This window comes from Tachypleus tridentatus, chromosome 11 (assembly GCF_004210375.1).
Source record: "Tachypleus tridentatus isolate NWPU-2018 chromosome 11, ASM421037v1, whole genome shotgun sequence".
Classification (NCBI taxonomy): Eukaryota; Metazoa; Arthropoda; class Merostomata; order Xiphosura; family Limulidae; genus Tachypleus; species Tachypleus tridentatus.
In genome coordinates, this window is record NC_134835.1 from 28,329,048 (window position 1) to 28,473,226 (window position 144,179).

A 144,179-nucleotide genomic window follows, 5' to 3' on the forward strand; every position below is an offset into this window, starting at 1 on the left:
TCTGAAACTCATTTAAAACATCACATTAGATCTCAGCAAATAGAATGAGAAGGTACTTTAAAACTACACGTTGTCTCACAAGTTATAATTATATATTCGAAACTGAAACAGTTTATTGGAAATGCATGCGATAAAAGATGTATGGCTGCTTAAAATGAATTAGAAATATCTCAAACGTTGTAAAGCAAGAAACACGATTAAAGAAAACCGTTCTAGAATTATGTTATTTCTAAGATATTCTTAAAGCATTCTTGATCGTCCTTAATTGTTAAAATGGTTTTGTGAAAGGGCAAATCGACCGACATCTGTGGCTTATTAAAAACCGATAATATAGTTATATAAGGAACGACACAAAAAACAATGAAAAATATATAACTTAGAAAATGCTTAGTGAAGGAAAATAGCAAAGAAAAATATGAAATATATTTCTATTTTTTAGAAGTCTCACTTGTAAGTGTCTATTTATCATATCAAAAAGACTTGATAACTGAGAAATTTCAAGTTTTTTCTTTATAAGGAGCCGCACTTATTTTTTAATCGGAAGTTTAAAACCTTTAATTATAAACGTTATCACTAAAAGTTGTTAGATTATTGTTGTTGTTCTTTTTGGTGGATGAAATCTTGTAAGGTTATTTATACTAACAGGCTGTGTGGCAATAAAGAAAGTCGGTATTTGTCTCTTGTGGTGACCATCTAGATATTAACATTTCCATCAGGTGAATGTATAATTAAGCTACATAGTTGATTAATCGATTGCAAGCAGTTTATTTGACACTTAGCACAATAATATGTACAGAATTATTCGTATAATGTAGAAAACACAACTTAAAAAGTTATTAATATAATATTAAATATAAGTAGTTATTTAGTATAAAAAATGCTGGAACAAATTTTAGTTTAATTACGAAATAACTTTCATTATTTTTTTCAGATAAACATTATGCAACTGTTACTTTTAATATACCTTGCAAACATAACACCAGACTGAGTCCCTCTGGCAGCTAGTTAAGTTAGGCCTAGCTCTCGTAAGCCAATCGCACGCCGTGAGTGAGGGCGGTGACGTGCTTCATGGCGGAGCTCACACTGTTCCCTTCGTTGCGAAGGTTTGTCAGTCATCGGTACTGTCGTCACTTCACTAGGCACAAGAGCTAAGCTCACATGTCCAAATGTACTGGCTCGATATTTTTGGTGCTGAAACACAAGACTGCTAGACTTCTACTTACGGTATCTTCAGATGATCCAAATAAAACCTACCAGGCTTAAAACTTACTGCTCTACGAGTTGCTATGGTTACAGGGGTCCTGCTTGAAATCTTCCCAACGTCTGAAGAAATGGAATAATCAAGAGAGGTCTTCTTTCTCCATCTGAAACTTTGCAGATCGGTAGCAAGAACGAATCCTCAACTAGAACACAACAGAAATGTAATTTGGAGAAACCTTGGCAGTCAATCTATCACCAACTCATACCAAACAACTAGAGGGCCGGCTCTGAGCGTCATTGGTCGGTATAACCACGTGATTCATTTAACTCGCATATTTCTGTCAACTGCTCTTGATGATTTACCATCCATTTATTTTCTGATTTATCTCCAAGTGCGACAGCTAATTTGTGGCTCATCCTTAAAAAGCGCTGGTCGCCGGATAGTGCACAAGTTATGAATTCTAATGTCGTGTATCCTAGCGTGTGTCACAAGGGTGAGACAGGAGGATACGGCGCTCAACACTACGGCTCCGACCTAGTCGCTCAGGTGTACTACGGTCAGCCCGCAGAGACTCTCTCCGGTGCCGGCAACCACTATATTAGCGGCGGCTTGGTTAGTTCATTTTCCGGTCCGGATCCACGTACTCCGCCATTACATGGAGATACAAACGGACATTTACCACACCCTATTATCAATGATACAAACGGACTCAGCTATACGAATCTCGACCACAGTTATGGCCAGCAGGGTCGTCTTAGTCACTCGCACTCCGGGGGAAGTCCCGGAATCCACCCAGCTTACAGTACGACAGGGGACATGAGTCCACGAGGTCCACCAGGGACATATGGCTACAGAAACCTGGATTATGGACATCCAGGCCACGAGGTGACTGGTCATCACGGCATCCATCGTCCTGCAGACCACACATCTATAAATCTAAACGATGGCTGCGGACCTCGACCAGTGTCCACGGTCACCGGTCTACCGACCGCCACCGCCTATTCCTACCTCGACCCAATAGCTCTTTCTCGCAGAAATGGCTTTGGATACCAGGAAGGATACGACTCGGTTATACGGGACAGCAGCCAGTCAAACGGTGCATTTCAGACCCACGCTCTGTCTACCCAACACACGGCACCCGTTCCCACCTACAAATGGATGCAAGTCAAAAGGAATTTGCCAAAACCGGGTGAGTATTCTTTATTTATATTGTAAACATAACGTGAACAACCAAAAGCTCGTGAGTTGCTGCAAGAAACTCCATGCAATACCTGTACTGAAGGGCAGACATCTCCCACTCCAAGTGTTCACGTGCTTTCCGTGTCTGCGGAAGCTATAAATCAGTTGTTCAAAACCATAGAAGCAAAAACCATCAAACACGAGAAATAATCACCATTTCTTTACAATAGATCTGAAAATAGTAACAGCTATTCCCACAGTAAACAGTCAAACCACTGGCCTAAGAAACACCTACTGTTAAATTAATTTAGCAACCGCACGCAGCTTGGAGTGGGTAATTTTTTAACAAGCGCCCCACAAACGGCAGCTACCTATGTGCGAAACTTGGGCCTTTCTCCCAACTGTCTTTACAACTCCGAACGTCACAGGTGGCCGGCCATAAATTTCGAATTATTCTTAAACTCAAACAACTATTCAACGAGACCATTTGTTAACCGAGAAAGAAATATATGTCCTAGCTCCATCTGAGTGTAGAACAAAACAGTTTCATCTACTTGTTTAACGCAAAATCTTTGTAACACCAAGTATATTGTCGACTTGACACGCATCACGTATGTACATTTATCCTCATTTTTTTAAATACGATAAAAATACGAAACGTTTTTTTTCTCGAGTTTGATTTCATTTAAATATTAGTAGCGTAAATCAATGGACACTAATAATAAGTTAAATAATAACTCGCACCAGTTGTTAACACAGTAAGTTTTATAATACTAACTCCGATATCTTATATGCTCAGATTTCAATCAGTTTTGCTCGGCACGGCCAGGTGGTTAAGGCATTCGACTCGTAATCCGAGGGTCGCAGGTTAGAATCCCTGTCACACCAAACATGCTCGCCCTTTCAGCTGTGGGGACGTTATAATGTGACAGTCAATCCCACTATTCGTTAATAAAAGAGTAGCCCAAGAGTTGGCGGTGGGTGGTGGTGACTAGCTGCCTTCCTTCTAGTCTTACACTGCTAATTTAGGGACGGCTAGCGCAGATAGCCCTCGTCTAGCTTTGCGTGAAATGCAAAACAAACCAAACCAATCAATCAGTTTTATAGTTGTAACCTTTGATAACAGGATTCGTTAGAAATAAATCATTTTACAATTAAAGAAGTCTTGATCAACGAAAAACTAGTCAGGTGAGACTAAACGCTGTAGAGATTAGACTGTCTCATCAAAGCAGCTACCATTCGTTTATAGAGTGGAGTTTCACATGATTAATTACCATAGTTAACATCTTGGCACAGTACGTTTGGTCGCAGTATTTCATTTACACTAATGAAATTGATTAATAGTTCCTGCTGACGTCGTCGCACAGCTGAAGAGGTGAAATGACGAATGCCTGCCTTACAATTACTGACCCCTGAGTGAATTTGATGAACGTGATATTTCGTCACCATATGATAATGGTAGACATTCGCTTCTGTGTATCGTGGAGCTAACTAATTCCAAAATTCATTGACCTCAATTTTCAGATCTCTTACGGCTTCGAATGTCTTATAATTAAGTATCGTGTAATGAAGCGAAAGAATAATTAGGTAGAATGAACTACAGAATCAGGACTATGGTTAATAATCTTCCAATACATGGTTCTCTCCCATCCTCACTCAAAGTGATTAATAGGCAACAACCGTGAAAATATAACAATTAGGTAAGATAATAACAAGTGATTACTGGTAGAAAAGTAGACCATAACAACAAATAATTTAGGAAGGGCTGTAGTTAAGTTAGTAAATTAACACGTTAAACATTTTTTTAATGGAAATACATAAATATTAAAGCATGTGTTATATTTCCTTACTGGTCGACCTAGAAATAACCATTTTATCTTACCATCAATAACAAAAGTCTTGATGTCTTACAAATGAAGTTCATCCACTATTTCAGTTCTAAGATTTCCAAATTGTATGCGTTAAAGAAAATTGAAAGTAGAAAATTCATTTTGTATATATATTTTAAAGCTACGAAAAAAAACCGGAATGAATACAGTTGGAAACATTACAACATACATACATATGTGTATATAATCAACCGACAAACATGACTACAACAACAGGCAAATCCAGAGGTGGGAGATCCATGACTTTATATAATATTTTCCTGCGATTTTGCTGCGCATTAGTGACGGTCATTAGTCATTAGGGTTATAAATTAATAAAAATTGTAACTTTACTAAGGCTTATACCCATTACTGATTGTCGCTAGTTATTAGGGTTATAAATTAATAAAGATTGTAACTTTACTAAGGCTTATACCCATTACTGATTGTCGCTAGTTATTAGGGTTATAAATTAATAAAAATTGTAACTTTACTAAGGCTTATACCCATTACTGATTGTCGCTAGTTATTAGGGTTATAAATTAATAAAGATTGTAACTTTACTAAGGCTTATACCCATTGCTGATTGTCGCTAGTTATTAGGGTTATAAATTAATAAAAATTGTAACTTTTCTACAGGTTTTACCCAGCATTTGGGGTCGTTAGTTGTTATTAAATGTATAAACTGAAGAAAGTATAACTATCTATTGGAGGTCGTTAGTTATTAAAGTTGCTTGTTGTTAAATACGCACTAGCGAACATTTATGTTTATTTCTAATGTAATTTTTCTTTAAGATGTAACTGGACTGTTTCTTCAGCGCTCTTGTACATTATAAATGTGGAATGTCTGTTATATATAATTTACTACTTATGCTTTGTAAATATCACGTGGTATCTAAAACGTTTTTTTTTTAATCATCACTTTTGTTTCTATTGTTTTGAAAACGTATTTTGAACGCTTGGCATGTACGTGATGTTACATGTATGAAATATTTTATGTTTTTGTTAAAGTCTATTATAACAAAGAATATATATATATATATATATTGTCAATATTTTTGTATGTTTTTAGCCAATTAGTTGTGCATAAATCTACACTTTTATAAACATTTAATTTATTCAGCTGGTAAGGGTTTACTGGGGAGAGAATGTGCAAATTTATGTGAATCTGCAAATGTTTCGAATATGGTACAGAACTAGCAAGAGAACACGTTTTGTGTTGTTGTTTTAAAGGGGTAGAGGTGCATATGATATGTGGACCTACCTTACGAATGTTTCGAATATAGTACAGAACTACCAAGAGAACACGTTTTGTGTTGTTGTTTTAAAGGGGTAGAGGTGCATATGATATGTGGACCTACCTTACGAATGTTTCGAATATAGTACAGAACTACCAAGAGAACACGTTTTGTGTTGTTGTTTTAAAGGGGTAGAGGTGCATATGGTATGTGGACCTACCTTACGAATGTTTCGAATATGGTACACAAATAGCAAGAGAACACGCTTTGTGTTGTTTTTTTAAAGGGGTAGAGGTGCATATGATATGTGGACCTACCTTACGAATGTTTCGAATATGGTACAGAACCAGCAAGAGAACACATTTTGTGTTGTTGTTTTAAAGGGGTAGAGGTGCATATGATATGTGGACCTACCTTACGAATGTTTCGAATATGGTACACAAATAGCAAGAGAACACGCTTTGTGTTGTTTTTTTAAAGGGGTAGAGGTGCATATGATATGTGGACCTACCTTACGAATGTTTCGAATATGGTGTGTAAAAATAAAGTGAATCATTTCTCTTTTCTTAACTGTGTTTAAAATATTCCGCACTGAACGACCACATCCTCAGTAGTTCTGACAGCTTTGTGCAGCGTGACTCACGCTCACTGTTCGCCTTTTGTGTTTTTAGGTCTGTAACGATTAAACCTAGTGCATAATGGTTTAGTGAAAATATGTTCTACAGAACACCACACAGACTTTAGTACTATTGATTCACGGGTATTCTGGTTCAACTTTAAACCATTTATCAGGTACACATAACGTCTCTAAGTGATCTTCCTGAAAGAGTACATCATTAACAATACCACACGTTACCTCTTCTACCTAATTAACTAATATCGATTCATTGCTTGCCTGGTTTTTCGATAGAACCTTAATCTACATCATCGAGATGTTTGTTGTTGTTGTTTTATTTGTGTATCGTTGCAAGCGTTACGTCATACAATTTTAATGGATATGGACTATCAAACTTTTGTGCGGATGGCGAGAACAATAGAGAATGGACAGTTAAAATCGAGTGGAGTTGGAACCTTATTTATGTACTAACAGTCTTCCAATCACGTAACTGTACAGCATATATATATATATACATATTTATTTATCTAGTGTATAGTGTTCTTAAACAAACCGTCACTTATAAAATTGTATGTATTTTTTTTTTCGTTTATCCACACCAGATCTTTTATAATCCAGCATTTTGAAGAAAGTTTGTTACAGCTCATGCGAAACGAACGTGCGTGACTACAGTCTCAGCCTATCCCACAATTGCTGTATTCGTATTTCACTTGATACGTATGTACTTACGAATTTGGATCTATATATCATTATTTTCTACCGTATCAGACGTTGGTTATTTGTTTTCCTTGTCTTTACAGATTTGAGGTGTCAGTATCAAACCACGCAATGTTCCAAGTATTCTAACGTTATCAGACAACCAGGTATTGTGAATGTAAACATACTTACATTATTTTAATTTATTAACATTAAAAAATCATGTATATATACATATACATACATACATGGATGCAAAGGTAAATAAAGGTAATTATACGTGGATACACACACACACACATACATTTAAATATACGTGAATACGATACATACATGCGTACATATATATATATAGACACTTCTAAACAGATATAAACATTCACATATTATGCTGTAACTCCTATGATTTACAGAGAGAGGCAATAGAGTACAAAACGCCCGAATATGTAATACAACCGCTTTTCTCAACTTATGTTCTAGCATAAGGAAAAATAGTGGAAAACGACATAAACTGGTTCGTTTTGTAAGGCATTCAGGAGCTATTTCTCAACTTCAGAATAAACCGGATGGAGCCAGTCACCGCCTATATCTTATTTTTTCACTGCACTTAAGCTATTTTACGTTTTTATATGTGATTTTCATGGATCGCATATACATTCATCCTTCAGCTGAAGGGTAACAATTGTTTGAAATGTAGTTTTTCTCCATAATGTGATAATAAGGTCGTTTTGTTCACGGCAGTAAACTTGCAGCCTTAATGATACTAATATGTCTTACTGCAGTCGTCTGTCACTATAATTATAGAAGTTAAACATAATGCTCTCTGTAATCTGTATATATATACACACTTGCGCGCGTGAAGCCCAGGTATGTGAAATGGTGCGCTAAGTTTTTTTATAATCACACCCAATTTGTTTCACAATAAAGTGATATGTTTCATAAACATGGAATCAATTATGAATCGCAAAAAAAACCAACGCGTAACGTATTGTAATGACAAACAACGTGGTTTTAGAAACTGTGTGAAGGAGAGGACACGTGTTGTAGACAATAGACGTTCTCTTAGGGCTTATTTCAACTTCGAAGATGATGTTTCTTGTTTTGGTAAACACTGCAGTTTTCTATAAATATAAGAGAGCGTATCTTAGTGAAATAAACTTATTGCTTGTTTCAGATTAAAATCACATGGGGATATCTTATGCGTCCACTACGGGAATCGAACTCCGTATTTTAGCGTTGCAAGTTCATAAACTTACCGCTGTCCCACCAAAGGACTTTCGCAACCTACCTTTTTAGTTTATCGTTTGCTATTGACGTTTCGGTCTGTACTTACACGAATAATTAATAATGATAACATCATAATTGTAGAAACAAGAAAACACCTCGTGCTTTTAAGCGGTTTCGTGACGTTTCTGTAAACAAATGTATTACATATTAATCTGTATGAGATAGTACCACAGACACGTTATCTTGCTATCTGTTTCTGTAAACAAATATATTACATATTAATCTGTATGAGATAGTACCACGGACACTTTATCTTGCTATCTCATTACACGCTTCGGAGCACGTGTTCTGTGCACATATCTCTGTTAGGGATTAAATATATATATATATATCTATACACGTAAACTACGTCTATTATCTTTTTGTCTCTTTAAAACAGCACTATTAAAAGGTAAATCCGCTAGGGAAACATTCATAACATTATTCGCGTGTTTCTACAGTATTTCATTAGTAAAGTTAATGATTTAGTGTTGTCCATTTCTCGTATTTCTGTACTATGCAAATACTGTACAGTCACTAAACGTATTCCATTTCAATGAATTTTGCCAGGTCTATCAATTTATAACTTATTTTTTCTGTTTTTTAAACCAAACAAATTTCACTATCATACACGTTCCCAGGCTTATTTCCTTTGTTAAGGTTAATAGTATATCCATTAATATACCATCTAATTTACCTCTATCTTGAAATCAGTATTTAGTTATCAGTTTGCTATTTAACTTATCTCCTCATATTAACGTTAATAATAAATATCCATCAAAAATTTATCTAATTAATTTTCTTGTATTAAAATTAATACTAATCTATTGAAATGTTAATTAATTTTACCTCGTATTTAAACAAACATTATTGGTTATTAAGAGCTCACCTAATCTATCTGCTTATATAAAAGCTAACATAACATGTGGTGAGACTTCTATCTTGCCCCCCAGTGGCTCATCGGTATGTCTACGGACTTACAACGCTAAAAACCGGGTTTCGATACCCGTGGTGGGCAGAGCACAGATAGCCCATTGTGTAGCTTTGTGCTTAATTCAAAACAAAAACAACAACAACGACTTCTATCTCATCGTTATAGAGATATTGACAGCTAAATACTAAAACGTTGTAAAAAGAAAATTGTTCGGATATTAAATTAATTAATTTTAGACTATTCTCCCTTAATTATAGCGTTACCTTTTAATTAATTGTAATAATTCTTTACTTTGTAATCTTATTACAAATCAAACTTATATATAGATACTTTCGATAAATTAATGACAGTAATTGCTTTTGGCTCGCTGTCAAATTCTGTCGCTCTTATTGGTACAGAACAAAGTATTATTAAACATTTTGTCCAATCATCGCTTAGATCCAGAGTATACATTTTGGCCTTCTTTGTACAATACATACTAATTAATTTACATAAAACAAAACTGTAAACTTACTATATATCTCGTGTTTTCTGTTCTATAATTATAATAATCTAATAAAGAACATGAAATTTTGCTTGAGGGTAAATTGGTCAGTTTTATTGATGTTGGTCAACATTTAACGTTATATCAAATGTGCAAATACTAAACAAATGTGTTTTTCGTTAAACATGTAATTCAAAAAGAAAATTTACTTCTTATTACATTTAAAAAAGTAAGATTAGCAATCATTTGTGTTAATATAATTTTTTTCATGGCTTTACTGGTATATAACTAAAACTACAGTTATTTCTTATTTTAACATGGCATGCAATGTTTTTTTATCTTCTACATTAGATAAATTAGAGTCTGTATGTCACGAAGTCGATTTACTTTATCACGCAGAGGAAAAGTTGGTGAACCCTTGCATAGATAGTTTATTTATTACTGATTCGAATAAGTCATCTACTGTGTTTTACAAACAATCAGAAAGTAGCAAAACTTGTTTGTAGAACCCAACGGCTTAACACTGTTGTTTCCAGACTACAATTTAGTACCTTACACTGTTGTTTTCAGACCACAACAGTTTTGTACCTTACATTATTGTTTCCAGGCTGGTACGATTTAGTAGCTTACAATGTTGTTTCCAGACTACAACGATTTAACACTTTCAATGTTGTTTCCAGACTGCAACAACTTAATACTTTCAATGTTGTTTCCAGACAACAACAATTTAGTACCTTACACTGAGGGTACCTTCAGTGAGTGCAATACACACATAATAATTATATAGTAAATAAAGCTGACCTTTATTTGACTGTTAAATATACTTATTGCTGCATTATATTAACAAATATTTTTATTCTAAAGTGTATACAGATGTATTTTCTTGTATGTTTACTGGTAAGTGACAGACAGGAACCAATAACTTACACTACACCAGTTTAACTAATTTTATTTAAAAGTATTCAAGTTATAAAAAAACATATTGATATCTGTTGTACGTTCTACTGTGTATGGTAAAAACTCCATATAAAATCATGACATTCCAATTATAATACATTTTACAGTGTTCAGTAAACACAAGTACTTATTTTCATGTATTAGGCATTTTTGACTAAAATTCGATATTCAGTAGATTTACCGGGTGTATGTTTTTTTTCTGAACAAACTTCAAGTGAAATACGATATTTTTTACCATGTAAATAAACCTGGAGAAAAAGGACTTTCTTGTAATAAAGGCCTGGGCATGGCCTGGTGGTTAGGCTAAAGATATTATTACTTAAAGGATGGCCTGATATCAGGTGCTTATAACAAAGATATTATTACTTAAAGGATGACCTGATATCAGGTGCTTATAACAAAGATATTATTACTTAAAGGATGACCTGATATCAGGTGCTTATAACAAAGATATTATTACTTAAAGGATGGCCTGATATCAGATGCTTATAACAACGATATTTTAAAGATCTCATTCTGCATTTGTAGTTACTTTTGTCATCCATCATGGTGGATGTGGTGGTCATGATTATACACTACTGCTTGACACTTCCTGTGTTTCCATTGTAACAAGCTTCAGCTAAGAAGAGCAAAGTCAGTCTCAGACGAGAAATCTTCATTAACTTTCCTCGGATATTCCACTGTAATTGGACATCGGTTTCCAAAACATGTTCATACAGACCAAAAGAATAACAAAACAAAAATATTGGGGCTGTATTGGAGGACTTTTACTGGTGTGTTGTCGAATGGGATTGGTGTGGTACTAGTGTAACCAGCTAATGATTGCGAAGTATCACTATAAACTTATCAACTTGTAGCTCGTGAGCCTGTACCAATTTTGATTCGTTGTTTGATGTACACACCTCCTTTGCAATTTATTTTAGAATCCTAAACCTACTTTTGTAACCATGACTTTCAACTTGTGGATGAGGGCGTTGTTTCAAAGCTTGTTGCTTTCCTAAACGCTCTTCTGTGTCAAGGTGTTACAGGTTATAAGGAAGACCCTCCCCCTTTATTTAAAGGGTATTTCTTTTGACTCCAAACTATTTAGATATCTTACTACACAACATCTTTCTTGGTCTCTAGTCATTAGTTTATAGTTGTTTACTGTAACGTCATTTGAATTAATCACGAACCATGTGTGTGTTAAAAGCTTCTTCCGTGACACCTTAATTCACAGAAATACGAATAAACACTACTATACTAGCATTGTCGTACTGCAAGAGACTGTGTTCCAAACATTGCGTTCTGGAATAATTGTCTGTTTGTTTTTGAATTTCGCGAAAAGCTACTCGAGGGCTATTTGCGCTAGCCTTCCCTAATTTAGCAGTGTAAGACTAGAGGGAATGCAGCTAGTCATCACCACCCACCGCCAACTCTTAGGTTACTCTTTTACCAACGAATAGTGGGATTGACCCTCAAATTATAACGCCCCCACGGCTGAAAGTGCAAGCATGTTTGGTGTGACGGGGATTCGAACCCGCGACCCTCAGATTACGAGTTGAACGCCTTAGCCCACCTGGCCATACCGGGCAGGTCTGGAATAAAGGAAGTGTTCTGGAATGCTTTTGCCGTTCCTAGTTAATGTATTCACAAACCACTAGAATTAATATTCATGAATGTTATTCATACAATAAACGGGAAGGATATACTAATATTTATTGAAACAACTTCTCGGTCGAATATACGTATAGCAACCCAGTGATTGGTCGCACAATCTATATATAAAATCTTATAACAGAGAACATGACTAGTCGTTGGTACCTCGTTTTTTATATGAATAAGGTTTTCAAACATTCAACATTAAATCACGGATTCACTCAGTCATTTTGACAAATGAATTTAAAATTGCTTTAATATTTTATCAAATCTCTCTTTGACCCTCATTTTTGTAACTTGCCTGTTAGCAGTTATTACTTAAGGAAACGTCAGGGGCTCATTTACAGCTTTATAATAACAATTTTTTAACCAACCCCCTTTAAATATATGTCGAAGTAGCTTTTATCGTGCGCTCTCTTTCTCTGTGCTTTCCCTTGGGGTTACAACATCCTTTTTTTTTTTTATCCTCACGTGTCTTACTCCCATTGTTGTTTGGAAACGCATCTCTTATATGATTAGACTAGGGATAGATCAGCATGAATTATATCAAATATTTGCCATAGTTTAAATGATGTCGAGTATTAAAATAGCCACTAAGAATACCTGAAACTTCGACTAACTTACTGACAGTGTCACATATAGTCATGTTGACAATGACTATTAGCCAATAAGGATACCTGAAACTTCGACATACTTACTGACACTGTCACATGTAGTCATGTTAACAATGACTATTAGTCAATAAGAATACCTGAAACTTCGACTAACTTACTGACAGTGTCACATATAGTCATGTTGACAATGACTATTAGCCAATAAGGATACCTGAAACTTCGACATACTTACTGACACTGTCACATGTAGTCATGTTAACAATGACTATTAGTCAATAAGAATACCTGAAACTTCGACATACTTACTGACACTGTCACATGTAGTCATGTTAACAATGACTATTAGTCAATAAGAATACCTGAAACTTCGACATACTTACTGACACTCTCACATGTAGTCATGTTGACAATGACTATTAGCCAATAAGAAGACCTGAAACCTCGACAGACGTACTGACACTCTCACATGTAGTCATGTTGACAATGACTATTAGCCAATAAGAATACCTGAAATTTCGACATACTTACTGACACTATCACATGTAGTCATGTTGACAATGACTATTAGCCAATAAGAATACCTGAAACTTCGACATACTTACTGACACTGTCGCATGTAGTCATGTTGACAATGACTATTAGCTAATAAGAATACCTGAAACTTCGACATACTTACTGACACTACCACACGTAGTCATGTTAACAATGACTATTAGCCAATAAGAATACCTGAAACTTCGACATACTTACTGACACTGTCACATGTAGTCATGTTGACAATGACTCTTAGCCAATAAGAATACCTGAAACTTCGACATACTTACTGACACTACCACATGTAGTCATGTTAACAATGACTATTAGCCAATAAGAATACCTGAAACTTCGACAGACTTACTGACACTCTCACATGTAGTCATGTTGACAATGACTATTAGCCAATAAGAATACCTGAAACTTCGACATACTTACTGACACTGTCACATGTAGTCATGTTAACAATGACTATTAGTCAATAAGAATACCTGAAACTTCGACATACTTACTGACACTGTCACATGTAGTCATGTTAACAATGACTATTAGTCAATAAGAATATCTGAAACTTCGACATACTTACTGACACTCTCACATGTAGTCATGTTGACAATGACTATTAGCCAATAAGAAGACCTGAAACCTCGACAGACGTACTGACACTCTCACATGTAGTCATGTTGACAATGACTATTAGCCAATAAGAATACCTGAAATTTCGACATACTTACTGACACTATCACATGTAGTCATGTTGACAATGACTATTAGCCAATAAGAATACCTGAAACTTCGACATACTTACTGACACTGTCGCATGTAGTCATGTTGACAATGACTATTAGCTAATAAGAATACCTGAAACTTCGACATACTTACTGACACTACCACATGTAGTCATGTTAACAATGACTATTAGCCAATAAGAATACCTGAAACTTCGACATACTTACTGACACTGTCACATGTAGTCATGTTGACAATGACTCTTAGCCAATAAGAATACCTGAAACTTCGACATACTTACTGACACTACCACATGTAGTCATGTTAACAATGACTATTAGCCAATAAGAATACCTGAAACTTCGACAGACTTACTGACACTCTCACATGTAGTCATGTTGACAATGACTATTAGCCAATAAGAATACCTGAAACTTCGACAGACGTACTGACACTGTCACATGTAGTCATGTTGACAATGACTATTAGCCAATAAGAATTCCTGAAACTTCGACATACTTACTGACACTGTCACATGTAGTCATGTTGACAATGACTATTACTCAATAAGAATACCTGAAACTTCGACATACTTACTGACACTGTCGCATGTAGTCATGTTAACAATGACTATTAGCCAATAAGAATACCTGAAACTTCGACAGACTTACTGACACTCTCACATGTAGTCATGTTGACAATGACTATTAGCCAATAAGAATTCCTGAAACTTCGACATACTTACTGACACTGTCACATGTAGTCATGTTGACAATGACTATTAGACAATAAGAATACCTGAAACTTCGACATACTTACTGACACTGTCACATGTAGTCATGTTGACAATGACTATTAGACAATAAGAATACCTGAAACTTCGACATACTTACTGACACTGTCACATGTAGTCATGTTAACAATGACTATTAGTCAATAAGAATACCTGAAACTTCTACATACTTACTGACACTCTCACATGTAGTCATGTTGACAATGACTATTAGCCAATAAGAAGACCTGAAACCTCGACAGACGTACTGACACTCTCACATGTAGTCATGTTGACAATGACTATTAGCCAATAAGAATACCTGAAATTTCGACATACTTACTGACACTATCACATGTAGTCATGTTGACAATGACTATTAGCCAATAAGAATACCTGAAACTTCGACATACTTACTGACACTGTCGCATGTAGTCATGTTGACAATGACTATTAGCTAATGAGAATACCTGAAACTTCGACATACTTACTGACACTACCACATGTAGTCATGTTAACAATGACTATTAGCCAATAAGAATACCTGAAACTTCGACATACTTACTGACACTGTCACATGTAGTCATGTTGACAATGACTCTTAGCCAATAAGAATACCTGAAACTTCGACATACTTACTGACACTACCACATGTAGTCATGTTAACAATGACTATTAGCCAATAAGAATACCTGAAACTTCGACAGACTTACTGACACTCTCACATGTAGTCATGTTGACAATGACTATTAGCCAATAAGAATACCTGAAACTTCGACATACTTACTGACACTCTCACATGTAGTCATGTTAACAATGACTATTAGTCAATAAGAATACCTGAAACTTCGACATACTTACTGACACTGTCACATGTAGTCATGTTAACAATGACTATTAGTCAATAAGAATACCTGAAACTTCGACATACTTACTGACACTCTCACATGTAGTCATGTTGACAATGACTATTAGCCAATAAGAAGACCTGAAACCTCGACAGACGTACTGACACTCTCACATGTAGTCATGTTGACAATGACTATTAGCCAATAAGAATACCTGAAATTTCGACATACTTACTGACACTATCACATGTAGTCATGTTGACAATGACTATTAGCCAATAAGAATACCTGAAACTTCGACATACTTACTGACACTGTCGCATGTAGTCATGTTGACAATGACTATTAGCTAATAAGAATACCTGAAACTTCGACATACTTACTGACACTACCACATGTAGTCATGTTAACAATGACTATTAGCCAATAAGAATACCTGAAACTTCGACATACTTACTGACACTGTCACATGTAGTCATGTTGACAATGACTCTTAGCCAATAAGAATACCTGAAACTTCGACATACTTACTGACACTACCACATGTAGTCATGTTGACAATGACTATTAGCCAATAAGAATACCTGAAACTTCGACAGACGTACTGACACTGTCACATGTAGTCATGTTGACAATGACTATTAGCCAATAAGAATTCCTGAAACTTCGACATACTTACTGACACTGTCACATGTAGTCATGTTGACAATGACTATTACTCAATAAGAATACCTGAAACTTCGACATACTTACTGACACTGTCGCATGTAGTCATGTTAACAATGACTATTAGCCAATAAGAATACCTGAAACTTCGACATACTTACTGACACTGTCACATGTAGTCATGTTAACAATGACTATTAGTCAATAAGAATACCTGAAACTTCTACATACTTACTGACACTCTCACATGTAGTCATGTTGACATTGACTATTAGCCAATAAGAAGACCTGAAACCTCGACATACTTACTGACACTGTCACATGTAGTCATGTTGACAATGACTATTAGACAATAAGAATACCTGAAATTTCGACATACTTACTGACACTATCACATGTAGTCATGTTGACAATGACTATTAGCCAATAAGAATACCTGAAACTTCGACATACTTACTGACACTGTCGCATGTAGTCATGTTGACAATGACTATTAGCTAATAAGAATACCTGAAACTTCGACATACTTACTGACACTACCACATGTAGTCATGTTAACAATGACTATTAGCCAATAAGAATACCTGAAACTTCGACATACTTACTGACACTGTCACATGTAGTCATGTTGACAATGACTCTTAGCCAATAAGAATACCTGAAACTTCGACATACTTACTGACACTACCACATGTAGTCATGTTAACAATGACTATTAGCCAATAAGAATACCTGAAACTTCGACAGACTTACTGACACTCTCACATGTAGTCATGTTGACAATGACTATTAGCCAATAAGAATACCTGAAACTTCGACATACTTACTGACACTGTCACATGTAGTCATGTTAACAATGACTATTAGTCAATAAGAATACCTGAAACTTCGACATACTTACTGACACTGTCACATGTAGTCATGTTAACAATGACTATTAGTCAATAAGAATACCTGAAACTTCGACATACTTACTGACACTCTCACATGTAGTCATGTTGACAATGACTATTAGCCAATAAGAAGACCTGAAACCTCGACAGACGTACTGACACTCTCACATGTAGTCATGTTGACAATGACTATTAGCCAATAAGAATACCTGAAATTTCGACATACTTACTGACACTATCACATGTAGTCATGTTGACAATGACTATTAGCCAATAAGAATACCTGAAACTTCGACATACTTACTGACACTGTCGCATGTAGTCATGTTGACAATGACTATTAGCTAATAAGAATACCTGAAACTTCGACATACTTACTGACACTACCACATGTAGTCATGTTAACAATGACTATTAGCCAATAAGAATACCTGAAACTTCGACATACTTACTGACACTGTCACATGTAGTCATGTTGACAATGACTCTTAGCCAATAAGAATACCTGAAACTTCGACATACTTACTGACACTACCACATGTAGTCATGTTGACAATGACTATTAGCCAATAAGAATACCTGAAACTTCGACAGACGTACTGACACTGTCACATGTAGTCATGTTAACAATGACTATTATACGGATTTTTAATATTTTAATATTGCCATTATCAATTACGTTGTTGTTGTTTTGAATTAAGCACAAAGCTACACAATGAGCTATCTGTGCTCTGCCCACCATGGGTATCGAAACCCGGTTTTTAGCGTTGTAAATCCGCATACATACCGCTGAGCCACTAGGGGGCTATCAATTACGTCTTCTGTGTATAACGTAACTTCACACATTCATTAGTATTATCATATCCAGTCAAGACAACGATTATTTTTTTTGATATAAAATGACTTGACACTTGAACTGGTTAGCTACATTGCATAACCAGTCTCTGGCTGGTATGATATACATCATATATAGCACCCTACTTATTTAACATGTTAATCCATATTATAACCAACTGTACGAGCAACACTCGAAACACATTTACTTTCTATAAGATTCGACACCCATACAAACTTCTTTGGTTAATGTGTCTCTAAAATGATATATTAATAATAACGCAGCACTTTAACACGTTTATTAACTGTTAGAAGACAACACTTTAACACGTTTATTCATGTAACACTGTAGTAACTAAAACTACTGTAATTTCTTTCTTTCTACAATAACCATTTTAATATGCTTCTCCATACTGAAATGTTAGTACTTACACTGTAATTGTTATATTCTATTAACTGTTAGAACACAACACTTTAACACGTTTATTCATGTGACACTGTAGTAACTAAAACTACTGTAATTTCTTTCTTTCTACAATAACCATTTTAATATGCTTCTCCATACTGAAATGTTGGTACTTACACTGTAATTGTTACATTCTATTAACTGTTAGAACACAACACTTTAACACGTTTATTCATGTAACACTGTAGTAACTAAAACTACTGTAATTTCTTTCTTTCTACAATAACCATTTTAATATGCTTCTCCATACTGAAATGTTGGTACTTACACTGTAATTGTTACATTCTATTAACTGTTAGAACACAACACTTTAACACGTTTATTCATGTAACACTGTAGTAACTAAAACTACTGTAATTTCTTTCTTTCTACAATAACCATTTTAATATGCTTCTCCATACTGAAATGTTGGTACTTACACTGTAATTGTTACATTCTATTAACTGTTAGAACACAACACTTTAACACTCTCGTCAATATAAGTGTTTTACTTAATACTACAATACTTTCTTTCTTCAACAATGCAGCGTTTTAACATGTTTATTCATACTGAAATATTGGTATGCTAAAAATGTGATGGTTTCATTCTCTTAATAATAAAAAATAACACTTTAACGTAGTATTATTGTATTTAAGTGATATATTCGTTACACAGTAAGCTAGAACTTTAATAAGGTTATCATTATCACAGTATTTTAAGTAAGAGATCGCCAAGTCCAGTGATGAAAAGTGATACGAAGGTATCTAAACTTTTGTGAACAATTTTGAGGAATGAAATAAATGAATATTTTATTGCTAAGTCATGAAAAGGTCATTGGCTAAGTCCCATTAATAAACAGCAATAAAGTTTTTACCATATGCGAAATGCTTACAAGTTTTACAGAGTTAAAGTGAGCTATAAAACCGTAACGTTGTTTTTAGTTAGATAAACGGCTATGTGCTGTGACCAGAATAATAAAACAGCAAACGCTCATGAACTTACCTCTTACCTATTTGATCTCTTCATCAAGTGTACGTTTTCGGAATAGATAAAACAGCAAACACATCCGTCAGTCCATCCAAATTTGGCTAAAAACACGTATTTCTTAAAGGCCTATTTGTAAAGATCGCTGGTTTTTCAGTTTATTTAACGTTGTGAAGTCCATTGAAACCAAACTAGTCGCAGGTTGGTCGGTTTATTTAATGTTGTGAAGTCCATTGAAAACCAACAAGAATTAGACTTTACTGAGTGTCTCTTATAAATGTAAATATTAATTAATATTGTTTGTTTGTTTTGGAATTTGGTGCAAAGCTACACGAAGGCTATCGGCGCTAGCCGTCCCTAATTTAGCAGTGTAAGACTAGAGGGAAGGCAGCTAGTCATCACCACCCACCGCCAACTCTTGAGCTACTCTTTTACCAACGAATAGTGGGATTGACCGTCACGTTACAACGCCCCCATGGCTGAAAGTGCAAGCATGTTTGGTGTGACGGGGATTCGAACCCATAACCCTCAAATTACGAGTCGAACGCTTTAACCCACCTGGCTCTGCCGGCCCTAATTAATATTAAATTATAATCAAAGGAAGTTACCTCTAAACATCAGATCTAAAAATCAACCCAATAATAAATGTAGCTAATTAAATTGTTCTTATACTATTGCTTATAAGCATTAAATTCATTGTTTCATCTGTTGGGTACCCTCAATGTTAACAATATTTTCGGTCATAATCCCAACAGTGTCCCACGAGGTATGTCTAGTTTAGGAGGTTTAGGTTAGTCCTAAGTGCAAAAAGTAAGTTAGTACTGTAAGTTAATATTTAAAATAAAAAATAGGTGTGCAAAACATTCTAACCAATGTGTTAATGAAAGTAACAGCAAAGAAATAATACACTTAAATTCGACAACACATAAACACTGAATAATAATATTTGAAAGTGAGTTGTGGTGATCACCTGGGAGGCGAAGATTATGAACAAATTGACATATTTCTACACTTTTAAGTTTCATAATGAGTGATATTCAGAATATTTAACAAAACATTTTAAATCGTTTGTTTATTGTAAAATTTTATTTAAAATGTTTTGTTTTCTCTACCAGAACGAAATACAACAATCAAGCAACAGAAGCGAGCAAAGCATCTTAAGGTTTACTTGGTTAATTTCAACTGTCTGATAAGCCTATCCAACATAAACATTGAATGGTTGTTTTCTATCCATGAAAACAGATTATTTGTACATTGTACTTATTGTAACCTATCTCTTTAATATCACACATTCTTTTCTTACATTCTTCGTGCCATGTTTAATATAAATTGTATTATTTTCGTTAAGTTGGATTGATTTTTAGATCTGATGTTTAGAGGTAACTTTCTTTGATCAGAATTTAATATTAATTAGGGCCGCAGAGCCAGGTGGGTTAAGGCGTTCGACTCGTAATCTGAGGGTCATGGGTTCGAATCCCCGTCACACCAAACATGCTTGCACTTTCAACCGTGGGGGCGTTATAACGTGACGGTCAATCCCACTATTCGTTGGTAAAAGAGTAGCTCAAGAGTTGGCGGTGGGTGGTGATGACTAGCTGCCTTCTCTCTAGTCTTACACTGCTAAATTAGGGACGGCCTGCGCCGATAGCCCTCGTGTAGCTTTGCGCGAAATTCAAAAACAAATCAAACCACGAAGGAGAGAATTTCCCACAATTCACGAAGGACTAGTGCTGAAATATGAAGAGACGTTTATTAATTAAAATTAATGATGTCCCAGTCACCTTTAGGCTTACATTATTTGCTTGGCCGTTTCCGTGTAGTTAGGGTTATCGCATACTTGTTGTTAATGAGAGAAAACATGCAGGGCTCAGTTATTGAACTTGATGAAGGATTCACTTACAGAGTAAAGAAAGTAAGTAATTTATCACCTCGTTGAGATGTCTAAGAACAAAGAAAAAAACAAGTGATGTGATTAACTTCTGGATTAGTGGCGACTCTTTCAACTTAATCAATAGCTGTAAGGAAAACCTTTAACAAAGTTTGTCTTCATTTTTGTAAAACATTTTTCCGATTATCGGATTTCTTTCATTAACTGAGCTGTTCGGATTAATCAAAACCTCTCTACTGAAGCTATAACATAAAACCACTGAAAGAAAACAACATTAAATATAAACTATTTTATTTGAAATGTTCAACTTTACTCTCTCCGCCGCTGATTTTGTGTTTGTCAGAAAGACTTCTAAAAAACGGCTCAATGGATTTGAACGAAAACTGGTACATATTTGAATTATGATCTAACTTAAAAGTACTTAATTTGTGAAGCATCAACATCAAAGATCAAGGTCACTATTATACAAAACATTTTGTTTTTAATTTTGCGCAAAGCTACTCGAGAGCTATCTGCGCTAGCCGTCCCTAATTTAGCAGTGTAAGACTAGAAGTAAGGCATCTAGTCATCACCACTCACCGCCAACTCTTGAGCTAGCCTTTTATCAAGAAATAGTGGGACTAGCCGTAAGATTATAACACCCCCACGGCTGAAAGAACGATCATGTTTGGTGTGACGGGGATTCGAACCCGCGACTTTCGGATTACGAGTCGAGTGCGTTAACCGCTATCCATTAACAGGAGAGCCAATTTTTCTTACTATTTTTACTCTATTTCTCAGTTTAAAATATTACTGGATTTTGACTAAACTTGGTGGACATATACAGAATATTATTCATCATTACCTTCTCCAAAATGATTTGTGTCAGTTGATAACAATGGACGTACGGACGCATTTTCGTATTTTATAAGAGCCGAATATGGTCAACGCTACATGGCGGGGCTTTTATAAAAAATTATATTATGGTTCATTTTTTAAATAAAATATTGGGTTAACTATTCTTATAACTTTTCAACACCTTTTTTCATATATTTCATGGTTTAAATTATTCAAAACCTTCACTACAGTTGAGTAGTATTTTTTAAGTTTCATTTGTTGTGAACTGTCAAGTGGTACAACATTCGTGACTAATGATAGGCAGTTCTACTGTCTGGCAAGAGATCAAAGAAAATGTCAAATTACCGACAATCTGTCTCGAACTGATAAACCACTGACAACAAGAAACCTTCGTTTGAGGCTCTTAGATATTTGTGTGAAAATATTTTATTGGTATTCTCTGAAAATAGATTAACCTGACCTGAAGCCGTTACTTCAGTGCCTCATTTTTAAAGTTGTTTTGTTGCGAAAGCCGTATGTTCTATTTTTTAATCAGATCTTATAACGAAAGTTAGAATCTCCCTTTTTCCAGCTGAAATAAACGTTCTTTCTATATTTATTTTGCCATTTCAATTGTATTTAGATATAATAATAAAATCATGGATGTTCAGAAACCGACAGAACCGTCTTCGCTCTGCTTTTGGATTATTTTAATCTAAGGTGTGAAATAGAAATAAGAACAAAACGAAAATTAATATAAAAATATCTTGATAGTATTATTTTAAGTTATACTTGCGCGATAATTAAGACGCAGGACAATTTATTTGCCGGTAAAAAGCTGAATAAAATATTAAATGGAGGGTAAGCAAAACAGCGTCTGTGCCAGACGGAGGAAAGGAACAATATGTACGCTGTCGTCCGATTGACTGAACGTCTGTGACAAAATTCGAGCATTTATCTCTGTCAGTGGTTGCTACACAGATACAACTTCCAAGCGTGCTACGTGTACCCAATACACAGACCTTGCCTTTAGGTATTTATTAAAGAATACTTCCTCTGAACTTGCAATATGTCTTCAAATTAAAAAAAGTTCTTTTGATCAAAATTAACATTAATTACGTTAAACGATATGTATTCTTGTCGCAATAATGTGCACAAGTGAACCTAATATTAAATTTGTTCGATTTCTTTTGAATTTCGCTCAAAGCTACACGAGAGCTATCTGCGCTGGATATTCCTAATTTAGCAGTGTAAGACTAGAGAGAAGGCTGCTAGTCATCACCACCCAACGCCAACTCTTGGACTACTCTTTTACCAACGAATAATGGGATTGACCGTCACATTGTAACGCCCTCGCGGCTGAAATGGCGAGCATATGACGGAGATTCGAACTCGTGACCCTCATATTACGAGTCAAACGCCCTAATCACCTGGCCATGTCGGGCTATACTGATATTAAGTATCTTAAGTGATGTATATTCTTGCCGAAATAATATGCACAAGTGAACCTTAAAAAAAAAAAGACTAAACTTTCTTATCATAAATTGGGCCGTTAGTGACCTGATAGCTCTTGTTCTGCTACCATTAAAAACAGTAGGAATCGAAAATCATTTTGTGATGTTTTGAACCTTGGGATCACAAGTACCAACTTCCAGACATACCATCCGTAACCGCAGATCCCTTCTCTATATACTGTGACATTTTGGAGTTAATACCTCTCTGGTCCATGCTCGTCAGTGGGCTCTGATATCTTAAACCTCGAAATCAGAAGCACCAACTATTTTCACGTGTGGCCTTCAATGGCTTCCTTAAACTGAAACAACTTCATGTAACTAACAGGATCAGATTGTCGATAGATCACTTCTCTGACCTCTTTAATCTCGAGGTTACAGGTATCTAAATCCAAACTATAAACTATTACATCTTCAAGTCACTAACTCCACGATCCATGCAGGTTCGTCAATGGGACACTTCTCTGATTTCCTTAGGCCCGAAATGGCCAAGCGTGTTAAGGTGTTCGATTCGAGGGTCGCGGGTTCGAATCCCGGTCGCACCCAACATGCTCGCCCTTTCAGCCGTGGAGCGTTATTATGTGATAGTCAGTCCCATTATTCGTTGGTAAAAGAGTAGCCCAAGAATTGGCGGTGGGTGATGATGACTAGCTGCCTTCCCTCTAGTCTTACACTGTTAAATTTAGGACGGCTAGCGCAGATAGCCCTCGAGTAGCTTTGCACAAAATTCAAAAGAAACAAACAAACAAACTGATTTCTTTAACTTCGAGGTTATACAAGAATCTACATCCAAACTATAAACTATTACATCATCAAGTCACTAACTCCACAATCCACGTAGGTTCATCAATGGGCCAATTCTCTGACCTATTTAACCTCGCACAAAACAGATTGTCCATTTGTAAATTTTAACCTTTAGGTCACAAGTACTCTAATCCAAACACTTTTTTGTTAAATCCTCAGGTAAATAGCGACAGCATTGATATTTTCTACTGATTTTATGTGATCTGTTAAACTTTGAGGTAATTAGCAAAAGGTTTGGCCATTTGATTTATATGGATGGATATCTGGTCAGGTATGATATGTTCCAGATGTGCATTACTAATCATCTTAACATTTCGTCTTATTATGCAAGAAGCTCCCTGATTTTTAAACCTTGGAGTCACACTGGTGATAAAAGAAAATCAAAATGAGAGTCATGAATTGTGCATTTAGTCATTGTATGTATTCTACCCAAGTTTGCCCCCAGTAGCACAGCGGTATATCTGCGAACTTAAAACGCTAAAAACCAGGTTTCGATACCTGTGGTGGGCAGAGCACAGATTGCCCATTGTGTAGTTTTGTGCTTAATTACAAACAACCAACCTTGCACGTTTAAAGATTTCTACATAGGAGCTCTCCTATGAATTTGTTACATAAAGATGAATGAAATAAGAAAAACATAAATTATTTTTTTCCGGATCACGTGAGGTTAGCGAAACGGAACGTGTTTCTAAATTTTTGTAGTTTGTGTCACCCTTGCCTGGAAACAAAAAACTATTTTGTTCCATACTTTGGAGCTTTCTGTGCGTTATTAGAGTAACAGACAAATCACTCTCTTCGATTAGAGTACCTCAAAAACTGGTTCAGGGGGTTGCTAACTAGCTGTGATCTTTCTAGTCTATTAGCTCAAAATTAGGGACTGATAGCACAGATAGCTCGTGTTTTGTAAAAGTACTTACGAGTGAGTTTAATTATATAAGCCAATGTCATTGGAAAATGAACATCTAGATAAACTAAGAAACTAATAATGCATAAATATTAACAACAGAATAACATCTGTCTCAGCTCAAAGCATTGGTTCATTTATGTGATTAAGGCACTCGACTCGTAATGAGAGGGTCGGGGGTTCGAATCCCGTCACACCAAACATACTCGCCCTTTCAGCCGTGGGGACGTTATAATGTGACGGTCAATCCACTATTCGTTGGTAAAAGAGTATCCAAAGAGTTGGCGGTGATGAAAAGCTGTCTTCCCTCTAGTCTTCCACTGCTAAATTAGGGACGGCTAGAGCAGATAGCCCCCATGTAGCTTTGCGCGAAATTCAAAACAAACCAAACCAAACCTTTATGCGGTTATTTAGTAATTAGCTATCGATTTTGGCTTTCCATTAAATGGTACCAACAGGCTTTGTATCGCAAACGTGAGTCAGTATATTCAAAGTGCAGGTCATGAATAATCAATAACAGAACCTCGAGCAAGACTGTGAATAGCTTCGTAGGTGTCTATAGCACTGCGGGCCAGTTTATGATATATTTACACACCGGAGTCGAAGCGTATATTTAGTGTTGCATCTCAGTTGTTGTTGAATCTTTTACAATGCAGTGTAGTAGGTGATCATAATTATACAAGAAATCATTACGAAAACTAATTTTTTTATCCTAAATATAATCTACACGTGAGAGAGAGAGACAGAACAAACATCAAGAGTACTTGATCAGCACTTCAGCCACAGTTGTGAAGGAACATGTGAGAGTCAGGAAACAGTTTCGTATGAAATAGAGCGTTCATTCTTCTTTATTTGTGTGTGATTCGTGTAGCAGATCTGGGATTCTGTTATCGACTGCTCTGGTTCCTTCTCCTGACATTAATATATATATATATATAACAAAATGGGAAACGCCAACGCAAGTCAGCTTGTTGTGAAGTTATCCGTGTGGAACTCTGCAGTATAAAAATATTTTTCTCCTCTGAAGTCCAGACTTTCACGCTTCAACAATGATAACAATGATAAATTAAGACATTTCACATCCGGCCACCAAGTGGCTACAACGAAGAAAAGATGATTTCTGTTAAATCCGCCAGGTGAAATGATTTTACTCCAATTACAACAACTGTTCATGGCAATATGTTGCTTTTTCTGTTGTAAAGCTTGTTTGTTTGTTTGGAAATTTCGCGCAAAGTTACTCGAGGGCTATCTGTGCTAGCCGTCCCTAATTTAGCAGTGTAAGACTAGAGGGAAGGCAGCTAGTCATCACCACCCACCGCCAACTCTTGGGCTACTCTTTACCAACGAATAGTGGGATTGATCGTAACATTATACACCCCCACGGCTGGGAGGGAGGGCGAGCATGTTTAGCGCGACGCGGGCGCGAACCCGCGACCCTCGGATTACGAGTCGCACACCTTACGCGTTAGGCCATGCCGGGGCTGTTGTAAAGCACAAAACTAGCTACGCAGTAGGCTATCTCTGCTCTGCCCATCGCGGGGATCAAAATCCGATTTCAGAGTTATGCGCCTACTGGCAATTTGTTGCTTGTATACTTCATTCAGATATGTTACTTAAGCATGATATTATATCATATTTAAAATGATATTGTTGTTTTTTTTACATATTTTATTGTTTCCAAAGTGCACGTTACATTTGAACATCTTAATTATGAGATGACGGTAAAGTAACCCCAAACATTTAGCAGCATTATTCAATTTTTTTTCCACATTTTTACTAAAATTTTCTAATCTATATTTGTTTCTTTTTATGGCGGCAGAACAGGCGTAATGTTAAAAACGTTTAGAGTTCAAACTCATGTCAATACGATTTATTGATTATTTGGACAACGATTCATGTGTGTCAGAATAACACGCATTAAATAAAACTGTCTCCCTTCTAATAGCACAGCGGCATGTCTGCAGAATCCGGGTTTCGATACTCATAATAGGCAAAGAACAGAGCTCATTTTGTAGCTTTGTGCTTAATTTCAAACAAACACATAAACTAAATGGAACTGAAATAAACATTTGATGCGAAAAGTCATATCACATTTAGATAATTTTATATAAACAATTAACGTTGTGGGATAGTAAGTCGATTTTTTTTAAATATTGGGGTTTAGCAGTTTTCATTATTGCTTTAATCACTTGGAATTAATTAATTAATTAATTTTACTAAAACAAAATCATGTTAATACTTTAAAAAAATTATTCTGTCTAACGACGCCCTTTCCTGCTTTGGGTCAGCAGCTTGTAACAATAAAATGTGGGGTTCGATTTATGTTGGTAGAGAAAGCCTAAATAGCCTGTTTTGTAGACTTGCGCTGAGAAAATCAATAACAATGAAACTACACATGGAGTGTAGTAGAATTAGCTAGAGTTTTAGATTTAAAATATTACTGTATTTCATCTTTCACTGGCAGTGTAAAGTTTTATCATGTTGTCAACTGTTTCTTTCTTGTTTTGAGCTAAATTAGCATAACACATTTATCGCTGTTGTTTTCCATTCTCACGATGATAGCGCAAGACTAAAATTGATCTATAAATAATTTATGTATTCTAATTACCCAACAAGTAAACAATATTTATTCTCAACACTAAACTTCTGTACTCTCAAATATGTATATATACTAAAAAATAAAAAAACACACCTCTCACAACTAAGTGAGTGCACATGTCGATAACAGTGTACTGAAGGCTGAGAAACTTAGTGTTGCAGACTACATATGAAAGTTAACACTACGAGTGTCATGTTGAAAGGTTACATTATAAATTAAACGTGGAAGCTAATATCTTAGTTGAGAGGTTGATAATAAATTGACCGGCAATGATTTGTAAGTATAACGAAGTGGTTTATTTTCGAGTAACATACTGCATGTTTCGATAGAGAGAAAACAAATCAGTGTGCCTTCGAAACGTCTAGTATGCTTCTCCAAAAATAAAACACTTCATTATGATTAAAAATCGTAGTTTGCTAATTTGTTATTATATCAGCCTAATGTGCTTACATACTTAAGTTGAAAGCTATAATTGTAAGTTAAACGTAACACCCAGCATTATAGATATCAAGTTGGAAGGTCACCTCTCAGACCACACTGGAAATATAAGTCAGACGTCTACTTTTATTATATGAAGTGTTGCAAACAGAACGGTAAACCTGATATCATGAACACTACGAGCTCAGCTAATACTTTAAATTGTACGTCAGACGTGGTTCGGATGTGATGATTTTCCGACGATTTTAGTAAAAGTAAACATACTGACTAAAGATGTAATAACACGAAAAAGGAAAAAACTTCCAAGAAACAGTGAAGTGTATAAAATCAAAGAACTAGTTAAACATAAGACCCACTCTGAGTCGTCAGTTTAGGTTTGCTTGGTATTAAAGCTACACAATGGGATATTGGTGCTCTGCCCATCACGGGTATCGAAATCCAATTTCTAGAGGTGGGGGCCATCAGTTTGGGAATTCTATGTGTATCTATAAATATTTTAAAACAATATTTCGTTTGATGTTAACTATATAAGTATACAAAACAATATATACCTTGGATATTAACTATACATCTATAAATATATAAAAACAATATCTAGCTTGGATATTCACTATATAAGTATATAACAACAGAGTCTAGCTTGAATATTCACTATATAAGTATATAAAAACAATATCTAGCTTGGATATTCACTATATAAGTATATAAAAACAATATCTAGTTTGGATATTAACTATATAAGTATATAAAAAATATCTAGCTTGGATATTCACTATATAAGTATATAAAAACAATATCTAGCTTGGATATTAACTATATAAGTATATAAAAACAATATCTAGCTTGGATATTAACTATACATCTATAAATATATAAAAACAATATCTAGCTTGGATATTCACTATATAAGTATATAACAACAGATTCTAGCTTGAATATTCACTATATAAGTATATAAAAACAATATCTAGCTTGGATATTCACTATATAAGTATATAAAAACAATATCTAGCTTGGATATTAACTATATAAGTATATAAAAACAATATCTAGCTTGGATATTCACTATATAAGTACATAAAAACAATATCTAGTTTGGATATTCACTATATAAGTATATAAAAACAATATCTAGTTTGGATATTAACTATATAAGTATATAAAAAAATATCTAGCTTGGATATTCACTATATAAGTATATAAAAACAATATCTAGCTTGGATATTCACTATATAAGTATATAAAAACAATATCTAGTTTGGATATTAACTATATAAGTATATAAAAACAATATCTAGCTTGAATTTTCACTATATAAGTATATAAAAACAATATCTAGCTTGGATTTTCACTATATAAGTATATAAAAACAATATCTAGCTTGGATTTTCACTATATAAGTATATAAAAACAATATCTAGCTTGGATATTCATTATATAAGTATATAAAAACAATATTTAGTTTGGATATTCACTATATAAGTATATAAAAACAATATCTAGCTTGGATTTTCACTATATAAGTATATAAAAACAATATCTAGCTTGGATATTCACTATATAAGTATATAAAAAATATCTAGCTTGGATATTCACTATATAAGTATATAAAAACAATATGTAGTTTGGATATTAACTATATAAGTATATAAAAACAATATCTAGCTTGGATTTTCACTATATAAGTATATAAAAACAATATCTAGCTTGGATATTCACTATATAAGTATATAAAAACAATATCTAGCTTGGATATTCACTATATAAGTATATAAAAACAATATGTAGTTTGGATATTAACTATATAAGTATATAAAAAACAATATCTAGCTTGGATTTTCACTATATAAGTATATAAAAACAATATCTAGCTTGGATATTCACTATATAAGTATATAAAAACAATATCTAGCTTGGATATTCACTATATAAGTATATAAAAACAATATGTAGTTTGGATATTAACTATATAAGTATATAAAAACAATATCTAGCTTGGATTTTCACTATATAAGTATATAAAAACAATATCTAGCTTGGATATTCACTATATAAGTATATAAAAACAATATCTAGCTTGGATATTCACTATATAAGTATATAAAAAATATCTAGCTTGGATATTCACTATATAAGTATATAAAACAATATCTAGCTTGATATTCACTATATAAGTATATAAAAACAATATCTAGCTTGATATTCACTATATAAGTATATAAAAACAATATCTAGCTTGGATATTCATTATATAAGTATATAAAAACAATATTTAGTTTGGATATTCACTATATAAGTATATAAAAACAATATCTAGCTTGGATTTTCACTATATAAGTATATAAAAACAATATCTAGCTTGGATATTCATTATATAAGTATATAAAAACAATATCTAGCTTGGATATTCACTATATAAGTATATAAAAACAATATCTAGCTTGGATATTCACTATATAAGTATATAAAAACAATATCTAGCTTGGATATTCATTATATAAGTATATAAAAACAATATCTAGCTTGGATATTCACTATATAAGTATATAAAAACAATATCTAGCTTGGATATTCACTATATAAGTATATAAAAACAATATCTAGCTTGGATATTCACTATATAAGTATATAAAAACAATATCTAGCTTGGATATTCATTATATAAGTATATAAAAACAATATTTAGTTTGGATATTCACTATATAAGTATGTAAAAACAATATCTAGCTTGGATATTCATTATATAAGTATATAAAAACAGTATCTAGCTTGGATATTCACTATATAAGTATATAAAAACAATATCTAGCTTGGATATTCACTATATAAGTATATAAAAACAATATCTAGTTTGAATATTCACTATATAAGTATATGAAAACAATATCTAGTTTGGATATTCACTATATAAGTATATAAAAACAATATCTAGCTTGGATTTTCACTATATAAGTATATAACAACAGTGTCTAGCTTGGATATTAACTATATAATTATATAAAAACAATATCTAGCTTGGATATTCATTATATAATTATATAAAAACAATATCTAGCTTGGATATTCACTATATAAGTAAATAAAAACAATATCTAGTTTGGATATTCACTATATAAGTATATAAAAACAATATCTAGCTTGGATTTTCACTATATAAGTATATAAGAACAGTGTCTAGCTTGATATTAACTATATAATTATATAAAAACAATATCTAGCTTGGATATTCACTATATAAGTAAATAAAAACAATATCTAGTTTGGATATTCACTATATAAGTATATAAAAACAATATCTAGCTTGGATTTTCACTATATAAGTATATAACAACAGTGTCTAGCTTGGATATTAACTATATAATTATATAAAAACAATATCTAGCTTGGATATTCACTATATAAGTATATAAAAACAATATCTAGCTTGGATATTCACTATATAAGTATATAAAAACAATATCTAGCTTGGATATTAACGATGATCATCCGGAAGGAGCAAAATAGACGGACAGAAGTATAGACGGACAGAAGTATAGACGGATAGATTTAGTACAATGTTCATAAGTAGATAACCATGTTATCCAGTTTGAAGTTCCAGCTTTCCGTAACCAGTACAGCACGTGTAAACTTTATTGGAAGCCTGGAAGTAATTAACCCACTCAACTTCTCCCATTCTGACTTTATTCGAAATGTTCATCAGCTTTGATGCTGAGGAAGACGAACCCTAAACTACTTCCCCAACTAAAACGAAGAATGGGACATCCAATACATGATATCTAACGTTCAGATGAAACGACACCAATAAATTTCCTTTAATTACGCTTAGACTCAAAAAGAGAAATTCTAGTTTAGGTAAAGGACGAAAATTATGTGTTTGTAGGTGCGCATATTTACGAAGGGGGAACGAAAACGCTGTAGATATACTTATGTGCATATTTAATTGTGGAACAAACAAGAATATGAATCTTAAGTAATGTTTTAAAGTTATTTATATATTGCGTTTGTTTGTTTTTATTGTTTCTTTTGAAGTAGTTTCTTCCTGCAGAATTAGGCTTACAAGATATCAAGCAGTGCTAACAATGTCAGTCAACTACTGCTAAAACAACCTTTCAAGTTAGCGCAAAAAATCAGTAGTAATAAGTCCGACATGAATCAAATATAACTAATGTCTGTATAGTTCTGATATTTGTTAGAACATATGCAGGACTCTAAAACATATAAAGACCCATCATTAGTTTTACTAAAAATATCAAATGGTATTCTATAAAAACAAGTTCTACACATTTTCTATAGAAAGAACTCAGAATTTTTTTTACAGTAAACTTACAGAACTCTTCGTAAATTACATTTAGAAAAGTGAGTTAGTTTTCTATAGCTATTCTAAACGCTTCTAAAGACATTCCATAATAAAGCAGTCACAATGAACTTCTAAAGACATTTCATAATAAAGCAGTCACAATGAACTTCTAAAGACATTCCATAATAAAGTAGTCACAATGAACTTCTAAAGACATTCCATAATAAAGCAGTCACAATGAACTTCTAAAGACATTCCATAATAAAGCAGTCACAATAAACTTCTAAAGACATTCCATAATAAAGCAGTCACAATAAACTTCTAAAGACATTTCATAATAAAGTAGTCACAATGAACTTCTAAAGACATTCCATAATAAAGCAGTCACAATGAACTTCTAAAGACATTCCATAATAAAGCAGTCACAATAAACTTCTAAAGACATTCCATAATAAAGCAGTCACAATGAACATCTAAAGACATTCCATAATAAAGTAGTCACAATGAACTTCTAAAGACATTCCATAATAAAGCAATCACAATGAACTTCTAAAGACATTTCAATATTATGGTATTTTATAAGAATATTAATGCTTTCCTGAACACTCTCTGAGATAAATTGACATGATTTATTATGAAAATGTGGTCACATTTTTAAGTTTCCTGAACACATTTCTTTCTGCTTTTCAGTGCTATTTAAAACTAAAACATCTGTTTCCTCTCTTGTTGTTACATCTCCACATATTAGTAATATTTATTTCCAGAAAACAATGAACGCAATGTACACAGAAAACACAAAACTAAACAGTTTCCCACCCAGTCCAGAAATTAAGAATAAATTCGTGATAAGTATTAACTTTCCAATAAAAATTATACAACTATAACTAATTAGTACTTACAGTCATGTGAAAAAGTTAGGACACCCTATGAAAGCCTGTGTATTTTTGTAACATTTTTTGATATATAGATATTTAATCTCAATTTCAACAATACTGAGAGATTATAGGAATATAACTAAATAATTAAAACTGAAGAAAAGACTTTTCAAGATCTGTATCTGTAATTCTACAAAAATGCACATTCTAACTGAGGAAAATGTTAGGACACCTTACCCACTCCACAATGCAGAATTCTTTCAGCTGTGAGATGTTTGAGGGGTTTGTTGCATGTACAACCGGTTTCAAGTCACCCCACAGCATTTCAATGGAATTAAGATCTGGGCTTTGACTCGGCCATTCCAGGACTCTCCATTTCTTAGTTTTCAGCCAGTCCTGGGTGGATTTACTGGTATGTTTTGGGTCATTGTCGTGTTGCAGGGTCCAGGTCCGCTTCAGCTTTACTTTTCTTACAGATGGTCTCACATGACCCTCAAGCACCCTCTGATACATGGTAGAATTTATGGTGGGTTCTATGATTATGAGCTCTCCAGCAAAGCAGCCCCAAACCATGACACTTCCACCTCCATGCATCACAGTTGGTATGAGGTTCTTTTCCTGGGATGCTGTGTTTGGTTTACGCCAAGCATATCCTCTGTTCTGGTGTTCAAATAATTCAATGTTGCCTAATCTTTCCAAAGAACATTATTTCAGAAGTCCTGGTCTTTGTCTACATTCTCTCTGGCAAACTTCAGTCTGGCCTTGATGTTTCTCTTAAAGAGCAAAGGTTTCCTCCTTGCACACCTCCCATACAAGTTACACTTGTGCAGTCTCTTTCTGATTGTAGAGGCATGCACTTTCACATTAACAGTAGCCAGAGCCTGCTGTAGGTCCGTGATGATATGTTAGGGTGTTTGGAGACCTCTTTTAGAGTCTTGCGGTCTGCTCTCGGGGTGAACTTGCTTGGACGACCAGACCTGGGCATGTTGGCAGTTGTTTTGAAAGCCCTCCACTTGTTGACTATTTTCCGGACAGTGGAATAGCTGATTTCAAAATCTTTTAGGATCTTTTTAAATCCCTTACCAGACTCATAAGCTGCTACAATTTTCTTTCTGAAGGTCTCAGACAGCTCTTTTGCTCTCACCATGGTGCTCACTCTCACTTCAACAGTCAGGAGCACACCTAACTAAATGTCTGAGAATTAAATAGGGCAAGCCTCATTGAAAATCCCGAGTAACGATCTTCTAATCGTGTGCACCTGGTGTGACACACCTGTGTGTGAGTTGAGCCATTTTATGTGGGAATAAATGTTGGGGTGTCCTAACTTTTTCCTAAGTTAGAACATGCATTTTTCTAGAATTACATTTACAGAAAATTTTGAAAAGTCTTTTCTTCAGTTTTAATTGTTTAGTTATATTCCGATAATCTCTCAGTATTTTAAATATTAAGATTAAATATTATATATCCAAATACGTTACAAAAATACACAGGCTTTTATAGGGTGTCTTAACTTTCTCACATGACTGTATCTATTCTCAAGATGCTGGTTTCGGTATTAGCCACTTTAAAATAACGTACAGTAAAATGTTTCGAACGTCTTCATTTAAAGAATATAACATATAGTGCATGATATTGAATACTCAGACTAAACAACACTATACCAGTAGTCTTCAGAATAGATTTTTACTTCAACTGGATTTTTTGTCATCATAAATAAATAGTTCTTAATTAAGTCTATAAAGATCAAAGAACGCTATTAAATTTCTATATCACTTTATAAAATTCTACAAATTTTCTAATCACATTTCTGTAAATATATCTTTACTCTTACCAAGAAATTTAACATTAACTCTTAAAACAATCACCTGTTTCTCTGTAACTACTTACCCCCTACTACCTGACATCATCTGAACTTTTATTATAATAATCACCAACTCCACCTTTGTGAGTACTTACACTCTACTATCTAACATCTTTATCGCTACTGTTATTATAATAATCACCAACTCCACCTTTGTGAGTACTTACACTCTACTATCTAACATCTTTATCTCTACTGTTATTATAATAATCACCAGCTCCACCTTTGTGAGTACTTACACTCTACTATCTAACATCTTTATCGCTACTGTTATTATAATAATCATCACCTCCACCTTTGTGACTACTTACACTCTACTATCTAACATCTTTATCTCTACTGTTATTATAATAATCACCAGCTCCACCTTTGTGAGTACTTACACTCTACTATCTAACATCTTTATCTCTACTGTTATTATAATAATCACAACCCCCACCTCTGTAAGTACTTACACTCTACTATCTAACATCTTTATCGCTACTGTTATTATAATAATCACCACCTCCACCTCTGTAAGTACTTACACTCTACTATCTAACATCTTTATCTCTACTGTTATTATAATAATCACCAGCTCCACCTTTGTGAGTACTTACACTCTACTATCTAACATCTTTATCTCTACTGTTATTATAATAATCACCAACTCCACCTTTGTGAGTACTTACACTCTACTATCTAACATCTTTATCGATACTGTTATTATAATAATCACCAGCTCCACCTTTGTGAGTACTTACACTCTACTATCTAACATCTTTATCGCTACTGTTATTATAATAATCACCACCTCCACCTTTGTGAGTACTTACACTCTACTATCTAACATCTTTATCTCTACTGTTATTATAATAATCACCAGCTCCACCTTTGTGAGTACTTACACTCTACATCTCTCTTTACTATCTAACATCTTTATACTTACTCTACTGTTATTATCGCTGCTGTTATATAATAATCACCACCTCCACCTCTGTAAGTACTTACACTCTACTATCTAACATCTTTATCGCTACTGTTATTATAATAATCACCAGCTCCACCTCTGTGAGTACTTACACTCTACTATCTAACATCTTTATCTCTACTGTTATTATAATAATCACCCTCCACCTCTGTGAGTACTTACACTCTACTATCTAACATCTTTATCGCTACTGTTATTATAATAATCACCAGCTCCACCTCTGTAAGTCTACTATCTAACATCTTTATCGATACTGTTATTATAATAATCACCACCTCCACCTCTGTAAGTACTTACACTCTACTATCTAACATCTTTATCGCTACTGTTATTATAATAATCATCACCTCCACCTTTGTGAGTACTTACACTCTACTATCTAACATCTTTATCGCTACTGTTATTATAATAATCACCAGCTCCACCTTGTAAGTACTTACACTCTACTATCTAACATCTTTATCGCTACTGTTATTATAATAATCACCAGCTCCACCTTTGTGAGTACTTACACTCTACTATCTAACATCTTTATCGCTACTGTTATTATAATAATCACCAGCTCCACCTTTGTGAGTACTTACACTCTACTATCTAACATCTAACATCTTTATCGCTACTGTTATTATAATAATCACCAGCTCCACCTCTGTAAGTACTTACACTCTACTATCTAACATCTTTATCGCTACTGTTATTATAATAATCACCAGCTCCACCTCTGTAAGTACTTACACTCTACTATCTAACATCTTTATCGCTACTGTTATTATAATAATCACCAGCTCCACCTCTGTAAGTACTTACACTCTACTATCTAACATCTTTATCGCTACTGTTATTATAATAATCACCAGCTCCACCTCTGTAAGTACTTACACTCTACTATCTAACATCTTTATCGATACTGTTATTATAATAATCACCAGCTCCACCTCTGTAAGTACTTACACTCTACTATCTAACATCTTTATCGATACTGTTATTATAATAATCACCAGCTCCACCTCTGTAAGTACTTACACTCTACTATCTAACATCTTTATCGCTACTGTTATTATAATAATCACCAGCTCCACCTCTGTAAGTACTTACACTCTACTATCTAACATCTTTATCGCTACTGTTATTATAATAATCACCAGCTCCACCTTTGTAAGTACTTACACTCTACTATCTAACATCTTTATCGATACTGTTATTATAATAATCACCAGCTCCACCTCTGTAAGTACTTACACTCTACTATCTAACATCTTTATCGCTACTGTTATTATAATAATCACCAGCTCCACCTCTGTAAGTACTTACACTCTACTATCTAACATCTTTATCGCTACTGTTATTATAATAATCACCAGCTCCACCTCTGTAAGTACTTACACTCTACTATCTAACATCTTTATCGCTACTGTTATTATAATAATCACCACCTCCACCTCCACCTATCTGTAATTATAATAATCACCACCTACCTTACTTACTCTACTATCTAACATCTTTATCGCTACTGTTATTATAATAATCACCAGCTCCACCTCTGTGAGTACTTACACTCTACTATCTAACATCTTTATCGCTACTGTTATTATAATAATCACCAGCTCCACCTTTGTGAGTACTTACACTCTACTATCTAACATCTTTATCGCTACTGTTATTATAATAATCACCACTTACTCCATCTAACATCTTTATCTCTACTGTTAGTACTTACTTACTCTACTATCTAACATCTTTATCGCTACTGTTATTATAATATTCACCAGCTCCACCTCTGTGAGTACTTACACTCTACTATCTAACATCTTTATCGCTACTGTTATTATAATAATCACCAGCTCCACCTCTGTGAGTACTTACACTCTACTATCTAACATCTTTATCGCTACTGTTATTATAATAATCACCACCTCCACCTCTGTAAGTACTTACACTCTACTATCTAACATCTTTATCGCTACTGTTATTATAATAATCACCACCTCCACCTTTGTGAGTACTTACACTCTACTATCTAACATCTTTATCGCTACTGTTATTATAATAATCACCAGCTCCACCTTTGTGAGTACTTACACTCTACTATCTAACATCTTTATCGCTACTGTTATTATAATAATCACCAGCTCCACCTCTGTGAGTACTTACACTCTACTATCTAACATCTTTATCGCTACTGTTATTATAATAATCACCAGCTCCACCTCTGTAAGTACTTACACTCTACTATCTAACATCTTTATCGCTACTGTTATTATAATAATCACCAGCTCCACCTCTGTAAGTACTTACACTCTACTATCTAACATCTTTATCGCTACTGTTATTATAATAATCACCAGCTCCACCTCTGTAAGTACTTACACTCTACTATCTAACATCTTTATCGCTACTGTTATTATAATAATCACCACTATCCACCTACTGTAAGTACTTACACTCTACTATCTAACATCTTTATCTCTACTGTTATTATAATAATCACCAGCTCCACCTCTGTAAGTACTTACACTCTACTATCTAACATCTTTATCGCTACTGTTATTATAATAATCACCAGCTCCACCTCTGTAAGTACTTACACTCTACTATCTAACATCTTTATCGATACTGTTATTATAATAATCACCAGCTCCACCTTTGTGAGTACTTACACTCTACTATCTAACATCTTTATCGCTACTGTTATTATAATAATCACCAGCTCCACCTCTGTAACTTTACACTCTACTATCTAACATCTTTATCGCTACTGTTATTATAATAATCACCAGCTCCACCTCTGTAAGTACTTACACTCTACTATCTAACATCTTTATCGCTACTGTTATTATAATAATCACCAGCTCCACCTCTGTGAGTACTTACACTCTACTATCTAACATCTTTATCGCTACTGTTATTATAATAATCACCAGCTCCACCTCTGTAAGTACTTACACTCTACTATCTAACATCTTTATCGATACTGTTATTATAATAATCACCAGCTCCACCTCTACTGTAAGTACTTACACTCTACTATCTAACATCTTTATCGATACTGTTATTATAATAATCACCAGCTCCACCTCTGTAAGTACTTACACTCTACTATCTAACATCTTTATCGCTACTGTTATTATAATAATCACCAGCTCCACCTCTGTAAGTACTTACACTCTACTATCTAACATCTTTATCGCTACTGTTATTATAATAATCACCAGCTCCACCTCTGTAAGTACTTACACTCTACTATCTAACATCTTTATCGATACTGTTATTATAATAATCACCAGCTCCACCTCTGTAAGTACTTACACTCTACTATCTAACATCTTTATCGCTACTGTTATTATAATAATCACCAGCTCCACCTTGTAAGTACTTACACACCTAACATCTTTATCGCTACTGTTATTATAATAATCACCAGCTCCACTATACTTACACTCTACTATCTAACATCTTTTGTTATTATAATAATCACCAGCTCCACCTTTGTAAGTACTTACACTCTACTATCTAACATCTTTATCGATACTGTTATTATAATAATCACCAGCTCCACCTTTGTAAGTACTTACACTCTACTATCTAACATCTTTATCGCTACTGTTATTATAATAATCACCAGCTCCACCTTTGTAAGTACTTACACTCTACTATCTAACATCTTTATCGCTACTGTTATTATAATAATCACCAGCTCCACCTTTGTAAGTACTTACACTCTACTATCTAACATCTTTATCGATACTGTTATTATAATAATCACCAGCTCCACCTCTGTACTTAGTACTTACACTCTACTATCTAACATCTTTATCGCTACTGTTATTATAATAATCACCACCTTTGTGAGTACTTACACTCTACTATCTAACATCTTTATCGCTACTGTTATTATAATAATCACCAGCTCCACCTTTGTAAGTACTTACACTCTACTATCTAACATCTTTATCGCTACTGTTATTATAATAATCACCAGCTCCACCTTTGTGAGTACTTACACTCTACTATCTAACATCTTTATCGCTACTGTTATTATAATAATCACCAGCTCCACCTCTGTAAGTACTTACACTCTACTATCTAACATCTTTATCGCTACTGTTATTATAATAATCATCACCTCCACCTTTGTGAGTACTTACACTCTACTATCTAACATCTTTATCGCTACTGTTATTATAATAATCACCAGCTCCACCTCTGTAAGTACTTACACTCTACTATCTAACATCTTTATCGCTACTGTTATTATAATAATCACCAGCTCCACCTCTGTAAGTACTTACACTCTACTATCTAACATCTTTATCGCTACTGTTATTATAATAATCACCAGCTCCACCTCTGTAAGTACTTACACTCTACTATCTAACATCTTTATCGCTACTGTTATTATAATAATCACCAGCTCCACCTAACATCTTTATCGTACTGTTATTAGTACTTACACTCTACTATCTAACATCTTTATCGCTACTGTTATTATAATAATCACCAGCTCCACCTCTGTAAGTACTTACACTCTACTATCTAACATCTTTATCGCTACTGTTATTATAATAATCACCAGCTCCACCTTATGTAAGTACTTACACTCTACTATCTAACATCTTTATCGCTACTGTTATTATAATAATCACCAGCTCCACCTCTGTGAGTACTTACACTCTACTATCTAACATCTTTATCGCTACTGTTATTATAATAATCACCACCTCCACCTTGTGAGTACTTACACTCTACTATCTAACATCTTTATCGCTACTGTTATTATAATAATCACCAGCTCCACCTCTGTAAGTACTTACACTCTACTATCTAACATCTTTATCGCTACTGTTATTATAATAATCCACCAGTACTTACCACCTAACATCTGTATCGCTAGTACTTACACTCTACTATCTAACATCTTTATCGCTACTGTTATTATAATAATCACCAGCTCCACCTCTGTGAGTACTTACACTCTACTATCTAACATCTTTATCGCTACTGTTATTATAATAATCACCAGCTCCACCTCTGTAAGTACTTACACTCTACTATCTAACATCTTTATCGCTACTGTTATTATAATAATCACCAGCTCCACCTCTGTAAGTACTTACACTCTACTATCTAACATCTTTATCGCTACTGTTATTATAATAATCACCAGCTCCACCTCTGTAAGTACTTACACTCTACTATCTAACATCTTTATCGCTACTGTTATTATAATAATCACCAGCTCCACCTTTGTGAGTACTTACACTCTACTATCTAACATCTTTATCGCTACTGTTATTATAATAATCACCAGCTCCACCTTTGTGAGTACTTACACTCTACTATCTAACATCTTTATCGCTACTGTTATTATAATAATCACCAGCTCCACCTTTGTGAGTACTTACACTCTACTATCTAACATCTTTATCGCTACTGTTATTATAATAATCACCAGCTCCACCTTTGTAAGTACTTACACTCTACTATCTAACATCTTTATCGCTACTGTTATTATAATAATCACCAGCTCCACCTTTGTAAGTACTTACACTCTACTATCTAACATCTTTATCGCTACTGTTATTATAATAATCACCAGCTCCACCTCTGTAAGTACTTACACTCTACTATCTAACATCTTTATCGCTACTGTTATTATAATAATCACCAGCTCCACCTCCTGTAAGTACTTACACTCTACTATCTAACATCTTTATCGCTACTGTTATTATAATAATCACCAGCTCCACCTTTGTAAGTACTTACACTCTACTATCTAACATCTTTATCGCTACTGTTATTATAATAATCACCAGCTCCACCTTTGTACTTACAGTACTTACACTCTACTATCTAACATCTTTATCGCTACTGTTATTATAATAATCACCAGCTCCACCTTTGTAAGTACTTACACTCTACTATCTAACATCTTTATCGCTACTGTTATTATAATAATCACCAGCTCCACCTTTGTGAGTACTTACACTCTACTATCTAACATCTTTATCGCTACTGTTATTATAATAATCACCAGCTCCACCTTGTAAGTACTTACACTCTACTATCTAACATCTTTATCGCTACTGTTATTATAATAATCACCAGCTCCACCTTCTGTCTTTATCGAGTACTTACACTCTACTATCTAACATCTTTATCGCTACTGTTATTATAATAATCACCAGCTCCACCTCTGTAAGTACTTACACTCTACTATCTAACATCTTTATCGCTACTGTTATTATAATAATCACCAGCTCCACCTCTGTAAGTACTTACACTCTACTATCTAACATCTTTATCGCTACTGTTATTATAATAATCACCAGCTCCACCTCTGTAAGTACTTACACTCTACTATCTAACATCTTTATCGCTACTGTTATTATAATAATCACCAGCTCCACCTTTGTAAGTACTTACACTCTACTATCTAACATCTTTATCGCTACTGTTATTATAATAATCACCAGCTCCACCTTTGTAAGTACTTACACTCTACTATCTAACATCTTTATCGCTACTGTTATTATAATAATCACCAGCTCCACCTTTGTGAGTACTTACACTCTACTATCTAACATCTTTATCGCTACTGTTATTATAATAATCACCAGCTCCACCTTTGTAAGTACTTACACTCTACTATCTAACATCTTTATCGCTACTGTTATTATAATAATCACCAGCTCCACCTTTGTAAGTACTTACACTCTACTATCTAACATCTTTATCGCTACTGTTATTATAATAATCACCAGCTCCACCTTTGTAAGTACTTACACTCTACTATCTAACATCTTTATCGCTACTGTTATTATAATAATCACCAGCTCCACCTTTGTGAGTACTTACACTCTACTATCTAACATCTTTATCGCTACTGTTATTATAATAATCACCAGCTCCACCTCTGTAAGTACTTACACTCTACTATCTAACATCTTTATCGCTACTGTTATTATAATAATCACCAGCTCCACCTCTGTGAGTACTTACACTCTACTATCTAACATCTTTATCGCTACTGTTATTATAATAATCACCACCTCCACCTTTGTAAGTACTTACACTCTACTATCTAACATCTTTATCGCTACTGTTATTATAATAATCACCAGCTCCACCTCTGTAAGTACTTACACTCTACTATCTAACATCTTTATCGCTACTGTTATTATAATAATCACCAGCTCCACCTCTGTAAGTACTTACACTCTACTATCTAACATCTTTATCGCTACTGTTATTATAATAATCACCAGCTCCACCTTTGTAAGTACTTACACTCTACTATCTAACATCTTTATCGCTACTGTTATTATAATAATCACCACCTCCACCTTTGTAAGTACTTACACTCTACTATCTAACATCTTTATCGCTACTGTTATTATAATAATCACCAGCTCCACCTTTGTAAGTACTTACACTCTACTATCTAACATCTTTATCGCTACTGTTATTATAATAATCACCAGCTCCACCTCTGTGAGTACTTACACTCTACTATCTAACATCTTTATCGCTACTGTTATTATAATAATCACCAGCTCCACCTCTGTGAGTACTTACACTCTACTATCTAACATCTTTATCGCTACTGTTATTATAATAATCACCACCTCCACCTTTGTGAGTACTTACACTCTACTATCTAACATCTTTATCGCTACTGTTATTATAATAATCACCAGCTCCACCTTTGTGAGTACTTACACTCTACTATCTAACATCTTTATCGCTACTGTTATTATAATAATCACCAGCTCCACCTTTGTGAGTACTTACACTCTACTATCTAACATCTTTATCGCTACTGTTATTATAATAATCACCAGCTCCACCTTTGTGAGTACTTACACTCTACTATCTAACATCTTTATCGCTACTGTTATTATAATAATCACCAGCTCCACCTTTGTGAGTACTTACACTCTACTATCTAACATCTTTATCGCTACTGTTATTATAATAATCACCAGCTCCACCTTGTAAGTACTTACACTCTACTATCTAACATCTTTATCGCTACTGTTATTATAATAATCACCAGCTCCACCTTTGTAAGTACTTACACTCTACTATCTAACATCTTTATCGCTACTGTTATTATAATAATCACCACCTCCACCTCTGTAAGTACTTACACTCTACTATCTAACATCTTTATCGCTACTGTTATTATAATAATCACCAGCTCCACCTTTGTGAGTACTTACACTCTACTATCTAACATCTTTATCGCTACTGTTATTATAATAATCACCAGCTCCACCTTTGTGAGTACTTACACTCTACTATCTAACATCTTTATCGCTACTGTTATTATAATAATCACCAGCTCCACCTCTGTAAGTACTTACACTCTACTATCTAACATCTTTATCGCTACTGTTATTATAATAATCACCAGCTCCACCTTTGTGAGTACTTACACTCTACTATCTAACATCTTTATCGCTACTGTTATTATAATAATCACCACCTCCACCTCTGTAAGTACTTACACTCTACTATCTAACATCTTTATCGCTACTGTTATTATAATAATCACCAGCTCCACCTCTGTAAGTACTTACACTCTACTATCTAACATCTTTATCGCTACTGTTATTATAATAATCACCAGCTCCACCTCTGTAAGTACTTACACTCTACTATCTAACATCTTTATCGATACTGTTATTATAATAATCACCAGCTCCACCTCTGTAAGTACTTACACTCTACTATCTAACATCTTTATCGCTACTGTTATTATAATAATCACCAGCTCCACCTCTGTAAGTACTTACACTCTACTATCTAACATCTTTATCGCTACTGTTATTATAATAATCACCAGCTCCACCTTTGTGAGTACTTACACTCTACTATCTAACATCTTTATCGCTACTGTTATTATAATAATCACCAGCTCCACCTCTGTAAGTACTTACACTCTACTATCTAACATCTTTATCGCTACTGTTATTATAATAATCACCAGCTCCACCTTTGTGAGTACTTACACTCTACTATCTAACATCTTTATCGCTACTGTTATTATAATAATCACCAGCTCCACCTCTGTAAGTACTTACACTCTACTATCTAACATCTTTATCGCTACTGTTATTATAATAATCACCAGCTCCACCTCTGTAAGTACTTACACTCTACTATCTAACATCTTTATCGCTACTGTTATTATAATAATCACCAGCTCCACCTCTGTAAGTACTTACACTCTACTATCTAACATCTTTATCGCTACTGTTATTATAATAATCACCAGCTCCACCTCTGTAAGTACTTACACTCTACTATCTAACATCTTTATCGCTACTGTTATTATAATAATCACCAGCTCCACCTTTGTAAGTACTTACACTCTACTATCTAACATCTTTATCGCTACTGTTATTATAATAATCACCAGCTCCACCTCTGTAAGTACTTACACTCTTTACTATCTAACATCTTTATCGTACTGTTATTATATTATAATCACCAGTCCACCTTGTAAGTACTTACACTCTACTATCTAACATCTTTATCGCTACTGTTATAATAATCATAACCTAGTACTTACACCTACTATCTAACATCTTTATCGCTACTGTTATTATAATAATCACCAGCTCCACCTTGTAAGTACTTACACTCTACTATCTAACATCTTTATCGCTACTGTTATTATAATAATCACCAGCTCCACCTTTGTAAGTACTTACACTCTACTATCTAACATCTTTATCGCTACTGTTATTATAATAATCACCAGCTCCACCTTTGTGAGTACTTACACTCTACTATCTAACATCTTTATCGCTACTGTTATTATAATAATCACCAGCTCCACCTCTGTAAGTACTTACACTCTACTATCTAACATCTTTATCGCTACTGTTATTATAATAATCACCACCTCCACCTTTGTGAGTACTTACACTCTACTATCTAACATCTTTATCGCTACTGTTATTATAATAATCACCAGCTCCACCTTTGTAAGTACTTACACTCTACTATCTAACATCTTTATCGCTACTGTTATTATAATAATCACCAGCTCCACCTTTGTGAGTACTTACACTCTACTATCTAACATCTTTATCGCTACTGTTATTATAATAATCACCAGCTCCACCTTTGTAAGTACTTACACTCTACTATCTAACATCTTTATCGCTACTGTTATTATAATAATCACCAGCTCCACCTTTGTGAGTACTTACACTCTACTATCTAACATCTTTATCGCTACTGTTATTATAATAATCACCAGCTCCACTTGTGTAAGTACTTACACTCTACTATCTAACATCTTTATCGCTACTGTTATTATAATAATCACCAGCTCCACCTTTGTAAGTACTTACACTCTACTATCTAACATCTTTATCGCTACTGTTATTATAATAATCACCAGCTCCACCTCTGTAAGTACTTACACTCTACTATCTAACATCTTTATCGCTACTGTTATTATAATAATCACCAGCTCCACCTCTGTAAGTACTTACACTCTACTATCTAACATCTTTATCGCTACTGTTATTATAATAATCACCAGCTCCACCTCTGTACTTAGTACTTACACTCTACTATCTAACATCTTTATCGCTACTGTTATTATAATAATCACCAGCTCCACCTTTGTACTGTTAGTACTTACACTCTACTATCTAACATCTTTATCGCTACTGTTATTATAATAATCACCACCTCCACCTTTGTAAGTACTTACACTCTACTATCTAACATCTTTATCGCTACTGTTATTATAATAATCACCAGCTCCACCTTGTAAGTACTTACACTCTACTATCTAACATCTTTATCGCTACTGTTATTATAATAATCACCAGCTCCACCTCTGTAAGTACTTACACTCTACTATCTAACATCTTTATCGCTACTGTTATTATAATAATCACCAGCTCCACCTCTGTAAGTACTTACACTCTACTATCTAACATCTTTATCGCTACTGTTATTATAATAATCACCAGCTCCACCTCTGTAAGTACTTACACTCTACTATCTAACATCTTTATCGCTACTGTTATTATAATAATCACCAGCTCCACCTCTGTAAGTACTTACACTCTACTATCTAACATCTTTATCGCTACTGTTATTATAATAATCACCACCTCCACCTTTGTGAGTACTTACACTCTACTATCTAACATCTTTATCGCTACTGTTATTATAATAATCACCAGCTCCACCTTTGTAAGTACTTACACTCTACTATCTAACATCTTTATCGCTACTGTTATTATAATAATCACCAGCTCCACCTCTGTGAGTACTTACACTCTACTATCTAACATCTTTATCGCTACTGTTATTATAATAATCACCAGCTCCACCTCTGTAAGTACTTACACTCTACTATCTAACATCTTTATCGCTACTGTTATTATAATAATCACCAGCTCCACCTCTGTAAGTACTTACACTCTACTATCTAACATCTTTATCGCTACTGTTATTATAATAATCACCAGCTCCACCTCTGTAAGTACTTACACTCTACTATCTAACATCTTTATCGCTACTGTTATTATAATAATCACCAGCTCCACCTTTGTAAGTACTTACACTCTACTATCTAACATCTTTATCGCTACTGTTATTATAATAATCACCAGCTCCACCTCTGTAAGTACTTACACTCTACTATCTAACATCTTTATCGATACTGTTATTATAATAATCACCAGCTCCACCTTTGTGAGTACTTACACTCTACTATCTAACATCTTTATCGCTACTGTTATTATAATAATCACCAGCTCCACCTAACATGTACTGTTAGTACTTACACTCTACTATCTAACATCTTTATCGCTACTGTTATTATAATAATCACCACCTCCACCTTTGTGAGTACTTACACTCTACTATCTAACATCTTTATCGCTACTGTTATTATAATAATCACCAGCTCCACCTCTGTAAGTACTTACACTCTACTATCTAACATCTTTATCGCTACTGTTATTATAATAATCACCAGCTCCACCTCTGTAAGTACTTACACTCTACTATCTAACATCTTTATCGCTACTGTTATTATAATAATCACCAGCTCCACCTTTGTAAGTACTTACACTCTACTATCTAACATCTTTATCGCTACTGTTATTATAATAATCACCAGCTCCACCTTTGTAAGTACTTACACTCTACTATCTAACATCTTTATCGCTACTGTTATTATAATAATCACCACTATCTCCACCTACTGTAAGTACTTACACTCTACTATCTAACATCTTTATCGCTACTGTTATTATAATAATCACCACCTTTGTGAGTACTTACACTCTACTATCTAACATCTTTATCGATACTGTTATTATAATAATCACCAGCTCCACCTTTGTGAGTACTTACACTCTACTATCTAACATCTTTATCGCTACTGTTATTATAATAATCACCAGCTCCACCTTTGTAAGTACTTACACTCTACTATCTAACATCTTTATCGCTACTGTTATTATAATAATCACCAGCTCCACCTCTGTAAGTACTTACACTCTACTATCTAACATCTTTATCGCTACTGTTATTATAATAATCACCAGCTCCACCTTTGTAAGTACTTACACTCTACTATCTAACATCTTTATCGCTACTGTTATTATAATAATCACCAGCTCCACCTCTGTAAGTACTTACACTCTACTATCTAACATCTTTATCGCTACTGTTATTATAATAATCACCAGCTCCACCTCTGTAAGTACTTACACTCTACTATCTAACATCTTTATCGCTACTGTTATTATAATAATCACCAGCTCCACCTCTGTAAGTACTTACACTCTACTATCTAACATCTTTATCGCTACTGTTATTATAATAATCACCAGCTCCACCTCTGTAAGTACTTACACTCTACTATCTAACATCTTTATCGCTACTGTTATTATAATAATCACCAGCTCCACCTTTGTAAGTACTTACACTCTACTATCTAACATCTTTATCGCTACTGTTATTATAATAATCACCAGCTCCACCTCTGTAAGTACTTACACTCTACTATCTAACATCTTTATCGCTACTGTTATTATAATAATCACCAGCTCCACCTCTGTAAGTACTTACACTCTACTATCTAACATCTTTATCGCTACTGTTATTATAATAATCACCAGCTCCACCTTTGTGAGTACTTACACTCTACTATCTAACATCTTTATCGCTACTGTTATTATAATAATCACCAGCTCCACCTCTGTGAGTACTTACACTCTACTATCTAACATCTTTATCGCTACTGTTATTATAATAATCACCAGCTCCACCTTTGTAAGTACTTACACTCTACTATCTAACATCTTTATCGCTACTGTTATTATAATAATCACCAGCTCCACCTTTGTGAGTACTTACACTCTACTATCTAACATCTTTATCGCTACTGTTATTATAATAATCACCAGCTCCACCTCTGTAAGTACTTACACTCTACTATCTAACATCTTTATCGCTACTGTTATTATAATAATCACCAGCTCCACCTTTGTAAGTACTTACACTCTACTATCTAACATCTTTATCGCTACTGTTATTATAATAATCACCAGCTCCACCTCTGTAAGTACTTACACTCTACTATCTAACATCTTTATCGCTACTGTTATTATAATAATCACCAGCTCCACCTTGTAAGTACTTACACTCTACTATCTAACATCTTTATCGCTACTGTTATTATAATAATCACCAGCTCCACCTTTGTGAGTACTTACACTCTACTATCTAACATCTTTATCGCTACTGTTATTATAATAATCACCAGCTCCACCTTTGTGAGTACTTACACTCTACTATCTAACATCTTTATCGCTACTGTTATTATAATAATCACCAGCTCCACCTCTGTGAGTACTTACACTCTACTATCTAACATCTTTATCTCTACTGTTATTATAATAATCACCACCTCCACCTTTGTAAGTACTTACACTCTACTATCTAACATCTTTATCGATACTGTTATTATAATAATCACCAGCTCCACCTCTGTGTAAGTACTTACACTCTACTATCTAACATCTTTATCGCTACTGTTATTATAATAATCACCAGCTCCACCTCTGTAAGTACTTACACTCTACTATCTAACATCTTTATCGCTACTGTTATTATAATAATCACCAGCTCCACCTTGTGAGTACTTACACTCTACTATCTAACATCTTTATCGCTACTGTTATTATAATAATCACCAGCTCCACCTCTGTAAGTACTTACACTCTACTATCTAACATCTTTATCGCTACTGTTATTATAATAATCACCAGCTCCACCTTGTAAGTACTTACACTCTACTATCTAACATCTTTATCGCTACTGTTATTATAATAATCACCAGCTCCACCTTTGTAAGTACTTACACTCTACTATCTAACATCTTTATCGCTACTGTTATTATAATAATCACCAGCTCCACCTCTGTAAGTACTTACACTCTACTATCTAACATCTTTATCGCTACTGTTATTATAATAATCACCAGCTCCACCTTTGTAAGTACTTACACTCTACTATCTAACATCTTTATCGCTACTGTTATTATAATAATCACCAGCTCCACCTCTGTAAGTACTTACACTCTACTATCTAACATCTTTATCGCTACTGTTATTATAATAATCACCAGCTCCACCTTTGTAAGTACTTACACTCTACTATCTAACATCTTTATCGCTACTGTTATTATAATAATCACCAGCTCCACCTTTGTGAGTACTTACACTCTACTATCTAACATCTTTATCGCTACTGTTATTATAATAATCACCAGCTCCACCTTTGTGAGTACTTACACTCTACTATCTAACATCTTTATCGCTACTGTTATTATAATAATCACCAGCTCCACCTTTGTGAGTACTTACACTCTACTATCTAACATCTTTATCGCTACTGTTATTATAATAATCACCAGCTCCACCTTTGTAAGTACTCCACCTAACATGTACTGTTAGTACTTACACTCTACTATCTAACATCTTTATCGCTACTGTTATTATAATAATCACCAGCTCCACCTCTGTAAGTACTTACACTCTACTATCTAACATCTTTATCGCTACTGTTATTATAATAATCACCAGCTCCACCTAGTACTTACACTCTACTATCTAACATCTTTATCGCTACTGTTATTATAATAATCACCAGCTCCACCTTTGTGAGTACTTACACTCTACTATCTAACATCTTTATCGCTACTGTTATTATAATAATCACCAGCTCCACCTTTGTGAGTACTTACACTCTACTATCTAACATCTTTATCGCTACTGTTATTATAATAATCACCAGCTCCACCTTTGTAAGTACTTACACTCTACTATCTAACATCTTTATCGCTACTGTTATTATAATAATCACCACCTCCACCTTTGTAAGTACTTACACTCTACTATCTAACATCTTTATCGCTACTGTTATTATAATAATCACCAGCTCCACCTTTGTAAGTACTTACACTCTACTATCTAACATCTTTATCGCTACTGTTATTATAATAATCACCAGCTCCACCTTTGTAAGTACTTACACTCTACTATCTAACATCTTTATCGCTACTGTTATTATAATAATCACCAGCTCCACCTCTGTACTGTTATTATAATAATCACCAGCTCCAGTACTTACACTCTACTATCTAACATCTTTATCGCTACTGTTATTATAATAATCACCAGCTCCACCTTTGTGAGTACTTACACTCTACTATCTAACATCTTTATCGCTACTGTTATTATAATAATCACCAGCTCCACCTTTGTGAGTACTTACACTCTACTATCTAACATCTTTATCGCTACTGTTATTATAATAATCACCAGCTCCACCTCTGTGAGTACTTACACTCTACTATCTAACATCTTTATCGCTACTGTTATTATAATAATCACCACCTCCACCTTTGTAAGTACTTACACTCTACTATCTAACATCTTTATCGCTACTGTTATTATAATAATCACCAGCTCCACCTTTGTAAGTACTTACACTCTACTATCTAACATCTTTATCGCTACTGTTATTATAATAATCACCAGCTCCACCTCTGTAAGTACTTACACTCTACTATCTAACATCTTTATCGCTACTGTTATTATAATAATCACCAGCTCCACCTCTGTAAGTACTTACACTCTACTATCTAACATCTTTATCGCTACTGTTATTATAATAATCACCAGCTCCACCTCTGTGAGTACTTACACTCTACTATCTAACATCTTTATCGCTACTGTTATTATAATAATCACCAGCTCCACCTTTGTGAGTACTTACACTCTACTATCTAACATCTTTATCGCTACTGTTATTATAATAATCACCAGCTCCACCTTTGTGAGTACTTACACTCTACTATCTAACATCTTTATCGCTACTGTTATTATAATAATCACCAGCTCCACCTCTGTGAGTACTTACACTCTACTATCTAACATCTTTATCGCTACTGTTATTATAATAATCACCAGCTCCACCTCTGTAAGTACTTACACTCTACTATCTAACATCTTTATCGCTACTGTTATTATAATAATCACCAGCTCCACCTCTGTAAGTACTTACACTCTACTATCTAACATCTTTATCGCTACTGTTATTATAATAATCACCAGCTCCACCTCTTGTTATTATAATAATCACCAGAGTACTTACACTCTACTATCTAACATCTTTATCGCTACTGTTATTATAATAATCACCAGCTCCACCTCTGTAAGTACTTACACTCTACTATCTAACATCTTTATCGCTACTGTTATTATAATAATCACCAGCTCCACCTCTGTGAGTACTTACACTCTACTATCTAACATCTTTATCGCTACTGTTATTATAATAATCACCAGCTCCACCTTTGTGAGTACTTACACTCTACTATCTAACATCTTTATCGCTACTGTTATTATAATAATCACCAGCTCCACCTTTGTAAGTACTTACACTCTACTATCTAACATCTTTATCGCTACTGTTATTATAATAATCACCAGCTCCACCTTGTAAGTACTTACACTCTACTATCTAACATCTTTATCGCTACTGTTATTATAATAATCACCAGCTCCACCTTTGTGAGTACTTACACTCTACTATCTAACATCTTTATCGTTATTATAATAATCACCAGCTCCACCTGTTACTTATCTACTATCTAACATCTTTATCCACTGTTATTATAATAATCTCCACCTCTGTAAGTACTTACACTCTACTATCTAACATCTTTATCGCTACTGTTATTATAATAATCACCAGCTCCACCTCTGTAAGTACTTACACTCTACTATCTAACATCTTTATCGCTACTGTTATTATAATAATCACCAGCTCCACCTCTGTAAGTACTTACACTCTACTATCTAACATCTTTATCGATACTGTTATTATAATAATCACCAGCTCCACCTTTGTGAGTACTTACACTCTACTATCTAACATCTTTATCGCTACTGTTATTATAATATTCACCAGCTCCACCTTGTAAGTACTTACACTCTACTATCTAACATCTTTATCGCTACTGTTATTATAATAATCACCAGCTCCACCTTTGTGAGTACTTACACTCTACTATCTAACATCTTTATCGCTACTGTTATTATAATAATCACCAGCTCCACCTTTGTGAGTACTTACTTACACTCTACTATCTAACATCTTTATCGCTACTGTTATTATAATAATCACCAGCTCCACCTCTGTAAGTACTTACACTCTACTATCTAACATCTTTATCGCTACTGTTATTATAATAATCACCAGCTCCACCTCTGTAAGTACTTACACTCTACTATCTAACATCTTTATCGCTACTGTTATTATAATAATCACCAGCTCCACCTCTGTAAGTACTTACACTCTACTATCTAACATCTTTATCGCTACTGTTATTATAATAATCACCAGCTCCACCTCTGTAAGTACTTACACTCTACTATCTAACATCTTTATCGCTACTGTTATTATAATAATCACCAGCTCCACCTCTGTGAGTACTTACACTCTACTATCTAACATCTTTATCGCTACTGTTATTATAATAATCACCAGCTCCACCTTTGTGAGTACTTACACTCTACTATCTAACATCTTTATCGCTACTGTTATTATAATAATCACCAGCTCCACCTCTGTGAGTACTTACACTCTACTATCTAACATCTTTATCGCTACTGTTATTATAATAATCACCAGCTCCACCTCTGTAAGTACTTACACTCTACTATCTAACATCTTTATCGCTACTGTTATTATAATAATCACCAGCTCCACCTCTGTAAGTACTTACACTCTACTATCTAACATCTTTATCGCTACTGTTATTATAATAATCACCAGCTCCACCTCTGTAAGTACTTACACTCTACTATCTAACATCTTTATCGCTACTGTTATTATAATAATCACCAGCTCCACCTCTGTGAGTACTTACACTCTACTATCTAACATCTTTATCGCTACTGTTATTATAATATTCACCAGCTCCACCTCTGTGAGTACTTACACTCTACTATCTAACATCTTTATCGCTACTGTTATTATAATAATCACCAGCTCCACCTCTGTGAGTACTTACACTCTACTATCTAACATCTTTATCGCTACTGTTATTATAATAATCACCAGCTCCACCTTTGTGAGTACTTACACTCTACTATCTAACATCTTTATCGCTACTGTTATTATAATAATCACAGCTCCACCTTTGCTCCTCTACCTCTTTATCGCTACTGTTATTATAATAATCACCAGCTCCACCTTGTGACTTACACTCTACTATCTAACATCTTTATCGATACTGTTATTATAATATTCACCAGCTCCACCTCTGTGAGTACTTACACTCTACTATCTAACATCTTTATCGCTACTGTTATTATAATAATCACCAGCTCCACCTCTGTGAGTACTTACACTCTACTATCTAACATCTTTATCGCTACTGTTATTATAATAATCACCACCTCCACCTCTGTAAGTACTTACACTCTACTATCTAACATCTTTATCGCTACTGTTATTATAATAATCACCAGCTCCACCTTTGTGAGTACTTACACTCTACTATCTAACATCTTTATCGCTACTGTTATTATAATAATCACCAGCTCCACCTTTGTGAGTACTTACACTCTACTATCTAACATCTTTATCGCTACTGTTATTATAATAATCACCAGCTCCACCTTTGTGAGTACTTACACTCTACTATCTAACATCTTTATCGCTCCACTGTTATTATAATAATCATCGCTACTGTTCACCACCTCCACCTTTGTGAGTACTTACACTCTACTATCTAACATCTTTATCGCTACTGTTATTATAATAATCACCAGCTCCACCTTGTGAGTACTTACACTCTACTATCTAACATCTTTATCGCTACTGTTATTATAATAATCACCAGCTCCACCTCTGTAAGTACTTACACTCTACTATCTAACATCTTTATCGCTACTGTTATTATAATAATCACCAGCTCCACCTCTGTGTAGTACTTACACTCTACTATCTAACATCTTTATCGCTACTGTTATTATAATAATCACCAGCTCCACCTTTGTGAAGTACTTACACTCTACTATCTAACATCTTTATCGCTACTGTTATTATAATAATCACCAGCTCCACCTTTGTAAGTACTTACACTCTACTATCTAACATCTTTATCGCTACTGTTATTATAATAATCACCAGCTCCACCTTTGTGAGTACTTACACTCTACTATCTAACATCTTTATCGCTACTGTTATTATAATAATCACCAGCTCCACCTTTGTGAGTACTTACACTCTACTATCTAACATCTTTATCGCTACTGTTATTATAATAATCACCAGCTCCACCTTTGTGAGTACTTACACTCTACTATCTAACATCTTTATCGCTACTGTTATTATAATAATCACCAGCTCCACCTTTGTAAGTACTTACACTCTACTATCTAACATCTTTATCGCTACTGTTATTATAATAATCACCAGCTCCACCTCTGTAAGTACTTACACTCTACTATCTAACATCTTTATCGCTACTGTTATTATAATAATCACCAGCTCCACCTCTGTAAGTACTTACACTCTACTATCTAACATCTTTATCGCTACTGTTATTATAATAATCACCAGCTCCACCTCATGTGAGTAAGTACTTACACTCTACTATCTAACATCTTTATCGCTACTGTTATTATAATAATCACCAGCTCCACCTCTGTAAGTACTTACACTCTACTATCTAACATCTTTATCGCTACTGTTATTATAATAATCACCAGCTCCACCTTTGTAAGTACTTACACTCTACTATCTAACATCTTTATCGATACTGTTATTATAATAATCACCAGCTCCACCTTTGTGAGTACTTACACTCTACTATCTAACATCTTTATCGATACTGTTATTATAATAATCACCAGCTCCACCTCTGTAAGTACTTACACTCTACTATCTAACATCTTTATCGCTACTGTTATTATAATAATCACCAGCTCCACCTCTGTGAGTACTTACACTCTACTATCTAACATCTTTATCGCTACTGTTATTATAATAATCACCAGCTCCACCTCTGTAAGTACTTACACTCTACTATCTAACATCTTTATCGCTACTGTTATTATAATAATCACCAGCTCCACCTCTGTAAGTACTTACACTCTACTATCTAACATCTTTATCGATACTGTTATTATAATAATCACCACCTCCACCTCTGTAAGTACTTACACTCTACTATCTAACATCTTTATCGCCAGCTACTGTTATTATAATAATCACCAGCTCCACCTTAATGTGAGTACTTACACTCTACTATCTAACATCTTTATCGCTACTGTTATTATAATAATCACCACCTCCACCTCTGTAAGTACTTACACTCTACTATCTAACATCTTTATCGCTACTGTTATTATAATAATCACCAGCTCCACCTTTGTAAGTACTTACACTCTACTATCTAACATCTTTATCGATACTGTTATTATAATAATCACCAGCTCCACCTCTGTGAAGTACTTACACTCTACTATCTAACATCTTTATCGCTACTGTTATTATAATAATCACCAGCTCCACCTCTGTAAGTACTTACACTCTACTATCTAACATCTTTATCGCTACTGTTATTATAATAATCACCAGCTCCACCTCTGTAAGTACTTACACTCTACTATCTAACATCTTTATCGCTACTGTTATTATAATAATCACCAGCTCCACCTTTGTGAGTACTTACACTCTACTATCTAACATCTTTATCTCTACTGTTATTATAATAATCACCAGCTCCACCTTTGTATGTACTTACACTCTACTATCTAACATCTTTATCGATACTGTTATTATAATAATCACCAGCTCCACCTTTGTAAGTACTTACACTCTACTATCTAACATCTTTATCTCTACTGTTATTATAATAATCACCCGCTCCACCTCTGTGAAGTACTTACACTCTACTATCTAACATCTTTATCGCTACTGTTATTATAATAATCACCAGCTCCACCTCTGTAAGTACTTACACTCTACTATCTAACATCTTTATCGCTACTGTTATTATAATAATCACCAGCTTCACCTCTGTAAGTACTTACACTCTATTATCTAACATCTTTATCGATACTGTTATTATAATAATCACCAGCTCCACCTTTGTGAGTACTTACACTCTACTATCTAACATCTTTATCGCTACTGTTATTATAATAATCACCACCTCCACCTCTGTAAGTACTTACACTCTACTATCTAACATCTTTATCGCTACTGTTATTATAATAATCACCAGCTCCACCTCTGTGAGTACTTACACTCTACTATCTAACATCTTTATCTCTACTGTTATTATAATAATCACCAGCTCCACCTCTGTAAGTACTTACACTCTACTATCTAACATCTTTATCGATACTGTTATTATAATAATCACCAGCTCCACCTTTGTGAGTACTTACACTCTACTATCTAACATCTTTATCGCTACTGTTATTATAATAATCACCAGCTCCACCTCTGTAAGTACTTACACTCTACTATCTAACATCTTTATCGATACTGTTATTATAATAATCACCAGCTCCACCTTTGTGAGTACTTACACTCTACTATCTAACATCTTTATCGATACTGTTATTATAATAATCACCAGCTCCACCTCTGTAAGTATTTACACTCTACTATCTAACATCTTTATCGATACTGTTATTATAATAATCACCAGCTCCACCTCTGTAAGTACTTACACTCTACTATCTAACATCTTTATCGATACTGTTATTATAATAATCACCAGCTCCACCTCTGTAAGTACTTACACTCTACTATCTAACATCTTTATCGATACTGTTATTATAATAATCACCACCTCCACCTCTGTAAGTACTTACACTCTACTATCTAACATCTTTATCGATACTGTTATTATAATAATCACCACCTCCACCTCTGTGAGTACTTACACTCTACTATCTAACATCTTTATCGATACTGTTATTATAATAATCACCAGCTCCACCTTTGTGAGTACTTACACTCTACTATCTAACATCTTTATCGATACTGTTATTATAATAATCACCAGCTTCACCTTTGTGAGTACTTACACTCTACTATCTAACATCTTTATATCTATTTTTTCCTTATAATATCCAGCTTTACATTTGTATCTTCATCTCCATCTCTACTGCTTGTGAACAATACTAATTATTTATATCATGTGTACGTTTTGTTAAATATCTTATCTCTATTTTCTGTTGTATATCTATTAATTACTATTATGTTCTGCACGTTTACTTTGAAAATCATCCTGTATTATTATTATGATGTTTCTATTTCTGTTTTACTTATCACTCTGGTCGGTGTTGCTACCTGTACACTACCTGTAACATCATAATTTTCTGCTCTTGTATCGTTATGATCTTTAATCACAATTATCAGAACTGTTACATGTTCTTTCTCTGCTGGTAAAATAATAGTCATGTAGATTATTCTTTTTGTGCTTTTTTTCGTTAAATTATGTAATGGATTGTATCACGTGAACAGAAACAAATATTTTAATAATAAACATTTTGTTTAATAGTTTCCATTATAATAGCAGGCAAAATCGCTATTTAAAGCAGTTGCCATAAAGTAACGGGGCCTGGTATGGCCATGTGGTTTAGGAGCTCATATCTTAAACTGAGGTCGCGGATTTGAATGTACCTCACACCAAACATGTTTTCAGCTGCGCGGGGTTTTGTAGTGTGACAGTCAATCCCACTATTCTTTGTTATAAGACTATCCCAAAAGTTAGCAGTGGGCAGTGACAACTAGCTACCCTCCCTATAATTTTACACTGCTAAATTAGGGACGACTAGCGCAATAGCTCTCTTCTTGCTTTCCGCGAAATTCCAGAAAAAAACAAACAAAAGTAAGAGAAATCTCTTGTGACTAAGTTGTGGTCTCAGCAGCGTTTCATTAGAAATAATGAATCTTCAGTTGAATAAGCTGAATTGTGCAAATTTAAATACGTTAGCACAATTATTTAATGAAGTTGCAGAGTTAAGAAACAGCCAGTAGTTATGAAATTTTCTAAAGACTCTTGTGTTGATTTCCAGGACTTAAAGAAGCAATATTACACATGCAACAAATTAGGGCACACACATCGTATCACTTGTCATCCATTTTTTATCTTTAGTGATTAGTTTCTCACCAGTGGAATTAGCTGTGTACTGCTTTAACTGACCTAGTTTCAACTGTTTGTAATTAACACTGTTTGTAATGTTAATGAATGTTTAGTGTCTCTTGAGTCCTGCGACACAGAACCTGTCATTGAGATTGCTATAGTTAGTAAGGTCTGTTGATGTTGGCGGTTTAGGAGACATTGATAAATAGTTTGATTTAGACTAAACAAGAAAAACAACTCAATTAAAGGAACTGCCTCGTTGTGGACAATATTTATCATACGTCATTCACGTGACGAACTACTTTCTGCAGCAGTACGTTTCACATGACTTTGGTTATCTTATCGTGAAGTAAATAATAAATAAACATCTGTTTAATTTTCTTGCTTTGATTAACAAGCAGCTATGGCCTAAAGACGGGCTTTAGTAAGAAATAAAAACGGAATCCACAAAGCTCTAAGCGTTTGATTCCACTGAGGTTGACGTATACAGGAAGTTATCGTGGAAAATATACCTTTATCCGTCAGGTTCTACAATTTTAGTCCTATATATACGTATTTGAACGTATATTATTTTTTAATATCAAAGAGTTTTGGACCTAATATGTTAAATATAAGTGATTCGAAAGGAATAAAAGAAACGACAATGAAATCTAATAAAATGTCTCGTCAAGAAAAAAAAAACTCAAATGATTACAGTTTGTAAACTGTGTTAAGTTTGGTGTGGTTTAAAATCACTCAGTATTATAGTGTGTAAAGTGTGTTAAGTTTGGTGTGGTTTAAAATCACCCAGTATTATAGTGTGTAAAGTGTGTTAAGTTTGGTGTGGTTTAAAATCAGTCAGTATTATAGTGTGTAAAGTGTGTTAAGTTTGGTGTGGTTTAAAATCACTCAGTATTATAGTGTGTAAAGCGTGTTAAGTTTGGTGTGGTTTAAAATCAGACAGTATTATAGTGTGTAAAATGTGTTAAGTCTGGTGTGGTTTAAAATCACTCAGTATTATAGTGTGTAAAGTGTGTTAAGTTTGGTGTGGTTTAAAATCAGTCAGTATTATAGTGTGTAAAGTGTGTTAAGTTTGGTGTGGTTTAAAATCAGTCAGTATTATAGTGTGTAAAGTGTGTTAAGTTTGGTGTGGTTTAAAATCACTCAGTATTATAGTGTGTTAAGTTTGGTGTGTTTTAAAATCAGTCAGTATTATAGTGTGTAAAGTGTGTTAAGTTTGGTGTGGTTTAAAATCACTCAGTACTATAGTGTGTAAAGTGTGTTAAGTTTGGTGTGGTTTAAAATCACTCAGTACTATAGTGTGTAAAGTGTGTTAAGTTTGGTGTGGTTTAAAATCACTCAGTATTATAGTGTGTAAAGTGTTTTTGAGTTTGGTGTGGTTTAAAATCAGTCTGTATTGTAGTGTGTAAAATGTGTTTGACATTTTGTGGTTTAAAATCACTCAGTATTATAATGTGTAAAGTGTGTTTGAGTTTGGTATGGTTTAAAATCAGTCAGTATTACAGTTTGTAAAGGGTGTTAAGTTTGGTGTGGTTTAAAATCAGTCAGTATTACAGTTTGTAAAGAGTGTTAAGTTTGGTGTGGTTTAAAATCACTCAGTATTATAGTGTGTAAAGTGTGTTAAGTTTGGTGTGGTTTAAAATCAGTCAGTATTATAGTGTGTAAAGTGTGTTAAGTTTGATGTGGTTTAAAATCAGTCAGTATTATAGTGTGTAAAGTGTGTTAAGTTTGGTGTGGTTTAAAATCACTCAGTATTATAGTGTGTAAAGCGTGTTAAGTTTGGTGTGGTTTAAAATCAGACAGTATTATAGTGTGTAAAATGTGTTAAGTCTGGTGTGGTTTAAAATCACTCAGTATTATAGTGTGTAAAGTGTGTTAAGTTTGGTGTGGTTTAAAATCAGTCAGTATTATTATAGTGTAAAGTGTGTTAAGTTTGGTGTGGTTTAAAATCAGTCAGTATTATAGTGTGTAAAGTGTGTTAAGTTTGGTGTGGTTTAAAATCACTCAGTATTATAGTGTGTTAAGTTTGGTGTGTTTTAAAATCAGTCAGTATTATAGTGTGTAAAGTGTGTTAAGTTTGGTGTGGTTTAAAATCACTCAGTATTATAGTGTGTAAAGTGTGTTAAGTTTGGTGTGGTTTAAAATCAGTCAGTATTATAGTGTGTAAAGTGTGTTAAGTTTGGTGTGGTTTAAAATCACTCAGTATTATAGTGTGTAAAGTGTTTTTGAGTTTGGTGTGGTTTAAAATCAGTCAGTATTGTAGTGTGTAAGATGTGTTTGACATTTTGTGGTTTAAAATCACTCAGTATTATAATGTGTAAAGTGTGTTTGAGTTTGGTATGGTTTAAAATCAGTCAGTATTACAGTTTGTAAAGGGTGTTAAGTTTGGTGTGGTTTAAAATCAGTCAGTATTACAGTGTGTCGAGCGTGTTTATTTTGATGTGGTTTAAAATCAGTCAGTATTATAGCGTGTTTGACTTTGATGTGGTTTAAAATCAGTCAGTATTACAGTGTGTAAAGTGTGTTTGATTTTGGTGTGGTTTAAAATCACTCAATATTACAGTGTGTCGAGCGTGTTTGATTTTGGTGTGGTTTTAAAATCACTCAGTATTATAGTGTGTAAAATGTGTTTGACTGTGATGTAAATTTTAAAATGTTCAAATATTACAATGTGAACTGCACTTGACTTTAATGCGGTTTAAAAAATGTTCAAATATTACAGCAGGTAAAGAGTTTGAATTTGTAATAGTTTCAAAACATTCAAAGTGTAAAGTGTATTTGACTTGGATTTAGTACAAAAGTATGTTAAAATATTACAGCATTTAATGTGTTTGACTTTGATATAGCATAAAATTATCTAAATAGTACAATGTGAAGTGTATTTGACTTTGATGTGGCTTAAAACGTTTTAACAATAAATTAAACCCACCTGTGAACCATTTGAATATAGAACAATCCACACGACAGGTATTAATTATACACGTGTGTTTAATGTTGACTTAAAAATACTGGATTTTTTAAAAATTAATTTTCAGTACACACTTTTACCTTAGCCACGTAAAGTGAAACTGAATACTGTGAAATAAAAACAGACTTACGTCCAGACAACTATTATTAAAACACATTCAAAACTATACCTCAGAACGAAGCATCAAAGAAATGTTCAGTTAGCCAAAGATGGGGTTAACTGCAACCGTAGTAAGTTACATTTGGAAAACTTGATTAAAATATTCTTTTTTTAACTTACTCACATATACGAATGTATATGATTTCCTGCGTCTCATATTTCTGAACTCATAATTATAACGTTGTTTGTTTGTTAGCGAGTATAAAACAATAATTGTTTAAAACGTTTCTACTCGCCAAAATTTCAAAATATCGAGAAATAACTGCAAATCACTTCTTAAGTACACTGTCTTTAACAGATATTTTCTCTTAAGTAGAAAATTTAAAAAATTCTTAAATACATATTATGGAAGCCATGATATGCAATGTATATTTTACTGCTAAATCCTGTCTTGTTTGTGTTTAAACACCCATACGTATATATCTGCGATGAGTAAAAATACGATAAATATTTTACAAGACTTGCTCCTATTTACATACGTAAATACCAAAACGTTAAATTTATAAAGATCAGAGAAACAGTGAACGTATATTATCCTATGTTAAGCCGTTGTAAAGGTAATATTGTCCTTTCGAGCAAGCTTTTCTATTTCAAAAATAATGCGATAGCTTACAAAACGTATGCGTGTATGTAGATTGGCCTGACACATTCCTTTACCAACTGGGCCAGCCACCCTGGTATTAAAATTCTTAGCTCAAAAATAACATTGGCAGGCTTAGTTAAAAAGTTATATATATACATTGACTTATAAACATAAATGCATTTTTTTCACTTTAAGACCTTAATTCTAACTAGTTAATTAGTTAAAATATATATTAATTATAAATGTTTAGCAGGTAGATTGTTTGTTTGTTTGTTTTTGTATTTCGCGCAAAGCTACTCGAAAGCTATCTGCGCTAGCCGTCCCTAATTTAGCAGTGTAAGACTAGAGAGAAGGCAGCTAATAATCACCACCCACCGCCGACTCTTGGGCTACTCTTTTACCAACGAATAGTGGGATTGACCGTAACATATAACGCCCGCACGGCTGAAAGGTGAGAATGTTTGGTGTTTAGTAGGTAGAATTAAAACGCATTACTGTTGGCCCAGGTCTCGACATTGGGTTCATCTGATTTTCGTAGCTTAAGAAATGCTTGATTGTAACAATAGCATCATACGTTTCAATCAGAGTCAACCTCCATAAAAGCATGTTTTATGTCATAAGTGCAAATATTATAGGTATCTTGTCCACTTGTTTCTTTGAAGTCGATACGAAGAAGATGCGTTAGAACCAAAACGTGTTTATAAACTAATCCGTTTTATTTTAGATATTATTTTTGTTTTTGTCTCTGTTGCTATTTCTGGAAAAAAAATGAAATTACCTCTTGTCACTTCCAAACTAAGCACTATGTATCGAAATAGATTGACGACAGGACGTTTCGGCAGGGTTTAAGGGTGAATACATGCGCTTACCCCATTCCTGTACACTGTCTCCAGTACCCTGAAGGCCCAGCATGGCCAGGTGGGTTAAGGCGATCGACTCATAATCTAAGGGTCGCGGTTTCGAATCCCCGTCGCACCAAACATGCTCACCCTTTCAGCCGTGGGGGGCGTTATAATGTGACGGTCAATCCCACTATTCGTTGATAAAAGAGTAGTCCAAGAGTTGGCGGTGGGTTGTGTTGACTAGCTGCCTTCCCTCTAGTCTTACACTGCTAAATTATGGACGGCTAGCGCAGATAGCCCTCGAGTAGCTTTGCGTGAAATTCAAAACAAACAAACAGTACCCTAATTGACATCATCGTTATAACACGTGACTGGTTTAATGAATGCCTTCTTCGTTTCCGCCTTACTCATTAAATTTAAAAAGCTTTACTTAGATCATACGATAGTATGTAGTTTCTGTTCCACTGATTATATATAGTTTTAATGTACATGTCTTGTTTTTAGCCGGCAAGCCTGATTGTGGTTTGACGAACACCGGGCCTGGCAGTGTGGGCGGCCCGGCTACCACAGCTGTAGGAGTCGGATCTGGCCGGACCAACTTCACCACCAAGCAGCTCACGGAGCTGGAGAAGGAATTCCATTTCAACAAGTACCTTACCCGAGCGCGGCGGATCGAAATCGCCACCGCTCTGCAACTGAACGAAACCCAGGTAAAAATTTGGTTTCAGAACCGAAGAATGAAACAGAAGAAACGGATGAAAGAAGGGCTGATCCCACCAGATCCAACGGTCTCTGAGCCAAATACGCCGACTCCCATTTCCAACACCACGGCAGCGATTCCCCCCTCCGGCGTTGTTACAACTTCGTCTGTGCCGGTGGTCAAAGACTCTATCCAGTAGGATGGAACGTTATTTGACAATGTGACATAAATAACTGACCATTTTTACGCTGTTTTTTTTCCTTCAACGTCAAAGACTTTTGGATAAGGACTGGAAAAGCAGCCATTTATACAGGGTGAACATCAATCTTTAAATACTTACAATCGAGTCATAAACAACCGAATTATGTATAGTTCCATATTTTACTCATGTAAATAACATATACAAAGAGTTTTGACTGTCTGTGAAATGAATCTCATGTCACTGTTTATGACGTGTAAATAACATAAATATATACATATATTTCTGACAAGGCTTAAGTTATTGTAACATTCATATCTTTCGCTTAAATATCGTGTACAGAGAAGTGAAGAAATACAGGAGAAATTAGGTTACCTTCCATTCTTTATGATACATGAATACCAAGCTAGCGTTTAAAGCTCTTGGACAAACGAAATCCTGGCTTCAAGATTCAATCTCTCTCGTGTAGATTCGTCAATGATGTTTCGTTTGTTCATACACTTGGTATCTTGAATGACAAGTGCACTGGTATTTTTGTACGAAATATGTCAAATTCACCCAGTCGTTTATGATTTTGTGCACCATCTGAACCGATATATGTTAACTTTATTCAATAAATCCAGATATTGTGATTTATCTTCTTGTTGTCTTCCCTCAAAACTTCTAAACCACTCTTCACGAAATTTACTAGAGCTGAAAATTCAGTAGCTAATTGTCCCCATCTGGTACAGCGGTAAGTCTACGTATTTACAACGCTAAAATCAGGGGTTCGATTCCCCTTGGTGAACTCAGCAGATAGCCATCTGTGGTTTTGCTATAAGGAAACACATACACCATAGCCAATCAGATGCAAACACTGCAGAACATACGTGTTAGGAACATAATTGTGTTCATTCTTGAATCTTACACTTTAATAGTACAAAGTTTTTAAATATAAATATTTTTATTTTCACGGGTAAAATATCTACACAATACACAAAAATACCTAATATTTCCACATAAACGTTTATTCAATGTATTGCATTAAACAACCCGAAATTATGCGCAAAGAAACATTAACTCGTGTTTCACACACGTGCTTTGCTTTTCTACACTTCGTTATACAATGGATATTAACATGAATAAATTCAGCTGAAAGTCGAGTTCTATTTACTAACAATTATGTATTAAACTCCATTAAGTTATGACGCTATTGTGTTACAACAAAGAAATGGTTAAGTTTCTATTAAAGTACGACTTTCTATTTACTTAACGTAGTCTAAGACGAACTGACGGCCCTGATTAGCAACTTTCTCCAAAATCAAAGAGGAGAAACTTGGCTGGTGAATGTGTTTCCTCTGCCCTTCAAGGTCCCTCCCTTTGTTGGGCAGACCAGCCTTCCGTCTCTCCACCCTTCGGCGTGCACAGGCTATAGTTTAGTATAATATTTCCTTCTGAGTATGTCTGAAAGAGATTGGGGAACTGTCAAAGAATGATTAATATCTTCTTATTTTTACTTTCCAAGCACCACTATTAATTCGGAGCACCAGCTATGCTGAGCCCTGGTAATTGGTATTCTGATTCTCTGGCCAAGTCGTGGACGTTTGGTATAAACCATATCCTTTCAGTAATGTTACCTATACCAATATATGTGGCTCCCTCTACGCGCTTCATCCAAATTACATGTTTCTAGAAAAGGTAAATGGGTGGCCGAATATTCACTGCAATATGAAAATCGTTGCAGAAAAAAAAAAAAGTGTTTTTATTATAGTAGGATCTCGAACTTTTAATATTAAAAATACTTTGGTTTATGAAAATCCATGGAAACTTAATATATGTATATATTATGCTATCTAATCGTTAATAAAAATTCGATCACTCAAACTATGTACGAAGTTCCATAAGCAAGAAATTGCTTTTGTAGTGTAATAAACAACGATGTAAGATTGAATGTCACTCCTTCAGATTGCCCGCATTGTTGAGAAAAGCAAATTGGAGCCTCGTGTCTGATGTCAAGAGAGAAAATTTATTGCCACCATTGGATGGCGACCACTGTTACGTGCGACACAAGCTTTGACCGGGCGTTTTGGTGGCGCTTTCCTTCTGCACGATCGCCTAACGTTGTTTACGTCCATTAGGCATCACTGAAAGGGATAGCCATACATCATACGGTCAGGTAGCGACCGGGACACAGACTACCATTAATCATTGCAATACGTTTTTGTTGTTTTTTATCTCTCTTTACTACTGCATTTTTTATGTTTCTTTCTCTTTTTTTTTTGGTTAATAGAACATCAGACGTTCTTGTCTGTCACCGTTAGTCTGTGTCTTGATCCATCTCCAGAAAATAGCAGGTCCGGCTGTCTGCTGGCTCACACATCCCGTTCTCGCTGCTTCCCTTTCTTGGTCCTGCAGTGTCTGGCCATGAGTTCATCTCAAGATGAGGAACCGAGATGATAAAGTACTTCTTCAGGAGGTCTGGCGTTAGTTTGACAAACAGCCACTGCCTCTAGCGTCACCAAGAGAAATGATCAATTTTTAAGGATATCGATAACTATCAAAAGCCTAAGGCATCGCCCTAACGTATGATGTGTCGTATTGATTTCTTCCTAAAACTTTTTAAACCTCCATCTAGTAGTCGTTCTTCACTCTGTATTCAGATTACGTTTAAAATTAAATTTATCAGCCAGTTACGAGGATTCACTTTTTTAATGTTCTCACATATACTCTGTCTTATGATGCTGAAGGTGGTTGCAAACATTTTCGCCCTTTCAGCCGTGGATGCGTTATAATGTGACGGGCAATCACACTTTTCGTTGGTAAAAGAGTAGCCCAAGAGTTAGCGGTTGGTGGTGATGACTAGCTGCTTTCCTTCTAATCTCACACTGCTAAATTAGGGACGGCTAGCGCAGATAACCCTCGAGTAGCTTTGCGCGAAATTCAAAACAAAACTAAAGAAACCGAAGGTTATTGCAATTAGAAAAGAAAATTAGAGAACATAAACTATGATACAAGTTTTAATCATATCCTACAGTGCCTGTTCAGACCTACACAGAAGTTTAATAATATAAATGTCAAGTATTGTATTTTTATAATAAAAATCTATACCTCAGTATGTTACCGTTTTGCGTGAATTACCTACAAGTTTGGTCCTTATGAACCGTATTTAAGAGTTTCGCCATTAATCAAATGCCAAGAAGTGTCATATAAACATGAACAGGGCCCGTCATGACCAGGTGGGTTAAGGCGTTCGATTCGTAATCCGAGGATCGCGGGTTCGAATCCCGGTCGCACCAAACATGCTCGCCCTTTCAGACGTAAAGACGTTATAATGTGATGATCAATCCCACTATTCGTTGGTAAAAGAGTAGCCCAAGAGTCGGCGGTGGGTGGTGATGATTAGCTGCCTTCCCTCTAGTCTTACACTGCTAAATTAGGGACGGCTAGCGCAGACAGCTCTCGAGTAGCTTTGCGCGAATTTCAAAAAACAGTTGAACAGTTTTTTACACGCATTTTTTGATGGTGCTTTATTACAAGTATCGATGATCTTGATTCTTATTGGATTGTTTCGGGTATGTCGTTGACCTCAGCTTTAATAACTGCCATTTATGTCATATATATGTGTGCGTGCTTTCTTATAGCAAAGCCACATCGGGTTATCTGCTAAGTCCACGGAGGCAAATCGAACCCCTGACTTTTGCGTTGTAGATCCGTAGACTTACCGCTGTATCAGCGGGGTATATATACCACAGATAGCTGGCATTGGTTCTTATTGAACTGTTTCAGATATGTCATTAACCTCAGCTTTAATAACTGCCATACATACCATAGATTGCTAACACAGACTTTTATTGGATTGTTTCTGATATGTCATTAATCTCTGTTTTAATAACTGATTAAAACATGCTCGCCCTTTCAGCCATGGGGGCGTTATAACGTGACAGTCAAACCCACTATTCGTTGGTAAAAAAGTAGCCCAAGAGTTGACAGTGGTTGGTGATGACTAGTTGCCTTCCCTCTAGTCTTACACTGCAAAATTAGGGACGGCTAGCACAGATAGCCCTCGAGTAGCTTTGTGCGAAATTCAAAAACAAACAATAGGTGAAAAAAACGCGGACATGTTGTTATTTTAGTTGTCTCTCAAAAAATTAGAAAATAAATAAAAGCAAGAACGCAAGTAACTTATCAAGAACCGTGTGATGAGTGTTAATCGCAATGAAACATTACAATCGTTATTCTCGTGGAATGGTTTCATTTATCACAATCTTATTACCAAGCCTTGGGGGGAATTTAATTGTGGCTAGCAAGTTAGTGCCACCTTCTGCTTCGTAGGCCTGAAGATTAGGAAACTCAGAAGCGTGAATAATAATCGTTAGAATATGTAAAGTAGAAGGCGTCAGTCATTTAAGAATTCCGTGTCTTTAAATTCGCATTAATTTTAATCGATTGGTCTTGACGCAATGAAGAAGCCTATTAAAACCTCCTACTCTTTCATGTTCCTTCTATTCATGATTCGCCGGCTTGCCCAACGCTTTTGTAATAACACTGGAAATTATCTGATGGGTTACCGCAGACTATGAACATAGACTTTCTTGATGGAAGCACTGAAACAAGGCCTAATTGCGTTCATTCGTTGTACGTACAACAATGGCGATCTCGTTGTAAATGGCAACTTGGTGTTACTCTGAGCTGTTCACGTGAGTGTTCTGAATAAAAACGTGTCCTGGAAAGAGTCGCTCTATCGTGTGAGAATTTTCAGAGTGGCACCACGCAGGGTAAACCTTTAATGCGTGGGTGCCATTTGCGTTGCACGGGCCAGATGGGCAGAAAATGAAAGGATTAGAGAAAATGTCCAGTCTGGACAATGGTCAATATATTTCCAGTCCTATCCCTCTAACTGCAAACAATAAAACTCCCCAGCCTCTTGGGTGTTGAGCTTTGAAAAAGTCAGCTTTTCCACTTGTAATAGATGCCAAATTAGGCTAAACGGGTTTAGTACAACTAAGAGTTGAATTGGTTCATTAATCGCCTCTCTGTTGGTGTTTGGGTTCTATAGTTCGGAGTCAATAACTGCCTTACGCACGTAAGTTATTTTATCCCCGTGTTGTTACAAGTTTCCAATACACATTCTTAAATAATGCAGGCCCCGGCATGGCCAGGTGGTTAAAGCACTCGACTCGTAATCTGAGAGTCGCGGGTTCGAATTCCTGTCACAACAAACATTCTCGCCCTTTCAGCCGTGGGAGCATTATTATATGACGGTCAATCCCATTATTCGTTGGCAAAAGAGTAGCCCAAGAGTTGGCGGTGGGTGGTGATGACTATCTGCCTTCCCTCTAGTCTTACATTGCTAAATTAGGGACAGCTAGCGCAGATAGCTCTCGAGTAGCTTTTCGCGAAATTCAAAACAAAACCAAAACTTAAACGATGCGATTCGTAACAACGTTTCACCGTTGAATGAAAACGTGTTGTTTTTTTTTATGTTAAGAGATTCGAGACATGCAATGGTGTTATCAGACGTTGTAAGTAAGAGATATCTTAACACAATGTTTGTTACTGCTTTTACTGACGTAAGAAACAATACATTACTGGTGTTTGCCCGACATCATCAGATAAAATAGTTGTGTTTTGTTTTCAAACTGCAAGAGGTTACCTGTGCTAACCGTCCATCATTTAGCAGCGATAAACTAGAAGGGAAGGCGGACAGTCAGTGCCACCTACAGCTACTTCTCAAACTACTCTTTTACCAACGTATAGTAGTGGGATTGACAGTAACGTTACAACGCTCCCGCAGCTAAAAGGGGCGAGGGGATTCGAACCTGTAACTCACAGATTACGAGTCAAGCGTCCTAACCAGTGCTCGGAATATCGTATGATCAACGTTGAAAACTGTGTAATAAAACGTATCTATTCTTTAATATTTGTCCTGAGAATAGGTTTTGTCATCTGGGAAGTAACGATAAGAAATGAATTGTATCAGACTTTATATAAACAAGAAATAATTGGTTTGTTAACAAACGGTAGGTGTCCTTCTAGTGGAGAAGTGAACCTTATTTCACCCGAAGTATCAAGTTCGAAGAAAATGATACCATCATGGCTGGGCTTTCAAACAGTTGGCATACATATACGAAATTTAAAACATCAGTGAAGGTTTTACACATTCTGTATATTTCAGCAATATACATATATGACATAGGAATGCTTTCAGAACGATTATCACCTCAAGTTCGTTCAGTAGTTTTAACGGTTTTTGTTTAACTTATCAATATTTATAAAAGTTCATATTAACATGTGACTTTTATATTACCATCGAAACTAACACTTTGCTTACTTATAAATGCCTTTGATTGTTGTTCTTTTTTTCTTTTTGTATTTAAGAGAAATGCAAAGGTATCGAACCAATATTTTGAAAGTTATAATCTTACAACCTAACAACTGAGCCACTGGGAGTCAGAGACCATTTACGTTTTATACATTACAAAGTATTTCATATAATGCTACTCGCACCTCATACATTTGCCCAGAAATTGTTTCCCTACACTAACCAAACAAACTCTGTAAAATTGAATTCGGTTTAGACTGATCTAAGTATCAATTACATGTCATAAAACGTAAGCGGAGAACCTCAGTCAATCCACTGCACATGAGTGTTTTCAGTCAGAGACCAGAACTTGTTTTGCACTAACTTTGAAATCAAATGTCAAATAGTGAGATTTTTCTTTATACAATAAGACTCCTGATCAAAACGTTTTCGACTAGGTTTGAAGTGCGAATTCCGCCATGTGTTTGTTGGTTCGAACCGCACGTGCTTGTGTTCAGAAGTGTCATCGTCTTCATTCCTCAGAGTTCCACTAGTTTGTGAAGTTGAGTTTGATAGCGCTGTGTTCCCGTTTTCCCAGAGGTCATCAAACAAGTGTGAGGTTTAGTTGCCTAACGTGTCTGATGTCGCCCTGTAATTAGATAGCGTAGAGCACAAAGTAGAGATTACAAAATGTCTTTGTAACGTGAAAGAAACCGCATGCGCTTTTATGTCTTTAGATTTGTGTTTTGATTACTGCAGTTACCTTTCTAACAGTCGAACAAGAAAGGGTCAAATTCCAAAAATGAAAGGAGAATTGTTCTTTCAGACAGATTATGTGTCATATGTTAACAAGCAGGAAATGAGCTAGCTCGTGTACCGCTAGAGATTTCCAGTCGAATGACACCTTTTTTAAAACTCGTTTTAATACGAAACAATGACACCAGCAAACCAAAACATTTCTTCAAGATGTGATGGTGTGAACTTGAGATGAAATGCTCAAATATTTCATCAACATCTGATGGTGTGACCTTGAGATGAAACTAACATTTCTTAAAATCTGATGGTGTGAACCTTGAGATGAAACTAACATTTCTTAAAATCTGATGGTGTGAACTTCAGATGAAATACTCAAACATTTCTTAATATCTGATGGTGTGAACTTGAGATGAAATACTCAAATATTTCTTAATATCTGATGGTGTGAACTTGAGATGAAATACTCAAATATTGCATCAACATCTGATGGTGTGACCTTGAGATGAAACTCTAACATTTCTTAATATCTGATGGTGTGAACTTGAGATGAAACTCTAACATTTCTTAATATCTGATGGTGTGAACTTGAGATGAAATACTCAAATACTACATCAACATCTGATGGTGTGAACTTGAGATGAAATACTCAAACATTTCTTAATATCTGATGGCGTGAACTTGAGATGAAATACTCAAACATTTCTTCAGCATCTGATGGTGTGAACTTGAGATGAAATACTCAAACATTTCTTTAATATATACATCTCGTTTGCTTCTGAAACACGTATTTTTGTCACACTATTTGTTTTTCTCGTATTCTTAGCACCAAGATGGTTTCACGAACTTTTTGCGGTGCTTAGCGATTCGAAACAGACATCTTTAGTCACTGAAGGCCTGGCATGGCCAAGCGCGTAAGGCGTGCGACTCGTAATCCGAAAGTCGCGGGTTCGCGCCCGCGTCGCGCTAAACATGCTCGCCCTCTCAGCCGTGGGGGCGTTATAATGTGACGGTTAATCCCACTATTCGTTGGTAAAAGAGTAGCCCGAGAGTTGGCGGTGGGTGGTGATGACTAGTTGCCTTCCCTCTAGTCTTACACTGCTAAATTAGGGACGGCTAGCACAGATAGCCCTCGAGTAACTTTGTGCGGAATTCCAAAACAAACGTAGTCACTGAAAATATCACCTATGTTCAAGTGACATCAATGTGCCCGAGACACATGTTTCTTTCTAATAATAAAGATATTACAAGTTGTGTCGTCATAACTAAGTTAATTACTTGTGAAATGATTTTCATTAATAATTAAGACGCTGGGTAATACCAAAAAACCTTACAGCAGTGTCTGTTCGTCAAAGGGACTCTAAGTGCATATAGAAAGTTGCTGTCATCAAGCAATTTATAGCTAGAAAAACACACTGGATAATTACGTCATCTATTATCCGCATACACCTAAACAACACACTGGATAATTACGTCATCTATTATCCGCATACACCTAAACAACACACTGGATTAACATTTAACGGATTAACAACAACTTCTTTACTTTTAAATACAAGACATTTAACGGATTAACAACAACTTCTTTACTTTTAAATACAAGACATTTAACGGATTAACAACAACTTCTTTACTTCTAAACACAAGACATTTAACGGATTAACAACAACTTCTTTACTTCTAAACACAAGACATTTAAGGATTAACAACAACTTCTTTACTTCTAAACACAAGACATTTAAGGATTAACAACAACTTCTTTACTTCTAAACACAAGACATTTAACGGATTAACAACAACTTCTTTACTTCTAAACACAAGACATTTAAGGATTAACAACAACTTCTTTACTTCTAAATACGAGACATTTAGCGGATTAACAACAACTTCTTTACTTCTAAACACAAGACATTTAAGGATTAACAACAACTTCTTTACTTCTAAATACGAGACATTTAGCGGATTAACAACAACTTCTTTACTTCTAAATACGAGACATTTAAGGATTAACAACAACTTCTTTACTTCTAAATACAAGACATTTAGCGGATTAACAACAACTTCTTTACTTCTAAATACGAGACATTTAGCAGATTAGCAGCACCTTAATTTTTTCAAACTTCTTTACTTCAAAATATGAAATATTTAACGGATTAACAACAATTTCTTTACTTCTGAAAATATGACATTCAACGGATTAACAACACTTTAATTCTTTTAAACTTCTTTACTTCTAAACACAAGACATTTAAGGATTAACAACAACTTCTTTACTTCTAAACACAAGACATTTAACGGATTAACAACAACTTCTTTACTTCTAAATACAAGACATTTAAGGATTAACAACAACTTCTTTACTTCTAAACACAAGACATTTAACGGATTAACAACAACTTCTTTACTTCTAAATACAAGACATTTAACGGATTAACAACAACTTCTTTACTTCTAAACACAAGACATTTAAGGATTAACAACGACTTCTTTACTTCTAAATACAAGTGATTTGAAGAATTAATATCTTAACACGATTCTTTGAAACTATTTTACTTATAAATGAAAGGTATTTAACGGATTGACAGCGCCTTAATCAGAGTTCTCAAGAAAATCCCTCAAGGTTCTTAACGTTTTCCCTTTCAAGATCATATTAACAATTGCACTACCACTTATAAATCACTGTTCACACTTCTCAAATAATAGATCGATTTAAGCAATACAGGTATATTTTATTTTGCAGAAGTATAAATGTGTATATCGTAGAAAAATCGTTTAAATACAAAAGTAAAAGAACCAATTAAAATGCATAATTTATAGAAGTAATGAAATACAGTTTCATGTAGTAACGAAATACACAGTTTCATGTAGCAATGAAATACACAGTTTCATGTAGTAATGAAATACACAGTCTCATGTAGTAATGATACCAATAGTTTCATGGAGTAATGTAATACATAGTTTATAGAAGTAATGAAATACACAGTTTCATGTAGTAATAAAATACACAGTTTCATGTAGTAATGATACACATAGTTTCATGGAGTAATGAAATACACAGTTTTATAGAAGTAATGAAATACACAGTTTTATAGAAGTAATGAAATACACAGTTTTATGTAGTAATGATACACATAGTTTAATGGAATAATGCACTAAACAGTTTCATAGACTAATGAAATACACAATTTTAAGGAAAAATTACCAGAACTGTTAGATTGGAACTTAACTGCTATTCATAATCATGTTTATCTGCTAAATATGTGCTCAGTTTTACAGAAGATACAAATTTTGAACAATATGTACTATTCTGGCAGCTTTGTGTTCGTTTTAGTCAATCACTTACGATTTTTGGACTGAAAAATCGTAGAAACATTTTGTATTTGATTAAAGAAATGTTCGCGAAATTATTAATGCAAACTATAATAGAACGTGCTCAGGGATGTGTAATTTCAGTGAAGAGAAAGATAAAAACCACGTTCAAACATGTTTTGTTTTTTCCGACTTCTTAAATACACGTTCACGCAGAAATGAGTTCCAGTAGCTTTTCCACAAAGGACTGTTTTTTGTCTTTTTTTTTCTAAAACATTCAAATATTTATTTGGAAAACAAGCTATTGACTCAGGCAAACAAACATATCAGTGGAAATGTAACTCATTCACACAAAGAAATATTTGAACATTATACCATCTGGAAAATGTTCAAAAATAACACAACTGTCAGAACTGTGTTGGCAGCAAGGGATGCTTTATTCGAGTACAAAAATACTGGCAGAACTGAGATGACATTTTCCATGTACTTTGCCTTATCTATCTTTCGCCCAATCAAAACCAAGTTGTTGTTTTTTTCGTATAGCAAAGCCACAAAGGGCTATCTGCTCAGCTCCCCGAGGGGAATCGAACCTCTGATTTTAGCGTTGTAAATCGGGAGACATACTGCTGTACTAGCGGTGGGTATCAAAACCAAATTAATATAGGATATAAACTCTGTGCTCCAACAAGAGCGATCCAATACATCAGGCGTTGCATGTAACAAAAATGTGCTTAGTTTAACAGACGTCTGGTAAATAACTGTATATTTTATTACTTAAACCAAATATCAAACGATAAACTGAAAGTATATTTAGATACATATTTACTCTCAAAAAAATTAAAAACATTTAACTCAAGATTACGTGTATTATTTATTGCATGATTTTGCACCAGTCCTTGCTCACTATGCGATAAAAGTGTGTTTTTATTCTATTTATAGTCGTTTTAACAGCTGCCGACACGCGCCACCTGGAGACAAAACAAACTAGCACTTTTTTTTTGTTTACTGAGTCTATGAACTAAGAGAAGGAGCGCTCAGACAGCCGCATACAGAGTTAAATACCCTAGATTAACAAACACAAAAACCATGCCCGTGCAAGCTTTTCCTGCTCTGAAGCTAAACGGAGAATATCATATCGATCGGGGTGTATTCAGAACACAGGTTATTATTTTATTCTTTCAATACCCGACTAAGCTTATATTTCATAACACGAAAAAAAAAAAAGGATTTGGTTTGAATTTTACGCAAAGCTACACTAGGGCTATCTGCGCTAGCCATCACTAATTTTGCAGTGTAAGACAAGAGGGAAGGCAGATAGTCATCACCATCCACCGCCAACACTTGGGCTACTCTTTTACCAACGAATAATGGAATTGACCGTCACATTATAACGTCCCAACGACTGAAAGAGCGAGCATGTTTGGTGTGACGGGATTCGAACCCGCGACCCTCACATTACGAGTCGAACGTCTTAACCACCTGGCCATGCCGGGTCCAAAGAAAAGTAATATACCATCTTTGTTTCTAAATCTTCAGCTGTGGTATTACTGCAGTTTTGAAGTCATATCTGAATGAGGGTTAGTCTGTGGGTTGATTAGTTAGAAAACACTAAACACGGGTTTAAAGAATATAGGATATTTTATATCTCTTGTGGTCTATTATTTCCAAATAAAATAAAATAATTACTAAACCATAACAAACCTCAATACATTTTAACTGAATTACAAAATCTATAAGTTATTATCTGAAACTTTCTTCTCCGCGTTAATAATGTACTGCTCATATATATTCACTTATTCATACAAAATCTGGTTATTACATTACAGCGGATGTATTGTTCGCATATACTTGTCGTTCTTCATATTGAAGAATTATAATTTACTTTGTTTGTTTATAACTAAGCGCAAAGCTACATATAATGAGCTATCTGCGCTGTGCCCACAACGGATATCTAAACCAGATATTTAATATTATAAGCCTTCGTATTTACCGCTGAGCCATGAAAGGTGGGGGGAACGACATGTTATAAGAGAAACTAACTAGGAATCTCTTGCTGGTACAGCGGTAAGTCTATGGATTTACAGTGCTAAAATCAACGGTTCGATTCCCCTTGATGGACTCAGCAGATAGCCAGAAGTGGCTTTAGTTTTATGCAAAAGCGAATGTTACCGATCAGAAAGAACGCTAATTTAAACAGAAGAAAATGTAAGTTAATAATTATAAACAGCACTAAATTATACAAGAACAATGTTGTATCAAACACTGAACTTTAGGCTACTGCTAATACGATAGTGACTAGTCAGCAAGATAAGAACCTATTTCTGATTGTGCTTTTCGAAGTTAATAACAGTAGTCCCGGACAGGAATAATGTTACATCTCTATGTGATAACAAGATGAACCAGAAAAAAAACTGTAGACGAAAAGCAGTAAAGTGCAATACGCTTTAACAATCACACATTTGATCAAAAATGCCTGGTTACTTTCTATGAAACACAACTAAAATATAGGAGCACTAAGTTTGTGGATGCCATTGGGTAATCATACTCATAATACAGTTTTTTAGGTTCTTGTTTTATTCAAACAGTTGCTGTGTTTAGGTGAAGCAATGATGCCCTTTAAGAGTACATGTGTGTTTACATGTACACTAGTGGGTAGATGCAATTTCTTTGGGTCTACTAATATAGACATTGGTAAACGTCTCAGCAATTTCAACGGTTGAGATACCAAATATGACAATTGAGACAAAAGGTATGATAGTTGAGACAAAAGATATGGCAACTGAAACAACAGTTATTATATATAGTTGAGATACCAATTGTGATTGTAAGTAAAGTACAGAATAATATAAAATAAGTATTGGATTTGTTTTAACTGTGTGTTCTCTATCTAAACAGACTCTTTCTTTTACCCAACGTTTAAAAAGTACAAGTCTTTAACAAAATAATATCCTTGAGCAAAGATACTTTCTAACATGTGTATATATATATATATATATACTTGAAAAGCTTTCAGGTATGTTACAAGTCATTTTGTAAACGGGACGATTATTTTAAAGCTATTAGCAGTGAGTATTAATGTGATTCAGAATGAAATTTAACCACTGCCTGAAAGAAAGCTCCTGGCAGGAAGCACGAGGACACACTCCTGTCTGAAAACAACGAAAAGTACCAATCTGAAGAACTGTTTCTCACAGCAAAGGGAGCATTCGTTTCAATAATATTATTTTTCATACTGCTTTTCAAAATAACGAATTTATTATATGGTAGATAAAAAAGCCCATTACGGTGTGTGTGTGTGTTTTTTTCTTTCAGCAAAACCATAACACACTATATACTGTGTCCACCAAGGGGAATCGAAACCCTAATTCTAGTGTTGTAAATCCAAATACTTACTGCTATCCTATTAGGGGACGACACATTATGGAAGAAAAATACGAGAATATTTCACAAACAGATTTAATTTTGTTCGTTTGTTTCAAACGTTTGTCCAAAGCTACACAAGGGCTACCTGCACATAACTGTTCCTAGCTTTTTATTTATAATTTGAAAGAAGGCAGCCAGTGAATAGCACCCAGCCGCCTCCGGGGCTCTTCTTGTCTGATCGAATAATGTGGTTTAACTGTAACTCTCATAAAATATCCAAGGCCCCAAAGCTCAGAGCGTATTTTTGCAAAAATAGGTTGTGACCTATAAATCTTTGGATTTACTGTGAACAAAGTGATCTTTGGGTTAAACAATATACTGAACACTACTTCAAGATGACTCACTGTCTGATATACTACAGGCTGAGTGTGAACAAAGTGATCTTTGGGTTAAACAATATACTGAACACTACTTCAAGATGACTCACTGTCTGATATACTACAGGCTGAGTGTGAACAAAGTTATCTTTGGGTTAAACAATATACTGAACACTACTTCAAGATGACTCACTGTCTGATATACTACAGGCTGAGTGTGAACAAAGTGATCTTTGGGTTAAACAATATACTGAACACTACTTCAAGATGACTCACTGTCTGATATACTACAGGCTGAGTGTGAACAAAGTTATCTTTGGGTTAAACAATATACTGAACACTACTTCAAGATGACTCACTGTCTGATATACTACAGGCTGAGTGTGAACAAAGTTATCTTTGGGTTAAACAATATACTGAACACTACTTCAAATTAATTCACTGCCTGATATACTACAGGCTGAGTGTGAACAAAGTTATCTTTGGGTTAAACAATATACTGAACACTACTTCAAGATGACTCACTGTCTGATATACTACAGGCTGAGTGTGAACAAAGTTATCTTTGGGTTAAACAATATACTGAACACTACTTCAAATTAATTCACTGCCTGATATACTACAGGCTGAGTGTGAACAAAGTTATCTTTGGGTTAAACAATATACTGAACACTACTTCAAATTAATTCACTGCCTGATATACTACAGGCTGAGTGTGAACAAAGTTATCTTTGGGTTAAACAATATACTGAACACTACTTCAAATTAATTCACTGCCTGATATACTACAGGCTGAGTGTGAACAAAGTTATCTTTGGGTTAAACAATATACTGAACACTAGTTCAAATTAATTCACTGCCTGATATACTACAGGCTGAGTGTGAACAAACTTATCTTTGGGTTAAACAATATACTGAACACTAGTTCAAATTAATTCACTGCCTGATATACTACAGGCTGAGTGTGAACAAAGTTATCTTTGGGTTAAACAATATACTGAACACTACTTCAAATTAATTCACTGCCTGATATACTACAGGCTGAGTGTGAACAAAGTTATCTTTGGGTTAAACAATATACTGAACACTAGTTCAAATTAATTCACTGCCTGATATACTACAGGCTGAGTGTGAACAAAGTTATCTTTGGGTTAAACAATATACTGAACACTAGTTCAAGATGACTCACTGCCTGATATACTACAGGCTGAGTGTGAACAAAGTTATCTTTGGGTTAAACAATATACTGAACACTAGTTCAAGATGACTCACTGTCTGATATACTACAGGCTGAGTGTGAACAAAGTGATTTTGGGATTAAACTGTTGTGATACTTGGGAGTAAATGTGTTAAGAAAATACAAGTTTATATGTTTATCTAGAGCCAAGATGTTTATAAACATACAATTGCAAATATCTATTAGTTATTATTAACGGTGTACATGTTTCACTTGAATTTTACTAACATATACGAATAATTTGATAAGTTTTTTTTATGACAAGCTTGTAACTCAGTTTAGGTAGTGTACACACTTATCTTCACTTCATGAATGTGTGTTTATAGTCAACTTTGTGTAGTGTATATATATCAGGTCATCCCATAAGTAACGTCCGAAAATTTAATACAGAAAGTGCATCATCATTTCTGTCTTTGTAGAAGGTTTTAATGATACAAATATGTAGTAGGACGTGTATAAAAATGTTCAGACAAATAAAACAAACTAACCAAACTACACTTATTCAGATCATTAATCAAATAAACCGTTATTAAGATGGATGTGTCTGAGGAGCACATTAGACATATAATGTTTTATGAGTTTACAAAAGGCAATAGCGCAGCAGAAACTACACAAAACATTCAAGGTGTTTATGGTGCAGAGTCTCTCAATGAAAGAAAATGTTGAAGATGGTTTCAGAAATTCAGATCAGGTGACTATAGCTCAAGTGATGCGTCACGTTCAGGTCATCCTGTTGAGTTTAATGATGACTTGCTGCTGGCTGCAGTTGATGAAGATTGTGCTGTAACAGTTGAAAAACTAGCACAGAAGCTTAATTCGACCCATTCAACAGTTCACCGTCATCTGCTACAGCTTGAAGAGATGTCAAAACTTGGAAAATGCATCCTCTATGATTTGACAAAAGCCAAACTTAGAGCAAGACTGGACGTTTGCGCTTCTATGTATTCTCGTGAACATAACTCACCTTTTTTTGGTGCAGGTTGGTGACTGGAGATGAAAAATGGATATTTTATAAAAATGTTAAGCGCTGCGGATAATGGTTCACTGCAGGTAAACTGGCTAAAGCGCAGCCCAAAAGGGACCTCCATCCTAGGAAAGTCTAGTTAAGCATTTGATGGGATATTGTTGGTGTGATCCACTTTGAGTTGCTGCCACTCGATGCAACAGTTACATCAGTCTTCTATTGTCAACAGTTAGAGTATCTGAATGTTGCACTGAAAGAAAAGAGGCCTGCTTTTATCAGTCGTAAAGGTGTTGTGTTACATCAGGATAATGTATGGCCCCATACAGCAAGGATCACATCTGTAAAGACTGACCAGCTGGAGTGGGAAAAACTTCCACATCTTCCTTATTCTCCAGATCTGCTTCATCTGATTATCATCTATTCTGAAGTTTGCAGAACTATCTTGATGAAAAAAGCTTGGAACACATGAAGAATTTTATGGAAGTGGCATCCAGAAGCTTGTAAACCGTTGGCAGGAAGTAATTAATAATAATAACTGAACATACATTATTGATTAAATAACATTAAAAACGTTTGAAATCCTTTCTCTTTTTCTGAACCTAAAATCAGGCATCACTGACCTGATACATATAGCCTATCCTAAACGTTTAATATTAACTTAAAGCAAAATTCGCTGACAGAACGTATACTGTTTACAAACAGAAGGACTTTGTTCCACTTTAAAAATGTGTTTCATGTCTGATTTTATTATATGATGGTCAAGACTAGAGGAAGGCAGCTAGTCACCAACCACCCACCACTAACTCTTGGGCTACTCTTTTACCAATGAATAGTGGGATTGACCGTTACATTTTAACGCTCCCACGACTGAAATGGCGAGCATATTTGGTGCGATCGGGATTCGAACCCGCAACCCTCAAATTAGAAGCCGAACACCTTAACCCATCTGGCCATGTCGGGCTACACACACACACATGCAAACAAACTTTATGTTTACAACACACTCTATGATGTTTAGGGTGAGTCCAGATAACTGAACCAGACTTTTTTAAGATGTTGAATAAATCTAAATAAACCTACCTGCTCTTTCTATCTATAAGAACGTTCACACCCGTTTTGTTTATTACCTTTTACACATGTGTGTACATTTTACACGCTCTATTTTTGTAAAAATTGAATCAAAATTTAAAAATCTCTCAGTGAAAGTTTAAGCATTTTATTAGTTAGTTTTTCCTAGTTTGCTTGTTTGTTTGTTTGGGATATTCGTATAAAAATAGCATAAGGCCTACCTGCAATAGACATCCATAATTTTGAAATGATAGAATGAAGCGTGAGTTTCTAACATGGGACCGCAGAAGAATGTCAGGGAGTGCCCATGGCAAATACATAAAATATACAAAATTATTGCAGTTTTCGGTGTCTATTGATTTCTTGGATATTGGAGAGAGGAGTGCTTGAGTCGGAATATTGTGGCTTGTGTTGAAACGTTTGAGAACTCCTGGAGTAGAAGGAAAACCGTCAACATCACCCAGCACCAACTCTCGATCATATATTGGAATTTGACTGTCACTATTGTAAAACACCCACGACCGCAAAGTGAAAAAAACGTGAATCTACGACCAAGAGGTGCGAACCGTGAATCCTCGAATCCATAATTTGGCATAATAACCACAAGGCCACAAATGTTTCCTTCATTTTTTTAAAGAATAAGCGTTTTCTTTGGACCCTTGTTGCACGCGCTATTCTCTTTAATAATTTCATTATTTGCTCTCCAGTTTATAATTTTAGTTTGTGTTTTTCTTTGTGTTTGTGTTTTAGTTTGTGGTTATATAATAATATTATCTACAAACGAAGATCAAAAATATCAAGTAAAAACACTATCTTAAATATTCAAATATAATATGGGTGTATACACAACACAGATATGTAGTTGATATATTAATTGTATTAAGCCCTGTTATGTATTTATTTGCAGAACAATTAATTTATACAGTTTTGTATGCAATGCTTTATATGTTGCAATAGTTAATAACTGATTCATTGTTATTATACGTTAATGTGGTTTTTGAATAAAATACTTAATATAACTAGAGGGAATCCTCAATAGCCGCAACACTTGAAATTCTTTTAGGCAAAATTTGAATGAATTATTCTATGAGACTTTTCTAACCCTATTTTTATTAGCTATATACCTTTGTGCGCCAGAAATATCAAACATGGGACTCGCGAAAACCTGAGTTAATTGTATTCCTCATCAGAATCTCTACCAGCCAACCCTCAAATTGAAGTTTTTAAAGCGGAATTACAGTAATTTAATTTATGAGACTTTGGGCAAGGTCCGAAACATCAATCAAAGGGTTTGACCTCCTGGGTTCAAAACTGTAATTAGATCTCAAATCGGTCAAGAGATGACGAAGCTATGAGCTAAATATTGTACTTGGAAAGAAACAAAATATACGGAGCCGTTCTATGAGCCGCTAAGCCGCGGTTGAAAGTCCAGTTTAGCCATTAAATACTTATGAACAGATACTCTAATATCAAACCCAACTCATTCTTACTGTTCGCAAAAAATTAGTTTTATATAGTTCGCTTGATTTAGTGTACACTTACTATGAAACATTCGGGAACTTAACAACAAAAACGACAAATAGTGAAAGCTTATTCGGTGAATTCCTGAAGTCGGAAAATTTTGATTTGTTTTGAATTTCGCGCTAACCTACACTGCGTTATCTGTGCCAGCCGTCCATAATTTAGCAGTGAAAGACTAGAGTAAAGACAGCTAATCATCACCAACCACCGCCAACTCTTGAGCTACTCTGTTACTAATAAAGAGTAGGATTGACCGTAACGTTATAATGCACCCACGGCTGAAAGGGTGAATATGCTTGATGTGACGGGGATTCAAATTCACGACCCTCAGATTACGAGTCGCTTGCCTTAACCACCTGGCCATGCCGGACCTTAATGCAAGTAAATAAAATACTGACCTTAACATTACTACTATTAACAAAGGAGGCCCGGGATCGAATACCTGTCACACCAGACATGCTCGCCCTTTCAGCCGTGGGGGCGTTGTAATGAGACGGTCAATTCCACTATTCGCTTGTAAAAGAGTAGCCCAATAGTTGGCGATGAGGACTAGCTGTATTCCTTCTAGTCTTACACTGCTATATTAGGGACGGCTAGCGCAGATAGCCCTCGAGTAGCTTTGCACGATACGCAAAATAAAAAACAAACTGGTTTGACAAAATAATTTATCACTTATTAATGTATTTTAGTCTGAAGAGAAATTACAATGCCTCAGTGCTGATAAACTGGCTAAAGCACAGCCCAAAATGGATCTTTACCTTAGCAAAGTCTTGTTAAGCGTGTGATGGGATATTGTTGGGGTGATCCACTTTGAGTTGTTGCCACTTAATGTAACGATTACATCAGACTTCTATTGTCAACAGTTAAAGCTCTTGAATGTTGCACTGAAAGAAAAGAGGCCTGCTTTGATCAGTCGTAAAGGTGTTGTGTTACATCAGGATAATGTACGGCCCCATAAAGCATGTTGTGTTACACCAGGATAAAGCACGGCCACATACAGCAAGGATCACATCTGTAAAGATTGAAGAGCTAGACTGGGAAAAACTTCCACATCTTCCTTATTCTCCAGACCTTGCCCCATCTGATTATGATCTATTCCGAAGTTTGCAGAACTATCTCGATTGAAAATGGCTTGGAACACATGAAGATGTCAAAACTACCCTCCCTACATTGTTTTCTTCTAAACCTCAATAATTTTATAGAAGTGACATTCAGAAGCTTGTGAATCGTTGGCAGAAAGTAATTAATAATAATGGAACATACATTATTGATTAAATAACATTAAAAGCGTTTGAAGTCCTTTCTATTTTTCCTAACTTAAAATCGGACATTACCGATAAATAACACGCGTTTAGTTACAAGTCTCACACACAGTTGATTCTGATTTTCTCAATACCTTTAACTTATGAAATATTTATAAAAACCCATATTTTATCAAAAAAGAAAAACAAAGAGATTTATCAATGCTTTCATCACAACTTTCTCTCCAAAAGTTTTTGTTGAACCAAACCTATAAGTTTTAGGCTTATCTGTAGAAATGTGTATCTCTGGTTACCACACACACACACACATATAAAAATCGATATAAGTTTGAATAAGCATAATTATAATTATTTTCATGTTTTTTTTTCTTATTTTAAACCAACGAAAAGACAAAGAATATTTTTTTATAAGAATGAGGTTTAAAACTTCTGGTAGACTATTGAGTATTGTGTCAGAACTTCATCAGCCATAGTTGCAATACCTTTAACAACTGGAAATCCCCTTTAATGGGTCTTTTAATAAAATAAAAAACACTTTAGCAAAACGCTCAATCACATGAAAACAAGGTAGTGTCTGGTATCACTGCCTTCAGTGATCAAGCTTTATAAGTGTAGGTGGTATGCGAGCCTGGTTCCATGAAGTCTTCGCTGTCTTGTTCGAAGTAAACAAACTTGACGGTTAAATGTGGCATGTCAGGAGTTAACGCAAAGATGCTCCCTCCCGTTTGTCCTTCCTACCCAGGTGATTATCAGTTTCGCGATTCCTGTTCTATGAAGGTTAGCGATAATGGTATTTTGGTTTTATGTAGACTTCGTGGCGGGCGATATTGTCATTGACGAGTGATTCGAAGAAGTCTTATCAGCTGACGACCCAGCACACCCTGGTGGTATTCCACAAAACTTGTGATAATACTGTGTTCAAATTAAATAAATTACGACCAGCGACCAGTTAGACATTTAATGTCCGATGTCATCTGTCATTTCTGGCGACGTCTTATTGATGTTAACCTGTGTGAAATTGTAAACGTTTAAATGGACACAGTTTGATAGCCCTTGGTAACACAGCATCTCTTGATCATGCATTATATGCATTACAACTGTTGAAAGATGACTGATGAGCCATGGTGTGAGAACTTTACAGAAGGTTATATTTATTAGTTTATATTAAGCCACCTTGTTCTTTCACTAATTTAGAAAACTATTAGAACATGTTAAATGCATCTTTAGAAAGCAAATTCCACAAAGGTATGTAGATAATAGCTAGTTCTAATAATTAAAAACAATAAAAAACAAATTTGTCAACGAATGTGCTTGGGTTTTAAATGTTCTTTCCCCAGCCCGGCATGGCCAGGTAGTTCGGGCGCTCGACTCGCAGTCTCGGGATCATGAGTCCGAATCCCCGTCACACCAACATGTACGCTCTTTCAGCTGTTAGAGCGTTATAATTTTACGATCAATCCCACTATTCGTTGGTTAAACAAGAATTAGCTGTGGATGATGATGATGACTAGCTGCCTTCCCTCTAGTCTGACACTGCTAAATTAGGGACGTATAGCGCAGATAGCCCTCGTGTAACTTTAAAAATAATTGTTTTTTTTTTACTTTATTTTAAATGACGATTGTCCAATAATCTCAAATCGTTTGAGATAAAGTTTTACTGCACTTTACAGAAGTCTGATACGTTAACCTAGTCCGGTTGTATAGATTATACCGTGATTAGGGCCCATGTGCAACAATGCCTCACACCGAATGGAGATCTGCTTCACTTGACAACGTTTGATATTCCGCTTCGTTCACCTTAGCAAGACATTAATCACTGTCATTTCAGTTCCTGGCGGCAAAATCTTGCGGGTAATTACCCAATTGTGTAATTTTTGACGTCTCTCCTATAAGTGTTATACTTTGCGTAGGCTACTAATTATGTTAATTATGTAAGAAGGTGAATGTTCTCCACGTCAAACTAATTATAATGTATTGTCGTCCATCCTGCTCGATTTCAAGTGTTTAAAGAAATACTTCATCAAAAAATATATATATATTATTCTAGACATAAGTTATCCGGCTCGGTGAGGTAAAGAAATCCGTTCATCGACCTAATTTGTATGACTTCGTTTGACACTCGCCAGAGCGAGGTCTTAACGACAAGTAACCTTGCCCAATGCAATGTGTTTCAGGCAATACCGAAACAGTAACGTAGAGAATCCACGTGTCTAGGATACAGAAAATACCCCGCGGGGGTCATCATTGAACTGACTACCTGTCACCTCTCTTCTGATATTCACCTAGACATCCGGACATGTCCTATTATTTAGTGCTGTCAGGTCTACTGTGACAACTGGCAACTGGGTTCCAAGTTCTGTGATACTAACAGTATCATACGGTATCACATGGCCAGATGGGTAAGATAAAGTCGACGACAAGTGGACAAGGAGGGGTTCGGCGTCCCCGGCAGCCGTTGTGCGCCTATGGTTCAGAATGAATCTTTTTCAAACTGCACAAGCAAGTCAAGAGAGACAAAAAGATGTCAGAATGGTCTGACACAGCACAATGGGCAAGAAACTCGCCTTCTATTTGGTCCATGGCATGGAGATCAAGTCCGTCACCTGGGATATGTCTGTTGTGACACTGACCTAATAATCCGTGAAAGAACGCTCACAACCGAGGTGGGACTCGTGTCAAGTAAGGTCACTGAGTCTGTTTAGGTGTGTGAGATCAAAATGTTACCAACACAAAAACTTCGTTTCATCTTAAGTTCATGTATACAAAAAGACGATACTTACATGACCTATTCATTCTAGTCTTGCTTAAGTCCTGATTTATATTTTCTCATGTCCCAACTTAGATAAAGACTGGAGAGAGACACTTTAATTTTAAAATGCAAAAGTCCAAACTCAAAAGCTGTAATACGAAACTATATTTTTTTTATATCATAGATCAAATGAAAAGACACAACTGTCGAAAGAATCTCTGCTGTCCTGACTTCAAAGGTAAAACGTCAAGGGTTTATAATTATTTTTACATCGTGTTACACTTTGTTTAATTAGGTTTGCTAGATTTTCTTGAATAATTCTGTGTAGTTGTGAATATGACACTTATGATTTTCTAGAAGTGTCGAAGTTCCGTTCATTATATTTTTCTCGACTCTGTTGTCATTTAGGGTTTGTTAAAACAAAAATAATGTGTGTATCTAATGAACACTGATGTAGTGTTAACTAAAAAAGTGCTGGATCGCATGTAAGGTGGGATTTGTTCCAAATAGTTGCGGTATGGCGTTCCGGATAATAAAATAGTAATTACAAGTACGCTGTTCCCTCGCGTTTCATTCTCACAAAACAATGAGCAAAATCATTTCTGTGAGCATACTTAAATCCTGTATCTCAGGACGGCTGGTATGGGTATTAACACTTTTACGAAAATAAAGCAGAGAAGAATGTTTCGACCTTCCTAGGTCATCATCAGGTCATCACGAAATACTTAAAACACTTTTGCATTCGGTTACCTTATTGTATCATAATTAAAATATTCGTTATTATTAATATAATTAAAACACCTCCAGTTAGTTACCCTTTCGTATAAACAACTAAAGTATCAATTAGTGTCAACTTAATTAAAATAATTACTTTTAGTTACCTTTCCATACAACAATTAACTTATTTATTATTGTTAGCATAATTACACAAAACGAAATAAAATAATCAGATTGCTTATAGATTGCTCGACTCGCAACTTGGGGATCGTAAGTTCGATTATTATTCCACCAAACATGCTCGCTCTTTCAGCCGTTATAATGTTACCGTCTATCCCACTATTCGTTGCTAAAAGAGTAGCCCATGAGTTGGGGTGGCTGGTGATGACTAGCTGCCTTCCCTTTATTCATACACTGCTAAATTAGGTACGGCTAGTGTAGATAGCCCTCGTGTAGTTTTGCGAGGAATTCAAACCCAAGTATGACAGAGCACCTGCTTTCTCTGATTATCACAATCCTGGAATCAAATAATTACTTAACAGAACTCTTTACTTATGTATATAAGAGAATATATACCTCACTGAGCTTAGGTTCACCCCAGGCAAACACATTCTTTACCATGGTAACGAGTAAATACTTCAAAACGTTTAGTAAGGGCCCTGTTCTGCTTAACAATGGATATTCATGTGAAAATATTAACTGACGATAAACAGTTTTGTTTAAAAACGATTAGAGCCAAAAACGGATAACAATGGATAAAAACGGATAACAATGCTTCTTTAAGTATGTTAGTCTCCTGCTACTACAGCGGTAAGTCTACAGATTTACAACTCTAAAATAAGGGGTTCGATTTTCTCCTCGGTGGATTCGGCAGATATAAGAAAACACCCACTCAAGTATGTTAAACTTACAGAACTAATTAAGAAATAAGTTTATTGTAGTCTTAAACTAGCTGTGTTATCGTACCTTTTTAGGATTTTGCTGTATATTAAAATCAGAAATGGTATGTCTGCGTACCAACCTAACAACGTTAAAAACTGGGTTTGCATGCCGTGGTAGGCAGAGCACAGATAGCCCGTTGTGTAGCTTTGTGCTTAAATACAAACAAACATTAACAATATATATTTCCTTATACCTGACCTTTCTCTATCCCACTCCCCTTGTTTCTACACATATTACACTAACTTTGCTGGTCGGTTATTTTTATAACAAAGCCATTTAATGTGTTACACTGTAAGGAATCGAGACCCAGACTTTAGTGTTGTAAGTCCGTAAACTTACCGCTGTCCCACCGATAAACACACTAACTTTATCTATTACTTATGGACTTATTATGAATACTTCGTCAAATTAGGAAAACGAAATATTAACACGTTCGCTGCCATGTGTGTCCCATCAGTTTGTCACAACCGAGTTTTAGTTACGGATCGTGTGATATACACCGGTGGATCGCAGACTATTATAGTTAAATAATTACTCACACAATCGTTCTTGTGACGTATAAGGTTGGGAGATTTTGACTGCTCCTTTGCACCCCTTCAGTGTTTAATGTGCTTATATTTTATTATGAGGTAGCGACCATCATAATTATTATCTTATTATGTTTTTTACAAAGCTTCCCTTATAGAAATGTCAAAAAGTAAGATTTTTTTTTCTTGTTTCGCCTTCGGATACACCTTGCGACGTCAGAAGAATTCTTGCAGGTTTGTCGCCTGGTTTTATCGGAATTTTACAAACCACATACGAAAGCAAACAAACAAAAATGTTTTGTGTCTTTATCACCCATGAAACTCTGGATGTTTTGTTTTTAAATTATGTTTAAGCTCTTAGTTCAAGCCTATTAGAAAAGTTTGCTATTATATTTTGAGAAAGTGTTAAAACCACATAAGAAAAACAGATTTGAACGTGACTACAGCATGTTTTTATATCAGCCAAACCAAAAATGAAAGGTAGCGAAATGTGTTTTATAAAAAGATAACTGTGAATGTTTTAATTATATTAACATTAATGTAAATTTTAATTTTTATATAGAAATGTAACCCAATGTAAATGTGTTTTGACAATGTTAAGAGTAATGAATATTTAGACTGATGCATTAAAGGGGTGACTATATGCAAATGTATTTTAATTATATTAAGACAAATGAATGTCTCAACGTGCTTTAATTATGGTTTGGTTTGTTGTGAATTTAGCGAAAAACAACACTAGGGCTATCTGCGCTCGCCGTCCCTAATTTAGCAGTGTAAGACTAGAAGGAAGGCAGCTAGTCATCATCACTCACCGCCAACTCTTGGGTGACTCTTTTACAAACGAATAGTGGGATTGACCGTCACATTATCACGCCCCCACGGCTGAATGGACAAGCATGTTTTATGCGGTTTTCTGAACGAAAAACGTTTTATAAAACCTTCAGCGATATATTACTTCCTTATCAACGACTGTAAGTAATTTCCTAAAAATTCTACTTCATAGCGCTCAGTACTGTCTGTCTGTCTTTATTAGCTGCCGCCCAGTGGCTCAGCGATATGTCTGCAAACTTACAACGCTAAATACCGGGTTTCAATACCCGTGATAGGCAGAGCACAGATAGCCTATTGTGTAGCTTTGTGCTTAATTCAAAACAACCACAAGAACAACTTTATTAGCTGTGCAGTGCCGACCACGAACATCGAAACTTGGTTTCTACTGTTATAAGTCAGCAGAATTTGTCTTTGTGCCACTTGGGGGCGCACTAGGCTTATGCTTCAATGTGAATATTTTATTCTCTTTAGAATAATTGTGACTCTGTGAGAAGTAAGACTGGGTGATAATCTCAATAACCAAGTTGAGGTTTCCTGGATTTCGTGTGATAGATATTTCTGGATGTGAAACGCAACATTATTGAATTTTAATAACATAAAAACCCTCCATATTAGAATCCTGGTTGTTTTTAGCAGTCGGAAAAACTGATGATAAAAAAAAATTATCTCGATTTTCGAAAATCGAGTCACGTAAAGTTTGAAACCATTAAAAGCAAGTTTTATAACCTTCACTGTTATTAGAGCTCGTTCGGATAACCGTATTTTTCACTGAGCTATTTTAGTAGTGACATATTTACTCGTGTAAATAACTGGTCCAAAAGTCGTCAGACGTTTAGCTCTCCAGTGTCTTTTTTTCATGTCTGCGGCGTGTGAAAATTACCAGTCACTCATAAGTAAGCTATATGTGTTTGAAAGCTCTAAACCTTACTGGTTAGCCTGTTGTTTTATTGGTTGTTAAAAGTTGTGTTCGTTATATCAAAATGACTGTGTAGCCTCACCACCTCGTCCAGTCACGCTTTATCTGACGACCATGTAACATTACAACAAACCTGCAGCCTATCATCTATTCCAAAAGGCTCTGTTGTAAATATATTATGCTAGAATCCCACCACACTTCTCTGCATTCTTTCCATAGTGCGCATAGTGTACGAGAAAAATAATTCCCCAGTGTTTCCACACTTCGATTAGATAGAAATTCATACTGATTATCATGGTGATTTCTTGCTCGATACTTACACAGAAAAAATGGTATTCAGTGTCCATAATGATATTAATATAGGATTATATCATATAATGAATATAAATCTTTTAGGTAGGTATTAAAAATTAGTTGGAGATTTTAATTAAACTGAAAAGATGGTTAAGTAGAAACCACCACCAGCGAGCTACTTAAATCTTATTCAACAATTCTGATTTTCACGTAAACCACGCACCTAAGAACCTAGGGCCTTTCATGTATGAGCCAGTTGTAGCTTTATGTTAATCGCTGCCCGGACTGCGAATTGAAAGATTCATGGTTCGTGTACTGTTACCGCAAAAATGCGGTTAACAAAAAATTACATTGAATAGATAGTTGTCTTCCCTTCAGTCTATCAGTTCCACATAAGGAACGGTTGGTTACGCGTAAATAGCCCTTAAATAGCTTTATAAAATAAAACAAACAATGAATCTTTGAAATACTTTACCACAGAGTAAATAACGTTTCCAATACACAGAATATTCATATTAGGCTTAGTACGAAACTTCTGTTGTACTTTCCACTAGATCTCTTGAACATATTTTTATATTTATTATTATCACCATAACAAATCTTTCTTCTCTGTCTGGATTTAATACTATTTCAGTGAACATGTTTGCCATGTAAATGTGTTGTGCTAAACCTCGGTGATAGAATGTAAAAACAATGTAACGCTAAACCATGTAATCATGTTTAGTGATTGTTAGCAGATGTCTTATTTGATAACCATTTAAATTCATAGTTCAGTAGTATAAGCAAAAAACGTGCGTAAATAAGCTTCAGAATGATTGAACCATATCTACGTTAATTATTATTATAATTAGTAAAACCCTGCTATGAAACAGAAAAAAACAACTAATAAAAATATATATAAACAAAAAGTACCACCAACATTCCAGTTAGGCCTAGCATGGCCAGATAGTTAAGGTACTCGACTCGTAATCATAGGGTCGCGGGTTCGAATCCCCGTCGCACCATATATACTCGCCCTTTCAGTCGTGGGGGCGTTATAAGGTGACGGTCACTCCTACTAATCGTTGGTAAAAGGGTAGCCCAAGAGTTGGCGGTGGATGGTGATGACTAGCTGCCTTCCTTCTAGTCTTATACTGCTAAATTAAGGACGGCTAGCGCAGATAGCCCTCCTGTAGCTTTTCGCGAAATTCGGAACAAAGCAACCCACTCCAGTTAATCCCGTTAAATAAAGTTCAAGTTCTCTATGTATTTCAAACAGATAATTAGTGATTTCAAACCACTTTCGTGTAGGTTGTTGTTGTTGTTTACTTTTACACCAAGTGGTGTAACAGTAAAAAAAAAAAAAATATTTAATCTAAATAGAATCTAAATAATAGTGAACGATATAAAATAAAACAGTCGATAATTTGATGGTTTAAATACTTATTTTTGCTTGAAAATGTAAACTTTGAATTTTCGAGGTAAATATATATAAATAAGGGATCTCCATATTTTCGTTTAAACTAATATAAAACCATTTATTTTTCGAAAATGAATTTGAATTAAGTTTGTTGGGCACAATTTACAAAATTTTTCTTTTGAGTATGGACGCCATATTCTGCAACATAAAGAACAGGATAAGTAAATGAGAAACTTTACTTGTGATGAAATATGCTTACGTTTCATGATACAACTAATCAGTGAAATTTCTTTGTTGAATTTCGCGCAAAGCCACTTGTGGCCTACCTGCGCTAATGTTCGTAATCTAAAAGTAATGGAGGGAAGGTGGCATTGCCAACAATACCCATCGTGAACTCTAGGATTACTTTTTAACAACTAAATGTAGGATTGATCGTAACGTTATAACGCCCCCAAGGTTGAACGGACGAAAATATTCCGTGACGGGATTCGAACCTGGAACTTTCATTGTCAAGTGAAACGCCCTCAGCGACAGATCATGCCAGGCTCTAATCAATCTAAGCTTGGATCTAAGTAAGTCTTTATTTTTCAGTAACGAAGTTGAATCATGATAAAAACAAAAAGTAAAACGCATCCATAATATATTACACCAGAATAATGTTGAGTAATGCATCGAAACGTACCTCTTACATACGAACGTTTTCTTTGCGTTCTTCTAAGAAGGTCCGATATTTCATTATTATTAAAAAACAATAATTCATTCGACGAAAGGAAGTGGTACATATTGCTAGCCGTCAAGATGATAAACACAAAATTCTATTTCTTTATACCAGTCTCACGAACGTCACGTGCACGTCAAGCGCAGTGGGCTTCAATTCGTCTGTTTATAACACATGCAAACCTATACAGAGATTTGATAATATAACTTTGTTTAAGCATTCCTTCTATAGTGTTAGGCCTAGCATGGCCAGGTGGGTTAAGGAGTTCGAATCGTAATCTGAGGGTTGCGGGTTCGAATCTCCTTCGCACCAAATATGCCCGCCCTTTCAGCCGTGGAGGCATTATAAATGTGACGTTCAATCCCACTATTCGTTGGTATAAGAGTAGCCCAAGAGTTGTCGGTGGGTGGTGATGAATAGCTGCCTTCCCTCTAATCTTACACTGCTAAATTATGGACGGCTAGTCCATATAGCCCTCGTGTAGCTATGCGCGAAATAAAAAAACAAAAAAAACAACAAATCTCTCGTGTTTTCCAGATACCACTTGCTGGCTTATTCATTCGTTGCAAGAATTTGATATATTTGGTACCGAAAGCAAAAACGTATTTGGTTGTTTTACGTCTTGTTGGTCAGCCAAACAAACACCAAATAAACTTCTTAGCTGGTTAAAATCGCAACTGAAACGATCTAGACTCGTGTGTGAAATATTTATTCGTCAGCTTTACCTTGAAATAAATGAGCTAATCTCGTAACGTCATACAAGTTAGCATACACAACACACACATAATACTGATTTTAGCGCCATCTAGTGTTTACATTTCATATTTTGAAAATAAGTTGATCGAATATAAAGATATAAAAAGCTTGATAATACAAATGCCTTATATTATAAGTGATTTTAAAGAACTAATTTAAACAAATTGGGTTCTTTACCACGGAAATGTCAAATCAGTTTATTAATCGGATTATCCCTAAAATAACAAGTTGGTAATCGGTCCATTAATCAATAAACGAGTGGCTTTATTATTAAAATAAAGGCCCGGCATGGCTAAGTAGGTTAAGGCGTTCGACTCCTCGTCACACCAAACATGTTCGCCCTTTCAACCGTGAGGGCGTTATAAATGTGACGGTCAATCCCACTATTCGTTGCTAAAAGAGTAGCCCAAGAGTTGGCGGTAGGTGGTGATGACTAAATGCCTTCCCTCTAGTTTTAGACCGCTAAATTAGGGACGGCTAGCACAGTCAGCCCTCGAGTAGTTTTGCGCGAAATTCAAAGCAAACCAAAAACAATTAAAATAAAATGCGAACGTTAAAGCATAAATCACATTTACCAATCGTTTGGGAACAGCAATGAATCCATAATCGGAAACCAAGTGAGACCAGAATTAAACTACAGAAACAAGTGTAGACAGTGTTTCATAGTTATTACTATTATGATGATATATATTCTTTCGATTTCTGTGATTACTCATGATGGAATTCTGGTTATTCCAAAATGTTTAATAATCATGAGTTACGTTTATATGTTGTTCTATAATAAACTGTTTTTTGACTGGTCTTTGTACTAAGTAAATCTGGATGAATAAAATATTAAACTTTGTAACATATCTTGTTATAAATATTGTTGAGAAAGAGAACTGAGGCTTGATATTTCATAGCATTCGAAACAAGGGGGATTGGTTCATCACTATTTCCATCCTCCGCTGTTACAGCGGTAAATCTACGGATTTACAGCACTAAGATCAGGGGTTCGATTTCCCTCCATTGACTAGGAATAGAGCCCGATATTGCTTTCCTTTAAGAACAGACACCACTCTTTCCAAGAATGATTACTGTTCCCCATCAAATTGTTCTTATGGAAGGCAAAATTACCGTAACAAGTGGGAGGATGGACCAATTGTTTGTCTGTTCTGAATTTCGCGCAAAACTACACGAGGACTATCTGGGCTAGCCGATCTTAATTTAGCAGTGTAAAACTACAGGGAAAGCATCTAGTGATCACCATCCACCGCCAACTCTTAGGCTACTCTTTCCCCAACGAATAGTGGGATCGACCGTCACATAATAACGCTCCCACGGCTGAAAGAACGAGCATGCTTAGTGTGGCGGAGATTCGAACCCGCGACCTCTGGATTAGGAGTCGAGCGCCTTAACTACCTAGCTGTGATACTTTAACATCAATTCACCTTGCCTTTCAATTATTTTTTTGATTGATGTAGTCCTCTTTACTAAAATAATCAAAAATCGAAACAAATTATCAATTATATATTCATCTGACGTCACACTACTGTGCGCAAAACAATGCGCAATGGCTGATAAGCAAAGAAAAAAGTTATTATAAAATTAAAAATACTGTAGGCCTGGCATGGCCTAGCGCGTTAAGGCGTGCGCTTCGTAATCTGAGGGTCGTGGGTTCGCGCCCGAGTCGCACCAAACATGCTCGCCCTCCCAGCCGTGGGGGCGTTATAATGTGACGGTCAATCCCAATATTCGTTGGTAAAAGAGTAGCCCAAGAGTTGGCGGTGGGTGGTGATGACTAGCTGCCTTCCCTCTAGTCTTACACTGCTAAATTAGGGACGGCTAGCACAGATAGCCCTCGAGTAGCTTTGTGCGAAATTCCAAAACAAACTAAAGATACTGTGATTTACTCTGCTTATTAATTTGTGTATCAATTATACCTGGATTTATTTTTTATACGCATTATCAACAAGATGTGTAGTCACGTTTGTGCTTTCCTAATAGTAAAGCCACATCGGGCTATCTGCTATGTCCACCGACTATGTGAACCTCTGGTTTTAGCATCGTAAATCCGAACACTTAACGCTGTCCCAGCGGGGGAGATACAGCAATAGGTGTTTTCGCATTCCAGAGAAACTAGATTTTTATAAAGAAAATGACAACCACCAGTTCATTGGATGTTAGCGTTTTTTTTTCAAAATGATAAATGGTCGCTGAAAATTCATCGTATCATCGAACAGTGTTTGATCAAGACACAAAGTATCGAGTCTCACTGTTTTCTTAATAAAAATAATAAATACGTTACATTCAAAATAATACATAAGGAAAGGATATTATAGATCTATTTTGTAAGCCAAGAAATATGTTTTTAATTTTCACAATAAAAATTTCTCATAACGAATAATGTCATATATGTAGCTCGTGACACGACACTTCTACTAGAAAGTCACCTGACATAAACATCGCGTGTGTATGTGTGTTTTCTTATACCAAAGCCACATCGGGCTATCTGCTGGGTCCACCGAGAGAAACCGAACCCTAAATATCACGGCAGCTCATGATACCACACTTATACTGAAAATCTCCTGACTACTTGTCAATGTATTTCTAAGTGATTGCTTGAGATAAGTCTGTCTGAATTATTGTGTGATTTTGATGTTGTTAAGAGTTGTAACTGACTACAGATATAAGTAGGAACTTTGAACAATAAAATTTAAATTTACCCAGCAAGACAAATTGTAATATACTCGCGCAATAGCCTAGGTCATTTACTACTTGTATTTAGGGAGTACACTTGCTTGTTCCAAGTGTTTAGGCTATTTACTCCCTGTATTTAGGGAGTGCAAAAAACAAACAAATATATCTAAACATTTGGCGCAAAGTTACATGAGGGTTATCTGTCTTAGTCGTCTCTAATTTAGCAGTGTAAGACTAGAGGAAAAGCAGCTAATCATCACCACCCACCGCCAACTCTTGGGCTACTCTTTTACCAACGAATAGTGAGATTGACCGTCACGTTTTACACTCCCAAGGCTGAAAGGATGAGCATGTTTGGTGTGGCGGGGATTCGAACCCGCTACCCTCCGATTACGAGCCGTTGGTATCATAACTAGTTTCTTAAAAGTACTTTTTTATTGAGTCATGGATTGATTTATTTTTCTCATAATGTTCACTCTTTGAAAACTTCCAAACATGTATAACTTCTTACACACATAGTCTTGTGCAGCGCCGTCATTCAACCGCGAGTGTACGAACCTTAATGTCACTTAAACAACCGGAAGTTCTCGATCAAACAATAAATTATCTCTACAGCTGTACAACCACGTGAGTTTCATGGACCTTACGTAAGCACGTGACTTAAAGTCGTATTACAACTGTTTGTCGTGTCGAGTTGGAAGGAAATAAATATTGTGATTACGTCGATAACAGCTTCTCAACAAGTACAATTAGAACACAATACATTCAAAGTTTTCAAACGGAGTGAATCATTTAAGTCACGGTTGCTGAACACGCTAATCGTTCAAGTCTTCTTTGATGGGTATGGATGACATAAATGAACACACCAAACATAAAGTACTTACTTGCACGCTTTCAGTTGCTTAACAAATTCGATATCAACTTACACTGGAAAGATTTTGAAGTAGAATAAAAAACTAGATGCGTGTGAATTCTTTATGTTTTATTTTTTTTATCGAGGAACTCAGTTTATATAAAACTAAATTTTGTACTCGTAAAGTACTCGTACAGTCAAAGCCTGTCAGGCCTAGCTAGTTGTATTTTTCATCAAACACGCTGCTGATTTATATATTAGATATTGTTATTAATACAACAACAACTGTGTGTTCTTCTACCAGAGTTAATTTGTAAACTCTGCTACTTTAGGTAGAAGTGACATGTGTTTAATAGTTTATATGTTTAATCAAACACAGTTTTTATGTGTCTTGAAAATACGTAAGCAATTTATTATCCAACTGCGCATGCGCGCAAACTTATTTCAACGGATGTGAAAAAAAAAAAGAGACACGAATGTAAATATACTTTAGTAGATATTATGTACAACATATTGAAAAGTTTTTTTTAACGGTATAATTTAGATCGTAGATTAATAATAAGTTTATTTACTCTCAGTATTAAGTGCGGTGAAATTTAGCCCTAAATAAACTAAAGCAAGAAATCTACACAAGTAAGTATTAATTTACCTCTATCAAATGCAGGCTATACTTAATAAAGGCTTAACTAACGTTAGGCTTAAGACAAATGGACGTACAGGTTTCGGTGTCTGCAATTAGAATACTGTTAAGTAGGGTGAAGTTCAGCCCTAATTAAAACTAAAGCAAGAAGCCAACACAAATCACTGAGTTAACATTCCTCTAGTGAATACAGGCTTAACAAACGTTAGGCCTAAGACAAGTGGACTCAGATTAGAATTACTTTGCATTATACCAGAAATCCTGTATTTAAAGAATTGCTGTTGCAATAAGGATAATAACTTGGCCGCAAATGTTTTGCGGGTCTTTGTTAATTCTTTAAATAAAAATAGTCAGTTTAAGATATATCTCTCTGCTCATTTTTATGTTATATATATGGCATTCATTAGATTTAAACTCTATCTGTAGATATTAGTCTAACGCTAACAGCGTGTTTTTATGTACTATAGCAAAGCCACATTCAATTATCTGCTGTGTCCACTGAGAGGAATCGAACCCTACATTTTAGCATTGTAAATCTGAAGACTTGTCACTGCCCCACCGGGAGACAACACACCGCTTAAAAAAAAAAAAGTATGAATAAATGCAATAGAAATCTCCCTCTCTCTTTACTGGCCCGGCATGGCTAGGTGGTAAAGACACTCGACTCGTAATCTTAGGGTCGCGGGTTCGAATCTCGGTTGCACTAAACATGCTCCCCCTTTCAGCCGTGGGTGCGTTATAATGTTACGGTCAGTCCAACTCTTTGTTGGTAAAATAGTATCCCAAGAGTCGGCGGTGGGTGGTGATGATTAGCTGTCTTCCCTCCAGTTTTGCACTGCTAAATTAGGGACGGCTAGCGCAGATAACCCTCGTGAAGGTTTGCGCGAAATTCAAAACAAACAAACAAACTTTCATTATTTTCGCAGCAACGTAGAATTTTGCAAATATAATCGTAATATTATGAAGTTTTGAAAAAGCTATTTGTGAGATAAAAGATTTATTTCCGTACAACGAATATTTCATTCTTAAGGGTTGGACAAGATCACGTACAACAATGAGATTACAAGTATTCACGTGTTAAAATAAGCAGATACAAGTATTAATACTTCAAACTCAAAAATCATGCTATTGTTTTCTCTTTATATTGTGTTTCGTAGAGAATATAAACGAATTTTTTATCATTCTGAACTGTTGTAGGAAAATAATCTGTGGAGCACGTGATTCGTCACAGGAAACAAGAAAATGTTTATTAAGATATATATTTTGTATTATATTAATTAAGCCTAAAAGCTTATAACACTAAACATTTATACTTGTGGTAGGCAAAGTACAGATAACTGACCATGTAGTTTTGTTTTTAACAACAAACAAAACTAACACAGGGTTATCCAAGATCTAGTTTAATCATTATACGTGTAAAGAAAATCTTACTTATTACCTACCCTGAACTTATGAAAGAATTTAATAAGCAACTTGTTATGTTTTGGTGACAATATATCAAAAATTACGTTCACAGCACAATTGGGTCATATCACAAGAATGAAAATCTTAATTAACTTGTAACAATAAACTAAGGAAGCAGTCTGGATGTGTCGAGGACTTAGAATTGTTTTCATCACGTGATTTTAATCTTAAAATTAAAAAAAAAACTTATAAAGGGAAGACCTAAACCACTTAAGACCTGTTGCATAGTTACATAAGTTTGAATTTCTCTCTATTTAATGAGATCAATCATTCGACTACTTTACGTTTTCCTCTTGGAAACAGAAGTTTATTCTTCGGCTGATAATGTATCAAATGATACTCTAGCAGCCAGGTTCACCAAGACTAGGTTCTCTTTGAAGCTTTGTGTGTGGTTGTTATATGGTAAAAAATATTCGACTATTCACCGTGTATCACTTTGTGAGCAAATTGGCGCTGTCTTTTTCTGTTTTTCATACAGATGATATTTTATGAAAGAAAGTTTTATATTTTAAATTCAAAACTGATAATTTAAAAAGAAATAAAAATATTTGAAATTGCACAATGAGTAAATATAGAATAGTATATTTACGTCTTCGAACCCCAAGTTCCAACTCTTCCAATACGATAACAACAACAACAAAACCTTTTTATAAAAACACCTTGCGATTTCCGGAGACAGAGTTTCTTTCTTCTCCAATGCACTCCTAAATATAGAATCTCTAACTTCTAAAGCTATCGAGGAATGCGTTTGTAGAATTGTGAGTTATCCGCTCATATGACCCTATGTTGTTTTTTTTTAAAGATCGTGCAGTTAAATAAATAAACAAACAAACTTTCACCTAACTTTCTCAACTTTTGTTCCCAGCTGTTACACACCATACACTTAACCAATCAGCGACAAAGAGGGAGAGGTCAGAGGTTCTTTTAAGCCAATCTTACAGTTGAAGTTTCAAAACATTATCCGAAATACCTCCTTAAAATTTTTGTCCTCAGAGACCTCTAGTGGTAATGTGTTGAAACTATTACGAATATAAAGGTCTACTTTGTAATACTATAATAGGTTTAAATAACTTTATAAACTTGTTCAGAGACAATTTTGATTAAAAAAACACGTAATTGTAATTACTGATTATATGGCTTATTTTAAAAAATAATAATGTTTTTTTCATTTTTAAATTCCCTTAACATTTGTAAGTTTTGTATTCAAAATTTGAACTGATGTTATTATTTTATTATAAAAATTATATTTTATTACTAAATAATAAAGCCTTGAAGGTGTTTTATGTTTTTATAAGAAACGACAACAACAAACAAAAACAGTAAGCACATTGTTTTTATTTATAAGGGATCTTTTTAGAAGCCACAAGTATTTTTCATATCCGTTTAACAAAAAAAATAATCTAATTTTAAATTGTATCCAGACCTATACTTTCAACATTCACATAGCATGTCATTAACTGAAGTAGATAAAATTGTCATACTTTTTATCGCATTACTTCATGTGTGTCTAGTTCATCACCAGGTGGCTCTCTCTGAGTAACGTTTCACCTAAAGTTATGTATCACTATTTTGATTGTTTCACTGTTAGTAAGCTGAAGTAACATTTCCATTTTGGATTGATGAGAAGCGAAAAATAGTTACTAAAGAAGATTCAACTGTGACCTGACCCGGCATGGCCAGGTGGGTTAAGGCGTTCGACTCGTAATCCGAGGATCGCGGGTTCGAATCCCGATCGCACCAAGCATGGTCGCTCTTTCAGCCGTGAGGGCGTTATAATGTGACGGTCAATCCCTCTATTCGTTGGTAAAAGAGTAGCCCAAGAGTTGACGGTAGGAGGTGATGACTAGCTGCCTTCCCTCTAGTCTTACACTGCTAAATTAGGGACGACTAGCGCAGATAGCCCTAGAGTAGCTTTGCGCGAAATTCAAAACTCAAAAAACAAACAACTGTGACCGCTGTTCCCATCAGAACTCAACAGAACAGAATAGGCCCGGCATGGCCACGTGGTTAAGGTACTCGATTCGTAATCTAAGGATAGCGGGTTCAAATCCCTGTCGCACCAAACATGCTCGTCCTTTCAGGCGTGGGGGCGTTATAATGTGAGAGTCAATCTTACTATGCGTTAGTAAAAGAGTAGCCCAAGAGTAGCAGTGTAAGATTCGATCTCGCGACCCTCAGATAACGAGTCGAATGCCTAAACCAACTAAAAAATATGTCCTTTTTCTTTCTTAATTATTTTAATTTAAGAAGAATTCGAGTAGCATTATTTATATTTATATGAATAATAATAAAAACTATATGAATATTTTGTTAAATTTCTGAATGTAAACTGTGGAATAGTTCTCTTTAAAAATACAAAATTTAACTATACTATGAGATCCTGAACGTAATATATTTGAAGTGATATGTATATATGTATATCTTTTTTCTTATACCCTTACAACATGTTGAAAGTTTTATGAGATCAAAATACCAAGCAACATTATGCTGTCACATTTGATTTAAAACACTAAGTGACAGTCTACTGTAACATTTCATGTAATTATTAAATAATTATAAAATTAAAATGCCGAGCAACGCTATTTTGTAACATTTGGTTTAATAATTAAAGAATTATGGAATTAAAACGCTGAGCAACGCTCTTCTGTAACATTTGGTTTAATAATTAACAAATTATGGAATTAAAACGCCGAGCAACGCTATTCTGTAACATCAGGTTTCACAATTAAAGAATTATGGTATTAAAACGTCGAGCAACACTCTTCTGTAACATTTGGTTTAATAATTGACGAATAATAGTATTAAAATGTCGAGCAGCGCTCTTCTGTCACATTTGGTTTAATAATTGAAGAATTATGGAATTAAAAAGCCGAGCAACCATCTTCTGTAACATTTGGTGTGGTAAGTAACCAATTATAGAATTAAAACGCCGAGCAACGCTATTCTGTAACATTTGGTTTAATAATTAAAGAATTATGGAATTAAAAAGCCGAGCAACGCTCTTCTGTAACATTTGGTGTGATAAGTAAAGAATAATGGAATTAAAACGTCGAGCAACGCTATTCTGTAACATTTGGTTTAATAATTGAAGAATTATGGAATTAAAACGGCGAGCAACGCTCTTCTGTAACATTTGGTTTAATAATTGAAGAATTATGGAATTAAAACGGCGAGCAACGCTCTTCTGTAACATTTGGATTAATAATTGAAGAATTATGGAATTAAAACGGCGAGCAACGCTCTTCTGTAACATTTGGTTTAATAATTGAAGAATTATGGAATTAAAACGGCGAGCAACGCTCTTCTGTAACATTTGGTTTAATAATTGAAGAATTATGGAATTAAAACGCCGAGCAACGCTCTTCTGTAACATTTGGATTAATAATTGAAGAATTATGGAATTAAAACGGCGAGCAACGCTCTTCTGTAACATTTGGTTTAATAATTGAAGAATTATGGAATTAAAACGGCGAGCAACGCTCTTCTGTAACATTTGGATTAATAATTGAAGAATTATGGAATTAAAACGGCGAGCAACGCTCTTCTGTAACATTTGGTTTAATAATTAAAGAATTATGGAATTAAAAAGCCGAGCAACGCTCTTCTGTAACATTTGGTGTGATAAGTAACGAATTATGGAATTAAAACGCCGAGCAACGCTCTTCTGTAACATTTGGTTTGATAATTAAAGAATAATGGAATTAAAACGTCGAGCAACGCTCTTCTGTAACATTTGGTTTAATAATTGAAGGATTATGGAATTTAAACGTCAAGCAACACTCTTCTGTAACATTTGGTTTAATAATTAAAGAATTATGAAATTAAAACGTCGAGCAACGCTATTCTGTAACATTTGGTTTAATAATTAAAGAATTATGGAATTAAAACGTCGAGCAACGCTCTTCTGTAACATTTGGTGTGATAAGTAACGAATTATGGAATTAAAACGCCGAGCAACGCTCTTCTGTAACATTTGGTTTAATAATTGAAGAATTATGGAATTAAAAAGCCGAGCAACGCTCTTCTGTAACATTTGGTGTGATAAGTAACGAATTATGGAATTAAAACGCCGAGAAACGCTCTTCTGTAACATTTGGTTTGATAATTAAAGAATAATGGAATTAAAACGTCGAGCAACGCTCTTCTGTAACATTTGGTTTAATAATTGAAGAATTATGGAATTAAAACGTCAAGCAACACTCTTCTGTAACATTTGGTTTAATAATTAAAGAATTATGGAATTAAAACGTCGAGCAACGCTATTCTGTAACATTTGGTTTAATAATTAAAGAATTATGAAATTAAAACGCCGAGCAACGCTCTTCTGTAACATTTGGTGTGATAAGTAACGAATTATGGAATTAAAACGCCGAGCAACGCTCTTCTGTAACATTTGGTTTAATAATTGAAGAATTATGGAATTAAAAAGCCGAGCAACCACCTTCTGTAACATTTGGTGTGGTAAGTAACCAATTATGGAATTAAAACGCCGAGCAACGCTATTCTGTAACATTTGGTTTAATAATTAAATAATTATGGAATTGAAACGCCGAGCAACGCTCTTCTGTAACATTTGGTTTAATAATTAAAGAATTATGGAATTGAAACGCCGAGCAACGCTCTTCTGTAACATTTGGTTTGATAATTAAAGAATTATGAAATTAAAACGCCGAGCAACGCTCTTCTGTAACATTTGGTTTAATAATTAAATAATTATGGAATTGAAACGCCGAGCAACGCTCTTCTGTAACATTTGGTTTGATAATTAAAGAATAATAGAATTAAAACGCCGAGCAACGCTTTTCCGTGACACTTGGTTTCGTTATAACAAACATCGGATCTTCCGCTTCCTAGTTGTTTAAAGGGTTTTTTCTACAATTCACTAAATATTAAAGTTTATTAACATATGTATTTCTATGTTGTCATAATTTTGGGTCTGTGGTATGTATAATCAAATATTTACTTTATTTTATCTTCAGTTCCTTGTTCTTTGAAATAAAAAACTCAGAATGTATTGAAAACTGGAGCAGTTTGTAATGTTCTCCTCATGATTCTGCCTTCTGTTTATCTGGCGTCACAATCTTCGAAAGGCCAATGAAATAATATAACAGTAAGCCTAATAATTATTTTTGTTTTTGTTTGTTTGTTTTTTGAATTTCGCGCAAAGCTACACGAGGACTGACTGTGCTAGACGTCCCTAATTTAGCAGTGAAATACTAGAGGGAAGGCAGCTAGTCATCACTACCCACCGCCAACTCTTGGGCGATCATTTTATCAACGAATAATCGGATTAACCGTAACATTATAACAACCCCACGGCTTAAAGGACGATCAAATTTGGTGGGTGACGGGGATTCGTACCTGCGACCATCAAATTGCGAGTCGAGCGCCCTAACCACTCAGCCGTGCCGGGACGTTTCAGCGGAGACTTATCACTTAGGTCGGCTTTAAAAAGTGTCTCAAAATACGTTTCTTTATGAAACGTTACGTGTGGCTCGCCGCCACAAAAACTCGTCAGGCACTTTGGTGTTAAAAGACTGAGGATGAAATCCCACTATCCAGTTTGATAAGAGTTGGCGGTGGGTGCTTTAACGCCCCCACGGTTGAAAGGGCGAGCATGTTTGGCGCGATGGGGATGCGAACCCGCGACCCTGGGATTACGAGTCGCACGCCATAACACGCTTGGCCATGCCGGGCCAAGCCTAATAATGTGGCACCATTTGTTTATTATGGTATTTTCAAGTTTAAAATTAACCACTAGTTGAAAATCGCAAAACACCACTTGGAAAAAAAAAATTCTTGCGTCAATGAATTCAAGCTACGTTTTTCTTCATTTGTTTAACGTCCAAGTTTTTATTGCTATAAGGTCTACAACGCTTTACTTCATGACGATATTATAACAACTACTTGCTATAAAGTCTACAACGCTTTATTTCATGACGATATTATAACAACTACATTTAAAAGTAGTCAGTTCTTTGTTGTTACAATAGTGTTCTGGTGTCCCTAGCAATAAAACATTTTCGGCAACTCAAATTGAGCATGATCGAAAACAGTAATAGTAGTTATAATGTGACGATCAATCCCACAATTCGTTGGTAAAGGAGTAACCCAAGATCTGACAGTGGGTGGTGATGACTAGCTGTCTTCTCTTTTGTCTTACACTGCTAAATCAGGGACGACTAGCGCAGATCGCCCTATTGTAGCTTTGTGCGAAATTCAAAACCAAACAATAATAGTAATTTGAGCACTGAGTTCATATGTTTTATAAATGTTTAATGTTAAATACGAAGACATTTTACATTTCAACTTATTAAAGGACATTTAACACTGTCGTTAGTTCAGTAGTATCCGAGTGTTGTGATTTTGTTTGGTTTGATAACACAGTAATAACTGGAAAGTTTTTGTTATAATATTTCGTAACTGAACATATATGATCAGACAGAATCTGTAATTTCGATCCACAACCAAACTGGTAAAAAATCAACTAACTGAATAAAATTTTTATATATTTACTGATAATTTTTGTTTTGTGCTGTCTGGCTTTGAAGCTAAACTTACCAATAGGAAAAACAAAAACAACTGAACACTAATTCATTATAATAATATTGATTGACTGCCCAAAAACATTTAAAAACAATTTCGTTGTAACTGAGTCGACTAGCGACCAGAAGATACATGAAGCTGACTCACGATATGAGCCAAATAACTGTCGGCAAAAACTGTATATTAATTGATAATGTAAAATTAAATTTATAAATAAACACAAATTAGAAGAACTCATTTTGTTCATTGACTACCTTAAAATATCTTGTAAAAACTTTTCAAACGATAAAAGAGTTCAAAACCGCATTTATTTTCCACGTTGAGTTTAAAATCAACAAGTACTTTAAAAAGTGAGTATACGATCCGTTTTTACCTCATGATATGTTTGCATATTTAAAACCAAAAAGATCCTCTAGAGATTTTCAGAAATGCATTTGATCGCCATTAATTCTCCCAATGAAAACAAACACATGGCACTGAGAGCTAAGTTTCTCGAACGGCTTGCGGAGCCGATGAAGGACCTCTGTCTAATATTACATGGCTGATATTTACCGATATTTAGGTGAGCCAGTTTGAAAAGCAGAACTGCGCCACGTGTCTCACACCCTGTGTTTACCTATTGTTAACCCTCTACTGAAGCAGGGTTTTGGTTCAGTATTACTTCAAGTTCCTGTGTCTCTTTTCGATCAATCCCTGGTGTTGAAACAGACGCCGCTGTTCAGCGAGGGACATCAAATTTCCAGCACTTAGTCTGCAAGAGCCGCTCACCAAAAGTCAAACAAGTGGATTATATACTTAAGGGATGTGTTTTCAGAAAGCCAATTTACCCTACGATTTGGTGAACAGCTATTGCGGGTTTAAAGCAGAGACGTTGCCCTGTTTATATCGTAGCAATAAATTTAAACCAAAATCAACAATTCGAGTTAAAAAATAGGCTTAATGTAACAGGTACCACGATAGAATAGTACACTGTACTAATTCCTTTACAAAAATGTAATAGTGCGGTCAATATAGTTTGTTTTTTTTTTATTTATCTAAGAATGAGACGTCTATACACTCATTGTGCATGTGATAACCGAACGCCACCTGATCATAATTTTACCATTTTAATTATCTCTCCATTTGTTTGTAGTTAGTATCTCCTGAATAAGGCATTAGGATCTGGTTCGCGTAGTGTATAATACAAATCTAGCACTGATTGAGTCGTAAATCAATTTTGTTCTTTGCTCTTTTCTCACTTTCCATTGGCTGGAAACTGAATTCTCATTTTCGACAGTTTCCTGAAGATAAGAGCACGTGTCTGTTTCACAACGTCAACTGCGCTGTGGGAGCACGTCTTGTCGAATGCACATCGCATTTCTTATTGGTCTCCTTTTTAATGACGAAAGTAATAAGTCATAGGGCCTGTCACAGGAAACAACAGCGAGGAATCCTTCAGGTGTAGCAGTTTTCAGTGAAAGAAACTCCCCTCCCCAGGGGAGTCGAGTGGCTATTCTAATTGAGAGCAGTCTATGACAAGGCTATTCAGGACGGTGTTCGTATCCTAGAAGAAGATAAGACCCTCCAATAAACACTGCCGCCGCTATAAAACGTAGATGAAAAGCCGACAGGAGACATTGAAATGACCCCGTAACCCCAGTTGAACCACATCCTACAGTGACGTTACTAGGACAGGCCAGTTTCCTGGGAGTGATTGATCTGTCAGTGGAATGAATGGTGATCATTAATCAAGATCTGACCACAACCCTTCCTCGGATGTCCTTCCATGGAACTGGTCACCTCGAGACAACAAAAAAACCAAGGAGTTCAAGTTTCAACTTGCAGGTGTGCTTTCTGTTCATACCAGTCATGCAAAAACCAGTTTCATAACACACTTGACCACGAAATTATTCGTGATTATTGCAACTTTAGAATCAGCGAAATATCCTAAGGTTCCCCCTTCTGTTTTCTCACTCGCACATTGAAATAGTTTCCAAACTCAACAGAGTTTTGAAAATCAAACTGTCGATTATACCTACGCTTAATCCTGATATTTGAAGCAAAAGGTTCAAGTGAAATATTTACAGATAAATAAACATAGAACCCACACTAAACAAACACGAAGTATTTTATCTGACTTTAAATTTGAAACGTTTCTACACAAAAAGTACAGTACACCATAAACCTAATTTTACTATTCCTGTAGGTATATACTTTGTTTCCATGTATTTGTAGGTGTATTTGTTGTCTGTTTACGTACCTGGATATCGGTCTTTCTATATATTTATCTACGTACACAAGTACACGTGATTTCGCATATTTTTCAAAGATATTATTAGGAGAATTGTGATTCATTTCAGTTGCATAGAAAGTTTCAAAGAGAATCGATTTTTTTTTTTTCATTTTCAAATTTCGACAGGCCCATTATACGTCGTACATAAAATCATATAATTATGCTTTTCTGAATTTATCTTGATACGAATGCTTATTTTGAATCGTATTAGCAACATTATTTTATCTAACGTGGAGTCTGTGCTCATGTTTAGTAACATTACTTTATTTAACGTAGAGTTTGTGTTCACCTTTTATCTAACGTAGAATTTGTGCTGTTGTTCAGTAATATCACTTTAATCTGTTCGTTTGTTTGAAGTTAAGACCAAAGCTGCACAACAGGCTGTCTTTGTTCTGCTCACCACGGGCATTGAAATCCGGTTTTTAGCGTTGAAAGTCCGCAGACATTCCGCTGTGCCACTGAGAGGACTGCTTCATCTAACTTAGATTGTATACTCATCCATAACGTTTCACTTGACTGGTAACGCACGCAGAATAAATTATGGGCATTGTGATTTCTATGTACGTACTATTTAGCTTGCTTAAGTTCGAGTAGTGTATATTACGGCCGAGCGTGGCCTGGTGGTTAGAGTGCCGAGCTATGAACCACAGGTTCTCGTTACCGTCTTGTTACCGAAAACAAAAAGTGCTCTCCATACTTTGGGATTGTGAGAGTTGTTAGGTTCTTTCCTCTACTTCATCATTTAAAATTATGGGCAGTTAGCACAGTTAGGTCGCGAATGGCTTTGCAAAAATATCTGAAAACAAAGTATCAGTCACCTATAACTACTGTGGACACATTTGTACGAAACCGCACTTTAACAATGTGAACCTAGGTTACTTTGGTTCCTTTTCTCTCTATACATTACTTCTCTTATAATATATTTCTATAAACACTTCGAGTGCTGTCTCGTTTCCCATAATGCACCTCTTCGCATTTTCCCTGTCGAAAGAGGAGTGACGATCGTGGCTCTTTCTTTCTTCATTTCACCCTCCACGATACAAACGGCTATTGATTTCTGATAATCACTGTGTTTCCATTGCAGGAAAGTATAGCTGTCCGTCATAGAAACTGCTCGGAGAAAAAGTGATTGTTTGTAACATATATACCCTATTCAGAAAACATTTTTTTTACAGTAGAAAAATCACTTTTATAAGTACGTTATTTCGAATACAGTCATTTGTAAAATAGGGTAAAAAGTTTCGTTTAATAGCTGTAAGTGGAAATATTAAATCGTAGAGTTGACGTCACCATGGCAACGTCAACTCGAACTTAATAAATGATGACGTCATTTTACCATGGTGTTCATGAAAGCTTAATGTTATGGTAACCAGTATTATATTTACATTATGTCATTACATTATCCTTGTTACAAGACAACTAACCTATTATGAGGTCATATAAATACTATTAATTTAATATTGGTTTCGTATCAAAGACTTCGATGGTAGGTTTCGTATTATCAGAACTACTGAGTCATCTGGTAGGTTTCGTATTATCAGAAATACCGAGTCATCTGGTAGGTTTCGTATTATCAGAACTATTGAGTCATCTGGTAGGTTGCATATTATCAGAACTATTGAGTCATCTGGTAGGTTGCATATTATCAGAACTACTGAGTCATCTGGTAGGTTGCATATTATCAGAACTATTGAGTCATCTGGTAGGTTTCGTATTATCAGAACTATAGAGTCATCTGGTAGGTTGCATATTATCAGAACTACTGAGTCATCTGGTAGGTTGCGTATTATCAGAACTATTGAGTCATCTGGTAGGTTTCATATTATCAGAACTATTGAGTCATCTGGTAGGTTGCATATTATCAGAACTACTGAGTCATTTGGTAGGTTTTGTATTATCAGAACTATTGAGTCATCTGGTAGGTTTCATATCATCAGAACTATTGAGTCATCTGGTAGGTTGCGTATTATCAGAACTACTGAGTCATCTGGTAGGTTGCATATTATCAGAACTATTGAGTCATCTGGTAGGTTTCGTATTATCAGAACTATAGAGTCATCTGGTAGGTTGCGTATTATCAGAACTATTGAGTCATCTGGTAGGTTTCATATTATCAGAACTATTGAGTCATCTGGTAGGTTGCATATTATCAGAACTACTGAGTCATTTGGTAGGTTTTGTATTATCAGAACTATTGAGTCATCTGGTAGGTTTCATATCATCAGAACTATTGAGTCATCTGGTAGGTTGCGTATTATCAGAACTACTGAGTCATTTGGTAGGTTTTGTATTATCAGAACTATTGAGTCACAGAACTTTAGATATAAGTTACACATAAGTATCAAACACTTTCAAACATGTTATTTTGATTAGTTACTCTAGTCTTGAAGTCTGAATCCTGTGATTGGTTACTCTTTAACTAAGAATCATGTGCTTAGTTGCTCTACTCTTTAACTCCAAATCACTTGTTTAGTTACTCTAGTCTTTAACTCAGAATCATGTTTTTAGTTACTCTAGTCCTTAACTCAGAATCATGTGTTCAGTTACTATAGTCCTTAACTCAGAATCATGTGTTCAGTTACTATAGTCTTTAACTCACAATCATGTGTTCAGTTACTATAGTCTTAAACTCAGGATCATGTGTTTAGTTATTCTAGTCCTTAACCCAGAGAGCAGATAGCCCGATGTGGCTTTGCTATAAGAAAACACACACCTTAACTCAGAATCATGTGTTCAGTTACTATAGTCTTTAACTCAGAATCATGTGTTTAGTTACTCTAGTCCTTAACTCAGAATCATGTGTTCAGTTACTCTAATCTTTAACTCAGGATCACGTGTTTAGTTACTCTAGTCCTTAACTCAGAATCATGTGTTCAGTTACTAAAGTCTTTAACTCAGAATCATGTGTTTAGTTACTCTAGTCCTTAACCCAGAGAGAAGATAGCCCGATGTGGCTTTGCTAGAAGAAAACACACACCTTAACTCAGAATCATGTGTTCAGTTACTATAGTCTTTAACTCAGAATCATGTGTTTAGTTACTCTAGTCCTTAACTCAGAATCATGTGTTCAGTTACTCTAATCTTTAACTCAGGATCACGTGTTTAGTTACTATGGTCTTTAACTCAGAATCATGTGTTTAGTTACTCTAGTCCTTAACTCAGAATCATGTGTTCAGTTACTCTAATCTTTAACTCAGGATCACGTGTTCAGTTACTATAGTCTTTAACTCAGAATCACGTATTTAGTTACTCTACTCCTTAACTCAGAATCATGTGTTTAGTTACTCTAGTCCTTAACTCAGAATCATGTGTTCAGTTACTCTAATCTTTAACTCAGGATCACGTGTTTAGTTACTATGGTCTTTAACTCAGAATCATGTGCTTAGTTGCTCTACTCTTTAACTCCGAATCATGTGTTCAGTTACTCTAGTCTTTAACTCAGGATCACGTGTTCAGTTACTATAGTCTTTAACTCAGAATCATGTACTTAGTTACTCTACTCCTTAACTCAGAATCATGTGTTCAGTTACTCTAATCTTTAACTCAGGATCACTTGTTTAGTTACTCTAGTCTTTAACTCAGGATCATGCTTTTAGTTACTTTAGTCTTTAACTCAGAATCATGTGTTTAGTTACTCTAGTCTTTAACTCAGAATCATGTGTTTAGTTACTCTAGTCCTTAACTCAGAATCATGTGTTCAGTTACTATAGTCCTTAACTCAGAATCATGTGTTCAGTTACTATAGCCTTTAACTCAGAATTATGTGTTTAGTTACTCTAGTCCTTAACCCAGAGAGCAGATAGCTCGATGTGGCTTTGCTATAAGAAAACACACACCTTAACTCAGAATCATGTGTTCAGTTACTCTAGTCCTTAACTCAGAATCATGTGTTCAGTTACTCTAATCTTTAACTCAGGATCACGTGTTTAGTTACTATAGTCTTTAACTCAGAATCATGTGTTTAGTTACTCTAGTCTTTAACTCAGAATCATGTGTTTAGTTACACTAGTCCTTATCTCAGAGTCATGTGTTTAGTTACTCTAGTCCTTAACTCAGTGTTCAGTTACTCTAATCTTTAACTCAGGATCACGTGTTTAGTTACTATAGTCTTTAACTCAGAATCATGTGTTTAGTTACTTTAGTCTTTAACTCAGAATCATGTGTTCAGTTACTCTAATCTTTAACTCAGAATCATGTATTTAGTTACTTTAGTCTTTAACTCAGGATCATGTGTTTAGTTACTTTAGTCTTTAACTCAGAATCATGTATTTAGTTACTTTAGTCTTTAACTCAGGATCATGTGTTTAGTTACTCTAGTCTTTAACTCAGAATCATGTGTTTAGTTACAATAGTCTTTAACTCAGTTGCTCTAGTCTTTCATTCTTATTTCTATGATTAAGAAGTTTTAAAAAGGTTTAGAAAATTTCTGAATAACCTTTGGAAAATTAACAAATGTCTTAAGTCCTTTATACACTTTCAGTAGGTTTAGAAGATACCGTAGTTCTATACGTCCTTCAGAAGATTTGAAAAGACTTAAATGATCACCAAGTTTCATAAGTCTATTAGAAGAGCTCACAACGTTCAGAAGATTTCTTGTATCATAGGTTATTTATATGTTAGAAGAACTCACAAGGTTTCTTGTATCATAGGTTATTTATATGTTAGAAGAGCTCACAAGGTTTCTTGTATCATAGGTTATTTATATGTTAGAAGAGCTCACAAGGTTTCTTGTATCATAGGTTATTTATATATTAGAAAAGCTCACAAGGTTTCTTGTATCATAGGTTATTTATATATTAGAAAAGCTCACAAGGTTTCTTGTATCATAGGTTATTTATATGTTAGAAGAGCTCACAAGGTTTCTTGTATCATAGGTTATTTATATGTTAGAAGAGCTCACAAGGTTTCTTGTATCATAGGTTATTTATATGTTAGAAGAGCTCACAAGGTTTCTTGTATCATAGTATCATAGGTTATTTATATGTTAGAAAAGCTCACAAGGTTTCTTGTATCATAGGTTATTTATATGTTAGAAGAGCTCACAAGGTTTCTTGTATCATAGGTTATTTATATGTTAGAAGAGCTCACAAGGTTTTTTGTATCATAGGTTATTTATATGTTAGAAAAGCTCACAAGGTTTCTTGTATCATAGGTTATTTATATGTTAGAAGAGCTCACAAGGTTTTTTGTATCATAGGTTATTTATATATTAGAAAAGCTCACAAGGTTTCTTGTATCATAGGTTATTTATATGTTTGAAGAGCTCACAAGGTTTCCTGTATCATAGGTTATTTATATGTTAGAAAAGCTCACAAGGTTTCTTGTATCATAGGTTATTTATATGTTAGAAGAGCTCACAAGGTTTCTTGTATCATAGGTTATTTATATGTTAGAAAAGCTCACAAGGTTTCTTGTATCATAGGTTATTTATATGTTAGAAGAGCTCACAAGGTTTCTTGTATCATAGGTTATTTATATATTAGAAAAGCTCACAAGGTTTCTTGTATCATAGGTTATTTATATGTTAGAAGAGCTCACAAGGTTTTTTGTATCATAGGTTATTTATATGTTAGAAGAGCTCACAAGGTTTCTTGTATCATAGGTTATTTATATGTTAGAAAAGCTCACAAGGTTTCTTGTATCATAGGTTATTTATATGTTAGAAGAGCTCACAAGGTTTCTTGTATCATAGGTTATTTATATGTTAGAAGAGCTCACAAGGTTTCTTGTATCATAGGTTATTTATATGTTAGAAAAGCTCACAAGGTTTCTTGTATCATAGGTTATTTATATGTTTGAAGAGCTCACAAGGTTTCCTGTATCATAGGTTATTTATATGTTAGAAAAGCTCACAAGGTTTCTTGTATCATAGGTTATTTATATGTTAGAAGAGCTCACAAGGTTTCTTGTATCATAGGTTATTTATATGTTAGAAAAGCTCACAAGGTTTCTTGTATCATAGGTTATTTATATATTAGAAAAGCTCACAAGGTTTCTTGTATCATAGGTTATTTATATGTTAGAAAAGCTCACAAGGTTTCTTGTATCATAGGTTATTTATATGTTAGAAAAGCTCACAAGGTTTCTTGTATCATAGGTTATTTATAAACTGAAAAAGTAGATTACAATTTTTTATTACTACAGTTTTTGTATAAGTACAATAAACAATAAAGATGAGTGGCTGTAATTAATGGGTAATTAAATAAAATATAAATGGTGATATGGGTTATTTACAGTTCATTTGTTAGAGGGAATAAACCTGAAACAGTAAAATACGTTATGTCTTTACTCTATAATGTGAAACTACAGAAGACTTTAGTAATATACATTATGCCTTTAATCTGTAAAGAAATACTTCTGAAGACTTATAAACAGTAACGTATATTATGTCTCACTCCAATGAACGACTTCAGGAGACTTGTAAACAGTAACATAGCTTATATCTCTAACTCTAAACATAAACGTAGGACTTTTATTATGCATTATGCATCTGATTTAAATGCAATTGGTGCTATACATTATGTATAAAATGTCAGCGTTGGTCATTTCGCTTCCAGATGACCATCAGTAATGTTGGCAAGTGAATAATATGTTATTGAGTGTTAACAGAAATAAATTTGGTAGAAACGTGTGATATTTATAAACCATCTCCTGTGCACCACACACCTATGATATCGATGGTCACCATACAGTAATATTATACAAGTTAGATGGTTCTGAGACTTTTTAGGTCATTATTCGCGCCACCAACAACATGGAGAACAAAAATAAACGAATCTGTCAAATTTGAATTGAAAGCGTAATTTTGAAACTGTCTTCTTAGGAAACAATAATGCTGATAAATTATAATAATTGGGAAAAACTACTAAAATATGTGACCAATGTTTGATTACATTTTAAGGATAGAAAATGAAGTCGAATCACATATTAATTTCGATTGTTTCTGTGTTTTGCCCATATTAGCTAGTGAAGAAATATGAAAGAAGTGGTTTATTTACCACTGTCCAATCACAAAATGCGTAGCTCTATTTTTATTTCCTTCAGAGAAGCTACAGAAATCGACCAATCCTTAATGTAAAGGTTCATTACGTCACTAATGTTTTCAACTTTAAGGCATGTAGGACTGATCAACGAAAATCAAGACAATTTTACTTTTGTCCAATCAGAGACAAGAATTCTATTGGCGATAACATCTTAACCTGCACTTTAAATTACCATTTCCCTGTTGTAAAAGTTCAGACAAACTAATGTGTCTTGTTTTATAACATTCTTTGCGAACACTTAGGATGTTACCTGTGGCTAAGAGTACAACCATGACCCTGCCTAAATGGCACAGTTTTCTCCTGTCTCGAAAGACGTCTTGATTTATTATCAGCTTACTGTTTCCATTAGGTAAATGTGACGTAACAGTTTTCTATTTTCCACTGTTACGCCAGAGAGTGTTGTAATGGCCGATTTTACAGTCTTGTATTGTTTAGCCAGGGGTTGCATGAATCTAGCTGTGCTACTACCGCTATGGTATAATTAGCAATTGGCGCGCCCTGGTGGCAGCACGGTATGCTCACTCTATTTGGACCTTAACAAAGTAATTTATCTCCAGCTGGTCGTATCTGATGTGGGCTTACAGTTGAGTCAAGAATTTGTGAGAGGACAGCGTGTCGTGTTTCTAGAATGATGTCATAGTGCGACACTACGGGTTACTTTTTTACTAATGCAAGGAAGCAATAAACATTAAAGCGTAAACGGACAGCTTTAGAATTGTAAGATTTTTGTGATCTACATATCAGACTTCTATCAAGGTTATTAGATCACTGTACTAATATGTTAGAACAAGAGAAAAAAATGTTATTCCTTTCACTTTCGGCTGATTCTTCTATGTCATAACAGAATATAAATCTTAACTGTATGGTAACGATTCACTGACCTCTGTTGACAACTGAATGAACTAGAATGAGAGTATTTATCATTATTTATAATTTCCATGTACTTGCTAACAATAGCATGTCAAGAGGGTTCTGCTTAAGTGAACATATTGATCAAATTTAGGGTCTGGTTTGTTTTGAATTTCGCGCAAAGCTACACGAGGACTGGCTGTGCTAGACGTCCCTAATTTAGCAGTGAAATACTAGAGGGAAGGCGGCTCGTCATCACTACCCACCGCCAACTCTTGGGCGACCATTTTAACAACGAATAATCGGATTAACCGTAACATTATAACAACCCCACGGCTTAAAGGACGATCATATTTGGTGGATGACGGGGATTCGTACCTGCGACCATCAAATTGCGAGTCGAGCGCCCTAACCACTCAGCCGTGCCGGGCCGTTTCAGCGGAGACTCATCACTCAGGTCGGCTTTAAAAAGTGTCTCAAAATACGTTTCTTTATGAAACGTTACGTGTGGCTCGCCGCCACAAAAACTCATCAGGCACTTTGGTGTTAAAAGACTGAGGATGAAATCCCACTATCCAGTTTGATAAGAGTTGGCGGTGGGTGCTTTTGAACATTCAATTTAATTTAAGATTTCCAAATTATAAATAGTTATTTACAAATCTGTTATTTGCTGTTGTTTTTTTAACCTGGTAATTAGTAAATAATAAAAAACTAAGCCTTTTGTTACGGTAAACTGATGTAACGTAAAAGTGCTTAGTTTTCCAACCTTTCACATCCTTTCTGTTGTTTTACTGGAAACATACTTAGTTTTCCAACCTTTCAAATCCTCTCTGTTGTTTTACTAGAAACATACTTAGTTTTCCAACCTTTCACATCCTCTCTGTTGTTTTACTGGAAACATACTTAGTTTTCCAACCTTTCAAATCCTCTCTGTTGTTTTACTGGAAACATACTTAGTTTTCCAACCTTTCACATCCTTTCTGTTGTTTTACTGGAAACATACTTAGTTTTCCAACCTTTCAAATCCTCTCTGTTGTTTTACTAGAAACATACTTAGTTTTCCAACCTTTCACATCCTCTCTGTTGTTTTACTGGAAACATAATTTTTGTTTTTCAGTAACCCTGTAACCATGCTGTGCGGTAATATTTTAACAAGGCAAAATTCTACTAACAATATACAAGAAAAGCAAGACTACAATGGCAAAATTATTTATTTCCTTGGCAAGTTAAGTTTAACCCACTTTGTTATGGTTTCACATGTAGTCACTATTTGAATGAGCCCTATTCAGAATATGACTTTAAATACACACTATTAAGAAATTACTTTAAATAAAGTATTCAGAAATGACTTTAAATAAACCCTATTAAGAAATTACTTTAAATAAACTATTCAGAAATGATTTTAAATAAACCATATTCAAAATTACTTTAAATAAAGTATTCAGAAATGACTTTAAATAAACCCTATTAAGAAATTACTTTAAATAAACTATTCAGAAATGATTTTAAATAAACCCTATTCAGAATATAACGTTAAGTAAAAGTTATTGAACATTTAACTTTAAATAGACCTTATTCAAAATATAACTTTAAATAAACCCTATTCAGAATATACTTTAAATAAACTCTATTCAGAATATACTTTAAATAAACCCTATTCAGAATATACTTTAAATAAACTCTATTCAGAAATTGCTTAAGTAAACCCTACTCAAAATATGACTATATAAACCCTATTTAGAATGAGTTAAATAAATCCTATTCAGAAATAACTTTCAGTGAACTCTATTCAAAAATGACTTTCAATAAATTATACTCAGGATGTGACTTTAAATAAACCCTATTCAAATTAAGACTTTTATCTAAAGTTATTGAAAATATGATTTTAAGCAAACCCTAATTCAGAATATGACTTTAAATAGGCCCTATTCAAAATATAACTTTAAACAAACCCTATTCTGAAATGACTTAAATAAACCCTATTCAGAATATAAATTAAATAAACCCTATTCAGAATACACTTTAAATAAACCATATTCAAAATATGACTTTAAATAAACTCTATTCAGAATATGACTTTAAATAGACCCTATTCAGAAAATACTTTAAATAAATCCGATTCACAATGTACTTTAAATAAACCCTATTCAAAATATGAATTCAAATAGACCTTACACAGAATTTAACTTTAAATAGACCTTATTCAGAATTTAACTTTTAATAAACTCTAATCAAACTATGAATATAAATAAGCCTAATCTCAAATAGGGTTAAGAAATAAAACCTAGTGTAGGCTGATTATGAGAGCGGTGACATATTCATGACTCCACTGGAGCGGTGTTCAGAACACTTCGTTAAATGTCTCTTTCAGCGATAAATTCACACAACAATGTATCTGTATCATGTTTGTTGAGGATAGCCAGCTGCCTGAGGAATGTATGAGTTTGATCAAAATGTGGTCGTTTGACACACACTTGAAGAATATCAGAGTGAAAACTGTTATCACTTCATTTTATATCTCAGAGATTGTTTTTATTTCAAAATTATTTGTCATTAGGAATTGTGAAAATTTTGAATTTCCCTCTAGTCTTACACTGCTAAATTAGAGATGGCTAGCGCAGATAGCCCTCGTGTTGCCGTCCCTAATTTAGCAGTGTAAGACTAAAGGGAAGGCAGCTAGTCATCACCATCTTGGGCTACTCTTTTACCAACGAATAGTGGGACTGACCGTCACTTATAACGCCCCCACGGCTGATAGGGCGAGCATGTTTGGTGTGACAGGGATTTCAACCCGCGACCCTGAGATTACGATTCGAGCGCCTTAACCACCTGGCCATGCCGAACCAAATTTGAAGAAACGTAAAAAATGTCTTTGTCTTTTAAAGTTTGCACAACTCCAAGGTTGTGTTCGTAATAAAATCAAAGCGTAAAATAATATTTTCCTTCTGTTTGTACAACAGAAATCATCAGAACAAACAACACGTATAAAGTGGTTGAAAACAACAACAAACATTATATACAGTACTCTGTAAAAGTGTTAGAACAAAGTCAAACATTAGATTTCAGTGGAAGGTGAATCACACGTTTATTACAGAAACTCAGTGGAAGTGCTTGAGTTTAGCAAACAGTTAATTATGTGTCTCCTTTTGTTTTAATAACTACTGATTGTTTTTCAGTCAATGCTGTAACGTATTTATTGAAAGTATCCTTTGGTTATTTACTCCAAATGTTTCTAATACTCTCCCATAAGGTTTCTTTGGAAGTAGCTTTAGATTTATGAAATTCTGATCTATCAAATCCGAAATCTACTGAATCATAATCGGGTCTCTATGGGGTACATTGCATCATCTTAACAACTCCAACGGGACATTGCATCATCTTAACAACTCCAACGGGACATTGCATCATCTTATCAACCCCAACGGGACATTGCATCATCTTAACAACTCCAACGGGACATTGCATCATCTTAACAACTCCAACGGCACATTGCATCATCTTAACAACTCCAACGGGACATTGCATCATCTTAACAACTCCAACGGGACATTGCATCATCTTAACAACTCCAGCGGGACATTGCATCATCTTAACAACTCCAGCGGGACATTGCATCATCTTAACAACTCCAGCGGGACATTGCAGCATCTTAATAACTCCAACGGGACATTGCATCATCTTAGCAACTCCAACGTGACATTGCATCATCTTAACAACTCCAACGGGACATTGCATCATCTTAACAACTCCAACAGCTTCTCACTTAGCTGGCACGGCATGGCCAGGTGGTTAAGTGGCACTCGACTCGTAATCCGAGGGTCGCGGGTTCGAATCCTCATCGAGCCAAACATGCTTGCCCTTTCAGTCATGGGGACGTAATAATGCTACGGTCAATCCCACTATTCGTTGGTAAAAAAGTAGCCCCATAGTTGGTGGTGGGTGGTTATCACTAGCTGCCTTCCCACTAGTCTTACACTACTAAATTAGGGACGGCCAGCGCAGATAGGGCTTGTGTAACTTTGGGCGAAATTCAAGAAATAAACAAACAATCGACTACTCGCAGTAGACACAGTGTAGAATTCCATCACGTAGCTATCCGCAGAACAAACAGTCTTGAGAAGTAAGTACACGATCAAAACTGCAGCTTCTAATACCTCGTTATCGGGTTACTGAAAGTCACTAATTCTGTTTACAAGACTGCTTTTACTTACAATATTTACTTATTCTATATGAAGTGTAAAGAGATATCTTACACAACTTAACTTTAATGACTTCTTTATCCAACAGAACATGTAGAATAGATTAGTGATTGTTCATGTAGACGAAGAAAACAAAACGTTAAGATCAAAATACGGATTTGTTTTCTTTCCTTCAACTTTCAGATACAATTACGCAGCTCTTTCACAGTATTGGTATCTGATCTTGAGCCACAACTCTTTAGTTTCTAATAATCAAAGTGATGCTGATATTGACCCACAACTCTTTAGTTTCTAATAATCAAAGTAATGCTGATCTTGACTCACAACTCTTTAGTTTCTAATAATCAAAGTGATGCTGATATTGACCCACAACTCTTTAGTTTCTAATAATCAAAGTAATGCTCATCTTGACCCACAACTCTTTAGTTTCTAATAATCAAAGTGATGCTGATATTGACCCACAACTCTTTAGTGTCTAATAATCAAAGTAATGCTCATCTTGACCCACAACTCTTTAGTTTCTAATAATCAAAGTGATGCTGATATTGACCCACAACTCTTTAGTTTCTAATAATCAAAGTGATGCTCATCTTGACCCACAACTCTTTAGTTTCTAATAATCAAAGTGATGCTCATCTTGACCCACAACTCTTTAGTTTCTAATAATCAAAGTGATGCTGATATTGACCCACAACTCTTTAGTGTCTAATAATCAAAGTGATGCTGATCTTGACCCACAACTCTTTAGTGTCTAATAATCAAAGTGATGCTGATATTGACCCACAACTCTTTAGTTTCTAATAATCAAAGTGATGCTGATATTGACCCACAACTCTTTAGTTTCTAATAATCAAAGTGATGCTGATCTTGTCCCACAACTCTTTAGTGTCTAATAATCAAAGTGATGCTGATATTGACCCACAACTCTTTAGTTTCTAATAATCAAAGTAATGCTCATCTTGACCCACAACTCTTTAGTTTCTAATAATCAAAGTGATGCTGATATTGACCCACAACTCTTTAGTTTCTAATAATCAAAGTAATGCTCATCTTGACCCACAACTCTTTAGTTTCTAATAATCAAAGTGATGCTGATATTGACCCACAACTCTTTAGTTTCTAATAATCAAAGTGATGCTGATATTGACCCACAACTCTTTAGTTTCTAATAATCAAAGTAATGCTGATCTTGACTCACAACTCTTTAGTTTCTAATAATCAAAGTGATGCTGATATTGACCCACAACTCTTTAGTTTCTAATAATCAAAGTGATGCTGATCTTGTCCCACAACTCTTTAGTGTCTAATAATCAAAGTGATGCTGATATTGACCCACAACTCTTTAGTTTCTAATAATCAAAGTAATGCTCATCTTGACCCACAACTCTTTAGTTTCTAATAATCAAAGTGATGCTGATATTGACCCACAACTCTTTAGTTTCTAATAATCAAAGTAATGCTCATCTTGACCCACAACTCTTTAGTTTCTAATAATCAAAGTGATGCTGATATTGACCCACAACTCTTTAGTGTCTAATAATCAAAGTGATGCTGATATTGACCCACAACTCTTTAGTTTCTAATAATCAAAGTGATGCTGATCTTGAGCCACAACTCTTCAGTTTCTAATAATCAAAGTGATGCTGATCTTGACCCACAACTCTTTAGTTTCTAATAATCAAAGAGATGCTGATATTGACCCACAACTCTTTAGTTTCTGATAATCAAAGTGATGCTGATATTGACCCACAACTCTTTAGTTTCTAATAATCAAAGTGATGCTCATCTTGATCCACAACTCTTTAGTTTCTAATAATCAAAGTGATGCTCATCTTGACCCACAACTCTTTAGTTTCTAATAATCAAAGTGATGCTGATATTGACCCACAACTCTTTGGTTTCTAATAATCAAAGTGATGCTCATCTTGATCCACAACTCTTTAGTTTCTAATAATCAAAGTGATGCTCATCTTGACCCACAACTCTTTAGTTTCTAATAATCAAAGTGATGCTGATATTGACCCACAACTCTTTAGTTTCTAATAATCAAAGTGATGCTCATCTTGATCCACAACTCTTTAGTTTCTAATAATCAAAGTGATGCTCATCTTGACCCACAACTCTTTAGTTTCTAATAATCAAAGTGATGCTCATCTTGATCCACAACTCTTTAGTTTCTAATAATCAAAGTGATGCTCATCTTGACCCACAACTCTTTAGTTTCTAATAATCAAAGTGATGCTGATATTGACCCACAACTCTTTAGTTTCTAATAATCAAAGTGATGCTGATCTTGACCCACAACTCTTTAGTTTCTAATAATCAAAGTGATGCTGATATTGACCCACAACTCTTTAGTGTCTAATAATCAAAGTGATGCTGATCTTGACCCACAACTCTTTAGTGTCTAATAATCAAAGTGATGCTGATATTGACCCACAACTCTTTAGTTTCTAATAATCAAAGTAATGCTCATCTTGACCCACAACTCTTTAGTTTCTAATAATCAAAGTGATGCTGATATTGACCCACAACTCTTTAGTTTCTAATAATCAAAGTGATGCTGATCTTGACCCACAACTCTTTAGTTTCTAATAATCAAAGTGATGCTGATATTGACCCACAACTCTTTAGTTTCTAATAATCAAAGTAATGCTCATCTTGATCCACAACTCTTTAGTTTCTAATAATCAAAGTGATGCTCATCTTGACCCACAACTCTTTAGTTTCTAATAATCAAAGTAATGCTCATCTTGACCCACAACTCTTTAGTTTCTAATAATCAAAGTGATGCTGATATTGACCCACAACTCTTTAGTTTCTAATAATCAAAGTGATGCTCATCTTGACCCACAACTCTTTAGTTTCTAATAATCAAAGTGATGCTGATCTTGACCCACAACTCTTTAGTTTCTGATAATCAAAGTGATGCTGATATTGACCCACAACTCTTTAGTTTCTAATAATCAAAGTAATGCTCATCTTGACCCACAACTCTTTAGTTTCTAATAATCAAAGTGATGCTGATATTGACCCACAACTCTTTAGTTTCTAATAATCAAAGTGATGCTGGTCTTGATCCACAACTCTTTAGTTTCTAATAATCAAAGTGATGCTGATATTGACCCACAACTCTTTAGTTTCTAATAATCAAAGTAATGCTCATCTTGATCCACAACTCTTTAGTTTCTAATAATCAAAGTGATGCTGATCTTGATCCACAACTCTTTAGTTTCTAATAATCAAAGTGATGCTGATATTGACCCACAACTCTTTAGTTTCTAATAATCAAAGTAATGCTCATCTTGATCCACAACTCTTTAGTTTCTAATAATCAAAGTGATGCTGATATTGACCCACAACTCTTTAGTTTCTAATAATCAAAGTGATGCTCATCTTGACCCACAACTCTTTAGTTTCTAATAATCAAAGTGATGCTGATATTGACCCACAACTCTTTAGTTTCTAATAATCAAAGTGATGCTGATCTTGACCCACAACTCTTTAGTTTCTAATAATCAAAGTGATGCTCATCTTGACCCACAACTCTTTAGTTTCTAATAATCAAAGTAATGCTCATCTTGACCCACAACTCTTTAGTTTCTAATAATCAAAGTGATGCTGATATTGACCCACAACTCTTTAGTTTCTAATAATCAAAGTGATGCTCATCTTGACCCACAACTCTTTAGTTTCTAATAATCAAAGTGATGCTGATCTTGACCCACAACTCTTTAGTTTCTGATAATCAAAGTGATGCTGATATTGACCCACAACTCTTTAGTTTCTAATAATCAAAGTAATGCTCATCTTGACCCACAACTCTTTAGTTTCTAATAATCAAAGTGATGCTGGTCTTGATCCACAACTCTTTAGTTTCTAATAATCAAAGTGATGCTGGACCCACAACTCTTTAGTTTCTTAATCAAAGTGATCCATCAACTCTTTAGTTTCTAATAATCAAAGTGATGCTGATATTGACCCACAACTCTTTAGTTTCTAATAATCAAAGTAATGCTCATCTTGATCCACAACTCTTTAGTTTCTAATAATCAAAGTAATGCTCATCTTGACCCACAACTCTTTAGTTTCTAATAATCAAAGTGATGCTGATATTGACCCACAACTCTTTAGTTTCTGATAATCAAAGTGATGCTCATCTTGACCCACAACTCTTTAGTTTCTAATAATCAAAGTGATGCTGATATTGACCCACAACTCTTTAGTTTCTGATAATCAAAGTGATGCTCATCTTGACCCACAACTCTTTAGTTTCTAATAATCAAAGTGATGCTGATATTGACCCACAACTCTTTAGTTTCTAATAATCAAAGTGATGCTGATATTGACCCACAACTCTTTAGTTTCTGATAATCAAAGTGATGCTGATCTTGACCCACAACTCTTTAGTTTCTAATAATCAAAGTGATGCTGATATTGACCCACAACTCTTTAGTTTCTGATAATCAAAGTGATGCTGATCTTGACCCACAACTCTTTAGTTTCTAATAATCAAAGTGATGCTGATCTTGACCCACAACTCTTTAGTTTCTAATAATCAAAGTGATGCTGATCTTGACCCACAACTCTTTAGTTTCTAATAATCAAAGTGATGCTGGTCTTGACCCACAACTCTTTAGTTTCTAATAATCAAAGTGATGCTGATATTGACCCACAACTCTTTAGTTTCTAATAATCAAAGTGATGCTGATATTGACCCACAACTCTTTAGTTTCTAATAATCAAAGTGATGCTGGTCTTGATCCACAACTCTTTAGTTTCTAATAATCAAAGTGATGCTCATCTTGACCCACAACTCTTTAGTTTCTAATAATCAAAGTGATGCTGATCTTGACCCACAACTCTTTAGTTTCTAATAATCAAAGTGATGCTGATATTGACCCACAACTCTTTAGTTTCTGACCCACAACTCTTTAGTTTCTAATAATCAAAGTGATGCTCCTCTTGATCCACAACTCTTTAGTTTCTGATAATCAAAGTGATGCTGATATTGACCCACAACTCTTTAGTTTCTAATAATCAAAGTAATGCTCATCTTGACCCATAACTCTTTAGTTTCTGATAATCAAAGTGATGCTGATATTGACCCACAACTCTTTAGTTTCTGATAATCAAAGTGATGCTGATCTTGACCCACAACTCTTTAGTTTCTGATAATCAAAGTGATGCTGATCTTGACCCACAACTCTTTAGTTTCTAATAATCAAAGTGATGCTCATCTTGACCCACAACTCTTTAGTTTCTAATAATCAAAGTGATGCTGATCTTGACCCACAACTCTTTAGTTTCTAATAATCAAAGTGATGCTGATCTTGATCCACAACTCTTTAGTTTCTAATAATCAAAGTGATGCTGATATTGACCCACAACTCTTTAGTTTCTAATAATCAAAGTGATGCTCATCTTGACCCACAACTCTTTAGTTTCTGATAATCAAAGTGATGCTGATATTGACCCACAACTCTTTAGTTTCTAATAATCAAAGTGATGCTCATCTTGACCCACAACTCTTTAGTTTCTAATAATCAAAGTGATGCTGATCTTGACCCACAACTCTTTAGTTTCTGATAATCAAAGTGATGCTGATATTGACCCACAACTCTTTAGTTTCTGATAATCAAAGTGATGCTGATCTTGACCCACAACTCTTTAGTTTCTAATAATCAAAGTGATGCTCATCTTGATTCACAACTCTTTAGTTTCTGATAATCAAAGTGATGCTGATCTTGACCCACAACTCTTTAGTTTCTGATAATCAAAGTGATGGTCATCTTGACCCACAACTCTTTAGTTTCTAATAATCAAAGTAATGCTCATCTTGACCCACAACTCTTTAGTTTCTAATAATCAAAGTAATGCTCATCTTGACCCACAACTCTTTAGTTTCTAATAATCAAAGTGATGCTGATATTGACCCACAACTCTTTAGTTTCTGATAATCAAAGTGATGCTCATCTTGACCCACAACTCTTTAGTTTCTAATAATCAAAGTGATGCTGATATTGACCCACAACTCTTTAGTTTCTGATAATCAAAGTGATGCTCATCTTGACCCACAACTCTTTAGTTTCTGATAATCAAAGTGATGCTGATCTTGACCCACAACTCTTTAGTTTCTAATAATCAAAGTGATGCTGATATTGACCCACAACTCTTTAGTTTCTAATAATCAAAGTGATGCTGATCTTGACCCACAACTCTTTAGTTTCTAATAATCAAAGTGATGCTCATCTTGACCCACAACTCTTTAGTTTCTAATAATCAAAGTGATGCTCATCTTGACCCACAACTCTTTAGTTTCTAATAATCAAAGTGATGCTGATATTGACCCACAACTCTTTAGTTTCTAATAATCAAAGTGATGCTCATCTTGACCCACAACTCTTTAGTTTCTAATAATCAAAGTGATGCTCATCTTGACCCACAACTCTTTAGTTTCTAATAATCAAAGTGATGCTCATCTTGACCCACAACTCTTTAGTTTCTGATAATCAAAGTGATGCTGATCTTGACCCACAACTCTTTAGTTTCTAATAATCAAAGTGATGCTCATCTTGACCCACAACTCTTTAGTTTCTAATAATCAAAGTGATGCTCATCTTGACCCACAACTCTTTAGTTTCTAATAATCAAAGTGATGCTGATCTTGACCCACAACTCTTTAGTTTCTAATAATCAAAGTGATGCTCATCTTGACCCACAACTCTTTAGTTTCTGATAATCAAAGTGATGCTGATCTTGACCCACAACTCTTTAGTTTCTAATAATCAAAGTGATGCTGATATTGACCCACAACTCTTTAGTTTCTAATAATCAAAGTGATGCTGATCTTGACCCACAACTCTTTAGTTTCTAATAATCAAAGTGATGCTGATCTTGATCCACAACTCTTTAGTTTCTAATAATCAAAGTAATGCTGATATTGACCCACAACTCTTTAGTTTCTGATAATCAAAGTGATGCTCATCTTGACCCACAACTCTTTAGTTTCTGATAATCAAAGTGATGCTGATATTGACCCACAACTCTTTAGTTTCTAATAATCAAAGTGATGCTCATCTTGACCCACAACTCTTTAGTTTCTAATAATCAAAGTGATGCTCATCTTGACCCACAACTCTTTAGTTTCTAATAATCAAAGTGATGCTCATCTTGACCCACAACTCTTTAGTTTCTAATAATCAAAGTGATGCTGATATTGACCCACAACTCTTTAGTTTCTGATAATCAAAGTGATGCTCATCTTGATCCACAACTCTTTAGTTTCTAATAATCAAAGTGATGCTCATCTTGACCCACAACTCTTTAGTTTCTAATAATCAAAGTGATGCTGATATTGACCCACAACTCTTTAGTTTCTGATAATCAAAGTGATGCTCATCTTGACCCACAACTCTTTAGTTTCTAATAATCAAAGTGATGCTCATCTTGACCCACAACTCTTTAGTTTCTGATAATCAAAGTGATGCTGATATTGACCCACAACTCTTTAGTTTCTGATAATCAAAGTGATGCTCATCTTGACCCACAACTCTTTAGTTTCTAATAATCAAAGTGATGCTGATATTGACCCACAACTCTTTAGTTTCTAATAATCAAAGTGATGCTCATCTTGAGCCACAACTCTTTAGTTTCTAATAATCAAAGTAATGCTCATCTTGACCCACAACTCTTTAGTTTCTAATAATCAAAGTGATGCTGATCTTGACCCACAACTCTTTAGTTTCTAATAATCAAAGTTATGCTGATCTTGACCCACAACTCTTTAGTTTCTAATAATCAAAGTAATGCTCATCTTGACCCACAACTCTTTAGTTTCTAATAATCAAAGTGATGCTGATATTGACCCACAACTCTTTAGTTTCTGATAATCAAAGTGATGCTCATCTTGACCCACAACTCTTTAGTTTCTAATAATCAAAGTGATGCTGATATTGACCCACAACTCTTTAGTTTCTAATAATCAAAGTGATGCTCATCTTGAGCCACAACTCTTTAGTTTCTAATAATCAAAGTAATGCTCATCTTGACCCACAACTCTTTAGTTTCTAATAATCAAAGTGATGCTGATATTGACCCACAACTCTTTAGTTTCTAATAATCAAAGTGATGCTCCTCTTGAGCCACAACTCTTTAGTTTCTAATAATCAAAGTAATGCTCATCTTGACCCACAACTCTTTAGTTTCTAATAATCAAAGTGATGCTGATCTTGACCCACAACTCTTTAGTTTCTAATAATCAAAGTGATGCTCATCTTGACCCACAACTCTTTAGTTTCTGATAATCAAAGTGATGCTCATCTTGACCCACAACTCTTTAGTTTCTAATAATCAAAGTGATGCTCATCTTGACCCACAACTCTTTAGTTTCTAATAATCAAAGTGATGCTGATCTTGACCCACAACTCTTTAGTTTCTGATAATCAAAGTGATGCTGATCTTGACCCACAACTCTTTAGTTTCTGATAATCAAAGTGATGCTCATCTTGACCCACAACTCTTTAGTTTCTAATAATCAAAGTGATGCTCATCTTGACCCACAACTCTTTAGTTTCTAATAATCAAAGTGATGCTGATATTGACCCACAACTCTTTAGTTTCTAATAATCAAAGTAATGCTCATCTTGACCCACAACTCTTTAGTTTCTAATAATCAAAGTAATGCTGATCTTGACCCACAACTCTTTAGTTTCTAATAATCAAAGTGATGCTGATATTGACCCACAACTCTTTAGTTTCTAATACTCAAAATAATGCTGATCTTGATCCACAACTGTTTAGTTTCTAATAATCAAAGTAATGCTGATCTTGATCCACAACTCTTTAGTTTCTAATAATCAAAGTGATGCTGGTCTTGAGCCACAACTCTTTAGTTTCTAATAATCAAAGTTATGCTGATCTTGACCCACAACTATTTAGTGTCTAATAATCAAAGACATGCTGATCTTGATCCACAACTCTTTAGTTTCTGATAATCAAAGTGATGCTGGTCTTGAGCCACAACTCTTTAGTTTCTAATAATCAAAGTTATGCTGATCTTGACCCACAACTATTTAGTGTCTAATAATCAAAGACATGCTGATCTTGATCCACAACTCTTTAGTTTCTGATAATCAATGTGATGCTGATCTTGATCCACAACTCTTTAGTTTCTAATAATCAAAGTGATGCTGGTCTTGATCCACAACTCTTTAGTTTCTAATAATCAAAGTGATGCTGGTCTTGATCCACAACTCTTTAGTTTCTAATAATCAAAGTGATGCTGATCTTGACCCACAACTCTTTAGTTTCTAATAATCAAAGTGATGCTGATATTGACCCACAACTCTTTAGTTTCTAATACTCAAAATAATGCTGATCTTGATCCACAACTGTTTAGTTTCTAATAATCAAAGTAATGCTGATCTTGATCCACAACTCTTTAGTGTCTAATAATCAAAGACATGCTGATCTTGATCCACAACTCTTTAGTTTCTGATAATCAATGTGATGCTGATCTTGATCCACAACTCTTTAGTTTCTAATAATCAAAGTGATGCTGGTCTTGATCCACAACTCTTTAGTTTCTAATAATCAAAGTGATGCTGATCTTGACCCACAACTCTTTAGTTTCTAATAATCAAAGTTATGCTGATCTTGACCCACAACTATTTAGTGTCTAATAATCAAAGACATGCTGATCTTGATCCACAACTCTTTAGTTTCTGATAATCAATGTGATGCTGATCTTGATCCACAACTCTTTAGTTTCTAATAATCAAAGTGATGCTGGTCTTGATCCACAACTCTTTAGTTTCTAATAATCAAAGTGATGCTGGTCTTGAGCCACAACTCTTTAGTTTCTAATAATCAAAGTTATGCTGATCTTGACCCACAACTATTTAGTGTCTAATAATCAAAGACATGCTGATCTTGATCCACAACTCTTTAGTTTCTGATAATCAATGTGATGCTGATCTTGATCCACAACTCTTTAGTTTCTAATAATCAAAGTGATGCTGGTCTTGATCCACAACTCTTTAGTTTCTAATAATCAAAGTGATGCTGATCTTGACCCACAACTCTTTAGTTTCTATTAATCAAAGTGATGCTGATCTTGACCCACAACTCTTTAGTTTCTGGGATTCACAATGATATTGTTTGTAAGTGTACGCCCATTCTCTATAGTAAATTAAAACGTCTTACGTAGTTACTAACAACAGCTAAGGATAGTTCGATAAGAATAACATTCTGTTCTTGGAGACCCCACATCATCCAATAACTCCAACAGTGAACAAAGCCATACCTGTTCACTTGTACACATTAGATTTAATAACAATAATAAATCACTGAGTACATCTCTGGTTTATTCATTGACGCTATTTTCGTGATTTGTGTAACAGAAAATCTAAGATTCATACATATAATTCAAGCATAGAGCCATGTAATGGGCTGTCTGTGTTCTGCCCACCACGGTTATCAATCCTCGATTTTTAGCGTCGTAATCTCTCAGACTTTCCGCTGAGTCACTTCTTCGTCATCAGGATTCGGTCCATGTTCTGGTTTAGGGAGGTCCAGGTCCAGCGTTGACCTTTTCCTTCCTCTCGGAAACTCTTATTTTGTAAGCATTATTACTGAATCCTGGGTAGAAACTCTTGTTATGTAGTAACTACCGTACTCAGAGTATAGTTCATTTTGTTCTCTGTCCGCAGTGTTAAATAACACACCCTTTTTATGTCACATCTAATTTATCAACGCGCACAAATGGAATTGTGTTGTGAACACGAATTAATAGTTCAATCATACATACACACAATATCCTATCTTTACCTACAAAACATTTTTAAAATGCAAATACGTTTCTGTTTATGATTCAGTTTGTCTAGTAGTGTTTGGTCTGTAAGTTTCTTATTTCTAATGTTTAGATAGGAGAGTTACTTAGGACTTGGGTTTGTCTGGTACTGTTTGGTCTGTAAGTTTCTTATTTCTAATGTTTAGATAGGAGAGTTACTTAGGACTTGGGTTTGTCTGGTACTGTTTGGTCTGTAAGTTTCTTATTTCTAATGTTTAGATAGGAGAGTTACTTAGGACTTGGGTTTGTCTGGTACTGTTTGGTCTGTAAGTGTCTTATTTCTAATGTTTAGATAGGTGAGTTACTTAGGACTTGGTTCATCATATATTATGTAGTTTATTCATGGATTCATTTTAATATAATCTTATAACATTGAAGCCATTTATATGATAGAGTTGGCATGTTTGAATAGTTGTGTATGGGTTGTTGATCGTGGGACACTATGTGTAGGGGTTATTGAACGTAGGTTTCTATATGTAGGGGTTGTTGAACGTAGGTTTCTATATGTAGGGGTTGTTGATCGAGGGACTCTATATGTAGGGGTTGTTGATCGTGGGACTCTATATGTAGGGGTTGTTGATCGTGGGACTCTATATGTAGGGGTTGTTGATCGTGGGACTCTCTAAGTAGGGGTTGTTGATCGTGAGACTCTATATGTAGGGGTTGTTGATCGTGGGACTCTATATGTAGAGGTTGTTGATCGTGGGACTCTATATGTAGGGGTTGTTGATCGTGGGACTCTATATGTAGAGGTTGTTGATCGTGGGACTCTATATGTAGGGGTTGTTGATCGTGGGACTCTACATGCAGGGGTTTTTTATTGTGGGACTATATATGTAGGGTTTTTTTATTCTGGGACTATATATGTAGGGGTTTTTGATTGAGGGACTCTTTATGTAGGGGTTTTTGATTCTGGGACTATATATGTAGGGGTTTTTGATTGAGGGACTCTTTATGTAGGGGTTTTTGATTCTGGGACTATATATGTAGGGGTTTTTGATTGAGGGACTCTTTATGCTTTCTTTAAAATATAGTTTTTTATTTCCTCTAGTTTGTTGACATGTGTTTTTTTGATACATTTATCCATGTAAAAAAGGCATATTATAATGAACGGGTGTTACCGTATTACATTTCGCGCCCGAAACTAAACGAGAATTTTCTGCACTAGCGGTCCCTACTTTTGGATTGATAAACTACAGAAAAGGCCGCTACTCAACCGCACCCACCACCACCTCTTTAGTAGTTTTTGTTCTGTAAACTGACCGTTCACTTTTATAGCGCACCCACGACCCGAAAGTATTAGTCATATTTGTTGTAACACTGGGACAAAAACTGTGAATCATCGAATTCACAACAAGGAAACGCCAGCCACTTGTCCGCACTCGAACCATTACGAAGAGACAATAAGAATCATATGGGAAAGAAACTTCTATTTTGTGTGCGTGTTTCCGAAGTTGATAAAATTATAGAACAGACGCTTTAATTTAAAGATAGTTGAGTTCCGGAGTAATTTCACCGGCATGGCCAGGTGGTTAGGGTGCTCGACTCGTAATCCGAGTGTCGTGAATTCGAATCCCCCTCACACCAAACACACTTGTCCTTTCAGCCACAGGGCCGTTATAATGTAACGGTCAACCCCACTATTCGTTGGTAAAAAGAGTAGCCCAAGAGTTGGCGGGGGGTGGTGATGACTAGCTGCCCTCCCCCTAGTTTTACATTGCTAAATTAGGAACGGCTAGCGCATATAACCCTTGTGTAGCTTTGCGTGAAATTCAAAAACAAATCAAACCACGAAGGAGAGAATTTCCCACAAACTAAAATACACTGATACTCAACACGTCACTGAGTATCAAAATACACTGATACTCAACACGTCACTAAGTATCACTATTATATCTTAACTTACATTATGCCATTCTAACTAGTTTTGGTATTAAAAAAAGTTCTATTGAAAGTCACACTGAAGCTTCAAAGTGATGTTAAACGTTTCAAACGAATAGTTTAGGGTTAATAATAAATAAAAATTATGCAGGAAGACTTTGGAAAAATTGAAATTCGCCCCGAAAGAGGCATATCATATATCTCCGGTGAGTCATTGGTAAACATACCCCGCTGCAGTCTGGGGTTCGATTTGAAAGGAACAACAATACGATATTATGTTTATATTTTTTGCATCCCCCCCCTATAATGACTTCATATAAAAACAATTATTGTACAAAACTGTCTCAGCTCCGAATACATTCAAGTACCACTCAACAACAGACACACGAATACGTGTATAAACCTCCTCTGTACCAAAGCGTGTTATTACACAAAAAATAAAGCATCACCGTTTCGCTCAAGCTTTAGTCTGTGTCTAGGTTCAGCACTTTCAGCTGTGGGCGCGTTATAAAAATGATAGTCAACCCCGCGTATTAGTTACGAGAACCACACGCGACATTTGCTGCTAAACGTCTCGTACGGAGACCTCAGTATGGTTCACACATAGCTGTCTCTTATTGTGAACTGCTGACCAAAGAAAGGTAAATCAGTTAGCAGCACACGTCGCCTATGAACTTTAAAACAAAGAATTTTGTTACCCTAACGACAGAAATTCAAACCCACAATATTATAATTTAAAATATTATAGAAAGTGGCAACAGTACGATAAACACTTAATATTTCTGTTATAATACTAATTCAAGTTACATTACGTGTGTATTGTTAGGACTTTCACATGTTTCTTTGAGCTGTTTTCTATAATACTTATTCAAGTTACATTACGTGTGTATTGTTTGGACTTTCACATGTTTCTTTGAGCTGTTTTCTATCGTCAGTTAAGTAGAAATAATATTGATAATTTTGGAAATAACTTGAAACGACACAGAAACACAGTCATAAACGTTAGGTGTCGCACTGATCGTATTCCTGGTGAATCTTGAGAAATTTCCAAGATGGGACCCGCAGCCCCCTGGTGGCCGCGAAGCTTTTTTCTGGAGTGCCATAAAAAATAGATCGAAAAAAGATGCTGAATTAATTTCAATTCTAAATAAACAATAAACCGATAAAAATTATGTTGAATTAATTAAATGCTCTCAAAAGGAGATATTACTGTTTTAACTACAGAACGTCTTTCTGTCACCATGATAAAGTTACATGTCGGGGGTAGAGCCTCAGGTTTTTTTTATTCACACCAAGAGACCCTCAGACTAAAAGATTTTGGGAGCCACTACATATAACGCTAAAACTAATATTTCAATATCGTGATGGGCTAAGCACAGATAACCCATTGTGTAATTTTCTTGCTCAACCACCAACAAACAAAACCCACTGAGCAAAAAAAATTTCTGATTGAGGAAGACAAATCAGGTGTGGGTCAGTGGTCAGCATACCAGGTTATAGTTGTAAAGATCCTCTTTATTTGTTTGTTTTTGAATTTCGCGCAAAACTACACGAGGACTATCTGCGCTAGCCGGCCCTAATTTAGCAGTGTATGATTACAGAGAAGGCAGCTAGTCATCACCACCCACCGCTAATTCTTGGGATAATATTTTACCAACGAATAGTGGGATTGATCGTGACATTATAACGCCCTCGCGGCTGAAAGGACGAGCATATGACAGAGATTTGATTCACCCCTGTAAAAAATCCCACTGTTCAATCTGACCAAAACAGTCCAAGAGTTGACAGCGAGTGCTTTTGACTAGCGGGAAAACCTATCTAGATTAGTCTTTCAGTTTAAAATTATAGACAATTAGCACAGGTAGTCTTTTAATATCCATAAACAAACAGATAAACTAAAGCACCTCTAAACTTTAAAACAACACGACTACAATATAGTAATATTAAACATGTGTTATGACAAAGTGAGTGAATTACATAACTTAGTAATATTAAACATGTATTATAAAATGTGAGTGAATTACATAATTTAGTAATATTAAACATGTGTTATAAAATGTGAGTGAATTACATAATTTAGTAATATTAAACATGTGTTATAAACATGTGAGTGAATTACATAATTTAGTAATATTAAACATGTGTTATAAAAATGTGAGTGAATTACATAATTTAGTAATATTAAACATGTGTTATAAAAATGTGACTGAATTACATAATTTAGTAATATTAAACATGTGTTATAAAAATGTGAGTGAATTACATAATTTAGTAATATTAAACATGTGTTATAAAATGTGAGTGAATTACATAATTTAGTAATATTAAACACGTGTTATGAAAATGAGAGTGAATAACTTAATTTAGTAATATTAAACATGTGTTATAAAATGTGAGTGAATTACATAATTTAGTAATATTAAACACGTGTTATGAAAATGAGAGTGAATAACTTAATTTAGTAATATTAAACATGTGTTATAAAATGTGAGTGAATTACATAATTTAGTAATATTAAACACGTGTTATGAAAATGAGAGTGAATAACTTAATTTAGTAATATTAAACATGTGTTATAAAATGTGAGTGAATTACATAATTTAGTAATATTAAACACGTGTTATGAAAATGAGAGTGAATAACTTAATTTAGTAATATTAAACATGTGTTATAAAAATGTGAGTGAATTACATAAGTTAGTAATATTAAACATGTGTTATAAAAATGTGAATGAATTACATTAAACTCATGTTCAAATACGAATGTTCAAACAATTTTTTAGAGATGTTGATGAGTTTTATATTTTCATGACAATGTGAGATATAAAAGTGAATAGAGGTATATAAAGATATGAAATAAATCTGACAGTACAGAAAACATACATGGAAATACCTGAAAAAGTGTACAGATATAAACATAAACACATTAAACATCAATATAAACATAAACATTTAAACATAAATACATTAGAATACAGTGAAAACGTAGTTCGACTAACGAATCCATTTCGAAAAGTAAAACCTCTAAACATTTGTTTAGTTATATGCATTGAATTCAGTTTAGGTAATAACATTTTCTTATGTCTTCCGAGTTTTTTTTAAATATAAGATATCATTCATTATATATACTTTACTGTATTATATATATGTATATATTTCTGTGAATAACCAACGTACACAACGTGTTAGTTCCAGAAAACACAAATACATGAAAAGTATTAAGCTATGTTAAAATTAAGCTATTTTTGTGTGTGTGTGTGTGTTTACCGATTACTTATGGACATGAGTTTTGAAAGAACTTACAAAAGTACCTTAATATTATTAAAATTAACATATAGTTTACAAAGTATCCACTAGATGGCAGGCGTATATTAAGAGCAATTTTATATTGAATAACAGAATACATATTTAAGAGAAACTACGACATAAACACGGAAAGAAACCAGAAATATTCAGATTACTTGACCAACAATGTCTGCATAACGCATTTATTATATAAAATGTGTATCACTGCATAATATGACTTATTACTTCATTAAAAAGAAATAAAAAAGGAACACGAACTGAAGCCATGAACAGTATTATCAATATTAGAAACAATACGGCATTTATTCTAACAGAAACTAAAGCCATGAACAGTATTATCAATATTAGAAACGATATGGCATTTATTCTAACACGAACTGAAGCCATGAACAGTATTATCAATATTAGAAACAATATGGCACATATTCTAAATAATTAGCAAATGAGTATTTGAAAGAAATACTGACTTTTGAAGGCTTAAAAAACACTTTATATCGTAAAGTTAGGTTTAATGTTGCGTCTTAAAAAGTAAAGTTCATACTAATAAATAATAATTAAAGAAATATTTAGTACTGGTAGAAAAGCCCCGACAATTATAGAATTTAACTAAAACGAATTTGCCTGTAGTTCCAGAACTTTGCATTAAATATTTACTAAGTTACTGATGAAATAAGTGAATATTCAATCAAATTTTTAGGAGAGGGTATTAGGGTCATTAGTACTTTCAATGAATAACTGACATTTTAAAAAACAAATATAAGCAGATTATATATACTTACTTACAATTCGAGGAAAATAAAACACAATTAATAAGAGTATAATATATTTTTGTTAGTAATAATCACTTTTATCATTTAATTCATTATAATAAAACTTAGCTTTCACTTGTATTATTCTCAATGCAAGATGTTATATGTATATATTTTTTAACTTTATGTCTTCCATAATATACTAATATAATAAAAGACTGTCAGACATTTCTGGAAACATATTTGTTTAATTTTAATGAACCTAAAACTTTGGGTATTAATACTATAAGTTATCCATTTTTCATGATTTAACAACGCTTCTTTATAAGTAATATTTCAGAAATACCCTAAACTCTAGTGTTATTTTTAGTTTATATCTTAAAACCTACTTTGTTGTTTATGTATTTCATTATTCAGTAGAATGCAAAGAAAATAAAGTAGAATGATATTTTCATTAAACAAACATAATTTTAATTATAGGAATAATGTTAATTGAGAAAACAATTCACTCATTCAAAAATATTCCAAACGTACTTTTTTACCTGGTATGCTTGCTATATTTCGAATCTTTGACAAGATACACAACGAAAATAAAATAATGTAAGCTTTATTATTAGGTACTAGATGGCGCTACTAAAGAGTTAGTGAAAAAAAAAAAATCCTAATCAGTGGAAGAAACTATTAAAAGACTTGAAATTAAAGAAATTAATATTGGAATTACTGAACATTTTATGTGACATTTGTTTATTGGTAAACACAAAATTATCCAATGGGTTATCCACACGCAGTCCACCGTGGATCTAGAAATCCAATTTTTTACATTATAAGGTCTCACCTCTGAATCACCAATAGGAATATGTTTTTTATTACAATTGATTTTTAAAATAAAACTGATTGATGTTAACCAAAAAAATCATATGTAAGCTATCCTTTATTCAAAAGATATAAGTACGCTAAAAAAACAAAAAACAATATTGAGATAATTCGTAACACTTCGGGTCCAATCAGTTCACACAACTGTAAACACTTTCCGTATTTTTAGTTGAAGTAAAATTTTTCCCTAACAGCTCAGCTTATGTTAAACTTCGGGATTTATAACTCTAAAATTTGTAATTCGAGTCTTGTGATGGTCACAATACAGAAAGTCCATTTTGTAACTTTATGTTCAAGCAAACAAATCAAATTTCTAATCATTTAAAATATTACAACAATTATATTTAAATAAATTATTCAAGTCATTAACTGTTATTTTTCCCTTACGGAGATTTTTGTTTAATGTTGTGGCTTTAGAATAAGTAAGTTTATTAAATAAACTAGCTTTTTGATAACATGCATATGCAACATAAACTCACATTCAGTTTAACGTAGACAAACGTTCACGATGCTTCTATGTACAATCCACTTACCACCTTCTTCAACGCGAGTATACATCAGTGGTGTTTTATAGGTCATTGAAAAAAATTCTTAAAGATATTTAGCTATATCTTTGGCTAACTAATAGAACGTGTTCAAAATTCCAAAATATTGAGTTAACTCACGATAAACCTAAAATTATCGTCTTGCAGTACACAAGGAAGATCCGCATAACAGTAAGAAGAAGTGAACCCAGTGGTGACATTTCTATAGATGTACATTGTCACGTTAAACACATTCTTAATTACAAATGTTTTGCATTCTACACTTTTAAAATATTAAGTAGCATTCAAAATATTATGTAAAAATACTCTAATGTTACAAACATATGCTAGAAGGATCGAACCCCACTAGAGTACGTTAAAAGCGCAACTCCTAGAATTGTGTACTAATGACATGTCCTAAAAGAAAATCTTGGACTATTCCCTTTGTTCTCGTTTTCATTCATTAGGTTTAAGGTAGTTTGGTTTTGATAAACCAGAAATGTTGCCTTCGCTCTAACGTATTTTTCTTGGTATCAATGGATAATAGTTTTGTACTTTCTGCTAGCACCTTTCCCATTGCTGGTATTACCACCAATCACGACCCGGTATACTGTGATACAAGTCACAGAAGAGAAACTACTTGCTTCAGTCCACACAAGACCGCCCTGTTCGAGCCATATTAGCTGCCAAATAACGGCCCAGCTCGCTATGATGTTGTCCTACGACGGTAAAATCTTGCTTAAGATCCCTCCTCTTGCACCCTATTGGTTTTCTCATACTGGAATGGTTTTTCTAGTACAACAGGTACTTGCTCTAACCTAGCATATGCCCGCCCACCTAACACACTATTGGTGGCATGCTAATAACGAAACAGCGAACTGTATATGATAGATTCTCAAGAACGATCCGCCCGAGACCGCCCTGTTTACACACCATTGCTCTAGTTCACACGCTACCTTGTCAATCTTGTACATAGTATAACCAATAAGATCAGGAGACAGAGTCACGTGAATAGTGATGTCACTCAACTTCCGATGAAAGTGTGAAAACGCTTCATTGATTTAAAAATTAAAACCAATATGTTTATCTTATTTTTACTGCACCAAGAAAAGGACTTAGATCTTTTGTTTTGCTTTAACAAATTGAATATGTTAACAAACAGTATATTGTATGTCAGATATCTATATTTGTCGTTTACTCACTGCAATAAATCTTTATTTGTATGAGATTTGAATGATACATATCACGTATTTAAAAAAAAAATCCTATAATTTTCTTCCATTCTCCAAGATTATTAGTGTGAGTGAAATTCCCTGAATTTGGTATAACTCAGAGACAAGTAGTGAATTCTGGACTTGTATTTATTATTACTTAATGGTAAATATACCCTTTCTAACTCAGAACACATCTTTTTTTTTTTAAATGTCATTACTGTTTGAAACATTTTAATTATCATAGAGTATAAACTGCTATATTTTGTGTAGATCAGTTCTTCAAATAAACCAAAACCCAAAATTAAAGAGAATCACTAAATTTAAATAATATAGAATGAGTAAACTGCCTCGTTAGTTTTGACTTATTAAATTTACATATGAGTACACATCGTTCAGTTCCAAAATTCTATTCAGGATTTCTTCTCAGACCTGAAAATATCAGAGTCAGTGTTTCATTTTCTTACTCTTGAATAAATTCGTAATTGTATTCTAAATACGGCTGGTATGGATATTAAAACTTTAATTAAAATAAAGTACAGAACAACGTTTTGACCTTCTTAGGTCATCTTCAGGTCTATACTTTATTTTAATTAATATTTTAATATCCATACCAGCCGTCTTTGGAATATAATTTCACTTCAACTGGGTTTCTCGTCATCATGAAATTCGTAACTGGATTAGTTAATTTAAATATATAATAGGAGTAAATGTTTCTTCTGAAAATTAATTTTAAAACAGATAATTCAGAATGTACGAAAGATTTAATAGTGTTATTGCATATATATAGACTTGGTAAAAAACAAGCCCTTGTTTCATCGTGAATTAGTTATATTTCTTAAGCCGTCCTTTCAACCGATCGTAATCGCTCTAGTCTGTATGACGTTTGTTCCAGGATGGTTATGGTTTGCTACTATACTCGCCTGACCGCCTCCCAATTTACGTAATACTGGCTCTTGTTATTACGAACCCGCCTTATTTAAAGTTCAACTTTTTTTTATCCAATGAAAACTTACGATTGAATCACATGCACTCAAGAGCTTTTAAGCAACCACTGAACACAGGTTTTTTTTCTTCATACCAATCAAAACAAAAAAGAATATTCAACAAATAGTATTGAAATAATAACTAACGTAATAATAATAGGTATAAACTATATAATTATAATTCCAATAAACTAAGTTCAAAATTTACGAACAGCTATTTTTGTATCTTTTCAATTCTTTGTGCAAGATGGAAAAGAAGTTGAATTAAACTAGACCTTAAACGCCACATTTGTCCGTATGTATAATACATATATCCGTAGAAAGCTAATCTTAATTTAATAATTAAATAATATCAAATTAATGTTTATTAATTATTTCATATATATACTTATAGTCCATGTTTAAAATAATATATATTACTTGCATTTTACATTCCAGGAGTAATTTGATAAACATACAATTTAGCCATAAAAACAATATAATGCACTTCTGAAACTAACAGAAAAAATCTAACACTACTTCACGTGTTCAGCCATTCCTTGTAGTTTCTTATTACACTCTTAAACTTGTAGAAAATATCATATAAAATTATTTTAAAAATTTCTTAATAATCCCTCCTTTAAATTACTAAGTAAGTCTTTCCTTGTGAGACTCTTTATATGTTTGAAGTATAATAGTTTTAATTAATTAAAGAAATGAAAACAAATTAAACAAGTTCGTTTTTTTTCGTTGACTTTCGTACAAATAAACTCTATGGCTAGATATGTCATCATTAGTCGTCCCTAAAATTTAAGTGATAGATTTGAGGAAAGGAAGACAGTCAACACACCCCGCCGCCAACTCATGGACTACTTTAATCAGATTGCTGGACTTGACTATCATTCTAATAATCAACAATGGCAACAAAGTTTGGAGCGATATTTATTTATGGAGATAATAAAGAGTCGTAAACCTCGGATCCACAGTCCAACATGCTAACCACTGAATCTCGCTCGGCCCAAATGAACGTAAATGAATTTTTTAAATGAAAAAACCCACTGGCGGTCTAAAGTATTAGTCGACCTAGGCAGCCATCTGGAGCCACATATTGTAGAAAGAAAGAAAAAGGGGAAAGAGACGAAAAAATGATTGACAGGAGAATGACCCTGCCCCTAAACAAGGAATAACACAAAACTAGAACTTCCTTTGGAGAAACTAAAAAAAAAACAAAATTAGAAAAAAGCACAGAAATTTTAGTGATTAAAAAACAAAATTAATAAAATGCTGTCAATTATAGCACATAGTTAAGACTGACTCGAGGTGGAGCAAATGTAAAGAAAATCTAAATATATGTGTGACGTAGAGAAGGCGGAGTTTTATATGTTTATCTGTTTATAAAAATCATATCTGACCGCCCTTGAAAAAGTTATTGTGTTAACCACACAAAATTGTTGTTAAGAGGGTTTATGTAATTTATTTTTCCTTGGTAAATTTTTATTGCTTGACTTCTTCAATTATAAGAATAGTTACCTTTAGTTAAAAGTCAATTTATGTTAATTATTTTAATTGTTACAATATTAATCTAATGTTAAATTATCCTAATATTGAAAAATTACTTACCTAATCGCACAAGCAGTCACACAGTTAAGTCTCGAAAAGTAAAATAAGATTGTTTTTAGATTTTAAAAGTAACAGTTTGTTTGTTTTTATTATTGATCTTGAACAGCTATGAAACTGAATTGTTCAGTA

At 34.6% G+C, this 144,179-nt stretch overlaps 1 protein-coding gene across 1 annotated transcript; it reads left to right on the forward strand.

The window, feature by feature from the left end:
* Positions 1 to 1,015: 1,015 nt before the first annotated feature.
* Positions 1,016 to 66,174, forward strand: LOC143231831 (uncharacterized). The gene is made up of 2 exons (XM_076466503.1): positions 1,016 to 2,390; positions 65,148 to 66,174. Exons 1-2 carry the CDS (start codon positions 1,655 to 1,657, stop codon positions 65,540 to 65,542), a joined length of 1,131 nt encoding a protein of 376 aa, XP_076322618.1. The 5' UTR covers positions 1,016 to 1,654; the 3' UTR covers positions 65,543 to 66,174.
* The last annotated feature ends 78,005 nt before the right edge of the window (positions 66,175 to 144,179 follow it).

What these genes read in the sequence shown, in the direction of transcription:
- LOC143231831 (XM_076466503.1), top strand. Translation starts at nt 1,655, where the DNA reads ATGAATTCTAATGTCGTGTATCCTAGCGTGTGTCACAAGGGTGAGACA. An exon ending in AAGGAATTTGCCAAAACCGG is followed by an intron (nt 2,391 to 65,147) that starts GTGAGTATTCTT and finishes TCTTGTTTTTAG; the next exon opens with CCGGCAAGCCTGATTGTGGT.